The following is a 144179-nucleotide window of genomic DNA, read 5'->3' as shown; positions in this document are numbered from 1 at the left end:
TTACCAAACCTTGTCCAGAAAGTGGGGTGCAAGGTTTTGGGAAGTATTTTGGGGGGAAAGACGTGTCCAAACAGCTCTTCCCCAGTAACCAGTATTTGTTTGGTGGTGGTAGCGGCCAATCCAAGGACAAAGGGTGGAATATTTTGTACCTGGGGGAAGTTTTGACCTAAGCTGGTAAAGATAAGCTTAGGAGGTTTTTCATGCAGGTCCCCACATCTGTACCCTAGAGTTCAGAGTGGGGGAGGAACCTTGACATGTATCTTACATTTATAGCACATGGCTGTAACCCAAGATTCCCCAATATTAGTACAGGGCACATCTATATGCATGCTTATCCATCTCTTGAATACTTTCTTGAATCTCTTTTGTACAGACATGTTTTAAGAATATCAAGAATTCTGTACTTTATTTAAGCCCAAATCTCTGTCAATTTGAGCACAGATGTATCTTCCGTAAATGGTACAATTATGCATAAGTTTCTGGTTACCAAATTCAAACCACCATATGTACATTTAAAGGACAATGTCACCCTACTGAGGTTCATCTCAGCAAAAAGGGCTTGGTGCAATTATCATGGGGTTCCTTCTGAAAAGTTAACAAATAACAGTGTCTTAAGCCCCCACTCAGAAAACCAGGAAAACTAAATACCCTCAGGCAACCTTGATAGGCAAAATTTCCCCACACACATTGAGTCCATTTCTTTATTGTCCATTTATTGAGACAATAAAACTTTAAAAAAATAAATTTGGAAAAGCCAATAATATTCATCAGTATCTGTATATATCTATTAAGACTCTCAGCCCCCAGAGTGTCTTGGCAATAGTCTTGAATTCAATCCTACACTTGCAGTTGTAAGAGTCTACCAAGGTAATGTGTTCCTCCAATAGTCATTTCCCTCCTCCCCTTCCTCTGATACATCCCCACTAGCTATTTGTTGTCAAGGGTTTGCAGAGTCCTGATTCGTCTCCCGCCCCTAAGGAATGCATTCCCACCAAAAGACAGAAATCTCTTTCTGGCTTTGTCTAGGCTCTGCTACCCATCTATATCAAACTGCAAGTTGGTTAGAGTGACCCCTCACCTCAGGCACCTTTGATACAGTTCTCTTGCCCTTTCATTACTTGGCAGGAATAATAATATTTTATTACCCCCAAACTTAAAACTTACCTGAATATTGACCTAAATGCCCCAAACTATAACAGAAATGAAAATGAGGCTTGGCCCATTTCATGGTTTCCCCTTGCTCACCAACAGATGTCAGGAGAGAACTCCCTTCCCTATGGAGTTTATGTCTATCTGGAGTTCACAAGCAGCTCGGAGTCACTCTTCACCTGATTCACCAACAGGTGTCCATAGCAAGCTCCCTAATGTGTAGGCTTCTGGCCACCGGGCTTACAAGGGTCTATCCTGTGCAACACCTTTAAATGATGCCATATATATATTTCCATAGATGCTGCTTCTTTAAAAATCACTGATTGGGTCCTCAAATGTTTGGTTTGCTGGGACTCAAACAATGTTTTTAGATTTAAATTGTTCTTTTAATCTTTATAAATTCATTCAAGAATATTGTTTACTTCCTTTTGGTAAGATAAATATGGAGACTTGGAAGGTTTGACATTTGCACTTTGAGATAGAAAGTACTATTGTATTTTAAATTATATCCTCCAGGGAATACAAATAAGCAATCATAGGATACTTTTGATTCCAGATGTGAACGCTATGTGCTGACACAGGGTGCAGGTGATTAAGAAGTGAAAGTGTTTAGCATCATGTAAGTAACTTGAGATTCACAGTTAACTCTGTCAATAGCAAATGGGCCATAACGTGCACATCCATGTTCTGCCTCTTTCTCCCTCTACTCGTTGAATATCCTTTTTATGAGTCTGGTGGTAATGAAGAGTAGGGAACCTCTGTGCGTTCCTTACAGTGAAAGTAAACCAGAGCTGACCCTGTTTATTTCAGCACTAGTTGCTCTGCGGTTCTTGTCAGAGCTGTTTAGAATTCCTAAAGCTTTTCATTCTTAATTTGGAAACAGCAGGAAAAACACCTTATTTTAATTGTTATGAACAGTTTTCAACAAGATCAACAATGTCAGAAACACTGCAACAGCTCATGTGCTGCTCCCCAGTGGGTTAAGAACCTAATTTTAGTACTACTTAGGTATTTTCAGTACAGGTTCATTCCTTATGAAACTGTGTGATATTTAATAGAAGTTTCTCGTGTTAAATATTCATGAACAGTATAGTGATTCAGTTTGGCTTGGATCCACTCAGTGAAAGACCTTTAAACTTCTTAAGTGGAAGCAAGATCTGAAATATTAAAGTAAAATGTTTATATATACTCACTTTGTATCTATGGATTGCTGATATTAGATAAAAGGCTTCTATTGTTTATTATTTGAACTTTTTTGGCACTAGTATGGAGTGTTTACTGCGGAGTTCAAAGCTACAGCTTGGGCATTTCAAACGACAAAGAAACATTCCAAACTAGCAGCCTCTCTTTGACTTGCCAAAATTTAGTCTATGAGCTGGCATCAGTAGGATTCTCAAGGTAAAAACAAGACCAAATGTAATGAATCACATCTGTCACTCACAGGAGAAGCCGTTACAATTCTCTGTTAAATAATAGCGGTGTGAGTCATATAATGATTTCAAGAGTCCATACCGGAGAGCTCATTGTATTGTATATTGCTTAAAGCTTTGCACCAGGTAAGAAGAACATTTATTCACAACATGTAAGTCCAGTAATATATTCCAAGAAGGCTGAACTTCTCACATTCCTTATTAACAGATGCATTCAATTTGAGGTACAAAACAAGTCATACTGTATAGCAGAATTCTGTTACCTTCCAATAAGGGTATATTTAGAACAAAAATGAATTCATTAGTTTCTCAAGTAGTTTCTTGTTACTCAGTTTTAATGCTTCCTATTATAGACAAATCTTCTTTATGGAACAATAAGGTGACAGGTTGGTTCTGCCATATTATCTGGTATGTAGCAAGTGAGCTTCAAAAAGTTCTAGAGACTATAAATAACGTCGCTGTTCCCCTGGTTATGTCAGTGCATCCTTTCTGACATTATCTTCCTTCCCTTTCTTTTTGAAGTCCTGGAAAGTAGGATTTGAACATATCCATCAGATTGAAATTTATCTACATTGGATATCTTTTACTATTTATTTTGATTAATATATGATTTAAAGTGGAAACTCTTTCCACTTCCCAAACCTGATTGTCATCTGAACTCTTTCACTGCAAACACAGTGTCCAGTGTATCTCATCATTAACTTTCTTTTCATCTTTTTACAGTATATCTTATTTTTTCTAAAGTCTTTGGGGGGTTTGTTTTTCTAGATTACCTCAACCATTTTTTACTCTTGATATTTTCCCTTACAGCTAATCAAGATGGGCCAGCCCTTTGTTCTCTGAGGCTATTTACTTCATGCATGTTGCCCTATTTTGTTTTTTACCTATAAACATGGCATTCCATTCCTTACCAAAAGTAATCTCATGAGTTCTCCACTTGCCATAGTGATTTACACACCTAAGATTAGTAGACTCAGATCACAGCAAGTCAATTCTAGAAAATAAGTCACCAAGCATAGGAGGGAAAAAGTTATGCTGTTCCATTTTTAATGACTTGTTAAATTGTTTAAATGTATGCTTCAATAGACAATATATGCAATTTGGACAAATTAATGTTATGGGAGTCTTAATGTAAACATTTCCTGACACTTACATTTAAATATATAACCTTAGTATTGCATTGATGTTATTTTATTAATTCATTATAGTTCTTTAATGTTAAGATGAGGTTGCACAAGACATAATTCATGCTGCAGAAACTGACCCCTCCCTATTTTACCATCCTGCTAACCAATAGATTTTTCTAGTGTTCTTCAAGTTTTTTCACCTGTACTGCATCCCAGATTTGTCCCAAAGCAGGTTGAGAGGAAATATGTTAGTGTCACACACAGTGTGACCACCTATCCTTCGTTCGGTGCCCAATGTTCCACTTTACACATCAAATTGATAAATATTGTCTTGTATACACCAATAATCATGCAAAGGATTGTACACTGTAATACAATGTGTTATTTGTATTTGAGTGTGTGTCTCAAATAAAACATTGGAGAGGTGCCCTTAAAAATAAACTTTGTCCTATAATTCCAAGTTGTCCTTCTTTTGAAACATAAAGAGTCTTTCTAAGGGCGTGAGGGAGATTACCGTAGCCAGGGACTAGCTCTTCTGTTTCAGGAACATCAGTCCTAGTGAAGCAATGCATTCCCTGTTGCCAGACTCCTTTTGTGATGCCCATGGTGTTGGCACCATCAGACCATATGACCCACTTTTTGCAGACTGTAGTGGGCACCCACCAGTGCGAAGTGCCAGGCTTTGCACACAGCAATGTCTGGCTGCTAGCATGGCTCTTGATGTGCCCCGCTGACTGGGTGGGTTGCAATGGCCATCCCAGTGGTGAAGGCCAAACCAGCCCCAGTGCACTGCCCCTGGATGCACTGACAGAGACGCCCAAAACCACATTAACCTACATGCACCTCCTGCGGGTAGGACTGGCCTGCACAGTCACCTAAGCTAGCAGCTGCTGTGTCCCACTTGCTGGGAGGGAGTATGGGTGGGTGTGTCTACATAGCAATTAAAGCTGGCTGTCCTGTGTCTACTGACTTTGGCTCGCTGTGGGGCTGTGTTTAGGCTAGTTGAACCCCAAGCTCTGAGACCTCTGAGGGGGGAGGGACTCAGAGCTCAAATATCTACACAATAATGTTACAGCCCAGTCCGCTGAGCCAGGCCAGCAAGGCATTTAATTGAACTGTAGACATACCCCAGAGAGCTCAGAGGAGCTGAAGTGGAGGCTTCTGCGTAGGGACTACTGTGGAAGGGAGCCGCAAATTTGGAGCATCTCCACCTGACCCCTCCTTCTCAAGCAGCCACCGGCCACTTCCGGGGAGCAGGGCCACCTAGCTGGGGCAGCTGCTAGGAAGAGCAGGAGGGTGCTTGGGGTTGGGGGTACCGGAGGGGGTTAAGGGTGCAGGAGGGTATACAGGTTCTGGGCTGGGGGTGCAGGCTCTGGGGTGGGGCCAGAAATCAGGGGTTCAGGGTACAGGAGGGGACTCTGGGCTTGGCAGGGGGTTGGGTGTGGGAGGAGGTGAGGACTCTGGGGCAGGGCTGGGGATGAGTGGTTTGGGGTGCAGGAGTGGGCTCCGGGCTGGGGGGGGGGTAGGGCTGTGGAGTTTGGAGTTTGAGAGGGGGCTCTGGGCTGGGGTGCAGGCTATGGATGGAGTTTGGGTGCGGGAGGGGGTTCTGAGCTGTGGCAGGGGGTTGGGGCCCAGGAGGAGGTTCGGGCTGTGGGCTCTAGGCGGCTCTGGCTGGTGAGGTTCGCAGGGGCTCTGGAAGGCGCTGCCCCCAGGTGGCCCTTAAATAGCAGCTGCACCAGTGCTGCCCCAGCATTTCCCAGGGACGGAGGAAGCTGGCTACGGCCACGGCGTCTCTGATTCGTGCCCGCCATGGATTCTCAACCTATGGGAGCTGTGAAGCAGTGCCTGTGGGCGGGGGGCATGGGTGGAGCCCCCCAGCCACTCCTCCGCCTAGAAGCTGAACATGCCACCGCTTCCCGGGAGCCGCGTGGAGCCGGCCATGGAGCCTACCTTAGCCCCATTGCCGTCCCCACCCTCACGCACAGCCTGGCCCCAGCCTAATGCGGTCAAACAGACCTTTAATGGCTCAGTCAGCTGCCAGGTTCCCTTTTCCACCAGACATTCCGGTCAAAAACCGGACACCTGGCAACCCTACTTCTCAGATTACAATTAAGTCAGTATAATATTAATTTCTATCCAGTATCAAAGTCCTTGAAGTACTGAAGTACATTCTGGTAACAAATATGGGAGAGAAAGTGGGATGGATTCTGCTCTCAGTTACACTGTAGATCTGGAGTACATGTGTTGAAGTTCATCAGGTTTCAGGTGCAAGATCATTGCTCTTTAATTTTGCGTAATGGATCTGTGATGGAGTTTTATAATTAATGAACAGTTTTGTTTTTTCCCCTTGGCAAAAATCAGAGGGTCTATTAATTAGATGTTTTTCTCAGCATGCTTATGAAAGGTACCTGACTGACAGCAGCCAAGGCTGACATCTTCTCCTTTCCCACTCAGCATATAAAGCATAAGCAACTGGTATGCAGACTTTCCCATGATAGCTTTTCTAGGTATGTCAACCACCTTAGCTTGTGTGGCCTATAAAAGTGATGTTTGTTTATGTTAAATAGAAATGTCATAAAATGTGAGTCGAGAACAGGTTTGGGGGCCTAAATTTAGGCTTGCCAGTAATGAGGCCTGGTAAATTATTGGGACTGTGAAATAAGACAAGTCAGAGGCAAGTTAGAGATAAATTAGTATATAACCCCAGGTCATGTTGTAAACGTGTTTTAACAAGAGTTTTAGACAAAATGTGAATGTTCTGGAAGAATGCCATCTACGCTGATAGTTATTGAAAGGATATTTATGTAGAGGTTAATTAAGACAATGTTCAATATTACATAGCCAATGATGGAATAGAAGGTATTTTAATTATGGTAGAAGACTATCCATATGGTAAAAGGCAAGCTTAATGCTAATTAATTAAGGATTGTTATTGTAAATGATTACAAAAAGAGTTGCATGCTAATTTTAGAATAGCATGCTCATCTACCATCAAGGTACCATTAGGAGAAAGGATTATATACCCATTCTTTTCTTTCAGGGACTGATCATCCCTGGATGCACCATTTCTTCATGGAATGGGAGTATAAAATGCAGTGTATGGTTAGTCTGTAATTCCTGTTTGCCTTAACTATTATAAATATTTTATTTTAAATAAAGTCTTTAATTCTATCACTCATGTCATTCACAATCCTCCACTAAATTAAATTCATCTTTAGGCATAAACCTAAAGAATTTAATTTGGTCATTGGTATTATTATTTACATTTAAAATAGTAATTGTAAATATTTAAATCAAAGGTTACACTTGGAAGGACTAATATAAGAAACATAGGTTGGTCTCCTTCCTGAGATTGTCAAGGACTGTGTCAATGAGGATGTTTTGTTGTTTTTTAATGCATATACCTGTGAACTAGGAACAATACTGAGATACGTTCATTTTAAATAGGCCACTGAACAGCTATCTGCTCATAATAACCTTCAATCATTATAATCCTACCTAGATGCAGACCAATGACCTTGAGGTGAAAGGCTCCATAATGCACTGCCAATTACCTGAGCTATGAAGTTCAAGTTTTAACAACTTGATAAGACAGTTATGAGTGGGAAAACATTCCAGACACCTGCAGGACTCCAAATTGCTGACTGAGAAGTAACTAAAGTTTTTCCAGCCAGCCTGGGCACTCTCTAATGAACAGAGGTTAACTTTGCTCCATTTCTATTCTTTTTTCATTTAAAATTCATAATCAGCCAGTTTGCTAAAGAATGCAGTAGCATAAATTACATTCAAAACATATCAGTTGAAATGGAAAAGAGTGAAGTGCTATTACAGTGGTAAATGGCTATTTCTTCTGTGCCCTTCTACCTGGACTAGATAGAGAAACATGAGCCTTAATTAAATTAAAAAATACTGAAGACGTCAAAACAGCACAGCACAATTCAAACTCTAATTCAAAGAATACAGGAAGCAATGAAATTCTGATTTCTCATTCTTTGACGCAGATTGTAACAATATAGTCAGGAGTCTTACAGGAACACGCGCTTCTTTACAGTCTCTCTCTCTGGGTCACTGCACTGTGATCTATTTTTATACATGACAAAAAAAGTTGCCATTGTTAAAACAAGTTTGATGTTCTCCTATCTCGCATTCGGAAAGAAAGCATTCCAGAAAGCCTGCAGTTTCCTTCTTTCAACCTGCTTTGAAGCATTTCTATTGTTTTTACTCATCATTTATCCACAATATCATAAACTTCCTTTTTAAAAAAAGGAGCTGATAATACAATCAGTTAAAATGCATTATGAATATATATATTGTGTGTATATATATATATATATATATATATATATATATTTTTTTTTAAAAAAAACTGTTTTCCCCCTCAAAGGCAAGGACAAAAAGAAACAAGCAGGCTTAAACAATATAAAACAAAATTTAACCATCTACCACCACAGACACAGGGGTACAAATGTCCAGAACATTAACTACTCTCTGTCCATTACTCCAGACTCTACCATAAGTGTTGCTATTGCTTGAGGAACTCGTTTGCAAAGATAACTGTCTGAATGTGAATGATGCCATGCCATCGCCCTGAGTCTGTAGACAGCCTGGAAAAATAATTCTGAGTTGTCATCTCCCCCAGGAATCTCACTTGGAGCATTAACTCTAAAACCTAATGATGACACTTTTGTCAGTATTAGCTGTTTAACTGCTGACAATTTTAGAAGAGAGAACGGGGAAGAACCTTGCAAGGAATTTGTTGTTGCTGAGGGAAAGAAATTCAGAGGGAAAGAGGGATGCGAGAGAGAAAGACAGGGAATAGGGACAGGAATGAAAAAAGGAGGATGAGGATGAAAGAGAAACAAAGGGTGGAAATAGCAAGGGTCCTAACGTTGAGCATACTTCACACTGGCTGATGCAGTGTGCAACTGTTGGGTATTGAAAAAATAACTAAAAGTTCAGTTATTACATAAAGACCTTATTTTACCCGTGGTTTTGTGCAAACCTCACACTGGCATCCCTGGGTATTCTATGACAGTGGACTGAGAATGCTGTGAAGTGCTAAGTTTACACACAGTCCAAGTTTGTGTTAATTTTGATGGAATACATGGGTCCAGAGAGTCAAAAGTGTTAATATTACCCTGTCACTGTGCAACATTGAACAGTTAAGCAAGTCTTGGGGTTTTGAGTACAGAGACCTTGGCCTGCTTAGTCCCATGGCAACAACTACCATTAAAAATCTTTAGGGCCTTTTAATAAAAGATACAAAAAAAAAAGAAACAGTTAAAGCATTTGAAATATAAAATATTAAGTAAGACTTTTATTTTAACACTATCCTTTATTTGCTTGCCCTTTATCTGCAGAGAGTTTTTTAATAGGGAAACACACACACACACGCACACACGGATTGGTAGTCTTTTAGATGGTATTAAAGATGGAAATCGCCCTTTTTGGGGGGAAAAGATATGAAGTTAGTTGAGATGGCTTGAGCTGCTGTTGTTGCTCTTGTTGTTAAAGTCTGATTCTGCTTTTTTAAAGACAAAACAAGATAAATGCACACAAAAGGGGAGAGTAAAGAAGAGCAAATACAGAAAATTCAGCTCACATGCAGCCTAACTGCTGGAGAAACTTGAGCACAGCACATGGTTTTGTCAGCTACTCTGAGACTTGGCCAACTTGTAACAGTGTTGGGTTGTTTAAAGCATTGCTTTTAGCTGCCTCACTGGTCACAGGCTTCCAGCAGCATTGCAAAAGAGAGAGTCTTGGCCAGGTCAGCCTGATTCTTATTAAACAGAAGGCCAGGGTGAAAGTAAAATACAGCTCTTACCTGTACGGGGCCCACTCTGCCCTCCCCCGGAAGGGGCGGGGTCTCAGGTGGAAGGGGCGGGGCCAGGGGTGAAAGTAAGTTGCATTTCTTACCGATGCAGTCCAAATGCAAGCAACCCACCTCTCCTACATACTTCATGGATCCCTCCCACTGCATGACTTAGATATAAAAAATAAAGCTACTACTACGACTTCCAGTGCTGTCTGTAATAAAACTTTAATATTGGAATGAGCCTGAAAAAGTGAAAACTCACTGTCACATTTTTCTCCTTGTCCTCCCTCATCCTCCAGCCAGGCTGCCAAGGCGAGGCTAGGCTCTGTGCTTCCCCTCCCCCTAACCTGGCACTCAGCAGGGGCTGCAGCGGCTTCCCTCTAGCTTGCAGCAGGGAGCAGGGGGACTGGCTGAGGGAGAAGCCTCCCAAGGACGCCTGCTGCCTGCATAAGAATAGTTTAAACTTAGCTGTTCACTCTGCGGTTCAGCCTGTGGGTTAAGGGGCCATTTCCGACATCCTTGTTAATTTCACTCACAGTTGTTGGGGTGTTAAATTTGAACTTGGAAATGGTTCCTGTATTTTTTGTGTATTATACTATTGGAGATCGCCTCATCCAAGGGGCAAAAAAGAACTGCTCCTGCCTTGGTCTCACACACACACACACCCCCCTTTGAGGGCTATTTCTGGGGGACCCTAAAGGGGAAAATGAGGCAGACACACTGGTTGTGCCACAGTTTGATGCTGACAAGTGTCTAAGGGGAGGCTGCCCTATCCTTCCCACATATTGGACAATAATGTAATCACATCACTCATGTTATACAGCTCTACATTCATATCAGGATTAAGTTAAAATAGTCCGTTTCCAAAATTCTCTTTGGGCTTATGCCAGCCTTCCTCATAGACCTGGTCTCCCTTTACTATGTCTACTCCTTCTATTCATCTTGCAACAGGCCCCACTCTAATCCCTGTCACAATTTCGCTACTCTGAGTCTGACAGATTTCTCTTCAGCTCCTGGTATCTGAAACAGAACTCCACTGTCTCTCCACCTCACTTAAATTCTCATCTTAAAATGAATCTTTCCTCAGGACACTTAATTTCTCTCTCTCTCACTGCTATTGGCCTTATGACAGAACAGTTTTAATTTATACATTACAGCTTTCTGTAAGTGATGCTGTGCACTGCCTAGCTTGTACGATATTATTTAATTCCATAAAACTCTTGGTCAAGTTTTCAAAAATAGATTCCTAAATTAGACTCCTAAATCTGTATTGATTGATTGAAATCCATGGATGTGTCCAGGCCCTCAGACCTCTGTAAAACAGGCCTCTTATTTAGATGCATAAATCTCAATTTAGGAAAATAACTTAGGCACTGTCAAGGTTCCTCCCCCACTCTGAACTCTAGGGTACAGATGTGGGGACCTGCATGAAAAACCTCCTAAGCTTATCTTTACCAGCTTAGGTCAAAACTTCCCCAAGGTACAAAATATTCCATCCTTTTGTCCTTGGATTGGCCGCTACCACCACCAAACAAATACTGGTTACTGGGGAAGAGCTGTTTGGACACGTCTTTCCCCCCAAAATACTTCCTAAAACCTTGCACCCCACTTCCTGGACAAGGTTTGGTAAAAAGCCTCACCAATTTGCCTAGGTGACTACAGACCCAGACCCTTGGATCTTAAGAGCAATGAACAATCCTCCCAACACTTGCACCCCCCGCTTTCCAGGGAAATGTTGGATAAAAAGCCTCACCAATTTGCATAGGTGACCACAGACCCAAACCCTTGGATCTGAGAACAATGAAAAAGCATTCAGTTTTCTTACAAGAAGACTTTTAATAGAAATAGAAGTAAATAGAAATAAAAAAAAATCCCCCCTGTAAAGTCAGGATGGTAGATACCTTACAGGGTAATTAGATTCAAAACATAGAGAACCCCTCTAGGCAAAAACCTTAAGTTACAAAAAAGATACACAGACAGAAATAGTTATTCTATTCAGCACAATTCTTTTCTCAGCCATTTAAAGAAATCATAATCTAACACGTACCTAGGTAGATTTCTTACTAAAAGTTCTAAGGCTTCATTCCTGATCTATCCCCGGCAAAGACAAAATATAGACAGACACACATACCCTTTGTTTCTCTCCCTCCTCCCAGCTTTTGAAAGTATCTTGTCTCCTCATTGGTCATTTTGGTCAGGTGCCAGCGAGGTTACCTTTAGCTTCTTAACCCTTTACAGGTGAGAGGAGATTTCCTCTGGCCAGGAGGGATTTTAAAGGGGTTTACCCTTCCCTTTCTATTTATGACACGCCCCCCAAATCTCAGCTAGGGTGAAACACTGGCTGGGATTTCTTCCTGGAGCTCTAGGAAAAACAGAGTTAATAAGACACATGCATCTCTAAATATACTACCAAGTACATAAAGACTAACAATATTTTCCACATCTCAAGGACGATTTTAACCAGTTGATTCTGGGAAACTTTCACGTGAGAGTGCATCAGCCACTTTGTTAGAAGCTCCTGAGATGTGTTGGATGTCGAAATCAAAATCTTGGAGAGCTAAACTCCACCGAAGAAGTTTTTTGTTAGTTTCCTTGACAGTGTGAAGCCACGTCAGTGCAGCATGGTCGGTTTGCAGGTGGAAACGCCGTCCCCAAACATATGGGCGTAGCTTTTCCAGAGCGTAGACAATGGCGTAACATTCTTTTTCAGTGATTAACCAGTTGCTTTCCCTCTCAGACAGTTTTTTGCTGAGGAACACTACAGGGTGGAATTCTTGATCAGGTCCTTTCTGCATTAAAACTGCTCCCACACCACGCTCGGACGCATCTGTGGTTACTAGGAATGGTTTGTCAAAGTCTGGGGACCTTAGCACAGGGTCAGACATGAGTGTCGCTTTAAGCTTGTTAAAGGCCTTCTGACACTTTTCGGTCCACTGCACAGCATTTGGCTTTTTCTTTTTGGTTAGGTCTATCAGTGGGGCGGCGATTTGGCTGTAGTGCGGTACAAATCGTCTGTAATAACCGGCCAAGCCTAAGAAGGATTGAACCTGTTTCTTTGACTTTGGGACAGGCCACTTTTGGATAGCATCCACTTTGGCCTGTAGGGGGCTGATAGTTCCTTGACCCACCTGGTGTCCAAGGTAAGTCACTCTGTTTAGGCCTATTTGACACTTCTTAGCCTTAACAGTTAGTCCTGCCTCCCTTATGCGCTCAAGGACTTTTTGTAGATGTTCCAGGTGGTCTGCCCAGGAATCCGAAAATATGGCCACATCGTCAAGGTAGGCGACTGCATATTCTCCTAATCCCGCTAGGAGACCATCTACAAGTCTTTGGAAGGTGGCGGGTGCATTTCGCAGCCCGAAAGGGAGTACATTAAATTCATACAGCCCGAGATGTGTGGTGAAGGCTGACCTTTCCTTGGCAGACTCATCTAGCGGTACCTGCCAGTACCCCTTGGTTAAGTCCAAGGTAGAGATGAACTGGGCCCGTCCCAGTTTCTCTAATAGTTCATCTGTGCGTGGCATTGGATAGTTGTCTGGGCGAGTTACAGCATTTAGCTTACGGTAGTCCACGCAAAAACGTATTTCCCCATCAGGTTTGGGAACTAGAACCACTGGAGATGCCCATGCACTTTCAGAGGGGCGGATTACCCCCATCTGTAACATATCCTGGATCTCCCGTTCTATAGCAGTTTTAGCTTGAGGAGACACTCGGTAAGGTTGGACTCTAATTGGGCGAGCATTACCTGTGTCAATGGAGTGGTATGCCCGTTCAGTCAGTCCTGGGGTGGCTGAGAACGTTGGCGCGTAGCTAGTGCACAGCTCCTGGATCTGCTGTCGCTGCATATGCCCAAGGGTCATGGAGAGGTTCACCTCTTCCACACCACCAGCACATTTCCCTTCGTAGTAGACACCTTCAGGCCACTCAGCGTCGTCTCCTCCCTGGGCTGTAAACTGACAAACCTTTAATTCTCTGGAATAAAAGGGCTTTAGAGAATTAATATGGTACACCTTAGGCTTTCGGTTGGAGGTGGGGAATGTTATGAGATAATTAACAGCTCCCAGGCGCTCCTGGACTGTGAATGGCCCTTCCCACGATGCTTCCATTATGGGCCTGGAGCGCCTTTAAGACCATGACCTGGTCCCCTACTTTGAAGGAACGCTCTCTGGCATGTTTATCATACCAGGCTTTTTGCTCTTTTTGAGCATCCTGTAAGTTTTCTTTAGCAAGGGCTAAAGAGGTTCGGAGGGTGTTTTGTAGGTTGGTTACAAAGTCCAGAATGTTAGTTCCTGGAGAAGGTGTAAATCCCTCCCATTGCTGCTTCACCAACTGCAATGGCCCCTCAACCTCACGGCCATATACAAGTTCAAATGGGGAAAACCCTAAACTGGGGTGTGGTACGGCTCTGTAGGCAAAGAGCAACTGCTGCAACACTAGGTCCCAATCATTGGAGTGCTCATTTACGAATTTACGTATCATGGCCCACAAGGTTCCATTAAACTTCTCCACCATGCCATTTGTTTGATGGTGGTAAGGAGTGGCAACCAAGTGATTTACCCCATGAGCTTCCCAAAGGTTTTTCATAGTTCTTGCCAGGAAATTAGTCCCTGCATCTGTGAGGATGTCGGAGGGCCAACCTACCCTGGCAAAAATGTCTGCTAGTGCCTGGCACACACTTTTAGCCCTGGTGTTGCTTAGAGCTACTGCTTCCGGCCATCGGGTGGCAAAATCCATGAAAGTCAGTATGTACTGCTTTCCTCTGGGTGTCTTTTTCGGAAAAGGACCCAGAATATCCACAGCTACTCGCTGAAATGGAACTTCAATGATGGAGAGGGGCTTTGACCTGGTCTTGGGGCTTTCCCACTCTTTGGCACACCTCACAAGACTGGACATAGGTAGAAACATCCTTGCCCATTCCCTCCCAGTGGAATGACCCCCCCAAACGGTCTTTGGTCCTGTTCACCCCAGCATGGCCACTAGGGTGATCATGGGCTAAGCTCAAGAGCTTGGCCCGGTATTTAGTTGGAACTACCAACTGTCTCTGAGGATGCCAGTCTTCCTGGTGTCCACCAGAAAGAGTTTCCTTGTATAAAAGTCCTCTTTCTACAACAAACCTGGATCGATTAGAAGAGCTGAGAGGCGGTGGGTTGCTCCGTGCCGCCGTCCAAGCTCTCTGGAGGCTTTCATCTGCTTCCTGTTCGGTCTGGAACTGTTCCCTTGATGCTGGAGACATCAGTTCCTCATTGGATTGTGGACCTAGGCTTGGTCCCTCTGGAAGCGATATAGGGGATGGAGCTGTTTCTGTTGACTGTGAACCGCTCTCCGCTGGTGCACTATGTTGGGATTCAGGCTCCGGCTGAGCCTCTTGTGTCGGGTTATCGGCTGCTGCCAGTTCAGGGTCGGTGGGGCCCTCTGGTGTTGAGGTTGCAAGTACTGGATTCAGTGCTGGCAATGGATCTGGTGTTGGTTGTTCGGCTGGTTCCAGTTCTGGGACTGGTTCCGTCTGGATCTCTGGGACTGGATCCACTACGGCTGTTGCAGACATTGGTCTGGGGTCCGGGTCCATCACCTCTGACCAGGTCCTGATAGAAGTTTCCGGAACAGAGCTAGGCCTCACGGCTTGTTTAGCCTGGCTGCGGGTGACCGTTCCCACCCTCTTGGCCTGCTTCACATGATTGGCCAAGTCTTCCCCCAACAGCATGGGGATGGGATAATCATCATAGACTGCAAAAGTCCACATTCCTGACCAGCCCTTGTACTGGACAGGCAACTTGGCTGTAGGCAAATCGAAAGAGTTGGACTTGAAGGGTTGAATCGTCACTTGGATCTCTGGGTTGATTAAATTGGGGTCCACTAAGGAAGCATGGATAGCTGACACTTGTGCTCCGGTGTCCCTCCACGCGATGACCTTCTTCCCGCCCACACTCACAGTTTCCCTCCGCTCCAAGGGTATCTGGGAGGTATCTGGGCCTGCAGACCTCTGGTGTGATTCCGGTGCAATGAACTGTAATCTGTTGGGGTTCTTGGGGCAGTTGGCCTTTACATGCCCCAGCTCGTTACATTTAAAACATCGTCCAGCTGACGGGTCACTGGGGCGAGGAGGGTTGCTGGAGAACGGGGTGGTGGGACGATAAGGGGTCTGGAGGGTTCTTTGGGAGGTAGGTGGGGCTTTGGGCGGCCCCCGGTAATAGGGTGGGGTCTGGGGTTGTCCCTTCTGGTCTCCGCTCCAATGGCGACCAGTTTTCTTCTTCTCTGCCACCTCCACCCATCTGGCTCCAATCTCTCCTGCCTCGATTACAGTTTTGGGCTTCCCATCTAGGATGTATCTTTCTATTTCTTCAGGAACACCCTCTAAGAATTGTTCCATTTGCATTAGGAAGGGCACATCTACTGGAGAGTCAACACTTGCTCCTGATATCCAGGCATCCCAATGTTTCACAATGTGGTAGGCATGTCGGGTAAATGACACGTCTGGTTTCCACCTTAGGGCTCTGAACCTCCGACGAGAATGCTCGGGTGTTATCCCCATTCTGACTCTTGCCTTGGATTTAAACAGTTCATACTCGTTCATGTGTTCTCTAGGCATTTCAGCCGCCACCTCAGCTAAGGGTCCACTGAGCTGTGGCCTCAGCTCTACCATGTATTGGTCGGTAGAGATGCTGTACCCAAGGCAGGCCCTTTCGAAGTTTTCTAAGAAGGCCTCAGTATCATCACCTGCCTTGTAGGTGGGGAACTTTCTGGGATGGGAAGTGGTAGCTGGAGAAGGATTGCTAGGGTTTGTTGGTATATTCTGCTGAGCCTTTATCCTCTCCACATGCTTCCTCTCTTTTTCCTTCTCCTCCTCCACATGCTTCCTTGCCTCCATTTCCCTCTTGTGGGCAGCCTCCTGTACCTCCTTCTCCAGCCGCATGAGTTCTATCTGTCTTTCATGTTCCCTTTGTTTTTCCTCAGCCTGAAATTTGGCTAACTCCAGCTGTAGTCGAGCCGCGGATTTTGTCATTCTAACCTCTCTGTTTTTAACTAACTTTACACCCGAGGTTTAGAAATAAACAAACAAAACTTGGATGTAAAATTTTGCTGTGCTGGAATAGAATACCTATTCTCTGATAGTGATTGTCAGCCTACAGAAAAAGACAATTCCCTTGTCTCTGCTCTGGGCCCAAATCAAAGCAAAAAACCTCCAACTACGTGGAAACCTGCTTACCCAGCCCAAAGAAAAAGCAAATGGGTAGAACACACCCCCCCTATTTACTTTTAGGAAAAAAAAAACCTCTGGGTTGGAAGACTGTGAATTTCCCTGCAGGAGTTAAGTACCCTGCCTCCAGGCAAAGAAAACCTGCAATTCACAAAGATAATCCCCTTTTGTCTCTGCTTAGCAACAAAGCAGAGAAAAACAAGCTGCTTTCAGTTCCAGCTGCTTTTTGGACTTCCTTTCCAAAGGAAAAAAAAATTTCCTTTTTAAAATCTGTATTTCCAGTTCAAAAAATCTCAACTGGATCTCAAAATGATTTCAGGTTAATCCCACCACTATGCCACCATGTCAAGGTTCCTCCCCCACTCTGAACTCTAGGGTACAGATGTGGGGACCTGCATGAAAAACCTCCTAAGCTTATCTTTACCAGCTTAGGTCAAAACTTCCCCAAGGTACAAAATATTCCACCCTTTTGTCCTTGGATTGGCCGCTACCACCACCAAACAAATACTGGTTACTGGGGAAGAGCTGTTTGGACACGTCTTTCCCCCCAAAATACTTCCCAAAACCTTACACCCCACTTCCTGGACAAGGTTTGGTAAAAAGCCTCACCAATTTGCCTAGGTGACTACAGACCCAGACCCTTGGATCTTAAGAGCAATGAACAATCCTCCCAACAATTGCACCCCCCCCCCCCTTTCCAGGGAAATGTTGGATAAAAAGCCTCACCAATTTGCATAGGTGACCACAGACCCAAACCCTTGGATCTGAGAACAATGAAAAAGCATTCAGTTTTCTTACAAAAAGACTTTTAATAGAAATAGAAGTAAATAGAAATAAAAAAAAATCTCCCCTGTAAAGTCAGGATGGTAGATACCTTACAGGGTAATTAGATTCAAAACATAGAGAACCCCTCTAGGCAAAAACCTTAAGTTACAAAAAAGATACACAGACAGAAACAGTTATTCTATTCAGCACAATTCTTTTCTCAGCCATTTAAAGAAATCATAATCTAACACGTACCTAGGTAGATTACTTACTAAAAGTTCTAAGGCTTCATTCCTGGTCTATCCCCGGCAAAGACAGAAAATAGACAGACCCACATACACTTTGTTTCTCTCCCTCCTCCCAGCTTTTGAAAGTATCTTGTCTCCTCATTGGTCATTTTGGTCAGGTGCCAGCGAGGTTACCTTTAGCTTCTTAACCCTTTACAGGTGAGAGGAGATTTCCTCTGGCCAGGAGGGATTTTAAAGGGGTTTACCCTTCCCTTTATATTTATGACAGGCACCCACTTTTTAGAAATCTTGGACTTTTATTTTTGTTTTACTACCATCTGGTTATCTGCCCTGTATCGTTATTTTGCATACCAGATTAAGCAATGGCCTATCATTACTACGTCATTCTTAGTTAAATCTCATGAAGATTTACTTGGGTTTTTTTTAAGATTCTTTCTTTAAATTACAAGGTCACTAGAGGGTAAAACACAGCAACGTTGCCTTCTGATTTCAAATCTTGAGATGAACTCTTAGATCCAGTTCAGGAGCTCCAGGGTTCTCTCTTTTGCCACTTTACTTTGTAGCTTTGACGAGCCTTAAAGTCACTCAAGAGTGATCACTTTGTTAACTCCATGACAATGTCCTTTGATTCACAGCTACATTTTGTTCTATAAAGTGTCATGACACACAGCATATATCTGCCATATTACTGCCCCTTCATATTGTGTCCTGTGATGCACGCCTTTAGGGCCATATGGAATCTGTATATTTGTGGAGGGAAAAGTAATGAAGAGAGAAACCCTCTTTAGTGAATTTTCTTCATTTGACTTTTTAGTCTTTTTTTTTTCCTTCCTCCTCATTCTGGGAGACAGGAAAAACTTGCCTGAATCATTATTAACTTTGAGAAACTGTGAAGTCTTTTCTCCTTCTGGAGTCCTATTCAGTGACAGGTCTCCAACCTTTGGAGTTGAGCCTGAAACCCTCACTTCTATAAATTGTTTGTATGCAGTTCCATTGTCTTCAATGAGATTACATGCAGGAGAAAGAACATCATGATTTGGCCCCTTGTAATGCCAAGGGATTTTATATGTGACTTAGTAACTCCTGAGATATTCAGAAGTTGTAGATCCTGTGTCTGAGGTGCTGTTTAGAGTAGAATTTAAAATTGTGTTATAAGCATGTGTTCACTAACGTGTTCGAACTAGGGCTGGCCAAAAAACAAGAACTTAGTTTGACCAAAACTTCTGAAGTTTTGATATTTGTTTTTGTTCCACACTGAAACTTTAAAAAAAAGACACCCACCCCAGACTAGCCCAGAGGTCAGTAGTTCTGCAAAAAGTTTTGGTTTCAACAAATTGGCACTTTGACCGCCCCACCCCCCTAAAGGGTGGGGGTGGGTGGGATTCCTGACCAGCTCTAGTTTTAGGTAACATTTTAAAAGTCTTGTGTAAAGGCACTCTGCCTATCACATGAGCTAAGCTGGTTGAGTTACAGCCTGGGAGGAGAGAGCCCAACTGCTTTAACTCCACAGTTAAGCAAGTTAGCTTTGTTGCTTCTGCAGCTGTTGATGACATCATAACACCTGAAGAATTAAGAAAACTGCATCTACCCTAATGTCCCCAATATTTATAGTGGAAACACAATTGTGGAAAGCAAGTAAAAGGAAGAACTATGTTCCAGTTACTTAATTTTTAATGTGTGTAATTGTTGAGAGTCCTGGGCAGTCTAGGAGCCTGTTTCCTTCTAAAGAGAAATAAGGGAACAGATAAAAGGATTAAAGTGTCCTAGGTATTAATATTGGACCCCATCACTATAGCATCTGAGCAGCAGTCCCACCGCACTTGGAGATTAGCCTCAGAGCAGATCTGTGAGGTAAGGGAGTATTACTAACCTCATTTCACAGGGGTTGCCAGGTTTACGGTTTTCAACTGGAACACCCGGTTGAAAAGGGACCCTCTCCAGCCTGGTGAAAAAGAGCGAGCGAGTGAATGAGGGTGGGGGAGAGCGAGCAATGGAGGGAGAGGGGATGGAGTGAGTGGGACGGGGCCTCGGAGAAGGGGAGGGGCAAGGGTATTCAGTTGTCTACGATTAGAAAGTTGGCAACCTGACGAAGGGAACTAAAGCATAAAGGCTATGTCTTCACTAGAATACAAGATTTATTAATTCAAGATAGCAACTTTAGTTCACTAGGACTGTATCTTGAGCTAGTTAGGATAAGGCAGGTTGTAAACTGAGGTAAACCCTCAGCTTGTTCATAGTCTGTAACTTGACCTGTTAATGTATGAAAGTTATAAACTACCTTGTCTTCACTGGGATGTTACCTTGTCTTCGTGACCATGTTAGCTAACTTATGTTAAACACATGCCCTTTTTTTTTCTCCTCTAGTGAAGATGCAGACACAAAGCATTTTTCATGTTTGTGGAGGAACTGAGACAGTTCCCGGTCTGCGCTAGAACACTTATGACAGAATAGCAGTGTCAGTAAGGGAGTTTTGGCTTTTTTTTTTTCTTTTTTAGATTAGAATCTGAAGTTCACCAAACCACTATGAACTGGCCAGAATAGTATCAGGAGGTAGCTGTGTTAGACTGTATCCACAAAAACAACAAGGAGTCCGGTGGCACCTTAAAGACTAACAGATTTATTTAAGCATAAGCTTATACTCAAATAAATCTGTTAGTCTTTAAGGTGCCACCAAACTCCTTGTTGGCCCAGAATAGCCACTGGCTGCTCTTTCCAGTTCTGAATGGGCTGCCTCCCTTCAGCCCATAGGCTTAGTAGTTCCCAATTCAGGTTAGGATCTGAACTCCGATTTCCCATATGGCAATGTTTCCCCAACAGAATGGCTCATAATTTTTAAATTGAAAAAATAAAAAGGTACTTTTAATCCTCACCTAGTGTAACTGAAGTTCTTAAAGTATGCGTTTCAAAATGAACCCTTACTAGCACTAATCCAGAAATCAAATCAAAATTTGGACAAAATGTGGCAATTTCATATTTGTATTTGTGAAATAAAAATAAAACGTGCCTGCTTAGTTGTGTAACTTGACATGCAATCAGTTATTTTTGAAATTTGAGTACGTGAAACTGATTAAAACACATACACACAAATCCCTAACAAAGTAGCATGTTTTGAAAATTTCAAATTTTAATAATGCTGCCTTACTCATATCTAATCATTACTGAGTATTCAGATTACCAGCAGTTTAAGACCTTTGCTAGCTGTCAATTGATTCTTTCATAATGTCCTTTTAAAAGAAAAAACCTTGCTCTATCATTTGTTTATGATCATTTCTGCTGTCACTGGAAAGCAGTGGGTTTTTTTTTATTGTAGCATGTATAATTAGATTTGTGTGTGTGTTTCTCATGTGTAATAAAAATTGACAAGATTGGAATGACAGTAGTTACTTACAACAATGAATGATAAGCCTAGAATGAAGACTGTTTTAGTGTTAGTAAGGGATAACTGCAAATGACTTATGGAAGAAGAAAGACTTAGTATTATCCAGGTCGGAGTTGAAGTACTTTGAGGAAGGAGCAAGCTGCAGTTTCGCAAGAATGGGTGGGAGTCCAAAAAGCACAAGTGATTAGGAACATAAGTCTCATTCACAGTACAGTTGTATTATGCAACCTAATGAGGAGGGCTTTATACTAGATTAAAAGGGGGAATATAACAAAAGCTCAGAGGAAGGTATAAAAAGTAACTTTGACAGAGGCTTGGATGTTAGCGGGATATGAAATTACAACGGGGAGTCATAGGAGCAACAGTGGGGGAATGCGCTCAACATCTTAAATGTGTACACACAAGTGCAAGGAACACTGGGAATAAAGAAGAAGAACCAGAAATCTTAACTCAGCTTGTGTATGACTTAATTGGCCTCAGACTCTATGGGATAATGTTACGAGTAGCATATTGGTATTGAGGGCTATAGCTTATTAAGGAAGAAAAACAGAGGGAAAAAAGGAGGAGGTGTTGCACTGTACATCAAGAACCTTCTGAGGTCGAAAAGGAGGTGAGAGGCAGACCAGCTGAAAGTCTCTGGATGAAAATAAAAGGGGAAAGAAAAGGGGCAACATCATGGTTGGAGTCTATTATAGAACACCAAAATCAGGAAAAGGAGGCAGATGAGGCTTTTCTAGAACAAATTACAAAAATATCCAACATACAAGACCTAATAGTAATGGAGGACTTTTAACTACCCAAGTATCTGTTTGAAAAGTAATGTGGCACAACATAAACATTTCCAGTAAGTTCTTGAAATATGTTGGAGACAACTTCCTGTTTCAGAGGGCTGAGGAAGTAAACCAGGGAGACTGCCATTTTATATTTCCTTCTGATTATCAGAGAGGAATTGGTAGCCAGTCTAAAAATGGAAGGCAATTTAGATGAAAGTGATCATGAAATGATAGGCTTCATGATTCTAGGGAAAGGAAGGAATGTGAGCCGCAGAATAAGGACAATGGACTCCAAAAAAGCAGACTTTAACAAACTCAGAACTGGTAGGTAAGGTCCCATGGGAAGAAAATATAAGGTAAAGGGGAGTTCAGGAGAAGTGCCAGTTTCTCAGAGACAGTATTTTAAGGTGTCACCATGCCTCAGTGGGTCACAGCTGAGAATGCCAGATTCAGGACAAAATGCTGACAAATAGAGCAGACTCACTCCACGGGCTGGCTATTGTATCATTATATTATACCAAGCCAGTAACAAAAGTAAACTACTGTCTCACCACACTGACTAAAAAGAAGTAAAAAATGCAGTCTTGTTAGGCATTCCAGCCCTTGTCGCACCACCCAGACACTAGACTTTATGATGAGTGGTTATTGAAAACGAATTTCATCAAACAAAGAGTTCTTCTTATCTCAAGAGATCAGCCACATAGCCAGGTCAATATATAACTCAGATCTTACTCAGTAATCATGCTGTTTCCAATCCTTTAGTAACTAAAATCTGAAGGTTTATTCATAAAGAAAAGAAGAGAGCTAAAAATTGTTAATAACTCATATACACACAATAATGGCAATCTTCTTATATCAGGTTTGTAGCAATGATATTATAGACTGCTGGCTTGTAAAGTCTCCGGTAACTTCCAAAAGATTGGAAGTTCCTCAGTCCATAGTTCAGTTGTAAATCCAAAGTCCAGAGAATCAGAACAGGAAAGAGGCAACATGGAGATGTTTCAATGTTCTTTTATATCCTCCACCATGTGCTTGGAATTTTACTGCCCCAAACAGAGCTCATAGCCCCTGTCTGTGGAAGTTATGGCACAAAATGGAGTCCAGGGTCACATGAGCATATCACATGTCCTTACATGGCTTGCGTACAGGGGCAGCCATTGGCCATATCTAAGCTAAGGCATCCACAGGAAAACTTACTGGGCAGAATGAGCTTCTTCTAAGCCCCATTGCGAGAGTTAAATGTCTTTAATGGGCCATTAACACACAGCAGTCTGGCTTCAATGTAGATTTTACCTCGTGGGTATTACCCCAGGAACAAACACATATGAGATACAGCTATATGGCCAATATCCATAACTTCAGATACAGTGATGATACATAGATTTAAACGGGATAATCTTATTTATCAAATCATAACTTTTCCATTGACATATTACATGATATGCTTTGTACAAGATTTGTTTTAATTGTCTAACAATGGCAATATTAATGATATACATGGTCATATTTCAATCATACAGTGCATCAGGAGCACTATGATGACCTGAAAAATGAAAAAAGATCCCTACAAAGAAGTGGAACAGACAAATTGCTAAGGATGAGTATAGAAGTATAGTGCAAGCACATAGGGACAAAATCAGTCTAAGGTACAAAATGAGTTAGTTACACCTAGCAAGGGATACTTAAAGTAATAAGAAGATGTTCTATAACTACATTAGGAGGAAGAGAAAGACAAAGGAAGTATAGGTCCACTACTTAGAGGGGAAGGAGACCTAATAATGGATTAAAGTAGATTTAAAGCCTATTTTACTTCAGTCTTCACTGAAAAGGTTAATTTTGATCAGATGTTTAACATAATTAATATTAACAACAAGGGGGAAAGAACACAAGCCAGAATAGCAAAAGAACAGGTTACAGAATATTTCAAGAAGTTAGATGTATTCCAGTCAGCAGGGCCTGACAAAATTCATCCTAGCATACTGAAATCATCTTGGAAGCATTAGCCATTATCCCCTGAGAACTCATGGAGAACAGGTAAGGTTGCAAGAAGACAGGAGAAGGGTGACTATTGTACCTGTTTTTAAAAAAGGGAACAAATAGCACCCAGGGGATTATAGACCAGTCAGCCTAACTTCGATATCTGGAAAGATACCAGAACAAATTAATAATCAAATTGCTTCCTGAGGAAAGGACCAACCCAGAACTTCTGTGGAAACTGCTAACTGGCAGAGCCCCTCCAGGAAGAAGGTAGGCACAGCACAGTACTATTGATTTTGTCTTTTTCACAGGACTCTTTCTTATAAAGATACCATTGGGTGGTCTGTGCTGGCTGTGAGAGGCCTAACAAGACAGTTGCAGGGGACCCCAGCCCAGGGTGGGTGGGTGTGAACTGCCTCAAAGTCTGTGTACTTTTGCATCCTACTCAGATCTACCCTGTAGTTTACGTTGGACCCTCAAGAGCACAATCACACAGTCCTTAACATATTTTAAGATGTATCAGGTCCACCTTTGGTCATTTTTTCTCAAGACTAAACATGCCCAGTTTTATTTAAACCTTTCCTCGTGGATCAGGCTTTCTAAACCTTTTATCATTTTTGTTGCTCTCCTCGGGACTTTCTCCAATATCTTCACATCTTTCTTAAAGCGTGGCACCCAAAACTACACACAGTTGTCCTACTCTAGGCAGCTCTAGTGAGGCCTCAACTGGAGTACTAACTCCTGTGTTTTACATATGACACTCCTGTTAATACATCCCAGAATTATATTTTTTTCTTCTTTTTTTTTTATAACTGCATTACATTGTTGACTCATTCAGTTTGTGATACATTACAACCCCCTGTTTGGCATTACTACTGACTAGCCAGTTATTCCCATTTTGTAGTCATGCATTTGGGTTTTTTTCCTTCCCAAGTGAAGCCCTTTGCACTAGTCTCTACTGAATTTCATCTTGGTGATTTCAGTCCAATTTTTCAAGCTCCTCTTGAATTCTAACCCTGTCTTCAAAAGTGCTAGCAAACACTGCCAGCTTGGTGTCATCCACAAGTCTTATAAGCGTACTCTCCTCTCCTTATCCAAGTCATCTAACAATAGATGGATAGTATCTGAGTCAATGCAGACCCCTGAGGGACCCCACTAGATATAATCTCCCAGTTTGACAGCCAACCATTAATAACTACTTTTTGAGTACGGTCTCTCAATCAGCTGTGCACCACCTTACAGTAATTTCATCTAGACCACATTTCTGTAGTTTTGCTTATGAGACTGTCGTGGGACTATCAGAAGCTTTACTAAAAACAAGATATTATCGTGTCAGCTGCTTCTCTCCTATCCAATAGGCCAGTTACCCTGTCAAAAAAGAAAATTAAGTTACTTTGGTATGACTTATTCTTGACAAATCCATGCTGACTCTTCCTTACAACCCTATCATCCCCTAGTGCTTACAAATTGATTGTTTAATAATTTGTTGCAGGCATCAAAGTTAGGCTGATAAGTCTATAATTTCCTGGGTCCTCTTTGTTCCCCTTTTTAAAGATAAGTAGTAAGCCCTTCTTCACTCTTTCTGCATGTCTGTATGATGCCTATACCACAGGTACTCAGGTCCTGACTGACTCTGGGTAGTGCCATATAAATAATGGAGAAAACTGCTATATCTTCTATCTGCTTGCAGTGTTGTTGTAGCCATGTTGGTCCCAGCATACAAGAGAGACAAGGTAGGTGAGATGGTATCTTGTATTAGACCAACTTCTGTTTATGGAAGGAAAAGCTTTTGAGCTTCACCGAGTTGTTCTGTAGGTCTGGGGAACGTCATGCTGGTTTCCCTCCCCAGCCCTGCAGAAGACCTCTGTGAAGATCAAAAGGTGGTACTTTCCATAAACAGAACTTGGTCTAATAGAAGATACCATCTCACCTACCTTGTCTCTCTCAGATCTTCTAGATGACTCTGATCAAGATTTTTTCATACAGATTCTAGAACAAAGACAAGTTCATTTACAAGCTATTACTCAATGCGGGGGGGGGGGGGGGGGGGAAGAAACACTGCATGCTGTGTAAGAGCTTGTAAAGGTGTGAGCCATCCCTGAGTGCTCTCCTCTCCCCCAACTTTGCAGCCCAGTGTGCCCTACCTTGATTTCCTTCAATGGCCAGGGGCAAAGAGAAGACAACATACACTAAGCAGATGCCGTATCCCTTTTAATAAGGCTTCAGCCCAGGAAACATTACACCAAACAGTTATTCAAGACTCGCAAACTTATAGCCCACAGCCAAGTCCCTGAAACAGGTTAGGCTTGGCTTCAGGTGCCTCAGGGAACAACTCCCACCCCCTGCAGTTTGCCTGGATTCTCTATTCTTCCTGTTCATATTTCTCAGCCCCTAGGCCCCGGCTGAGCCTTGTTGATTATCCCCATGCTGCCGGCTGCTGCCTGTCTGTGGTGGAATTCTAAAACTGTGTTATACTCAGCCATTAAGAGACATTGTGTGAAACACACTCTTACCTGAGCTGGTAACAGCCATTTCTAGCAGTGCATTGAAGTGTCTTAAACAGAACATCTGTTTTCTCTCTCTCCCTGATGGAAGCTCTATGACCCAGTCCAAATCTCTAGAGAAGCCTGATCTGCCAGTAGCAGCCCTGCAACCCACCGTTTACAAGGAGTATATGACACTGTCCCTTAAAGGGATAGTGCTTCCCCCCCCCTCCTTGAACTTCTTCACTGAGCTATTTTAAAAATAATTTTAGGAAAACAAATGAAATAAACACATGTTCTTGAGGACTAATTTCTCTGGGAGCAGTTTTGGCAGGAAAATAAAAGGCATAATTTCTGTGATATTCTAGTCATCCAAGATGCAGAGTACATGCTACTCTATTTAGCAGTTTTCACACAATCATACTCTAGTCACATGTGATGAAATCACTCAACATCATCCTGGCCCTTACTCAGCTACCATAACAGTGTTCCCACTTCTTTCATACATTTTACATTCAGTCCAACATGTAAGAAAACTGGTCTTTGCAAAGCTGCACCATTCAATAAAACACATTTATACTGTAAACTTTTTGAAAGCTTTTTCCGTGGTAATTATAACGTACAACCTCTTTCCTTTTGGAAATTAACAGGGATGAAGTAAATAGGATTCTACAGAAGTTTCTCTAAATATCTACAGTAATAATAATTTAAATGAGGATTTAAAAATAAATCTCTAATATGTTATTAAGTGGCTTGTTTGCCTTCCTCTCCAGCATGGGGCATGGTTTACTGTTGAGATCATCTAGGTATATCTCACATAGTCAATTTCCTGCCGTTACAGTGGCATTGAGCATTGGTACACAGTTTAATCTCCTGAAGACTTGATGGGGACACTGGGGCATGGCCACGAGGTAACTCGAGGGGATGGAAGACCACGAGTGTCGATGAAGCCCCCTCGCACTAGGCCCAAGTGTCCTTGGCCCCCCCCTCCCGCCTGGAGGCACTCGCAGCAGCTCTGCGTACTAGACCCAAGTGTCCTTGGCCCCCCTGCCTGGAGGCACTCACAGCAGTTATGCTGAGGATCTGCAACAATATGTTGCAGAGTCAGACTGCCTGAAACTAAACAAGGCCAAACAGGGCAGATATGGAAGAAAAATGCTGAATAAAGCAGCTTTATGTATAGTTTAACAAATGATACAAAAAACAAGGGAACTAGCTGGTAACTGGATTGGCTGGCTATATGGATACTTAGGGCAGCTTGCTATTGGATAAGTGTGCTGGGAAAAAGGATGTATAAAAGCCTGTGTAACTTCCTGCTCTGTGTACAGGATTTGAGATTCTATTCTCCCTGTACCTTTTTGAAGCTTCAAATAAACTTTTCTGTTTCTCCACCCTGTTGTGATTATTGAGTGAAGCATACCGGGTAGCGAACCAACCCCTGCTGTTGTTTTGCCTCTCGGCACTGGGTGCCGGCAACAGACTGAAATACTTTGGTCTAACTAAAGTCTCTGGCTTTAATAAACCTACAGAAAAAATAAGATTCTTCACTAAATTCTATAGGTTTTTATAGTAATGTCTACAAAATCCTATTGGATTGATTTCCATCTAGTTCTATAGAACTTTTCTGTAAGTGTTTTTGATTTCTATGCCTTGACTCAACTCTTCTGTATGCAACAGTTTTCCATTGTAAAAAGAATGACAAAGATATGAAAGGAATGTTAATTAGATATTTTTTGAGATACACCATCTGTACACAAACTGTTAAAAGGCACTGTTGGACTCCCAAAGAACTAGTAGGATGGGTTCATAGTTTAGTGCTGAGACACATAAGTGATGAATTCTTGGACAGCTGCTACTATTTTATAGGGTACCTATTACACCCTTTGTCTCAAAGGTAGAAATCCTAAGTGGCTCCCTTCTGACAAACCTAGAAACCTCAGATGGATTGGTGCTGGTTTGGAGGTGTTCTGGATGTTAGTAGCAAATTAATTTGGAATACTTCTGCATAAAATACACCTAGTGTGTTTGAGAGGAGCTAAGACAGAGCCTTAAAGTGAGCTGAAAGCAGCATCTGGGGCTAAGCCGTTGTCTGGCTACAAATCTGCACACAGCTGTTCTGCAGAAGTTCTGAAAGTAGCGCTGCATATTAATGCAATAAACTTCAATTTGCTTTGCATCAACATATCTGTTTGAGAGTATGCACACTCATAATAAATTATACTAAGTAGGTGACAACCTGAATTTGTGTCCATTTGTTTCTATCCCAGCAAGGAAATAGCCTACCTCAGGAGTTCAGATTCTTGATTCCACAGGCATTGTCTGCATGTGAAAATTGTATCAATTTTATTAGGTATTTACAAACTGACTTAGGTTTTTTCTATACACAGAAGTTGTGTTAATATGATTTATATTGGTTTAGTCAAATTGACACACCTATTCTTGTTTAAAGTGGTGTATCCTCCTTGTGTAGACACTCTGATTTCAATTTGAGTGCCTTATGTCAGTTTAAGCTTAAATTATACACACAAGTCTGCATTGATTTAACTAAATCAGTTTCTAAACCAATTTAATCAGTAAAATTATCTTATGTAGACAACCAGGAGAGTCCTTAACTAAAAAAAAAAATGGTGGCTAGTGCACTTACATAATTTGTATATAAAATTTAAATCCCTGTCACTTTCTTAATCCTATCAGTGACAATGGAAAACCAACCAATGTAGTTTCTCTTTCAATTTAACTAAATTTTAAATCATTTTAAACTATTTTTACATTGAGGATTAAAACATTCCTAACCCAAGCAATTGCATATTGCTGTAAATCCTTGTCTGTCTGCTCCCCGTTTGTCATGCCCATTTTGTGCCCAGAAGCAGATGGACTCCTCAAATAAAAGAGGGAGGAAGCGGCAGCTCAGGGTCTGGTAAGCCAAACAGCTATGATGAAGGAAGAAGGTTGCTTGTTGGCCACAATGGCAAATTTGAGACTTTGGGTACATCTACACTGCACACGTGCCTAGCATAGGTATAAATAGCAGTGCAGATGGTGAGGCACTGCTTAGGTAAGTAAAGACACAGCTGAACCCTTAGGGTATGTACCCTACATGGCTCTTTACATACCCACGTGGTACCTTCCCCATCTACACTGCTATTTTTATAACTGTAGCATCGTGCAGCCTCCCCACTGCTAGAGCCTTTCTCCCTGCCAGAATCTTTCACAGACGTATGTAGTTACACAACACACCGTGAACACAGATTGCATTCCACTGGGGCATGTAGCTACACATACCCTACCTTCCTCCACCAGTAGTGTGCAATGTAGACCTATCCATTGTTTGCCTTGTCCCTGAAGAGAGGGAACTCTGGGACTGGATTTAGAATAAAAACTAAAGAGAATGTTTTTGTTTTATATTCCTTCTTGGTTTGCCAGAGTTCCTTTCAGTGAAGAAGCACTCACTTGCAGACCATTAATAAAAACTGATTGTGTTGTATTGAACTCTGTGTTTAAAATGATAAACTATCACTTTAAATTCCCCAGGGGCTTCCTGGTCCTGTTAGTGGGCTCCATAGGAAAAAGTATGATCTGGGTCTTTGAGCTTTCAGTCTGCAAAGAACCAGCCTAGAGCAAGGTGGGGCAAGTTGTTCCTTTCTGATTTAGAGAGCTGCCTGCTTCCTCTTGGTTTTTGGTTCTTGTGTATTAAGGTGCTGGGTTTTAAGAAATAAAGTAGTGTTACATTGCAACCTTCCAGATAGATAAAACATAACATACTCTAACTTCTCTGTTTATATGCTGTGAACATATTATTGATAAACACCTACTCCTTGCCTTTGTAATCAATATAGGATTTGAATTGATCCAGGCTACTTAACTGTCTTCTGAGCTGCTTCAACCTGGAGCTAAGGCTCAATTTCTTATAAGTCTCTCTACAAGTCACAATCATATCTGCCCTTGAATCAAGCTTAAATTTAAACTACAGTATTACACATATTGAAAATGAACAGTCGAAGATTGCTCATGAATGCTGACAAACTTGCTCGCCCCTCAAATGAGGCCTGTGGCACAGAGAAGGAAAAGAATGCCTGATTCAAATAATTGTTTATTCTGAACTTTTGTTTTCTCAGGAAGGGGTGAAGTTTTCTGAATGTAGCGAGAGGGATAAATCAAATTATGTAGTGAGTGACAAGGACACTGAGGCAGTGGCACACCTGATAGTTAAAATTGAGTAAATCACTTGTAGCACAGAAAGAAAAGGAGTACTTGTGGCACCTTAGAGACTAACAAATTTATCTGAGCGTAAGCTTTCGTGAGCTACAGCTCACTTCATCTGATGCATGCAGTGGAAAATACGTTATTATGCAAGACACTGAATTTAGCTGTATGGAGTGGAAATCCATCAACTTAATGAAAGCACTGTATTTTCCACTGCATGCATCCGATGAAGTTAGCTGTAGCTCACGAAAGCTTATGCTCAAATAAATTTTAAGGTGCCACAAGTACTCCTTTTTTTTTGTGGATACAGACTAACACGGCTGCTACTCTGAAACCTGTCATTGTAGTACAGAGTTAACTAAAGTAGAGGTCCCATCATGGGACAAAGTAGGAATTCTGTGACACCATCATACCTGTAGAAATCCTCATTTCCTCAAAATAATTTTATTTCTTTTAAAAAATGTGAATAACTCACCACATGCTCACATCTAGGGTGGGCATCTGCGTTGAATTTTGCAGAACAGTCCATAAATTCATGAGACTTTCTGACCTTTCTCTGCACTGGGATAGGCATAATCCTGATAACATACCAGTTGATTCTGATTTTCCCAAACTGCATTCTCTTATGCAAAATAATTGATAGAAAATTCCTGACCAACTCTAGTTCTCAATGAATAGGACCCCCATGCCATTAACCAAGTAAGGGAGTGGTTCACACAGGTGGCTTTGCCTAGCATTGGCTCACTGAATAGGTGTATGTCCTTGTCCACAGTGCTCCTGAGGCTACAGCATTGCATAATATTGCCTGCAGTCTAGGCTGCTGCTGTGGTGAAACAGGAACATTTATAAGCATGAACGAAAGGTTTGGTTTGGGGTGTTTACCTACAATGATCTTTGCTGGGCAGAGTTGCTTGTAAACATGTGCATTTGCAATAATGAAATCACTTCCAATGTCCATCTGGGGACACAGGAATGCCCATGGGCTTTGGCCCAGACCCTTGAAGATACTGTATCTAAATACCTTTGAGGATGTGGGCTCTTGTGCCTAACTGGCCAGCAGCACAGAAGGGGGGCAGCACATGGGCTGAAAAGCCTGAATGCTGTATCATTGCCAGAGGGGCCATGTTCTTGGAGAGACTCTTATAGATGGCACAACCCTGGTGAGGGGAACATAGGGAGTTAGGCAGGAAGCAACTCAGCCTGGTGGATAGCAGTCCACCGGGTTTAATAAAGTTTCACTTGTTCAATTTCACCTGCATTCAGCTTCACTAATTTAGACTCATGAGATTAAAAACACCACACTGGATTAGGTTTCTGTGTGCTTTATGCTGCTGATCTTTAGTTAGAAGCCTCTCCACAAATGTGTGTGTGCATTTTCCATTGCAAATCTAAGCTGCCACTCACACAGCAGAAGGCTGCCAGGCGGGGGATTCGGCAGTCCCACTCCAGCGGAAAGAAGGGGGCAGCTGTCCGTTTTCCTTTTCTAGCCTGCACCTCCCTTCAGCTTCCTGAGCCCTTTTCCGTCCCCACCTCAGGGAGAACAAAAGACAGGAAAAAAAAAACACTGCTAGAGGATAAGCGGGGTAGAAACCCTAACAGACGGCACCTTAGCTTTGAACCTCTTGACAGTAATGGATGGCAGCCTTTACTCGTCTCGCTTCTGAGAGGACCTAGGTAGCCATTTTAATTAAGGGAAACTTCTTCCTTCAAATCCATTCAAACACAGGAAGACAGCAGCTCTTTTTACTAAGGGCAAACTGCCTGATAATTGCTGCTCATGTGATCACCAGCCTTTTACACCAGAGCCATCTCATGCGGAAGCAAGACTGAGCATTTGCAGACCCTTGGCTCCTGTTCTGTGTCCCTCCCTTAAGATTTCCTACTCATCAGCGAAGTCTGCAAGAGCAACCACCTGTGAGTAACTCTACCCTGTAACAAAACAGCCTGCAGCGGCGTGAATGAATGAATGCATTTCTCCTCCTCCTCGCTTTTTCTGCTAGTCCTCTGCTGCTTGCTCTGGTTTGGGACACATGTCGATTCTCAGGAATTTCTGGGAACTGTCGCTTGTCTGCAGGTGCTGGGGGGGAATTGTGAATGAGGGAGACATTTAAGCGCTCGTTATTGAAAATCGTGTAGCAAAATCCTTTGTCCCCAGAAGGAGTGGGTGTGAAGGCTGAGTTCTAAAATCCATCCCCCCTCCCAAAGAGCAGGTCTGCATTTCTAAGCTGTATCATTTTATGCTAAAAGAGGTGTATTTCCCCCCTTTATTTAATGTCGGTAGTGGTCAGTACCACAAATGTAATCTATTGAGAGGATTCATGATTATGGGGTATAAAGGTTTGATCTGCAAGAGTTGGGGATGGGTAAACTCTTTACCAGTTGCAAAGTTATGAATGAGTTATGCAGACGGCCATACAACTGTGCCAATTAAAAGTATGTCACATGACACCATCTGTATTTTTATATATCTATATATCTCTCTCTCTATATATGTATATAATGTCACACAGTTAACAGAAACTGGTTTTAGAGCATTTTTTTTAAAACCCATACTATTTTTCATCCCTCCTCTAGTAAAGCCAGATTCCCTTCGAACTACGGGGACTCTCCCTGACAAAGAGGAATGTATTGTTTGTTTGAACTATCTAAATACTACGCTACATAAACACCTCTGCTTTAAAGTCCAATACCTTAGTACCTTTCGGAGCTATAATCAAGTAACCGTGTGCCCCATTTTTAGACTGTAACCCCTTTGCAGTAGGGACTGTGCCTTCCTATGTGCTTGTACAACGTCTGGCACATTTAGTGTGCTATTATAAATAACACTGGTAATATGGTATAAAGCTCCTTTCCAAAACCCTGTGGCTTATAAGAGATTGGGCCTCTAAACCAGTCAACCAGGACTAAAGAATGCCAATCAGATACGTCAGAGTAAACATTTGGGAAGGTAAAGAATAAAATGGGGTTGGTTGGTTTGTTTGTTTGTTTTTTTTGGCATCAGGCTTTTTTTTTTTTTAAATGGTAACCATTCAGAGGCTTGTAATGTTAGAAGTAGTTCCAGGAGAAGATGGAGGCAGAATCCAGACTATAATCATTGCATGATAAATGTAATTTACCGTATCACATGGCTCACAGTTTACCACCTATCTGTGAAAAGATGTATTATATCCAAGTCCATTCCTCCCATTGGCATATGTCATCTTCTTAATAATAATAGTGTGTCCTGATATACTAATTTCATGTGGTGAAATGCCTCATGGGTCCTAGAAGTAAGATGGAAATGGAGGAAAAGCAAAGGAGAAATGACCATAAAGACAAATTTCAGAGTAGCAGCCATGTTAGTCTGTATTCGCAAAAAGAAAAGGAGTACTTGTGGCACCTTAGAGACTAACAAATTTATTTGAGCATAAGCTTTCGTGAGCTACAGCTCACTTCATCGGATGCATTCAGTAGAAAATACAGTGGGGAGATTTACCTTTGTTCTCGACAGAGGTGTGTGTGTAAATTTTTTAATGTAATACATTTAGGTGAGTGCAGACTGTACTTGTTTGGAAGCTGTCCTCTCAAGATGCCTTATTTCTTATTCTTTACAGAGAGGCAAAGCAATTAATGTTCCTTTCTATACAGTGAAAAATAAAAATTAAACTGTTCACTACCAGCTTGTAACATCTTGTGTTTCCCAGAGTACAAAGTTTGTGCTTACCTTGCAAGTGGTCAAAGGTTTGAAATCCAGGCGAAAGCATCAGTTAAGTTTTAAACTAAGGCCAGATCTTGCTTAACACTTCCTTCATGTCAGGTGAGTAGCTTTAACTGCACTATGCAAACAGGTTGATTAAAGTAGAAGATACAGATTATTCACCTGACATGAAAGAAGGGTTAGCAGGAACAAGCCTCAAGTTTTAATTTCCTTATTATTTGTTATAGAAGAATTATTTCTCCACATGTAAGAATTATTTCTTTCACTATGTAAGTGAAACGTCTTAAAACAGGTTGAGGGAGACAAGTGCAATATCTTGAAATGTGTAGATGTAGATATATAGTGTGCAAACTTATTTTTAAAAGCTTGTCAAAATTAGGATTCACCAAAAAAATTGTAACCCCCACTGAAGTGAATGAAGGTTGCCTGCGTATATCTTAAGACCAAATTCTGCCATCAATGTATAAAAAGAACAACTCGAAACCAAAACCATTTCAGGTGCAGAATTGTCATGACCTCATTTTTTTCCTTTTTCTTTTTCACCTAACCATATGATTCAATCAGTTTGTAGCTGCTGTTTCTGGGCTCTATTTACTTACTATATATACAGTTATAATGCAGAAAGAGAATTTACAGACAAAAGTGTTTAAGTATGATACTGTTTCTCCTGAGAGGTGTTTTTCTCTTTTGCCTTTCTTCAGTATAATTCTACTTCTCATTTGTTGAGCTCTTATTTATTTCCTCAGAATATAAAATCTGTGCCTATCACAATATCTCAAGCCGTATGAATAATATAATTGAAAAAACACATGAAATAATTATTCAAACCAAATTCTCTTTCCCCATGAGATATGAAGGGTCGGTCCTGCATCTACTAAAGTCACATGCAAAACTTCCATTGACTATAGTGGCAGTAAGAGTGGACCTTTTAAAACCCTCCATCCTCAACCCATCCTTCAGGAAAAGGCTAAGTAAATAGATGGTCTTTGCAACATGCCGTGAAAGTCAACATACTTATGCCTCAGCACTTGAGGTGAATTACAGAATCAGGAAGCCTGTATTGAGAATGTTCAGTCTCCTGAAAAATAAGCCTAGTGAGTATCACACCGAGCACCGCAGTGGATTTCATCTGTGGGGCTGGAACATGAAGAAGGGAGCATTCACTAAAGCTTCTTGCTTTGCATGTGTTTTAGGAAAATTAGTTCTGAATAACATGTTTCTACATCTGTAATTGGCAAGGATTTGGCAGTATGAAGCCTGTTATTGTGGTTCATGGTGGAGCTGGCCGCATCTTTAAAGATCGGGAAGAAGGAGCTCGTTCAGGTGTTACCACAGCAGCACTGAAAGGTTACAGTATCCTTAAACAAGGAGGCAGTGCACTAGATGCAGTTGAAGAAGCAGTGACCTCAATGGAAGATGATCCACATTTTAATGCAGGTAATTTTTCAAGCATATAACTACACAATGAAATCTCTCTATGTAGACCACATTATTATCCTTGTGTATTTTGCTCTGTTGGTTGTGCGGGGGAGGGGTGGATTTTTCAATGTGATGCATTTAGTTGAGCACAGACTGCACTTGTTTGGATGCTGGCCTCTCAAAATGCCTTACTTCTCATTGTAAGTGTTTCTCATTCCCACAGTATTCTTGCCAGCAAGTTAAAGAAGTATGGGCTGGATGAATGCACTATAAGGTGGGTAGAAAGTTGGCTAGATTGTCGGGCTCAACGGGTAGTAATCAATGGCTCCATGTCTAGTTGGCAGCCGGTATCAAGTGGAGTGCCCCAAGGGTCGGTCCTCGGGCCAGTTTTGTTCAATATCTTCACAAATGATCTGGAGGATGGTGTGGATTGCACCCTCAGCAAGTTTGTAGATGACACTAAACTGGGAGGAGAGGTAGATAACGCTGGAGGGTAGGGATAGGATACAGAGGGCCCTAGACAAATTAGAGGATTGGGCCAAAAGAAATCTGATGAGGTTCAACAAGGACAAGTGCAGAGTCCTGCACTTAGGACGGAAGAATCCCATGCACCGCTACAGACTAGGGACCGAATGGCTCAGCAGCAGTTCTGCAGAAAAGGACCTAGGGGTTACAGTGGACGAGAAGCTGGATATGAGTCAACAGTGTGTCCTTGTTGCCAAGAAGGCCAATGGCATTTTGGGATGTATATGTAGGGGCATTGCCAGCAGATCGAGGGATGTGATCGTTCCCCTCTATTCGACATTGGTGAGGCCTCATCTGGAGTAGTGTGTCCAGTTTTGGGCCCCACACTACAAGAAGGATGTGGAAAAATTAGAAAGAGTCCAGCGGAGGGCAACAAAAATGATTAGGGGACTGGAACACGTGACTTATGAGGAGAGGCTGAGGGAACTGGGATTGTTTAGTCTGCGGAAGAGAAGAATGAGGGAGGATTTGATAGCTGCTTTCAACTACCTGAAAGGGGGTTCCAAAGACGATGGCTCTAGACTGTTCTCAGTGGTAGCTGATGACAGAACAAGGAGTAATGGTCTCAAGTTGCAGTGGGGGAGGTTTAGGTTGGATATTAGGAAAAACTTTTTCACTGGGAGGGTGGTGAAACACTGGAATGCGTTACCTAGGGAGGTGGTGGAATCTCCTTCCTTAGATATTTCTAAGGTCAGGCTTGACAAAGCCCTGGCTGGGATGATTTAGTTGGGGATTGGTCCTGCTTTGAGCAGGGGGTTGGACTAGATGACCTCCTGAGGTCCTTTCCAACCCTGATATTCTATGATTCTAAGTAAAGAGCATGAAGATTGACAAAAGGAGAAGAGTTTCTCTTTTTGGTCTCAGGTTTTTTTTAAAATACCTGCAGCTTTGTTCTTGTTCTGCAGTGTTGTTTTCCTGCAGAAGTTCCTTCATTTTTGTACTATGAGTTTATTAAGAGACCCAGACCCTAAGGAGTGAATTATACCTTCATTATAACCCTGGCATTTCCATTTAAATTACCTGAATGCAACTATGGGCAAAACTTAGACCTCGATCTTTTTGTCAGTGCTTGGCCTAAATCTACTGCCCGAGTGGGATTGTTCTCTTCAGAATACCAGTGCTGTTAAGACAGTAGATAATCTGTGAATTCTTACGAGTATGCTCATTGCTAAGTATACCAGTTATGAGGCCGATCTTCAATGATGCTGTCTAATATTTTCCCCTTCCCACCAACCCCATTTTATCATCTTGCTTAAAGTGAGTGGAAAATAGTGCTTCTTTTTCTCCTTTAGTGCTCCCACTCAATATGTCAGGAATGGAGCTGAAGAAAAAGGCCCGCATTTGTTCAGTGCTTTACGTAGAAGCGATTGTTTTCAGCATGGCCACCTACTTCAGAGAGCATCATATGTCCTTCCCCACCCTGTAACTGAAAAGCCATTTCACTTTGTGTTAGAAATATATTGTTCTCTGACTGACTTGGGTAGAAAACACTGCTGGTGACAAGCCTTTCTGAATTAGCAAAATGGAAACAGAAACATGGGGCAAACATGGTACGAAAGGTGCGATTGTTATATAACCAACCCTAGATTTGTTCTCTACTTGAGCTTGCACTTTTCTTTGCCTGTCCATGAAAGAAGTCTTTATTCCCCCCACCTTCGGAGATTTGTTTTGCTTATGTTAATGGATCAGTATCTGAACTTTGTTTTCAGCATTTTATTTATTTGAATGCTTCAGTACTCTATAGCTTTACCTTGTATGTGTCGGACAAGCGCTCCTCTGGCCAGACATTGCCTTTTTGCATATAAGACATCAGCTAGGTCTGCACAGGCAAATCCCTGATCCCCTGAGGAGTCCTGCCAACTTTATTGCATCTCCACTTGGTCTTAGGTCTTCATCTGCCTGCATGGAGCCAGTCATAGGGTCTGGGCCTACGTTTAAATGTAATACTATGTGTGATGATGAAAAACAGAGAAGGGGGGAAAGGGAAGAATTACAACCAAAAGATCATGTGGTCTTTTGGTTTGTTATGCACAAGTATAGATGGTTCTACAAAAACACATGTGAACATGTATTTTTAATCTTTATTCAGACAGAGCATCTATTTGAAGCCAATGGAGCTTCTTGGTTGAGTAAGGTTTACTTGTGTGTGCTGTTTTGCGCAGTATATCTGGGTGAGAATTTTTTTTTATATGTAAAAGGCTGAAAACCTGGCTGGCTACACTGGCCACTGAAATAATATAATTTGTAATACCCATAAGCTGACCAAAGGCTCTCCATATCCCTTTATACAGTATCCTGTCACTCCTGAGATTACTACTTTTGAGTCCTATTGGGACGGAGGGGGAGGGAGCAGAAAAAATAAGTTGGCTAGGGAAAGGTAGGTGGCATTATTTTGCCACCACCACATATGTACCTAGCTTTTCCATCTGGGGATATTTTCATTCCCCTTCACTTTATCGTTATTCCTTGTCCAAGTTGTCTATCTCGTAGACATCAAGCTCAGACACATAGTAACCAATATTTTAAAGTTATGTATTTCTGTCTAGGGCAAGAAAAGTGATTGTCTGCAAAACACTGCCCTCAAGAGGAAGCCTTGCCCTGTTTTCTAGAATGCAAGCCTTGAGGTTCTTAGTCATGTCCTTTCTGACAGAGCACTGTAAGAATTTACTACCCCAATGTCAACCAACTAATCCATTAAAATGGAGGGGCTGTACTACATGACAAAGAATCTGTTGGTGAAATTTTCCTTCTGTTTCACTGGTGTTACTTCATTAGCTTCGCTACATTGAACCCTTTGGCTTCAGTGGACCGTTGTAACTGAGAGGGGAATTTAGCCCCATGTGTCTAAACTGTTATTTCTGCTGATTTAATGACTGTGAGCAGCTGCTCTGAATTTATCAAACTATTGCAAATGGCTGATAAAACTTCAGATTATCCTCTACCAAAAAGATTATCAGTCAACAATTTTAACATTTAACTAGCATATAAATCAAAGTACATGTATATGGCTTCCCTTTTCCTGAACTGAGTCTTGTGGCCACCTTTGGTATAAATGAGCAAATCAGTATATTTTAAGCCTGAAATAGATTGTTTTGCTTAATAATGTTTACTCAAATTTACTCTTTGCTCAGATAACTGTATTCCGTGCTCTGTTTATAATGTACTTCACACATTAAATGACAACTGACTTTTAACAAAAAATTGCTAAGGTTGTGGGCCTGAGCTTTCAGCTGAAACAGTTTTGCAGCCCACTTGTTAAAGTTTGGCTTCACTAATGCACATGGTAAGTAGTTGTAATCACTTACATATACAGCTACATGTGTTAAAGCTCATTGAGAACAGCTGTATTTAATGAGCAGGAGAAAATGAGCTGAAAGCTATGTGAAGAGAGGCCTGATTGGAGTGGCTGTTTAAAATCCACCATGTGGTGTTTATCTCCATAAAGGAGAAAGCGGTTTTATTGTGTAATGTTTGCTGGAAAACACCAGCATTTCTAAGAGACAAGGAGTGGGGTGGGGAGGAAATAGGGGTAAGGATGAAGTGACAGAGGTCTCTTCTCAGGTAACAGGGTTCAGTTGGGCCATGTGTTGTGAATGATGTGTCTCCCAGCCCTTGCAGGCGTTCAAGAGGCACATCTTCCAGATTTAACTGCATGCACAGAGCATGCAGCATATACTCCCTTTAGAAGCTGGTTAGCTCCACTGGCTGAGGTGAGAAGGGGCCATGGTCACACCTCCTTGCCACTCCCTCTATGGGGGCTAACGGTGCTAGTTTACACTCCGTATGGAATGGAATTCTAAAATGTGTTATACTGTTCAGCCACGAGGTGGTGCTCTGTGTAACATAACGAGTTCACACCAGCTATTCCTGGCATTAAAGTGTCTTACATCTCTGGTATACAGTATCTCTCTGGAATAGCTCTGCAGCTAGTCCATATCTGATACAGAAACCTGACCTGCTAGTACCAACGCCGAACCTATGATGTACAAGGACTACAGCTCCGATGTCAGGAGTATAACGCTCTTTATACTCTCTTCTCCCTTGCAGGCCCAGCCACGCTGTGGTCCATAGATAGCAGGGAGTGTGGAGAAATAGGCTCCAGTGAGAGCAGACAAAGGCACACACAGACTCCCTCTCATCTGCTAGATAAGTGCTCTGCCCCTACAAACCCTACTACAATTTGGAAGAGGTCAGACCCACTCCTTGCTGGCCCTTGGGTTTTCCTTGGCTCTTGCTTCCTGCCCTTGATTCAAAGCTGGGCCAAATGACCCATGTTTTTGTGAAGTGCTGCTGCAAATGTAGTGGCTTATGATTAGTTATGCCCATCTCAGTGCACAGCAGCTGTCATGTTTGAATGCCCCGGGTTTGAAACACCTGCATGAACTTGTCTTCCTGGACATGTGAGGTAGGAAAAGATATGTGACCAGCTGGGAGATGGCAGCCAGTGGTAGTCACAGACTGCTAACTTACTGATCTGAATAGTGCAGGAGCAGCTGTAGGGTTGCCAACTCTGACTGAAGCTGTTCCAGGAGATATTTTTTCCCCAGCATGACGTAATGTCATTTTCTTAAAATATCCTATTAAAATCTCCCAGATTGCTTTCAATAGTCACCGGGAGATCGATGCTGATTCCGGGAGACTCCAGGCCAATCTGGAGGGTTGGCAACCCGAAGTTTTAGAGGAATCCAAACTATGGGGGAAAGGAGAGCTCTGTGCTTTTAGCAGAAAGTGGGGAGTTGAGCTCACCGATACCTCATCCCCCATACATCAGCACATATATAATTTTACTCAGGTGAATAATCTCACAGACGTCAGTGGCACCAGGGTCTGTAATATTTTGGCTTAAGAGTCTAATGTCAGAGATTGTTAAACCAATATTAAAGAAGGATGGAAACTGGTGTTTACTAACAGGAAAATACCTTTTCACAGTTTAAGCACAGCTAAAGCACCAGTCCTGATAACAACATACTGAAGGTGTTTCTACCAGAAGCTTGATTTCAAATGGAGTTGTACTTTTCTCCCCACTGTTTGCAAGATTTATACATTTATGCTGATTTCAGTGATGATCGATTACTAACCAGCACTCATGATAAAATATTCCAGTTACTAAAGAGCTTTTTACAGTACCACCCTGCATATCACACAGTATAGCTCATTGTTGAAGGAAGGTTTCGCTACGGAATTGACATAAATAGTTAATAAAAGCTATTCCAATAACTGCTCAGATTTTCACAAAATTTTATTATTTGTCTTAGTGTTTTTCTTAACTCCTTCATTTATTTTTGCTAACCATAAATATTTCACAATATTTCAGACTTTTGGTGAATGGAAAATACATTTTTCCACTCTTGCTAGAATTTTGCATTTGTGCCATTGCACCAAATCAAACAGTGGTTGAAATCTTGTTGTTTGGCCTGGGAAGATACCGTCTGCCTTCATCTCCGATTTCAGCACCTCAAAGGATTAGACCCTAAGGTATACTGATAGGTTGTACTGCATCTATTGTTGGAGGAATGTGGAGGTAAAATAGTTTTATATGTGTAAAAAGAGATATTGCGGTAGAAACAGTCTCATTTATAGTTGTTTATAACTCTGCCCTTCACTCCTAATGTGACTTAGGTACCATTAAAAATTCAATTATATTAAGTTCCATATACTATCCTATTAATTATTTCTGTTTGAACAGGAATGTTTCTCTTTTCAAAACCTGTTTGGCATTTAGGAGGCTTAAAACAAGCCAATACACAAACTGGAAAAAAGGTTTGCCTAATAAAAGCTAATAAAACTGAATCACCCCATGTTTAGCTCTTAATGTCTTTTTTCTTTCCCCCGCCCCCCTTTTGGTCTTTAGGCTGTGGATCTGTTTTAAATGAGAAGGGTGAAGTAGAAATGGATGCCATTATCATGGATGGAAAAAATCTAGCCTCAGGAGCAGTATCTGCAGTTAAATGTATAGCTAACCCAATAAAGCTTGCTCATCTTGTCATGGAAAAGGTATGCTGAATGTGCACTTGAATAAGAAACATTTTTTCCTTTAGGATTTCATTGCATGTATTGATACACCTCACTGACTATGCTGTTTATGTAGTATTTTAAATCAGGGTAGGAGGAAGAAATCAGTGGTACTGGGAGGGACCATGGGTGTGAATATAAAGAGGCAAGATTATTTTTATTTTAAGATTTTTAAATTAGTTGAAGTGCTAATTTTATTCAACACTTAAAACGGTGTTGCATACACTTGCAAACTTGAGGAGAAATTGATGTACATAATTTACTTTGCCAGTTGTTTTCACCTTTCTCTGAGCTAATACTGTAGATATTTGTTTTAATAAGAGCAGTGTCTCTCAGAGCCCTCCTGCTTGCTCCTGCAGGGAAAAGACAGGACAATGTACTGAAGATTGCCTGTAGGGGACAATCATGCAATGTCAGGCGATAGAAGTAAATGACACAATAGTAAGTCTATTAGATGGTTTAATAGATTACACTAGATGACCTTTCCACTTCTACTTTAAGATTTTGTGAAATAATCAGATGATTAATCTGGAAAGACTAGTCATGTCACAGACTAGCACTGCAACTTTGCACTACGAGCAGATAACAGTAAAAGATGCAACTTGTGGTAACTGAACTTGTTTGAACACAATTTATCATCAGTATATGTGGCAAATGAAATCATGAGCATCTGGATTTGACTACATGTTAACTGTTACATTTCATTTTTCTCCAGTAACAAGTGCTTCTTAATGGGTATCTACATGAGGGAATTACTTGCCTGTTTTTCAGCAATGGTGTAGCCACAGTGCTGCAACCAATGGGGAAGCTCTAAGGTAGACTGGGTGTCACTATTTTTTACCACAGTTAGGATTATATGGCATGGTGATTAAGAGCTTGCAACCCTGTCTAAACTAGAATTTACACTATTGATAGTACCAGTGCAGCTCCACGATAGCTGAACAAGGGTAAGGAATATTTTCATGTAGACAAGGCCTAAGTGGGTTTATTTTTCATGCTTCTTTTACCTCAGTCTCCTGGCTATTTTAAAGGTGACTTACAAAGGAGGAGTACAAACATTTTCTCCCCTTTCATGATCTATAAAAGCCTGAATGTGGGATTGTAAAGGTATTTGTTGCTCTTCTTGTAACCTAGTATGATCAAGAATATTAAGACTTGTCCTGAAAGGCTTCTTGAAGGACTAGAGAACTGGAGTGGGAGTTATCTTATCCCTTAATAGAAGAATAGGGAGTTTGAATCTCTAACAAAGAGAGCTTTCCACCAAAATGTTTGTCATCAAAACACTGGGTTAAACAAATGTGTAAAAATTTTAATTAATTAATTATTTTAAAAAATCTTGATTGGTTTTCTTTAAGGATTCTGACAAAAATCCCTTTTTCACTCAGTTACTAAGGTTTCATTCACCTGTCATTAATTCTGCAGGTGTTCATAGAGTCATCCAGGCAAAACCAGGGTAGACAAGGCCTAACATTCCTAATGTAAAAATAAGCCTGAGAGGAATATTTCCAGGTCTTTCTCAACATTCTAAAAGACACAGGTTGTATTTTTTTTTTTAAACAGGTCACCTTTAATAACCTTTGGCTATTCATGTTTCAAAGGATAAAAGTTCTGATTTGTCTATTCTCTTTGAATAGTAAAACCACCTTTTGACTTTGAGTGGGAGCAGAGTTAGGCTAACAGTAAGCACTCTTGAAAAAGCCATCTCAGGTCACAGAACTAGAACTCTGGAGACCTAGGTTCTGGTTCCAGCTCTGCCACTGACCTGCTGGGTGACCTTGGACAAATCTCTTCCCTACTCCGTGCCTCAGTTTCCCCATCTGTAAAATGGGGATAATGGTACTGACCCCCCCTTTGTAAAGTGTTTTGTGAGCTACTGATGAAAAGTGCTTTTCAAGAGCTGTATGGTATTATTATTTACTTGTCTCTCTCTCTCTCCCTACAATCATGGTGAAGTCTTTGTACAATGGCAGTTAAATTTTTTTGGTAGTGTCAAAAATATTGAGGCTAGATTTTTAAGTCAAGTAATAGAGTGCTACTATACAGGAACAGATTGTTTTGTTTTATCAGAATAATACAAGCAATGAGATTTTATTTTCTGGTAAAATTTACTCTTTTCCTCAAAGCTCTAGTAACCAGGCTTCACATGGAGAAGTCCAAGTGGGTGGTGGGGATGTAATTTATATATCCTTAGCTAGCAGGGGAATTCACCTTTTCCCTTCCACCGGCTAGAATTCTAGTCTATTAGCTGGAACACCAGCTGTTGCCCTTCTGCTTGCTGTAGACAGAAATTTTGGGCCAGCAGCATATGTGCAGACCTCATCTCTGCAGTGCACAGAAGGTGTAGAGGCCTCCAGCTTGGCTGCTCCAACCGCAGTTCCCCTCCTGCACAACCTTACAAAATGGCTGAGCTAGGCCTTGTAGCAGTCCTCTGCACCCAAGTGTGACTTTGACTTTGTACAGCCCTAACTACTCTTAACATCATGCACATTATTTTAAGGGATACCCTATTTATGGAAGGTAAGAAAAAAAATTAGTTGCTAATAAATTGAATGGAGGTCTAATATTTGTATATTGCAAAGATTTTTGTATGATCTAGAAACACTTTGAACTCCATAACACATGGAAGATGACGGCTGGGATTTTTAAAGGATCCTAAGAGTATTAGGTGCCCAGATCCCCTTGGATTTCAATGGAAATCAGGTGCCTAACTCTCTTAGATTCCTTTGAAAAACAGCCATAATAATAAATAATAATAATAATAAAAGCTGTTTTGTAATTGTTTCAGTTCTGCCTGTGAAACAATATGGGCTCCATCTAGTGGCCAAAACAATTCCTTTAAATCCTGCAGCATCCATTGGTATCCTAGCTTTCTGTAACTCAGGCTCTCAGGCCAAATTTAGCCAAATGACATAGTGGTGTTGTGATGTGGATGAAAATGAGAGTACCAGACTAACTTTAACTGATGATTTACCATAAGACAGAATTGAGAAGTATCTAGAGGTGAAAGGGTTAGTAGGTTAATGTACTGAGTCAACAAATCCCTTTGTAGGCAGTTCCTGTTAAATTATTATTTGCAATGAACAGAAATAGAAAACTGATGTACAGGGTATATGTGTGTGAAAATAGCCATCCAAAAATGAAAGAATTATTAGGCATTCTCAGGAGAAAAGAACTCAAATAGGTAAAGATTGTATGATGATTGGAACACTGGTTTACTTGGTTTTCCATGTAATGAATGAGTTGTGTGAATAAATTTAAACTACAGTACAACCCACCTCCCTAAATTAGACCCCAAAGATTCTAATATGGAATATAAGCTCCTTAATGCAGGAGGTAGTATCTTTGCTCTGTTCTGTATTGTGCCAGGGTTTTGAATAAACAAATGGCAATCTTAGTCTGAATTCAAGGCTGGCTGCCAAAGTCTTTTAAACTGGCACCCACGACCATTTGTTGTTGGTCACCCTAACCCTGAGACCTTTCTTATTCATTTTGGAAATTCTTGTTTGTCTATATATTATTTATATTCCACTAATTGCCAACATTTGCAATATTGTTAATTTAACAAACCTATTAAAGAGGCCACGGAAAAAACAGGTGGTGGGAGGAAGTGAGCATCGTATCTACCTCTCTAGAGGGAGGGGAAGTCCATTTTTCAATATTCCAGCTGTTTTTTCTGCTGTAGGCTATGCGATAAGATTGGTAAATAAACAAACCTTTTAGAAAAGTGCTATAGAAGAAGCACTGAAGACCCATCCTATATTCCTTCCTAGTAAGAGCTAGCTTAACGGAATGACTCTCCCTTCTGTTGGCAAAGATTCCCTGTTCAGAAACTATTCTAAGCTGTGAAGGCATCACCAGAGCAGTGCACGCTGGGAACACCTGAGAGCTGCTTTGCTAAACAACCTTTTAAAAATTAAATAACTTAATAGGGCATATAAGATGAAAAGTTGTTTGTTTAGACATTTAATGGCTTTGAGTGATTTTTAAAAGAGAATTTATGTTCACTTTTTAAATAAATACAATGAAGAGGTTTCCATTGCCCATCTGCCTTTGTTGTGGGGAGGCAGAAGAGAGCAGGTATTGCAGGTAGACTTCTTAAAATTTTCTTTGAAATGTATGTATTTAAGTGTCTCTCTTCCCACTCTAATTCTTGGAGGTTTTGGATCACAGGTTGCTAGTGGGTTAGTTACAAAGGCATAGGGGAGCAGTGTTGCACAAAGGAAGTTTTGTTCAGCAAAGTACAAGATCATTTCGAGCTTTGTCTGAATACACTGTCTTTATTCTTCTCCCTGACAAATGTTAATAGGCTCGCAGGACAGGTATGTCTTCTCTTGTTTGGTAACATCACTCAGTATATAAGACTGTGTTGTCCATTGTTACGAAGACACAGAGGAAGACTCCTGTCTCATGCCTCCACTTCTAAAGTGAAAATTGTTCCATGTCTGTGTTCTCATGAATAAGGACTTAGTCTGACAATAAAAAAAATGTAAAAAGAGTTTTACAGTGAGGGTGTGCTTACCTGACAATGAAACACCTGTGGCTGGCCTCAGTCAACTGACTCAGGCTTGCGAGGTTCAGTCTGTGGGGCTTCAAACTTACTCTGTAGACGTTCAGGCTGGGGCTGGAGCCTGGGCTCTATAACTCTCCCTTCTCACGGAGTCCCAGCACCTGAGCTCCAGCCCGAGTGTGAATGTCTACACAGCAATTTTACTGCCCTGAGTCCTGTGAGCCTGAGTCAGCTGACACGGGCCAATGGCAGTCATGCAGTCACTCTTTTATTCCAGTGCAGATGTACCTTAAGGTCATGATCTTGCAAATGCCTATGCACACAATGAGTGCATTCAGTGGGGCTAATCATGGGAGTAAAGGTACTCACATATGTAAATGTTTACAACATTTAACACTAAGATTGTAACACACCCTGTGATAGACCCCAGGCAATTTAAAGTCAGGTTGCCTGTGTGTTCTTAGGTCTCCAGTTTGCTGCTTAGGGTATGTCTACACTACGAAATTAGGTTGAATTTATAGAAATTTTTTTTTATAAATCAATTTTATACAGTCGATTGTGTGTGTCCCCACTTAAGACCATTAAGTGGGCGGAATGCGTCCACAGTACCGAGGCTAACGTTGACTTTTGGAGCGTTGCACTGTGGGTAGCTATCCCACAGTTCCCACAGTCTCCGCCGCCCATTGGAATTCTGGGTTGAGATCCCAATGCCTCATGGGGCAAAAACATTGTCGTGGGTGGTTCTGGGTACATGTCATCAGGCCCCCCCCCTTCATGAAAGCAACAGCAGACAAGCGTTTCGCGCCTTTTTCCTGGGTTACCCGTGCAGACGCCATACCATGGCAAACATGGAACCCGCTCAGCTCACCGTCCCCGTACGTGTCCTGGGTGCTGGCAGATGCAGTACTTCATTGCTACACAGCAGCAGCTCATTGCCTTGTGGCAGCAGACGGTGCAGTACAACAGGTAGCCGTCGTCGTCTTGTGAGTGCTCTTTGGCCGATCTCGGTGAGGTCTGTCAGGGCGCCTGGACATAAATGGGAGTGACTCTAGGTCATTCTCTTCTTAAGTTTCGTCTCATGGAGATTGTCTGCACCATCTGCTGGCGAGCACCCAGGAGACGACGACGGCTAGAAGTCGTACTGCACCGTCTGCTGCCAGCCTACCCCTTGCTCCCCCCTCCCTCCCTCCGTGAAAGCAACATCCAGCAATAGTTTCGCGCCTTTTTCCGTGCAGACACGATATTGCTGTTAGCATCATCATCCACCCGCCGCTTCCACTGCCACTCTGCTCTCCTGCAGACGCCATACTACAGCAAGCATGGAGCCCGCTCACATCACTGTGGCAGTTATGAGTGTTGTAAACACCATGCGTGTTATCCAGCAGTATATGCAGAACCAGAACCTGCAAAAGCAGAGGAGGAGGCGACGGCAGTGTGGTGACGAGAGTGATGAGGACATGGACACAGACTTCTCTTAAAGTACGGGCCCCAGCAATGTGGACATCATGGTGGCAATGGGGCAGGTTCATGCTGTGGAACGCCGATTCTGGGCCCGGGAAACAAGCACAGACTGGTGGGACCACATAGTGTTGCAGGTCTGGGACGATTCCCAGTGGCTGCGAAACTTTCGCGTGCGTAAGGGCACTTTCATGGACCTTTGTGACTTGCTTTCCCCTGACCTGAAGCGCAAGAATACCAAGATGAGAGCAGCCCTCATGGTTCACAAGCGAGTGGCAATAGCCCTGTGGAAGCTTGCAATGCCAGACAGCTACCGGTTAGTCGGGAATCAGTTTGGAGTGGGCAAATCTACTGTGGGGGCTGCAGTGATCCAAGTAGCCAACGCCATCACTGAGGTGCTGCTATCAAGGATAGTGACTCTGGGAAATGTGCAGGTCATAGTGGATGGCTTTGCTGCAATGGGATTCCTTAACTGTGGTGGGGCGATAGACGGAACCCATATCCCTATCTTGGCACCGGACCACCAAGGCAGCGAGTACAGAAACCGAAAAGGGTACTTTTCAGTGGTGCTGCAAGCACTGGTGGATCACAAGGGATGTTTCACCAACATCAACATGGGATGGCTGGGAAAGGTACATGATGCTCGCATCTTCAGGAACTCTGGTCTGTTTTGCAACAGCTGCAGGAAGGAACTTTCTTCCCAGACCAAAAAATAACCGTTGGGGATGTTGAAATGCCTATAGTTATCCTTGGAGACCCAGCCTACCCCTTGCTCCCATGGCTCATGAAGCCGTACACAGGCAGCCTGGATAGTAGTCAGGAGCTGCTTAACTATAGGCTGAGCAAGTGCAGAATGGTGGTAGAATGTGCATTTGGACGTTTAAAAGCACACTGGCGCAGTTTACTGACTCACTTAGATGTCAGCGAAAACAATATTCCCATTGTTATTACTGCTTGCTGTGCGCTCCACAATATCTGAGAGATTTCAGAGTAACAGCTGTGTCTACACTAGGAGTTGAGGTCGAATTTAGCGGTGTTAGATCAATTTAACCCTGCACCAGTCCACACGACAAAGCCCTTTTTTTCAACTTAAAGGGTTCTTAAAATTGATTTCCTTACTCCACCCCCAACAAGGGGATTAGCGCTGAAATCGGCCTTGCCGGGTCGAATTTGGGGTACTGTGGACGCAATTAGACAGTATTGGCCTCCGGGAGCTATCCCAGAGTGCTCCATTGTGACCGCTCTGGACAGCACTCAACTCAGATGCACTGGCCAGGTAGACAGGAAAAGGCCTGCGAACTTTTGAATTTCAATTTCCTGTTTGGCCAGCGTGGCAAGCTGCAGGAGACCATGCAGAGCTCATCAGCAGAGGTGACCCTGATGGTATCCCAGAATCGCCAAAGAGCTCCAGCATGGACCGAACGGGAAGTACGGGATCTGATCGCTGTGTGGGGAGAGGAATCCGTGCTATCAGAACTCCGTTCCAGTTTTTGAAATGCCAAAACATTTGTCAAAATCTCCCAGGGCGTGAAGGACAGAGGCCATAACAGGGACCCGAAGCAGTGCCGCGTGAAACTTAAGGAGCTGAGGCAAGCCTACCAGAAAACCAGAGAGGCAAACGGCCTCTCCGGGTCAGAGCCCCAAACATGCCACTTCTATGATGAGCTGCATGCCATTTTAGGGGGTTCAGCCACCACTACCCCAGCCGTGTTGTTTGACTCCTTCAATGGAGATGGAGGCAACACGGAAGCAGGTTTTGGGGAAGAGGAAGATAGCTCACAGCAAGCAAGTGGAGAAACCGGTTTTTCCGACAGCCAGGAACAGTTTCTCGCTCTGGACCTGGAGCCAGTACCCCCCGAACCCACCCAAGGCTGCCTCCCAGACCCCCCAGGCAGAGAAGGGACCTCTGGTGAGTGTACCTTTTAAAATAGTATACATGGTTTAATAGCAAGCATGTTTAAAGATTAATCTGCTCACCATAAGATGGTACAATAGGACTGCCTGCAGGACTAAAGAGAATGACCTGGTCGAGTCACTCCTAATTTAGTCCCTGCGCCCATGTCTGCCCAGGCGCTCCTGACCGACCTTACTGAGGCGGCCAGGAGCACCTTGGACATGATGAGGATGGTGTTCAGGCCTATTGCACCGTCTGCTGCCACAAGGCAATGGGTTGCTGCTGCTGTGTAGCAATGCAGTACCGCGTCTGCCAGCACTCAGGAGACATATGGTGACAGTGAGCTGAGCGGGCTCCATGCTTGCCGTGGTATGGCGTCTGCACAGATAACTCAGGAAAAAAGGTGCGAAACGATTGTCTGCCGTTGCTTTCACAGAGGGAGGAAGGAGGGAGGGAGGGCCTGATGACATGTACCCAGAACCAACCGCGACAATGTTTTTTGCCCCATCAGGCATTGGGTTCTCAACTCAGAATTCCAATGGGCAGTGGAGACTGCAGGAACTGTGGGATAGTTACCCGCAGTGCGACGCTCTGTCAACGCTAGCCTCGGTACTGTGGAAGCACTCCGCCGAGTTAATGCACTTAGAGCATTTTGTGTGGGGGGACACACAATCAACTATATAAAAACGATTTCTAAAAAACCGTCTTCTATAAATTCGACCTAATTTCGTAGTGTTGACATACCCTCAGTGAGCTGACCATACCAATCATATAGATAAGCAAAATACCAATGATTGATTGGAAGAGATTGCAAAACCAGTTTTATAAAGGATTACAATAGCAGTATCCTATCTAATTTCAGAAAAAAATTGATATGAGTGAATTGTAATTTTCTCATCTAATGAGTATTGAATATTTGAAGGCAATTATATTCTGTCAATGCTAATTATTTTTTGGGGGGGGGTTGGATTATTGAATCCAAAATCCTCCTGTTCCATCAAAAAGTCACATAGGAATCCAAATATACTCCTACTTAAGTCAATGGGAGCAGGATTGGAGCCACAATTGTGCCTTTTATTAGTTTTATTGGTTTCCAAGAAGTTAAAACAAAAAAAATTCTTTAAATACATTTTTAAAAACAATGAAGTGTTTATATAAGACTGTACAGATCAGTACTGAACACCAATTAGTGTCAAGAGTTTCTTTTCTTTCCCTATCAGACAGAGCACATGTTGCTGACTGACCATGGGGCAAAGCTTTTTGCCAAGGCCATGGGTGTTCCTGAGATTCCAGGGGAGAAACTTATAACGGAAAGATCCAGGGAGAGATGGAGCAAGAACCTTGAGCCAGATTCTAACCCTCAGGAGTTTAAAAAGTAGGTACTGCACAAAAAATGTTACACTCTAATGCCTCTCATACACTCAGTTTGTGGTGTCAGTAAATGCTTTCCTTAACTAGTAACCATGCAGACTCGCTATGGGATCTGAAAGTAGTTCCTTGGGCTTAGTTCTGCCCTGACATATACATGTGCTTCCACGTGGTTTTCAAATTATGCCCTCCATGATATGTGGGCAACCTTCAGTAGGCTTGCTCAAGTGTAATTGAAGAAATTTTGGGAAACAATCCCGTTGATGCTGAAGAAGGAAGAGAATTCAGCTCATGCTCACTTAGCAGTATGGGCCCTCCACCATTGGCAGGTGGCAAAAAAATATTTCAACTGAAGTTAGCAGATAGTCCTGAATAAAAACACTGAGCAGATCTGGTGAGCAAGGAAGTGCTATCTCTATAGAGTCACTCTCCAAAGGAGAGCTGCGGTTTAAATGAGGCACTGTCTCCACTGCTAAACCAACAGCTAGACCCTGGCAGAACATACATATCTATCCATAAGTCTGCATAACCAGCATAGACTGGGATTTGTTTTAAACTGGATCAAACCATTAATTTCTCATCTACCAAATTTTGGCTCATAGCTCCCCTCTTCAGGGGTTGGCAGTGGTACTTGGTCACTGAGAAAACAAGCAGACCGGAAAATGTGGTGGTTAAAAATGCACTGCTAAAATAACCTAAAAACCAAGTTCTGGATGGGATGAAGGAGAAAAACAAAGCCATTAGCAGAGAGAAAGGGTAGGAGACAGCAGCAGAATGAAGGACATTTGAAAGAAAGAAACTTTTTGTAATAAAATAGGGGGTGGGGGAAAAAACAGTAGGGAGAATAACCAACTATCAAAATGACTGACCTTTTCAGTGGGGAGTGGGGTTTAATAATAAAAAACTGTTTGAGTTTCAATCTTGTGACAGTGGAAGGGGGCAAAAACTCTTTAATAGAAAGACCATATATTATGTATTGTTACTTAGCTATTTTATTAAGTAGTACAGTAGTATGACACAAAGTACATCTCACAGGTCAGCCAACCTCTTGCTGTGGACAAGGTGAGGATATATTCTTAACGAATTACAACCATGCAACAGCTTGGACTTTCAGCTACTAGTTAAGGGGTAACAGACCACGAATCCTAGTGAGGCTTCCACCTGGTGATCTTCTAAATCAAAAGACCTCTCAACCATTCTTGTAGCTGTTTTACTCACTTCGCACTGACTCAGACTTCAGAGTGGTGTAGGTGGTCACTATGTATGCTGGTTGTGTTGCTTTAGGTCTCGGGGGTTGTGCTGGGAGATGCGTTGATTTGTGGGGTGGCAAGTGAGGGGTGTGCACTGCACTAAGGGATTGTGTGTGTATTTGGGATTATGTGTGCTGGTTGTGTTGGGTGGGTGGTTTGGAAGGACTCTGCCAGCTGGGCCAAGTAATCTGCCATCTGTGCCATCTCCCTCATACAACCAATGCAACTGTTATATGTAAATTAGCTCTAGAGTAAGGGTGGATGAATGGTTGTTACCTGCAATATCACAGTGGTCTAGGACTCTTGGCATGGCATAGATACATGTCTTACTGTAGCCTGTACACCATATGGCTAAAGGGCTGAGATCATACAAACAGGATGGTAACAGACTTCAAAACTCAACGATGATTCAACATGGTGATATTCTAAATAAAGAGTTCTCAGCCCTGCTTGTAGCTGTTTCTATCACTTCACACTAACTCAGACATTTTAGGCTTTAGAGCAGTGGTGAGCAACCTGCGACCCATGGGCTGCACACAGCCCGTCAGGGTAATCTGCTGGCGGGCCGTGAGGCAGTTTGTTTACGTTGACCGTCCACAGGCATGGCTGCCCGCAGCTCCCAGTGGCTGTGGTTCGCCATTTCCAGCCAATGGGAGCTGCGGGAAGCGACGCATGCTGGTCAGTCTCAGGCGGGGGAGGGATGCAGAGCATTTTTAGGACCACTGCTATTTCTTACATTCAAAATGATAAATCATCACTAGGCTTTAGAGCTCTCATCCAATTGGAACAGTGGAGGCAGTTCCCACTTCTGAGTTTCTGTTTCCGGCTAATTCAGAGCTTCAGTAGGTCCCATCTGAAAAATTATCTTCACAGGAGGGCTAGGAATTTTTTTTATTCTTTCCAGAGGAAAGCTTTCATACCGTATCATATAAATTTATCATGGGGAAATCAAATAAATAGAGCAAACAGGCCAAGGGTTTGACATCTGTGCTATCAATTCTAAGGTTGATACTATGTCAGAATTGTAACATATTGCTTGTTATCTGAAATGGATAGTGGTTTTTCATAATGAAACTCCCTACATTAAAAAAACAAACAAACAATTATACGAAAATTAAGTGATTCTGACATGAGGCTAGATTAAAGTTAATGACATTCATTGTAGACTTCTGTTGTAATCTCACATTTGTAAAAGCTACCTGCAGAATGGACACAACATGCTTTAGCAAGTATTCTTAACCCTGCCTAATTCTGTGAAATACTATTCTTGGCAGAGACCCTGGAACAGTTGGTGCTGTTGCTATAGACAATGAAGGAAACGTAGCTTGTGCAACATCCACTGGGGGACTCAGTAATAAACTGGTTGGCCGAGTCGGTGATTCAGCATGTATAGGTACGGGTAAATGAAATCAGTTAACACTCACATTTTCGATGATTGAAATGAATCTTTGACACTAGCTGATCTAGAATTGAGGCTTAAATTTAAACATACTAAAAAGAGTCAGTTTATCCTTTCAACGACTGCTCCTTCCACACAGCCAGAAGGCTGCAGGTGGGGGTAGATGTTTTGTATTTACTGTCCAGCTTTCTGGTAGGTCTGAACAAACAGAAATAGGAGACACTCCCCCTTTTTCTGGAAACAGTATGGTCTGGGGTTTCCCTATCGTGTCCCTTCCCTTTATACTGTGATACTCTTATGCAAAAACCAAGAACTCTTCTGCTATATTCCCTTGCAACACAGACAAAATTGCAACCTGTTCCCCTCTAAGGCTCTATTAGTTGCTCAGATGGTATTTAATCCAGATGTCTCCCAAAGAAAAGGGTCAAAACTAATGTGAAAAATTAACCGAATGCACCAGATTCTTCTCCCATTTATACCATTGTTTATCAGGTGGAAGTCCAGTTGCAGTCATTGGAGTTTCATTAGAGCAATGAGAATTTGACTAGAAGTCTCTAACATGACTGGCAACTTAGTCACTCTTATTTAAAGCTTTGACTCTCTCTGTAAGTTCCTGTTCATAAAGAGCTATGGAAAGCATGGTGGTGGGAAGCAGAATAGAATGTTATAAGAGTTGTCTAATCCGTAGATAAAGAGTCTCTTTATCTTTCTCCAGTGAGTTCCTCGAATGGGACAGGCTTGTATTTGGTGATTGCTTCATAGGTCTTCCATGGAACCGGAAACTGGAAAAGCAATATTTTTAGAAAAACATGTTCCAAACTTGAACAGCACTCCTGCTGGCAGCAGCTGATTAGTAGACTCAGAGCTACCATTGCCTTACATCCAGAATTGCTGAGCTTGCAGGCAATTATGGTGCCCACTGACTATTTTCAGCATGGTTTGCAACTTGAGCATACATTGAACCAGCATGGTCCTCTGCTCACCCTAAATTGCCCTTTCCTTAACCTTTGTCTCATCCAAATTGTAGCAGCATGGCAAGAGCAGTGCCTCCTTGTGCACCATTCAGACATGTTGATGCATGTAGGCAGCTGTAGGTCTTCTGGGGTTTGGGGGTGAGGGGCAGGAAAGGAGGCTGTCTACCTCTGACCTACCAGCTAGTTGTACCTTCAATCTTATCCTCTTCTGGGGTGGGTGGAGGGGCTCAGCCGCAAAAAGTTCCGAAACAAAAAGCAAACCCAACTCAATCATTGGCTGTCCCCTGTCTTCCCTTCGGGCACCCCAGTCCTTCCCTTTGGGCTTGTCTCTCACAGTCTCTTACTCGGTCCTGGGATCTAACTGCTCCTCCCAGTGGCTGCTCCAGCTAGCAGGCCCATCCTTCCTTCTGTAACTTTGCAAGCAGAGCTCCCTTCAGGCAGAGAACTGTCCTTCTTTCTGACTGGCCATTCAATTGAGCCAGGCTCTCCTATTGTTCCCCCTCCAGGCTTGGTATTGGCTACAGTTATAGCAAAAAGAAAAGGAGTACTTGTGGCACCTTAGAGACTAACAAATTTATTTGAGCATAAGCTTTCGTGAGCTACAGCTCACTTCATCGGATGCAGTCAGTGGAAAATACAGTGGGGAGATTTATATACATAGAGAACATGAAACAATGGGTGTTACTGTACACACTGTAACCAAAGTGATCACTTAAGATGAGCTATTACCAGCAGGAGAGCGGGGTGGGGGGGGGACCTTTTGTAGTGATGATCAAGGTGGGCCATTTCCAGCAGTTGACAAGAACAACTGAGGAACAATGTGGGGTGGGGAGGGAGGATAAACATGGGGAAATAGTTTTACTTTGTGTAAGGACCCATCCACTCCCAGTCTCTATTCAAGCCTAAGTTAATTGTATCCAGTTTGCAAATTAATTCCAATTCAGCAGTCTCTCGTTGGAGTCTGTTTTTGAAGTTTTTTTGTTGAGTATTGCCACTTTTAGGTCTGTAATCGAGTGACCAGAGAGATTGAAGTGTTCTCCAACTGGTTTTTGAAGCATTCTTACAACTACAATACCCACCTGCTGAAGTGAAGAAACAGATTGACAGAGCCAGAAGAGTACCCAGAAGTCAACTACTACAGGACAGGCCCAACAAAGAAAATAACAGAACGCCACTAGCCATCACCTTCAGACCCAAACTAAAACCTCTACAACCTATCCTGAAGGACGACCCATCACTCTCACAGATCTTGGGAGACAGGCCAGTCCTTGCTTACAGACAGCCCCCCAGCCTGAAACAAATACTCACCAGCAACCACAAACCACACAACAGAACCACTAACCCAGGAACCTATTCTTGCAACAAAGCCCGTTGCCAACTGTGTCCACATATCTATTCAGGGGACACCATCATAGGGCCTAATCACATCAGCCACACTATCAGAGGCTCGTTCACCTCCACATCTACCATGTGATATATGCTATCATGTGCCAGCAGTGCCCCTCTGCCATGTACATTGGTCAAACTGGACAGTCTCTACGTAAAAGAATAAATGGACACAAATCAGACGTCAAGAATTATAACATTCAAAAACCAGTTGGAGAACACTTCAATCTCTCTGGTCACTCGATTACAGACCTAAAAGTGGCAGTACTTCAACAAAAAACCTTCAAAAACAGACTCCAACGAGAGACTGCTGAAGTGGAATTAATTTGCAAACTGGATACAATTAACTTAGGCTTGAATAAAGGCTGGGAGTGGATGGGTCCTTACACAAAGTAAAACTATTTCCCCATGTTTATCCCCCTCTCCCCACCCCCCACTGTTCCTCAGATGTTCTTGTCAACTGCTGGAAATGGCCCACCTTGATTATCACTGCAAAAGGTTTCCCGCACACCCCACTCTCCTGCTGGTAATAGCTCACCTTAAGTGATCACTCTGGTTACAGTGTGTTTGGTAACACCCATTGTTTCATGTTCTCTATGTATATAAGTCTCCCCACTGTATTTTCCACTGACTGCATCCGATGAAGTGAGCTGTAGCTCACGAAAGCTTATGCTCAAATAAATTTGTTAGTCTCTAAGGTGCCACAAGTACTCCTTTTCTTTTTGTGAATACAGACTAACACGGCTGCTACTCTCAAACCTGTCAGTTATAGCAAAGTGGCTCTCCTTAACCATGCTGGTGTAGGTCTTCTCTGCCCCGTCACACAGATCGTCAGGGCCCCTGCATTTTGGAGCTAGTGTTAGAAGAAAAAAAATGAAGCCAAGCACCATTCGGTGCAATACTAACTAGCTTGTTTCTTCCTAGTACTCGACAAGATAGTCACTTCTCAGATACCCCAAGGAACAAAACTCTTGTAACTATCCACACTCCTATTACGCATGCAGGGTTCTTGGGGGGTTGCAGAATAGAACATGGCGACATTTTCAATGCATAGGGAGGGAAGTTGTGTCCCTTTTTGGGTGGGAAGGAGGAAAACCTTTCACTTTCTGCTGCTCCCCATCCTAAACTCCATGCTAACTGTAGTAATCCTATCCTATGCACCTTCAAAGGCCCATGGCAAATAACGACCTTAGCAGATACAGTGGAGATGACCAGCATAGCGAAGGGGAAGGGAGAGAATGGTAGGGAAGGGAGCCAGTGGATAAAGGGGCATGGAATGAAGTAGTGGTGATGATGGGAAGGGGGGTCAGCAGCATGAGAGCATTCTGCTTCTCCTGAGGACCTCAGGTTCATCACTCTATGCTGTGTAGGAGGTGCATCAGGGCCCATCCCCCCACAAGTCTTTGGACGCTAGCTGGAGATTGATCTGCCTTAATTGTCTCAATGGGATTCCTCAAAACACACCTGCACTCACAAAGAGCCTTATTAAGCTTGGCAGATGTTAAAGCCTAAATAGGATTGCAGGAGGGGGAGAGATTTTGGTTGACCCCTGAACATCTTATGGCCTCTAACCAGTCTCCTGATGCTTGGCAAGGGTGATGTACTTACCCACATGAAGTCATTCTCCTATCTCTCCCCTGTGGTCTGCAGGAATAAGGCACCAAATGTGTGGCCCTCAAAGGGCCTGCAGGAGTTTCCTGTTCAAAAATATTGTCGTCTAGAACTTTTTTCTCTCCAAGAGCATCATCGGTGTGTGGCCTTTTTAAGGTTCATTGTTCAGGGGGAGGCACAACATTAATAAGAAGGAGCATGCTTGAAACCATGTCTCTTCTGAATGCAAGATTTTTCTCCTGGTTTGTTTTTTGTTTTTTTTTAATTCAAAGAATTTTAAAAGTATAAGCAACTGATAATTTGACTTGGTTTTCCATGGCTCCTGACATTGTAACTATTAATTGCACCATTCATGAGCCCTAGATTGACTTTAAAAAGAACAGTACAGTGAGTGGTTGTTGTAGGTGAGAGTTGGGATATCAGGTGGCTGTAGGACCTTAACTTTGGTGCTGGTTCTAGTGACCCACAGAGAGGCACAAACATCTGTTGCTTAAACGATGGCACCTGCAGGATCCTCTGACATCAGCAGGTTTGTTGCACTCCTGAGTCAGTGCAGCCTTTTGACTTGGAAACGTCTCTCCTGTTTGAGCTTTTCTCCCATGATCTGTCACAGTGGAATCTTAGTGCTGCTACCTGGCTGGCTCTTACTACCTTTCTGCTGCCCATTGGTCAGCACATTCCTGCAGTGCACCTCCCTAGCCAGTCAGTCATCAGTGCAAGTCCAGCTGCCTCACATCTTCCACTTCTGGCTTCCTATTTTCCCACCATCACCCTGCCTGCCTTTCCACCTTGTCTTCCCTGCATGCCTCTCCTCCATCTACCTGTTACTGATCTGGCTACTATTAATGCTCACTCCTTCTTATTCCAACATCAGACTCCCCACTATTCCTCCTTCCCCATTATGCCATTATCTTTCCAACCCTATAACTCGGCAACCAACCTCTTCCAACTGTGACTGACTTCTCACACTGTTGTTGAAACTTTGAGGAAGAAATCAGAGACAAAGATCTCAAATATGAACTTTCAGTTTTTTGTCCCTAGAAGCAAACAGGACCTCCAGAACTTTAGAAATTGGCCTGTGATTTGAAATCATGCATTGCTTGTAAATCTCTTTTGCTCTAAAGCTTTAGTGTCATACTTTTTCTTTGAGCAGGAAGTGGAGGCTATGCTGATAACCATGTTGGTGCCACCTCTACCACAGGACATGGAGAAAGCATGATGAAAGTGGTCCTAGCCCGACTTATTCTCTATCATATGGAACAAGGTACAATCTAAACTTTCCAGTAAGATGAAGGAAAGTAAGACTGGAACTAACTGGTTTATGTAAATTTATACTCTTAGCAATTCAGTTGCTACCCTCCCCCCCCCCCCCCCCCAAAAAAAAAAAAGTTTCCTGGCCATTTATGGTTGGATTATCTCAAAACACACACAAAACAGCAGGACTAAAAGTGCAAACCAAATACGTTCCAACTGTATTCTTTGAATATCAAGTAGTGTGGATATTTTTGTTCCATCATGTTTTAGATACAGCATCGTAAAATATCATTATTCATATACATTATTTTATGTTTAACTGAAGCTTTCTTTACAATTTTAAGTAATTTCATTAGCAGAGAATTGGAAAAATGCAAATGTAAGCAAGTATTAGTTTAAAAAAAAAAAAGTACAAAAAAAGGAAAGTGCAAAGCTTCCATAACACAAGAAGCTTAGAGACTCCAGCGGCTATAACAATTCATAGGATTGAATTGCTTGTAGCAACAGAAATGTTACAACCTTTTTCTCTCTGTTCAAAAAGGAATTAATATGACTGCATTTTAGTTTTGTTTTGGAAAGTGTATTAAACTGTATGTTAAGTAGACTAGGTGCATATGTGGTAAACAGCTGGCATGGAGTGTCTCATCTGACTGTAACACAATCTAACTGTGGATGACTCTTTAAGCTTTACCTTCATCAGTTCGGATGTCATCCAAACCCTTGATTATATTACAGCCTGTAAACAGTCAGACAACATACTTGTACTGCATGCAGTTACAGAACCATTAATGTAGACATCACCACTATTTTTAGAAAGATACGGTTTGCAAGTATTAAAGAGCAATAACTTTTGAGACTCTTACCGGAATCTGAACTACAGTAAACCATTTTTCATTTACATTCCTATTCATAAGAGAAATGCGAAACAAGAAGGCAAGTAGCAGCTGAGAAGATTTCTGTAACTGCTACATGTTTTGTGGTCCCAACATATGCTATTCATGGTTCATTCTTAGTAGAGCCAAGAGAAATTATCAGTGTAAAATATAATACTCCGTGCAGATTATTCCTCAAAGCCCTAACATGCCACAGCCCCACCTCACTGTCCTGTTTCACTGGAGTTCATTCCTTTCATAAATGGCCTTCCAATCTTAAATTTACCATAAAGAATTGAGCCAGGTTCTTTTCTCACATACCCTGGTTTACATTGGAGTAACTCCATTGTTTTCAATGGAGTTACACCTGATTTACACCAGCCTGAGAGGAGAATCTCACGAAAACCCTTTTTAAACATTTCTAAATTTTAGTGTGTAGGATAAAACCATTGTTAGTTTGCCGCTACTCAGCCTTCCTGAAATGTTGAGGAGCAACCCATCTTTCAGGCAAAGACCCCAGCAAATGAGCAATTCCTCAGCATTTCAAGAGAGGGCCAAAACTCAGTCCTATAGTTATTGCTACTTTGAGCCCTTGAGCTGCCAACAGAAGCAGAATATTTAAGAACTGTAAAATAAGCCTGCGCGCACATTTAGGGAAAAATTTTCAAAAGCGCCTAAGTGACTTAAGAGCCTAAATGTCATTGAAAGTCACAGTGTGATATAGGCTCCTAAATGCTTAATTTATTTTTGAAAATAGGATTTAGACTCCTAAAAATAGGAAACAAGTGATTTAGAATACCAGTGTTGCATATAATGCATCCATGAAGTGTTAAGAATGGCTGGCCTCTTCCTTAACATCTTTCATTTGGGGAGAGTCTTATTTCTGTTTCCTTGATATTTGAAGGAATGTTTGGAGCAGTGTGTTTAATTAGTTTCCTCCATTTTGCTAGGTGCCAAGTATTGCAGGTTCACGTAAATTCTTCTTGTCATGTATAATCTGTGACTTGTTTGGAAAAAATCTTTTAACAGCTATTGGAATTTCTGCCTTATGGTGGCAGCTGTTGCCTTGGTGAAAAGTCACAGGGTGAAATCCTGATCCTGTTGAAGATAGTGGCAAAACTCCCATTGACTTAGTAGTCAGGATTTTACCACAGTAAATGGATTCCTATCTTGCAGTGGCAAAGATTGTGAATAGTTTCTATTCTGTTTTTTTCACAGAAAATTTGAAGGAGGGCTAATGCATATAGTCAGTAGGCACACACACCACGGACACAAAAAATGTAACACCACAGCTGCTTTAGTTCACAGTATTAAGACCAGCACTACGGCATTTCTGGAGACAAATGAAAGGTTACAGCTTGTGAACAACTATTAACAGACTTCTGCATAGGACAAAATGTTCTTTGGTTTTTTTATAAAGTGCTCCAATTAATAGGGATTGAGTGTGGTAAAGGATCTTGGCTGTTGGTGTCATTAGTGCATAGTCCGGTAACAATATGAAGGCTGACAAGCAGATCCTGCCCGACAGTGGCTGCACCCACAGTAGCATCAGCGTCCACATTACCAAAATTAATCACAAACAGAATTCACGCACTGAGCTCCTCAGGGTTCACAGGTCTGACTTTGTAGGGGTTCCCACAGTGCATTCTCTCTTAGGGACTCTTGGCTGGCTGGTTCTTGCTCACATGCTCAGGGTCTAACTGATCGCCATATATGGGGTGGGAAGGAATTTTCACCCAAGTCAGATAGGCAGTAACCTGGGGTGGGGGTTTGGGTTGCCTTCCTCTGCAGCCTGGGGGTGTAGGTCACTTGCCAGGATTATCTGGGTATATCTCAATCATTTCTCTGCCATTGTGAGGGGCCTCAGGCATGGTGCACTTCAGTCCCTCCTATTCTCTGCCTGTGGCTCGTAATGGTCTAATCTCCTGAGGGCTGTGATACTTTCGTCTACTTGTGGTTGTTGGGTTTTGTGTGGGTGCTGGGGAGGTTGGTGGCCTGTCATATACAGGAGGTCAGACTAGATGATCTAATGGTCCATCCTGACCTTAAACTCTCACTCTGTGAATTATTGTGTGTGTTCAAGTCCTATTAGAAAGAAATTCCCTGGCAGACCACTGCTAGTGGCACGTTTGCCAACAGTGACCACCACCACCCTTCAAAAAAGTCCCATTATGTGTCACTGAACTACAAAGTTCACCAGCTACACTAAGTCAAAAAGACTAAAACCTCAGAATAATGGGAAGCTACATAAACCCTGTCTCTGCAGTTATTACAGCAGAGAAGCTATTTGCAGTTGTTCACTTTCCTCCCATAAATGAAGCTTTTTCTAGCCATTGCACTTGTAACTTCTTGGGCATTCAGTAAAGGAAAGAAATACCAGAGGGCCTGGTTCTGCACAAAGTGAAGTCTGAAGAGAATTTTGTCATTGACTTAAATAGGACCAGAAGCAGATACTACATGATCATCACTCTTCTGTGTTCTTGTTTTCAGGAATGTCACCGGCGGAGGCTGCTGACACTGCATTGAATTATATGAAAACCAGGGTGGGTGGATTAGGAGGTGTCATAGTTGTCAGCAATTCAGGGGACTGGGCAGCAAGATTCTCCACCAAGCAGATGTCTTGGGCTACAGTGAAGGATGACCAATTGCAGTATGGCATTTACACTGGGGAGATACATACGAGCTCTGTATGCAATTCTGGGGATGAAGAAAAGTGGACAGTACAGCAGGACAAAGATCTCAGTCTTCATGGGGCGCAGTAAAAATTGACGTTATCTTTCTGAAAAGATTTACCCTCTATTAAATGTTCCCAGAATTCACCACATTTTACAAGCAAACTGAAAGAGGTACTAGACTTAAAGATAATGGATGTGGATATGGTGATCATTTTCAATGTCTCTAGAAAGCACCAGGGCTGGTATCCTCTTTTCAAAAACCAGATAGAGTATAGGTGTGTAAAAGGGTGTCCCCTCATGTCTGGGCCTAGCGCAGATGGCTCTTTTCTAGCACCCTCTGCCAACAGTTGCGCCAGCCCTGTAGCGGTCTGCCTCTTCTTGTGACTCAGCCTCTCCAGCCGGGTCCCATCCCTTCTAGGGTAGTGAAGTCCAACAGATAATCTAATGTCCTTATGAAAGGTCTTCAGCCCTGATTCTGGCCCCCTGTGGTCCTTAGAGCTGCTTATCTCAGGGCTGTCAAAAGTCCTTTTCCACTTATATCAGGGGCTTCATGCCACCTTCCCTGATGGCCAGCAGGGGAACCCAGGTCCTCCCCCTACACTAGGTTCCAGTCCAAGGACCCTACAACCAGCAGCCAAAGTCTACCATGTCAGACTCCTTACTGCTGCCTCTTTGGACTTCTTCCTACCAAGTCTGTCAGCAGGCCTCTCTCACAACCTCTATAAATTCACCCTCCTTTCAGAACTTCCCCCTGGAATCTGCCAGTAAATCTCATACCAAGTGTACAATTTAACCCTCCTTCACTTTTCATCCCTCCTAAGTTTCCCTTATACAGTCCCTCAGTTAACCACCTGCCAGGGCGCTCTTTCGGGAAGTCCAGATCCTGTCTTTTATCAGAGCTCAGCACATTGAAGCTTGTTTGGTCCTAGTGGCTGCACTGTCTCTCACCTGGCCTCTTGCTAGACTTCTCTACCCATAAGAGGGTCCCAGGGCCAATCTTCTTCCTAGACTTCCTCCTCAACCCTCAGGGTCTTGCTACTCTCTTGTACCTGAGCAGTGAATGCAGAATTCTTCTCTCTCCCTGAAGGTCCCTTCTTTCTTTTTCTTTCTGCTTCCTTTTTTATGGTGCAGCAGCCTCCACCTATGAGGCTATGACTGCCACCTACAGCAGTTTTTGTATAAGCACAATCTATATCCTCTCACCCAGTGCTGTATCCTTAAAAATCAAAGAAATTCTTTTTTAATACTACCCCATTTTCCAATCCTTTCAGACTATATTCTTTCATTATAGATTTTTTCTTTCTGTGTAACTGCCCTTGCTTAACTGTTTCTTGGACTATAGGTGTCCATAACCCATTTTGTGCTTGTTTAGTAAATATAAATTACCATTCAGGTCAGAGTGACCTGTTAGCCCTCTAAATGTATAGCTACTTCACTTCTTCTATCATAGCTATTAAGTATACCATTATCATCAAGTTTAGGACATATGTGATAGGACCCTTGTCCTTTTTTTCTCTTTGGTCCATAGTTCTTGACATTCCTTCTTAAGTTCTCTTTTAACCAAACTTTTGAAGTCCTGTACACTCAGAGGGCTCTTTATGTCAATCTCATTTTAAGGCATTTTTCACTGCTTTATCTGCCATTTTGGTGCCCAATATCCCAGCAAGCACCAGAATCCACACTATTATGATAGATATACCCAATTGTACTCTCTTTAGTTAAGAATAATTGATTGAACCAGTGCTGCTTTCCGAGGCTTCCTTTCTAATCACCATTATACTTGATATACCTGTCATAATGGCCACAAAATTGCATAGTCTCATAGGTCTCTTAATTCCAGATTCAGAGATACAAAAGTCCCTTCCAAAGCTGTGTTCTCATCTCTAGAGCAGTCAGTATAGATTTGGCAATGCTGACCCCATTTTCCATGTATAAACTCATTAATTATAGCCGTTGTATTTGATAGTCCTGCTCTTACCTTTGTTGTATCATATAATTTCAAATCCACACCTGGAGAGACAACCATCCAGCTATAGGTTGATTTCCCATGACTAAGATTTTAATTTCTTCCAGACCTTCCTTTTAACCCACCTTTTGACCCTGTTTTCAGGTGGGAGTTTGTGCCTACTTAATTCCCAGCTGTCTCTTATATTTGTTTAGTACTCTTATCTTTGCTAGTTCCATTAACCTTCGCTGAAAAGGTTAAATCTAACAATTTCTACCTAAATTTATAGGCATTTCTCGGGTTGCTACCTGCTGCACACACGAGAGATTCCAGAGTTGTAACACTTGCACAACATGTGATTCCCAGAGCTTCACTTGGATCTTGGGCTCTGACTTAAAAAAAAAAAAATTTTTTAAGTGTTGATTTAGAAGTTGATTTAAAGTCTTGGTATCCATAATCTGTAAATGGTCTTATTAATGCCCTTTACAGCATCAACAGTTTGTTCTTATCTGCACCCCGAGTTGTTCCCAGCAATACTTTTAAGCAGATTCATCCTATCTTTACAGTTAATTCTGATATTCTGATATCACCATTATACTTGATATACCGTATATCTGTAACCCTTCCAAGTTAGTTTATTGAACATAACTCCTAAGAATGTAACATTTTGAACTACCTGATTTTTTCTGTATAGAGAGATAGGTTCCATTCTTCCCCAGTCTTCCTTTTTGGTGAAGATCATTCCCTTTGTTTGGGCAAGTGAGAACCTAAATCCCCAAGTATCTCCCCATTCTGAAATTCCCAAGTGCCTCATTGGTTTTCTCCACAGCTATCTTAAGTCTTCTATATTTGGCCCATATATCACAGTCATCCCCAAATAGACTAATACCTATTCCTGCCTGTATACTCCCCGGGAGAGCATTAATAATAATATTAAACACGGTTGGGCTGATAACACTCCCCTGTAAAATGCCATTAGTAAATTTATAAATATTTGACAAACTTGCCCCCCCCCCCCCCCGACTTGCATGGTTCTACCACTTAAGCAATCTCTTATCCACCAAAACGTTGTTCCTCTTACTTCAACTGCGGCTAGTTTATACATCAAGCTTCCCTCCATAGCATGTCATACGTTTTTCGGTGTTCAAAAAGACAGCTATCAAAATCTGGTTTGTATTTGTTTCTAATCTTACAATATGATCAATTATGCATCTTCCTTTCCAGAAACCACTTTGTACACGGTTTATAATTTCATTTTTTCCAAGTACGCTACTAATCTCTCATTTATCAGTCTTTTCATAATGTTGCCCACACAGGATGTCAGGGCAATAGATCTATATGCATGAGGTCTTTGCATAATTTGCCAGGTTTTCCTATTAATATAACCACCGCTTAATTCCATTCTGCTGCCAATATTCCTTTTCCCCATATTCTATAATTCAGTAAAACAAGTGCTCTTCCAGTAGGTGCTTAAGCATTGCCTTACATATGCTATCCTTACTTGGGATACTGCATTTTTACTTTTGCCTGTAGCTTTTTTGAGTTCCTGTATGCTGAAATTTTCATTCAGTACATCATCTTTGTATTCTACCCTGTCATGTAAGAGCTCACAATTTTCTTCAGCAAACATTTTTTGTTCACCAAACTCCTTTCTTTGATTTTTATCACTACTAACTTTTTGGAACTCTTTTTTGCTAAAATATTCATTTTTCCTAAGTTAGAAATGTCAACTTTATCATTTACTATAAGACCATGTATAAATTTTTGTTTTTACTCCATATCCCATTCATTCGTTTAACTTGTTTATTTCTCTCTGAAACCTTGGAATCGTTGTTCATTTTCCCACAATACTTTCTCCAGCTCTCTTGCATTTGTAATAATTCTTTGCACCACTGCTTTACATCTTTTATAGTTCATTAAGTCCTTGCTATTCATTGTACTTTTTGCTTGTTTGTATATATTTCTTTAATTGCTGCTTGACAACCTTCGTTCCACTAGGGAACTGGATATCTGAGTTTCTGGCAGTTTGGTGTCTTACATATAGCTAGGTTGGCTGCTGTTACAACTCCCTTTATTGTATTATCATGAAATTCCTCTAGATTATCACTTATACAATTGGATATTAGATATTCAGCACATTTACTGTTTAGAGTCCCCAGTTTGCCTTTCTAAGGCTCTAGGTAGGAATTTCTTCAGTGTTTTCAACATTACCTTGGCCTCTTTATAGATTTCCCAGCTGCATTTACATTCTATATTGCTTGTTGCAATTCTCAGATCTAAACATACAAAGGGTCTATCCACAGAATTAAACCTACTAGGTGCTCCAGTATCGAGCAATACCAGGCTGTGCAGTTCAATGAATTGTTCCAGGCATTTGTCATTATAATCAGTTTTCCTGCTTCCTCATAATTCATTATGGCTATTAAAATCTCCACAAATAATATCTAGGCCTTTGACACCCTTAACTAACTCTTCCAATTCTAGATTGTCTAGGTTTTTTTTAGATGGGTTGTGAATCTTAGTGGTTTGTATAAAGTCAGTGCTATTCTGCAGAGGAATCTCAACAGCATTGTACTCAAAACTTACGTTCTGTACATCTGTGTCCATGTAACTAAGACCTTCCTTTAGAACAGGAAGCGTCTTTATAGTTGTAGTTATTTCTCTGTCATGTCAGATTATATCATATCCTGGAAGTCTAAACATAAGTTCTCACTAACCATGTTTCTTGTACATGTATCACATCAAGGATTTTTTTTTCATTTAAAGTTTCCTTTAATACCTGACCATGTGTTATTAAACTACATACCAGCAAAAAAAAAATAAAATAAAAAAATTAGAAACACATTGCTTAAACTGCATTACTGTACCTTCATTTAAAATTGCATCAGTGTGCTCTATTGAGAGATGGCCTATATGTAAATACTGTTTTGCTACTTTTGGTATTCTTTCAGTCTTCTTTCCTGTCTGTAAAGTGCAATTATTCACTTCTGTCATAAATGCTATAAATTTCTCATTGTACTACTTGTAGGCATCTTCATCTGTCCCTCCCCCCCCCCTTATATTATCCTTCTGCCCTGGTGTTACGTGGTATTGTACTAATAGCACTCTTCCCTCAGTGGCATTTTCCCCCTTCTCCACATTCCACGCTGAATGTGTTTTAGAACTTCCACACAGAATATTTTATTTTTCTACTCCAGACTTCCTGCATTTATAATCACCACTCAGTTCCTTCCCCAGCTGGGCTTCATCTTTAATTAAGCCTAACCTACCCTCCTGGTGCAACCAGGTAGGTTGAAAGAAAAAGAGGACTTGCGGCACCTTAGAGACAAACAAATTTATCTGCGCATAAGCTTTCGTGAGCTACAGCTCACTTTCAGAGACAGGATGGGGTATATACTTCATTGCAGGGCAGTAGCCACGTGTAAGTTTCTGCAGACTCCCAGTTAACATGCCTCAATGCTGTGCTAAAAAAGAAGCCATGGGTCACGACAAGAGAGTAGTTCATCTCCATCCCCAGTCTCGCAGACTGCCAGTACCATTGATGATGAAGTGAACACCTAACCACTAAAAACTGAGTTTTGACCACCTTTGAACACCCATCATATGGGTAACAACTGTTGGTTACTGCCAACTAAGTTTCTAAATACAATGGAAGCGTAAAAGACTACCTCATTAGGCACCAGTTCCCAGACACTTTGTGGGAGGGGGAAAGAGAGAGAATGATGCAAAGGAACTGTAGTTCCCTGGTTTGGGGAAAAGCTAACAATAAGGAACTTTAATTTACTTAATTCACACATGGTAAACCTGGAATTTAAAAAAAAAAGAATCCACATTCTAAAACATTATACTTGTAGTTTGAACTGGGGGAATAACATTTTTGCAGTACTATGATAAAGATAAAAGAAAAGGAGGACTTGTGGCACCGTAGAGACTAACCAATTTATTTGAGCATGAGCTTTCGTGAGCTACAGCTCACTTCATCGGATGCATACTGTGGAAATGTGAGCTGTAGCTCTCGAAAGCTCATGCTCAAATAAATTGGTTAGTCTCTAAGGTGCCACAAGTCCTCCTTTTCTTTTTGCGAATACAGACTAACACGGCTGTTACTCTGAAACCTATGATAAAGATGAAAACCAAGTCTCATTAATAGTAAACATAACAGCATGCAATCTTCACCGCCTAGATAAGAAGTTGATAGGTACCCTTATCAATACATAGATGAGAAATTCATGATGATTAGCAGAAAAGTAGTTCTCTGAAGCAGTGAATTCATAAAAGCAGATTGTGCCACCACAAATGCAATTGTTTCTGTTAACAAACCTCCCTGATACAATGCTCATGCTTATTTGTACTGTGTCTAAAGCACTTGGTAAAGTTGGAAGGGCTTTAGACCACAGCGTTATCTTTACCTTGTTCCTACATAATTTTACCATCTTAATCTGTTTGACAGTGTATTTGTGAAGGAAAATAATCTTTTAGCAAGATTCTTTCATAACAAACCTTTATGCGATAAATTTTTCTATTAGCCACACCTATTGTGTATTATTACTGTGTAATTTAATAACCAGTACATTTTTAGCCACTGCTATGACCTGTACTTTTTGTGAAATTAGATCAACTAATAGTATGGTAGCAAACTACATGTTCCCTTATAAAATAACCACAATAAAAATAACACATCCTATGCTTTTTTTAAATTCTCTATGTCCATATCCTATCTACAGTAAGCAAGCCATGATGCTGAAGTGGCTTATACAGAATGGTAGGGTTGCCAATAGTATTTAGTATCCTTGGCACTTTAACCCCCATCTCAATAGGAGTTACAGATGAGTGGGGTCTAGTGGCATGTGGACAATTATGGGCCAAGAGTATATATTCTTATGTACAAAATGTAATCTTGGAGCACTGATATACTTATTTGCTTGCGGGAGAGCATGGAATATCCCTGGGCATTATCAGCTGCTTGTGCAATTACAAAGGAGTTTAAGATAAGTCTGTTACAAGTCTAACCCTGTAGAAGCCCTTCTGTGGAAGCTCTATGGAGCTCTGCAGATTTAGGAGGAGCTCTGCTAGACTCAGCAACACTCCACCATCACCTTGACTGTACTTCTTCATTTTCAGATTTTTAATTAAGAAGAAACAATTTTGTGGAGCAGTATAGGGCTAGATTGTGACTTGGGCAACATGCCTATGCATGGGAGTAGAGAGGAATAACAACTCAGCCCTACATTACATGCCAAGGTTACATTTTGATCAGAGCTGCCATCCTAGAGAGTCTTTCCCAACTTTCCAGCCCATAGCCTTGGGGTGGAGAACACCAGAGATCTCCAGAGAACACAGGTCATTTAAAGTGCTGCAATGTGATGAACATCTGTCATGTGTAATTCATTCTCCCTCATTCCTCTTCCAGTGGAGGAAGTGTATGTGCAGTGAAGTGTTTTGATAGGGTTTTTAAAATATGCTGTGTGCTTAGATTACAGAAGGAAAGGTTGAAGAAGTGTAGCTTGCATTTGGAATGGAAGGGGGTGAGGTTTGGGATGGTCCTTAGACTGAGGAACAAACTCCACACTATTCAAGGTTGACCCTGGAGAAAGCTCTCTCTCCTGCACAGACAAGGTTCACACTTGTGGTAGGAAGCTCTATTGTGCCTGATGAGTACAGTTTATTTGAGCATGAGCTTTCGTGAGCTACAGCTCACTTCATCGGATGCATACTGTGGAAATTGCAGAAGACATTATATACACAGACACCATGAAACAATACCTCTTCCCACCCCACTCTCCTGCTGGTAATAGCTTATCTAAAGTGATCATCAAGTTGGGCCACTTCCAGCATAAATCCAAGTTTAACCAGAATGTCGGGGGGGTGGGGGAGGAAAAAACAAGGGGAAATAGGCTACCTTGCATAGGATTTATGCTGGAAGTGGCCCACCTTGATTGTCATGCACATTGTGGGGAGAGTGGTCAGTTTGGATGAGCTATTGCCATCAGGAGAGTGAGTCTGTGTGGGGGGGGGGGTGAGAAAACCTGGATTTGTGCTGGAAATGGCCCACCTTGATTATCATGCACATTGTAGGGAGAGTGGTCACTTTGGATGAGCTATTACCAGCAGGAGAGTGAGTTTGTGTGTGTATGGGGGTGGGGGAGTGAGAAAACCTGTATTTGTGCTGGAAATGGCCCACCTTGATTTTCATGCAGGTTGTAAGGAGAGTGGTCACTTTGGATAGGCTATTACCAGCAGGAGAGTGAGTTTGTGTGTGTGGTTTTTGGAGGGGGGTGAGGGGGTGAGAGAACCTGGATTTCTGCAGGAAATGGCCCACCTTGATTATCATACACATTGTGAAGAGAGTGGTCACTTTGGATGGGCTATTACCAGCAAGAGAGTGAGCTTGTCTGTGGGGGGGCGGAGGGTGAGAAAACCTGGATTTTTGCTGGAAATGGCCCAACTTGATGATCACTTTAGATAAGCTATTACCAGCAGGAGAGTGGGGTGGGAGGAGGTATTGTTTCATGGTGTCTGTGTATATAATGTCTTCTGCAATTTCCACAGTATGCATCCGATGAAGTGAGCTGTAGCTCACGAAAGCTCATGCTCAAATAAATTGGTTAGTCTCTAAGGTGCCACAAGTCCTCCTTTTCTTTTTGCGAATACAGACTAACACGGCTGTTACTCTGAAACCTGAAATGAGTACAGTTGTTGACCACAGTCCTTATTCTGGAGCTTCAGGCAATTAGGCTCAATTTAGGCAATTTTTAGTAGCCAAGCATTTCCAGTTTCCCTTCCTCACAGTCTCTTCTGCATCTCCTAGCATCCATCCTTGTGGCCAGTGTGCTGATCCAGGCTTTCTCCATTGGAGCTGGATTGCGCCATCAAGCTGGTTGTAACTGGGCAGCCAGACTGCTTCCTGGGCTGATCTCCCAGCTTTCATGTCACTCTAGTGTGGGAATGTTGACACTGCGCACTAAGCCTAGCCTCTGGCTCTGGTTTGAGCCCACGTACAAATTTGTGTGACTTGGGGCAGCAAGCACTCAGGACCCGGGTCCTGGGACCCTGCTGGGGACGGGCGTGGTTCTGTGTCCAAGTCTCATTGTGACTCAGGTCAAAGCCCTGTCATTTTGCAGTGCAAATGCAGCCCAAACCACAGAGCTCAGTCAGAAGGTCTGTCTAATGCAGTATGGACACGTAAGAAGGCTGTGAGACCCGGGTCCAGCAATGGTAAGCCCAAGTTTACGATGCACTATGGACACTCAAGCCTGGGCTTGGAAACACTGAGTCCACAAGCCGGGGTCCCACAGATCTGGGTTTACAATGCAGTGTAGACCTACCCTATGTGGCCTCTTGAACCACCAGCAGCACTAGCACATGGACCTGGGGCTTTCTTCAAGCCAACCAATTGGTCTGGATCTGACCAGGTGTCCCATAACTAATCACCTATCTGTAAGGGGACTGTTGCCCCCTTACTAACATTCAGTGGGGGAGTTTTAGTTGCTAGCTCCCAGTACTAAAAGGGGGACGGGTCAATGTGGAATCAAAACCCTGAGACTTACAGACCCTAGGAACAATGGGGAGAGGCCAATGCTCCTGAATGACAGGGCAGGCTGGCTAATCAGGGAGTCAGGAGGCCAGGGAGGTCCCGTCCTCTGTATGAGCTGGAATTGCCTGGGTCAGACAGAGTGGGGCTGAGCTAAGGAGAAAGCAGGGGCGCAAGCTGAGCTGGGGAGCAGAGCTGTGCCAGATCCAGAGGGACCAGAAAAGCAGCCCAGAGAGAGCAGACCCTGTCCTGGGAGCAGAGCTGCAGCCCCAAAGCCAGAGGCACAGGCCAGAGAGAGCAGACTTGCCCTGGGAGCAGAGCTGCAGCAACCAGAGCCAGAGGGGCCAGAAAAGCAGCCCAGGAAGCAGGTCAGTGCTGGGAGCAGAGTCACAGAAATAGCCTGCAGAGCAGACTTGTCCTGGGAGCAGAGCTGTAGCAACCAGAGCCAGAGGGGCCAGAGAAGCAGCCAAGGGAACTGGAGGCAGAACAGCAGCCATGCTGAGGCAGAGTGGAGCTAAGACAGAGCGGGGCTGGAGCAGTCTGGAGCCGGATGTCATGAGCAGCTGAGAAGAGCGAGGGGGGACGCTGGGCAGTGGGCCCAGCACAGGGAGACGCCTCAGCCAGGAGGCTCTGCAGGCCAGACTCGGAGGGTGATTGGTAACCCCGACAGGGCGGGGGCAACGCTGGGAAGAAGGGCCCTGCCACCTAGAGCCTGAGAGCGTGTGGCCACCACCAGAGCGAGTGTCCAACCCACAGCATCCCTGCAGCTCAGCCAGAGCCTGAGAAGGAGACCTGGGACTTACAAGGGACAGACTGTGAACTGCCCGGACATTCCAGAGACACTGTTTGTGATGTTCCCTGCCATAGAGCGGGGTGATGTGTTTCCTTTAACCGTTCCCATTTTTCCTTATTCTTTTTAAAATTAATTGTTGATTAAATAACTTGCATTTGCTTTAACTTGTATGTAATGGTCAGTGGGTCAGAGAAGTGCCCAGTGCAGAGAGAGTACCCCGGAGTGGGGACACCCTAGCCCCTATCCTAGGAGACCACAGCAGGGTTGTGGGTTGAGCTCCCCAGGAATCCTGGGCCCAGCCTTCTTGGGGTTACGAGGACTCTGCTAGACAGGAGAGTGGAAGGGGAGTCCTCAAGGGCAGGGAGGCCACTGGGTAAAGGAAGTGGGAGCGAGGACTCAGATCCTTTCGCTAGCCCACTTCACCGGGCAGAAGCCAGGAAAGTTCCCCACAACAGCAGGACAATTCCCCCGCTTACATATCTCCACTAGAACAGAGCTACACTCCTCTCTGAAGCAACATTCCCCTCTTCTAATGGGAAGGGGGCTGGCAGCAGGAAGTCAGGAGTAGGGCTTCCTGTTAGCTCTCTAGCAAATCAGGGCTCTGGGGATGGAGAGGCCAATGCCTCCTCTCTTCCCACCCCCTAATCATCGAGCATTTGTGGGGATGCAGGCCTAGTCATCTGACAGCAGTGCTGCTGGCAATGTGGAGCGTGGGTTCAGCAGTGGGCTGCCTGCTTCTTGAGTCTGGACACACAACTGCATTGCCTGCTCAAATCTCCCCCCTAGCTTCCAGACGTACACAATCCTTTGTTCAGGGCTGTACCTGTAGACACTATCTGGTCTTTGATGATTAAGAGTCTTCATAGTCACAGGTTTCCTGCCCCAAAGAGGTTCCATTCTGAAAAAACAATGTAGAAATAAAAGATCATAGGAGGTAACAAAAAAGCAGCGCAAGAAACCAGTGAGATTGAGTGTGTTTTGTTATGTCCATCAGTAATTTTTCCAATTTGTTGAGTTTAGGGTTCGATTTTTTTAGTTACTCATAAGTTAATTCTTCTTTGGAGGGGAAGTAAAAGAGATCCTGAGTGTGAATTTCAGTCTCCCAGATGTGATTTCCAAATGACATTGAAACAGATCTTGGCACAATCTCAATGGCACTGCCTATTTTGTTTGCTTCTCCCCGATATTCTTCTATAATAAAAACTTGCTGTCGGTGAAATTTCAAATCTTGGTTACACCAGAATAAATCAACAGTACTACCACTGAAGTCTAATAATCATGCCAATGGAAGTGAAATCAGACTTGGGCCCGCATGCTCAAGGTCAGGCTCTTCAGAAGAATTGGTCTACCCCATATTGCTGTGAGATATAAGATAGGTAGGTGGGAAAGTATGCTGTAAAAAAAGAGTGCTAAATTAAGCCCGCTCTACCCACAGATGTGTGGAAAACAGCAAACTGTGTAATCACAGGCATTGTCACAGAGACCCAGAAGAGTAGTTAATGCACTAGGAAATAAGTAAATCCATAAAAGGGAAGGGAAATAAATGGCAGTGGACCTCACAAAAAAAGCAGGATCAAGGATATGTGGATGAGCAAAGAGGCAGGCTACATCAGCCTGGCACCAAGATTGCAAATATATTAGGGGCTTGCTCAGGGTATGTCTACCTTGCCAGTGAAGGTGTGACTACAGCTCAGATAGGCCTACTGTGCAAACTTTAATTTAGATAGCCTCCATAACAATAGTATTGTAGTTGTGGTGACACAGGCTAGCAAACTGAGTATGTTCCCGGGCTCCCTTGTGGACTTGTACCTGGGAGCTTCGCTTGTGCTAAAGCCCAGCCTGCCATGTCTAGGCTACTTTTGTTACCTGTGCTAGCTAAACTAAAGCTAGTGTTTGTACGTCCACCTCATCTTCACCTGTAATACAGACATACCCTCACAGCAGGCAGAGTCCTGCCCCTCACAGTGTGCGTAACAATGTAGACATACAAAGTAAGGGGGAGGAGAATCTCATTTTCCCTCCCACTGCAGTCAGTAGTCTCATCCACCAGCACACCGGGGACATGCAAACACCCAGCACTTATGTAAATTAGCTTACTAGAGCTAGTGCTGGCCTTGAGTTATTTTTCACCAGTTTCACAGGGTAGCATTCCTGCCCTTTGTCAATCAAAATTCTCCATTTTCAGGGCTTCTGGGTTTCTTACAGTCCCTGAGTAGCTACTTTTCTGCTGAGAACATTATAATGGTCTAATGTATCAGGCTGCATGCTAGCTTGTGAGCGCTATACTTTTGACCTTTTTTTGCTAGTGCTTTACTACAACTTAAACCATGTAATGCATGGTAGCATGTAGCTCATTAAAAACATATCTGCTGCCAAACATAATGGCCATGTTCTGTTATGTCTTCTTAGCAACATAACAGCCTGTCTGCTTCTCAGCACAGATCACCATGAACACATCTCCCCCATGCACGTCTCTAGACCGGCTCCTCATTGAACACAGAGATCAATTAAAGGTCTCTGTCCTGATGTTCAAAGCCCCAGCTACCTAATCCTCCAACTACCTACTACAACCACTATATTACACGGGAACCATTACATTGTTGACAAGAGACCCTGCTGGGTGCAGGAGAAAGGGCTTTCACAGGCACTGAACCCAGATTATGGAACTCATTCCTGAAGTGATCAGAATGTCTGAAGAATATGCACATGTGCACACACCAAGAGTTTTGGAATAATTACAATAAAATCCGCATAAACCAAGCTATTTTTGCTACAAATTGGGAAGGAAGAGAGTGTGCAACCCCCTGATCCATGCATAGAGGGTTCTCCACATGGAAAAGAGGATTTGAGCAGGGGGTTGGACTGGATGACCTCCTGAGGTCCCTTCCAACCCTGATATTCTATGATTCTATGATTAGGTGTCATCCATAGTGTGACCCAAGGACCCCTTGAGGCCAACTGGCAGAGGGTACGTGGGGTGCACAGGGTTTTACAGGGATCCCCTGGCATAGATATCTGCATAACAGTTCATAGAAGGGTGGCATATGGGTGTCTACTGATAGACAGTAGCCCATTGGTTGTCGTAATTGAAAAATGTACGTACAGATAATATTTAAAGAGTTATACCTCTATACTAAAATTTATGTTCTTAAGGTCTTGGATTTAAGGCAGATCACCAGGAAGTGACATACCTCAGAAATGTTCCTTTCCAGCAGAAGGTAACAGACCCCTATCTCCCTCTCTAGTCATTGTGCATTATATGCCTCCCAGTGTATGCCTGCTTGCATACTGAGCCACAGGCAAATAAGAAATCTCCAAGATGAAACAAACAGCTCGGAGGGGGTATTCCTGTTTATGAATCAAGACAAAGGATTGTTCTGGTATATCTTGGGGGTGCAAGAAAACACAAGGGAGGCAAGAGGACAGTGTGTCTGTCTCATGAAAGGAGGGTCACAGCCAAATCTGACTGTAAAGCACTGCAAGGTTTTTGGGTGAGCAATACTTCGTTAGACATGTGTGTTAAGCAGATCGGTGATCTGAGGTGGAATTGATAATCTGGGTGTACAGTTGCTTTGGAAACAATGAATCTGTGAATACTGCAAGTGTCCACTGGACATAGGGCTGGACACTCCAGGGAGACACTTGAAGGGCTCAAGGCTGCCAATTGCTAACCTATAGAGAGACAGGAGGGCCTGCGAGGCCTAGCGGACAGTGTCTGATTTGCCTCAGGCTGGTGGAATTGGGGAGTTGACCACCCACACCCCAGCAGGCACAGACAAGACTTCCTCCTTCTAAGGGCAGATGGTTGAAAGGTGCCTCAGAACCCTAGGTACCGCCAGGAAGCATTGAATATATGGATGGAGGAGGTGGGATTGGATGGATGGGAGAAAACTAGCAATACACTGTTTCCTTCCTTCCTGATGTCCTGCCTTGTAGAAGATGTTAATAACCACAGCCTTACTGTTCCAAAAAGGCTGTGCAAGTCGTGTCCAGTACTAAACAAATCTGAAACCTCAAGTCCAAGTGCACAAGATGATCTACATTAACTAATCTTTACAACTCCTCCGTGAGGTAGCTCAATTTTATCATCACTATTCTACAGATGGGGAAACAGATGCAGGGAGATTAAATAATTTGCCAGAGACCCCACAGGACATGAGCAGCAGATTCAGAATTAGAATTCTGAGTTCCTGGCTTCCATAGTCCTAAATTTCAGTTCACTAGATTACATGGCTTCTATTGAAAATGCTCAGACAAGTAGCTCTTGATGCATCAAAGGAAACAGTAACACGTAAATTATCAACGAGTAGCACAGTGGTTTAGTTGCACAATTTCCATTATTTGTGTGTGCCTCATACTTTTGGTAATTACTGTATATTTATAATAAAACCCAATTATAGCCTGAGGCATATTACAGGCTTTTTTTTTAATTTAATTAGAAATAAAGAAGCTTAGTTATGATACAGGCTCTTGTCAGTTTGAGAGCAGCAAACATATTTCTTCAAAGCAACTTTTTCTACAGTTGGGTTACAAAGACTACATTTAGTCCTAAACCACAGTAACTCTCACCTCTTTCTATTTTTTTGTTCAAATTAGAAGTTGGAGAAAGGGACAGTTCCTGTGGATCCAATTTTCAAATGTAAATGCCTTAACGAGGTCACTGAATTCCACATTTGGCTACTCAGATTGGCTCACCTGGAATAGGCAGTTACGCATTCAAATGCTGAATTGAGTAAGTACAAGGAGGAAGATTTGAATGCATCCATATTTGAAAATGAGGCTCCCAGTATCCAAGATTACACAGAGTCATTGCCAATGATTAGTGACAGATTATCATCATTTTTGTGCATTCTAGATATCCAGTTGAGGCTAAAGAAGGCCAGTCATTCCTACTTAAATGGAGTATGTAAAACATGTCAGGCGAAACCTGGGAAGACTGTATTTTTGTTTTTAAAATAGGCTGGGTTTTTTTTTAAACAATATTCCCCCCACCCTTGTTTGTTACTTGATGCAGTAGCACAATGTAATTTGTCCGAGAGCCAAAACTGGAGACATGCTGAATATGTGAATACTAAGGAAGTGGTTTCCTTAGCAATAACAGGCTTGTGAAAGTCAAAACTTCCTTTCCTCCTCATGTGACCTTTTTCAAAGCAATTCAGATAAGGTACAATAGAATTGAATTCCAAGCACCCACAGCATAAATTGCTAAACAATGATTCTCCAAGTAGCCAAATTACTTCAGCTTTTTCTTAAGGGGAACTTGCTTTTTATTTACAGATTTCCAGTTACTTTTAATTTTCTTCTGAAATCAAAATAGCCAAAGCATACAAATAAATGTGCAAGAAGCTACCAAATACCAGCTCTTGCTGCTAAGCACCAAATACAAAACTTTTGTTAAACACAAAATTCTAAATCTTTCCTGTTGAGAAGCAAGGATCATATAGAACCTCTACCAACCAGTATTAGTGGCTGAACCTCCATGAGTTTAATTTCTATTATCAATAGCATTTTATTCAGAAGTAAATAAGCTTTGTGCAGGGACCTAAGTGGGAGATGGACTACACCTCACCCCACCACCAGGCTGCAGCTGCTGTTCCAACCTGGAATACTTGTTACAGACCATTGCATCACTAAACAAAGAGAGAGAGGATCTCAGCCCAGGAAATGCTAATTATAGCTACAAGCATTTATATAGTGCCTCCTATCCAAGGATCCCAAGACACGAATAATGGATTAAGCCTGAACTCCCTGTTGAGGTAGGGAAGTATTATTATCCTCATCTCACAGAAAGAGAAACAAAGTTGTTACTTGTCCAAAGGTCATAAAGGAAGTCCTGTTAGAGCATGTCCTGACTGTAGCAAAACTCATGAAAGAGAGAGATGCTTGGCTATCACAAATATAAAGCGTTTTTTTTAATTTGGCTGTTAGATGGAGAATGTAGTTCTCCCTGGCTCTCTAGTTCGCAAGCTAATTAACGACAGCCTATCCCGCCTAAGATCTCCCTATGAAATGGCCTGCAATTTACAGTCATGGAGGGGATTGCTGAATACACTGAAATGACCTCCATCTTGCTTTTTTGCCAGAGGGCTTTCCCTCCCCTTCCATGCTTTAGAAACCCTGCCAAATGGGGGTGGAGTTTCTCAGGGACAAGCCTATAAAAGGTGGGTCAGCAGAGGTAAATGTTTGAGTTTGAAGCCAGTCCCATTGTATAAGATGGAAGAGTGAGCAGGGGACAATCCATCTGAAGATTTCTGTATGGAATTGTGGGGAGGAGGAGACAGAGATCCATGCTTTAGCCACACAATGCCCAGCTCAAGCATGGATGATGGGGAAGTAGGCAAGCCCTCTGCTCCATAAGGATTTGATTCATAGTTGCATGGTGGTGTCTTTGTACCAGTTACACCAGCACAGAGAAGCCATAGGGGGGATATAAGGCTCTCCTGGTGAGTACTACTGCACAGGGGACCTTTCCACCAAGCACATAATCTGGTGGTCCAAGCCTGCCACATGAGCACTCAATGCAGAGGGCTTTCTGGGGTAGGCAAAGAGCATGAGGAGGAAGCACATACTTACTAAACAAATATAGATATTATACTATTGAGCTGGTTGCAGGGCCAGTCAGAGGGGGGGCCATTTGGCCTGGGCCTCAAGCTCAAAGGGGGCCTCAGATTTAGACACTGGTTAATTTTTTGGCATTTGATGAGTTTCACAACTTATTTTTACGCTCATCCCTATCGGACCAAAATGTGACACACACTCTCAGCTTAGAGCTGCAAATTTAATCAAATAAGAGATGTGATTTGGTAAAAGACATCTTTTTTTTTGTTAACTGATATAGATTTTGTCATATTAAAGAGTTTAAAATGTTCATAAATATTAATAAAAATATATCGGTTCTGATAACACAAGATTAGACCATGATGAACGTGTCCTCTCAGATCAGCTGATTATTTAAACAAACCACTACTAGTGGCTGGTGCTGGATCAAGTACATGTTGAAAGGTAGAGAATTGTTACTTTTTAGTGTCTTTATAGTTTTATGTCTAGTTGACTAAGGAATTATTTATGTGTGAGAATTCCTCATTATTATCTTCATATGGTAGCTAAAAGAGGTGACTGGTTGTTGAGCCTTAGCTTGGTAGCTTGGCCATCATCATAGGCTTTCATAGTCTATAGGCCCAGATGCAAGGTGAAAATTTGTGAGGACAATCTTGTACAGTGAGTTTCGTGAGGACACGTTTGAAATTTTTGGACATTATCCCTCCGTCTGTATCAGTGTCTGTGTTTACTATATATGTGTCATCCCTTTGTTTTCAGCTCAGCCTGTTATATTATACCTTGTGTGCTTGAGTTTTGATTCAGTGTTAAGGATAATAACCGTCTGACTGTTTCCTTTTGTGTTCTTAATTAGTATTCCTTCGTTTTAAGTCTTTTCAGCATTTGTGTACATGTTTACAGTAGACTATTTCAAGTGTATATAAGCTACTTATTTACAGCAGAATATTTCAAGTGCGGATAGACTACATTATTGACCAGATAGATCACTATGAAGAGGAGATCTGAAAGTGGTGCAAGCAAGAGACGTGAAAACAACTGAAAAAACAGCTAAGAACTCAAAGCCAATAACTTCATTTCTCAAACCACTGGAAAACACACCTTACGCAACAAACAATGCTACAGATAATGAAAACTCCGCAACTGCAACAGGTGATATTTCAATGCCAATATCTGAACATGAGGACAATAGTCAAGAATGAGATGTGCCAACAGTAACAGATGCAGCAGAAGAGCCTGTGTATGATCAAGAAACTCAACAGCAACAGGAAGATGTAGATCTTACGCAGCAAGAGCAATTCATGAGTACTACAGGTTCGAATGTGACTGACATTGGAATTATTGACAAGAGCAATGCTGCCCAAATGCAATCTTTTCTTCAAATTAGTTGTTTTGAAATTCCAAGTAACATTCCACGAGATGCTGATAATCATACTTTCCCTACTCATCTGCTGACAAAAACTCTTCCAAATGGTGAGACCTGCACAAGAGACTGGTTATGCTGGAGTATGGAAAAACAATCTCTGTACCGTGCGCCCTGCTTCATTTTGAACAAAAGTGCTGCAAATGCATCAGTTCTCTCTAATCAATCAGGATGGAGCATCAACAGAGGTTGGAGGAAGTTAAAAGACCAAATACCATCACATGAGAGTTCAATGTCACATAAAAAAAACTGTTGCATGGAAATCAGCCAGTAGGGCAGCATCAGCGGAAAGTTCAGTTGAGAATTTACTCTTGACTGAACTCTCTACAGAAACTAATAACTGGAAAAAACTTCTTGAGTGCATCCTGAATGTCATCTTTTTTCTTTCTGAGTGGGGATTGGCTTTCTTTGGTTCCAGTCAACGTGTTGGTGATCGTGCAAATGGAAACTTTCTAGGCATAGTTGAGCTCCTCAGCAAATATGACCCACTTTTATCAGGGCATGTTAAACATGTTCGAGAATCACAAGAGAGTCAAAAGTGCATGCAAGTCCATTATCTCTCCACACAAATAGAACAAAACGAATTTATTGAGCTATGTGGGTCAGTCGTACAAACAACAATTCTTGATGAGATTCAAAATGCCAAATATTTTTCAATCATTGGTGATGCCACTCCAGATTGTTCTCACAAGGAACAGACTACTATGGTTATTTGATATGTTAAGATTGTAGACAGCTCAAAATTTTCAATTGAAGAAAGGTTTATTTTGTTTGATAATTTCAAGAGAAAAACTGGAAAAGAAATTGCTGCTAAGGTACTAGCAATTCTAGAAGGTTTCAAGTTAGATTTTCAAGTCTGCATTGGTCAAGCCTCTGACAATGGATCTAATATGGCTGGAAAGTACAAAGGTTTACAAGCAGTTCTGCTCAAGCATAATTCAAACTGTATTTTCTCCAGCTGTGGAAACCACACACTAAACCTTGTAGGTGTTGATGTTAGAGGCTTATTCCTTCACCCGCTTACTTCCCTGGTCCTTCTCGCATGAACAGAGAGCAACAATACCCAAAGTCCAAAGGTGCAAACAATTCAATGTTTATTGGGGTGAACTTCCAGGAAGCATGATTCCAGTTTCCTTCCTTAGCGTCCCCCTTCCCAGCTCTGACACCACAGAGCCTTACCTGTGTCCCTGTTCCCATTCTCCCCCTTAGCAAAACATGATTCCAATTTCCCCATCCCCATTCCCTGTTCCCATTTCCCTCCTTAGCAAAACATGATTCCAGTTTCCCCACCACCATTCCCTGTTCCCAGTCCCCCGCTTACTTTCTGATTGACTGCAGACTATATAGTAAAACTTGAGTTCTGCTTAGCTATACCTTAACCAATCATTTTACTGAAATTTAACTAACCAGTCCTAACATATTGTAACATGATTATTTAACCAATTATATCCCACAATCTTAATTAGTTTACACCCAGCAAAATTAATTATACAGCAGACAGAAACAACCACAGAACCAGACAGAGATTATACAGACAAACAATAGGAAATGGGGACTACAATGATAGAACAAACACAGAAATGAGGATTTCACATCCCAGCTATTGATAGGTGAGTTCTTGCCAGGCAGGATGCTATCAAACTAAGTTTCCTTTTACATTTTCTAGGCACTTCCTTTTCTCTGGAGGTGATAGGCACTATCCGGACAGGATTGTATTCCTAACCGCCCAATAGCACCTTATTTCAATGTGACTAGTTTGGAATGTAAAGATGTGACCATTCGCTTCCCAGCTTATGGCTGCCTCTGCTGCTTAGCCAGAGGCCTAAACCTAAGAACAGGGCCTCAGACTGTCACAGTGAGAAAAGGCCTTATACAGTCAGACAGTGATTTTGATTCTCTCTTTTATACCTCTATAACTAGCTAAGTGATAAGAATACACCTAAATTCTTAGAGTTTAGGCCTTTACAGACAGGCCTGAATATCTATATCCTAACACTGCGCTGAATCATGCAAGGAGTCAATTACTTACTTTGGAACTGTTCAGCAAATGTACAATCTCTTCAGTAGCAGTCCACAAAGGTGGGAAATTCTGAAGGAATATCTTCCTGTTTCACTGCCTGGGATGTTCAAAACTAGATGGTCTGCACGGAGTAATGGTGTTCAACTAGTTGCGCAGCATTTGAATTCAGTGAGAAAGGCTTTAAATGAGCTTGTATCTCAATCTCACTGCACAGGCTCAAACTGAACTTCAAATTTGGACATGTGCTTCTGAATAGACTGAATGCATTCTGATGTCATCTTTGTGGATGAAGCTACATACAATGATCCACCGAACTAATCTGGTAATTGAAGCAGGCAATGCTACACTTGATGTTGAGAGGGATAACATTGAAAGTCTTATCAATGACATTCAACAGATTTGTGAACAATGGGATGCGATCCTGAGTCCAAATTAGTAGCACAGAATACTGGCATTTCATCTCAGTTCTCCACCAATTGCAACTTATCTACTGAATCCGATGCCGAGCAGCATTATAGGGTTAATGTCTTCCTTGTCATCATTGACTCTATTCAATCAGGGCTTACATGTCGATTTGAGTCACTGCGACTAATTTGTACCCTTTTGGGGTTTCTTTGGCAGTTCAACAGATTGTGTAATGAAGATCTACTTTCTGCAGCTGAACAATTTCAGCAACAGTACAACAAAGAAATCTCAAAAGATCTCAGTGATGAGATCATCTTCCTTAAACGAATATATTCCACAAACTTTAAATTGGATTGCAACCCAAAGGAATTGCTTCAAGAAACACTCGAGCTTGGACTCTCTGGGGTGTTTACTAATATCACAATTGCATTGTGTATTTCTGTCAGTTTGCCTGCATCAGCGGCTTTAGGTGAATGCACCTTCAATGTGTTGAAGCAGGTAAAGAACTATCACCGTTCAACTATGGGACAAGAGCATTTGAATGGGCTCGCCATGCTTAATATCAACTGAGACATTCCACAAAAGCTAGATTTTTTTCCTCAATAATTAGTGCATTGGCACAGAAAAAGGCTAGAAAAGCATTTGTTAAAAAAATATTCAAATTATGTCTCTCTTTTTTTGGTGCCTTATTTTGTTTTCATGTCATTTTTTATTTTTATTATGGCTAGGGGCCTCAAAAGCTGGAAGTGACCTTGGCGTCTCTGGACCTCTGAGAGGGTCTGACTGGTTGAAGAACCTTCGTTTTCATTCAGGTCTGTCCCTGAAGCGGTGTTTCTAGGCTTACCTTCAAGAGTTCTTGATGGCATCTTCCAACTGCCTCACTACCCCACACCTTAAAACAAGTTATCCTCAGTGTATCACTCTTCCTGGCCCTAAACTGCATTCCCTCAGGTCTTTGTTCAGCTGTCTGGGTCCCTGCACGCTGGGTCCCAGTATCCTTAATAGTCCTGACCTCCCCAGTTATCTCAGTGCCCTCAGTCCATGCACCTGAGTGGCAGGAACTCATGTGTTCTTCCCTTTTGGTGTTTGTGATGGTCTGGCCTGTCCATGCGCTGCTGGGTGCCCTCCAAACCTGGGACCAGAACATTGGGGTAGTCGCTGTTGCTCTATCCACCAGTCTGGGAGTTCAGACATCTCACATCCAAGGATAGTGTAGGCACCTATCTGTATTCTCATCTCTCCTTAATGGGAGGGGGTTCATAAGTCCCTATTCAGGCACCACATGTAAAAGCATTCACAGTCCCTGTGTGTGTGCCCCATCTTAATTTCACCCAATTGGGGCAACAATGAGTTCATTTCAACAGCCTGGGGGCTGGGGAAAGGAGAAGTCAACATTCGCTAACAAATGGGACATCCCCTTTTAATACAGTTTAAGGACAGGAGAAACACAATACACAGTTCATAAAGTCCTCACATTAGGGCCCTAGTTCAACTCCCAAACTTAATGTTCACAAACAAGGTTTCTAGTTAGACTAGTCTAGAGCCTGACAGGAAACAACCCATGTATTCTGCACAGCTTCCATTCCCTTCTCCCTTGGTCAGTTTCCTCTTCCTGTTTATAGAGCCCAGCCCTAAGGCAGGGCATGGCAGGACCTCCTTGATTACATCCCAGGCTTTCGGCTCCAGTCTGTCCCTTAAATGGATAGTACACTCCTTCACACTCCCACATAGCAACTATTATGTAGGGTAGCTCTTATTTCCCAAAAGTCTTGTTTAAACTCCTTCTTCCCTTTGGTTCTGATGTCTTTTACAACACAGTAAGCCCAAGCTTGGCAGCATGAGTTTTATCCACCAATCTGTGAGCACAGGTTAGATCTACTACCTTGTTTGGATTTTTGATGACCTCTGTGGAGAATGTATTATCACTTTCATCTTACAAGAAAAGTAAGTAAAAACAGTTGTTGTGTCTTTGGGCTATGGATTTGATGATAAAGTTATTTTGTTAATTAATAAACCCCCAAAGACTTTGAATGACTTCCCTGTGTGGCTCACCATACGGATATTGTTGATTTCACTCATGACATATATACCCATAATATAGATAAATCCCTGTCTTCTAACACAAAGGCAGTTCAGTCGACTGATTCTGCGAGTTCTCTGCTTCTGCTAACTATGCCGACATGTACTACCATAAGAGACAGCAATTACAAACTTTAGTAAATATAACCTTATACCTTTTAAATTTATATACATATAAAGTTGGCCCTTTTTTAAAACCAAAAGCATTTCATATAGATATATTTATTTTAAAAACAAATATATTCCACTGTTAAACACATTGGTTGTTCCTTCATTGGGTTCTGGTGACACACTGAAGCAGCTGGCTTAATCTCACCAAGATATAAAGGAGGTGAGAGTGGCTGACTAGAGAGAGGCTCTCGAGTATGGTGTGAGCAATACTGATGCAGGAACTCTAGAAGCAACCAAGCCTTGGGAGACAGTTTTTGAGCTGAACTTTCAGCTCAAGCCCAAGGCCTGGCTGCTTCTAGAGTTCCTTCATCACTACTCAATGTCTGATAATTTGCTTTCTTTACTGTTCCCTCATGCTTCCTCCTCCACGTTGCCTCCCCACATCAACCTATTGTATCTATATCTAATTTAGACTGTGACTTTTCGGGTGGGGCTGGAGGGAGACTATCTTTTGAGGGGTGTCTGCAAACCAACTGGGACACTGGGGCTCTGCTGACAGATTGGTGCAGTAGGCATGGCTGCAATACCAATAATAAATAAAATAATAATGTTTGTTATCGTTAAACTGTACTAATAAACCAAACCACAGAAAGATGGTGAATTTGGAGTCTACATAAGAGGCCAGAGATGTTCAGACAGAAGTACACTTAAGTCCACGTACAAGCTGAGGTTCTGGCCCAGCATGAGGCCTGTTTTAGAGCTGGTTGGGAATGACATTTACTCACATAATTCTATATCAATTTGTTTATGGAAAAACATGTTAATGTAAGCCTCAGAACTAGAAGGCTTACAGGGATGGGAAAACTCAGCTCTGGCCAGTGCCATTTACATAAATTATATTGTTGGTTGCCTACAGTTCCACATACCGTGTTTTGTTGCTTTAGTTGGAATTAATCTTTGTTCTGATTGTATAAATGATAACATATTGTTACTGTACATATTGTTACTGTTACTCATAAAAGGGCATAGGTATTGTGTAAGACATGCTTGGAGTATGTGGGTCACCATGACCGTACAGGTCATGGACTCCAGTTTGGGAACAGGATTCAAGCTCACAATATTGACAACATTAAAGGTTAATAAATCATGAATCAGACCCTCAAAAATCATGAGATTAAAAAAAATTGTATGGTTTTTGGGCCAAAGATTATATTGTGTTTTGGGGTCTGACTTTTGAATTCCCTGTGTCCATCCCCTGTGAGCGTGAGAGTGTGCCCACTCTCCCAAACATATTAGGTAGGATGATTTTGGCCCTTGTTGCAGGAGTTCTCACTCCCATATCTTCCTGCCTAGCAATTAATTCTGCCCCCAACCTCCAAATCAATCCTGCCGCCCATCAGTTCTGCCTGCCTAGCCCTGCATCAGTTCTATCTGCCCCCCCCCCATCCCTTTCAGGCTGGGGAAACACTTCCAGGAGCTCTTCAACCCCCTCTGCCCCTTCTCAGGGGGGATGTTGCAGCAAGGGAGGGTGCAGAAAGAGGAGCTGTCCTGTTGTTCACAAGAGGGCTGAGGGAGGAGGGAGTGGAGCCGCCCTTAGCTTGCCGAGGTCTTTCTGCTCCCTCCTTCCCTCTCTCCTTGCTGAGGGAAGCGGGAGAGAGAGCACTGCAGTAGCCCTGATTGGCTACTCTTCCTCAGGAGGTGCCCAAAGGCGGAAAGCAGCCAATCAGGCAGGGTTTCTCTCAGGCCAGGCTGAAATTTGCTAGAGAGTTGGAGCTTCTCCTGTCATCAGCAGATGGGCTCCAGCCCATCCAAAATCCCATTACTCACCAAAAAAAAAATAGTAAGCTGGCAAGGCTGAGCTCAGCAAGAAGAGGGTTCTGTTCCAGGAACCAAGCACTCTCTCCAAAGGCCCTGTTTTGCTATAGTCTCCCAGCTAGAGATTGATTCAGAAGGACTGGACTGGACTGGCAGGAGGAGTGGTTCAGAGCTGACTTCACAGTAACAACAGGGCTAGACCAGTGCTGGCAGTGCAGAGCTGACTTCACAGCAGGGCTTGACTGGACTGGAAGCAGCACAGAGCTGGTTTCACATTGAGGGCAGACCAACAGCAGCAGAGCCAATGTCTGGAACTCAACCAGATAGCTGCAAATCAGAACAGACTATGCTGGGGTGGACTTTACTGAACTGGAGTAGAGAGACAGAAAAGAGCCAATCCTGATGCCCCTGACTACCACTGAATCTAACTAGAACTGTGAGTGAGATTTTTGGATAATAAGTAAGGCTACAATTTAGTCACGGAGGTTGCTGGAAGTCATGGATTCCGTGACTTCCAGTGACCTCTGTGACTTCAGTGGTGGGGAGCTGCAGGGTCCCCCACCGCCCACAGGGGCTAGGAGCTGTGGGGTACCCCACCACCTCTGGCTGCCCCTGGAGCTCCCCTGCCACTTGTGGCAGGGTTCCCTGCAGCTCCCAGGCGCTGCAAGGGGTAGCGGGGGGACCCCCAAGCTTCACAGCGGCAGGGGAACTCCCGAGCTCCCAGCTGCCACGGGTCCCCGAGCTGAGGGTGGTGTGGTACCCCACAGCTCCCGGTTGATATGGGAGCCAGGGACACCCAATGGCTCCCTGCCCCCCTGGGCAGTGGGGGACCTTTGGAGCTGCAGGGGCACCCCGCAGTCCCCAGCTGCTGCAGGTGGCTCCTAGCCCCTGTGCAGCTGCCCTGCTTCAGGCAGTGTGGGGATCCGCAGATCCCCATTTTGACCCAGATATTTTTAGTAGAAGTCAGGGACAGGTCATGGCTTCCATGAATTTTTCTGTTTTTGCCCGTGACCTGTCCCTGACTTCTACTAAAAATATCTGGGACAAAATCTTAGCCTTAACCATGAGGTCTAACTGGACTCACAAGGTGGGTAGAGATTGTTTTGTGACTGGACCTCAGAAATTAATGTTTAGTTTCCCTGGCCTAGAAGGATTACAACTCAGGGTAAGGGTGGTTCAAGACATCATTTGATTTACTTTAGAAAAGGACCCTGAGACAGTCTGAACCCAGCCCTCGTTGCTGCTTTTGGCATCTGGCAAAAGGGGTACATCAGGGATTCTCAAACTGGGGGTCATGACCCCTCAGGAGGTCACAAGGTTATTACATGGGGGTTCACGAGCTGTCAGCCTCTACCCCAAACACCTCTTCACCTCCAGCATTTATAATAGTGTTAAATATATAAAAAAAGTGTTTTTAATTTATAAGGGGGGTGGGTCAAACTCAGAGGCTTGCTGTATGAAAGGGGTCACCAGTACAAAAGTTTGAGAACCACTGGGTTATATTAAGTTACTAGTGACTTTAAATTAAGCACACAAATAAGTTCAGAGCTGGTTAACGCATAGAGCAGTAGAAATGAGAAGTGCAAAAGCTGGCATAACTGCTGGGGAGGTGTTCAATATGGTGAAAGCAAACTTAGCAGGATGCTGGCAGAAAGGCTGAAGGGGCATGTCTTCAATGCAGGGAGTGCAGGAAATGTGGCCAGCTAGGATGCATTTGATGATGGTATGAGAACATAAGAATACAGGAACTGACATACTGGATCAGATCCAAGATTGGGGCAAAGGAATCATTTAGCTTCTCAGAAATGTTATCTTCCTTAATTGCTCCTTTTAAATTCTATGGTGATCCACCGACTCTTCTGCAGACTTCTGTTTCTAATATACTTAAGAATTTCATGCTGTCTTCCTATACCTTTAGCTATTTGCTCTTTGAAATTCATCTTAGCCCTCCTTATTTCTCTCTTACATGTTGCCTGTTTATTACCCCTGTTTCTTGACCTCACCAGGGTTAGATTTCTAAACTGAAGGAGCTCTCTTTGGCTTACGTAACCTTTCAACCCCTGCCATTTAGCCATACTGATTTACTTATTGCCTTCCTGGTTCCCTTCTTCTTGTGAGGTATACGTGCCTTTTGAGACTCTATCATTGTTGGCTTAAGTAGTATCCCTGCTATGCTTTCCTTTACTTTTGAATTTAGGACTATTTTGACTAATCTCTTCATTTTATTGAACTCTCCCTTTCTAAAGTTCTGTGTCACTTTTTGTAACTCACCACCATATGAACATACTTATAGTCCTATTGGCTACTCTCCCAGTGATTATGTTGAAGTCTGGGATAACTCATAGGAAATAGTAATACAAACCCCAAAAGTAACAAATTATAGGTTTAACAAGCTCACTGACCACACACACATGCACAAACACATACTGTTTAATTGTTTGTGTTAAGTTTCAGAATCAATGCTTTGCCAGCTTGGTTTTAAAACAGCATATTTTCTGTTTTGATTTATACTGAAATAGTTAATTTAAATTTGTATTTTCATCTAACAAGTCTTCAGTAATTACCATATTTTCCATTATTTATAAGTAAGTCTTTATGTGGAAGCTAGTAGCTGAAAGCCTGTGCAACAGGCAGTTGGGTCACGAAATCCATTTGTGCAGTCTTCCTCATACAACCAATTAAGTTGTTGCCTGTAAATTACCTGTAGAGTAAGGATGGTGATTGGTTGAGTTACTGCTGAAAGATATCACAATAGTCTAGGACTCTCGGCATGCCTTACTGTAGTTGTACACCACCCAGGTGTAAGTTGTAAAGTCAAACTGATTGAAAGCTTAAAAATTGAGAATTTAAAAAATGATTAAACCTGGTGATATTCTGAACAAAGAGACCTCTCACCCATGTTTGTAGCTTCTTCTATCACTTCACAGTGACTCAACAGACATTTTGGGCTTCAGCATAATATACAGAGTGACGTTCCAGGAATATTATATAGATTTTCATGCAGTCCAATCAATGACTTCCATAGGACTGCTCACAACATGTAAATCTCTGCAGGCTTGGGACCAAGGTTTATTATCAGGTTGATCCAAAACCATTTGTGTCACAAAACCATAATTACCAAGTAGATATAAAGTAAATTTAATGTATTTTCTAAGAAATATAAAAACTATAAAGTAGAATGAAAAGCATGTAATGAATCTGCTGGCTTGTTACTAGGTACCTCTGGCTGACCTGGAGGGGAAAGCTCTAGTCAGTGGAGGCTACTGTTACCTGTTCAACATCCAGCTAGCACAGACAGAAATGTACAATTTGTAGAGTACCAAAAAAGGAAGTAACATCCTGAGACCAGTGGGGACCTGATTCAGGAAAGAGCCAGAGGCTGAGTGGAAACAGGAGCACCAGGTCAGAGGTAGCAGCCTGAGAACTGGCTATGGGGGAAGGCAAGGCAGCAAGGAGCTTAAGAGCTTGGTCTGAAAAGCTAAAAGTCCGGCAAAAACCCATGGTGTTAGCCCAGTAGTGGCCATAGCAGGAAGATACAAGACAGTGGCCAGAAGGCAGGAAAATGGTGTAGAGGAATCCCAGTAATATTCTTATGTCTTTGTACTCCTGTACCATGCTGCGCTTAGTGGATAAAGTTAGGAACTTAGTTTGATCTTTACTGTAATATTTGGAGTTATACCGTGGCTACTTGCATTTTCTGTTTTTGCCAATCCTACAGTTTTTTGGTTTGTTTTTTTAGTGTTACTTATTTGAAACATGAGTATTTTATGGGAACCCTCGCCAACAGCTACAGCTTATACAATACAGTGCATGGTGGACTCACAGAGCTAGTCTCTAAACTTATGGTACAATGAGCATTTGGAAGGGACTCCCATCACAGCATATCCTGCAATAAGGTTGTCAATTGTCTTCTGCAAGTTGGCTGTATAATTTTCTTTGTGAAAGCTTAATCACAGTTTCCATTATCAGTAGCTTCTGCAAATTTGTTAGATGAAAATAAAAATTTGAGATGAACCATTTCAAAAAACAAAAATAGTAGATTTTTTTACACAGAATTAGAAAACTTGATTTTGAATTTTAACAAAACACAATGCTAAAGATGTCAGGGCTTTTTAATTGTTTCTTCATTTTCTGCAAAGTTCTGTTACTTGTTTTTGTGAGTTAACACCATATAAATCAAATCAGAATCTCTTAATAAAGAATTTATACATAATGCATTTTTAGTACAACTCCTTACCGAAGTGGCTATTACATTTCGGGAAAGTTGCTTTACAACCCCACCACCACCACCACCACCACCACCACTGTCCCTCTATGCAGAAAGGTTTGCAAACCGACAGCTTACTGCGAATGCCTTGGTCTACTTCCTCCCAGCTGTTCTGGGCATCTGGCCACAGCTGGTTTATTTCAGAATGGAGCTGTGTGGGGGCGGATCTGCAGCCTCCTCTCTCCCTTCTATTGGCTCATCCTAATAGGACTCTCCGGGCTTGCTGGCATTTCATTGGCCTGGCTTGCCCCCTTCCCCTTGAGCTAATTGGAGGAGTCAGGATGGAGGGGACGGAATCCCCTTTGGTTTACTGGGAGGGGGGGAGCGGAGTCATGCCCAGTCACCTGCAGCTCAGGCAGCTGTTATGTCTCCGGCGGCTCATCCCCGCTTCTCGCTGCTGCTGGGGGCTCCGCTGAGGGGAGCTGGAGCTGCCAGGCCCGCCGCTGTCGGGGGAAATGGCCAAAGCGACACACACAAAGAACATGGCGAGGGAAGGAGGAGTCTGAGCTGCGCTCGCCCGCCCGAAGGACGCTCCGGGGAGGGAGGACAATGCCCAGCCCCCTCTGGCCCAGCTGCCGCCCGGCTCCCGAGGGAGGGGGCTGTTTTCCCAGGGCTGGGCGCCTCCTCCCCACCCCTGGTCTGGGTAAGTGGCTCCCGCTCCTGTCCCCTCTCCTTCCCGAGGGGGTGGGGGTGAGCCGCAGTGCGCCCCACAGCCGAGCAGCCCCCCTGCCTGCGGGAACTTTGCTGGAGCCGGGAACTTTGCTGGGAGCTCGGGCTGCAGCCCGTCGGGAGCTGGCCCAGGTAGGGAGAGGGGGCGCTGCTAGCTCCTCTGGACCAGCCCCGGGCGTGCCGCTGCTCTGGGCGGCGGGGGAGGGCGGGCAGGCGCGCCCCGGACCTGCCCTGGCCGGGAGCAGGCACCAGTCCCGCCAGCCCGCGCTGGGACTCGCCCTGAGAGGCGTTTCCCGGGGGCGGCGGCCGCGTTTCCCGGGGGCGGCGGCCTCGTCCCCCGCCCGGCCGCCCTTGGCCGGTGCTCTCCCACCTGAGGCGGGCGCGGGCGGCTCTGGCCGTCTGAGCTCCGCTTGGGTGAGCGGCTTCCCTCGGGGAGGGGGCAGCGGAGCCGCCGCTCGCGCCGCTGCAGCCGGAGAAGCAGCCGCGGCGCCTGGGAACTTTTCTACAGGGTGTTCGCAACTTGTCTGAAATGCGGCTGGGGCGAGTGGGCGCCTCTGATCCTCCTCTCCGGTCTGGACTGCCGGTGGCCCGGGCTGCTTCCCTGCCTGCCCCTTCTCTGCAGCCCCGCCGGGCAGAGCAGCGGGGGCGAACTCCAGAGGTGACCCCAGAGGTAGGAGCAACCTGTCTGCTGGGTCTCATCTGTTGTGGTTTGGTTCCAGCCTGCCCCGCGCTGTAACACTACTCGCAAGTGCTGCTGAACAGGACGCCGCTGGAGTGAGATCTGCAGGTGCAGCGACTGGTACTTCAACCCACCCTCGCCTGCTTTTTGCCCCCAGCTCTGGTTTACTCTGCACTGCATACAGGAGTTTTCTGTTTTCTGGCAGGAACAAAAACGGGAGCAGGTAGAAAGAAATTACGTGTAGCAACTATATTTTGAACTCAATGTCCTTTGATGCCTGACCCATAGACATTACTATATCGTTATACTTAGCTGAAAGTGTCTGAGTTTAAGGAAGGCTTGAAAACAATTTGAAGAGCTGCTTAAAATGATTGCGTAATTTCAGTCTTAAGGATATCTGACATCTGCATACTTGTGTTTTGTAACTTTAATTATGTCTAGTATTTATCTGCGTTAAACATAGCTTTACTAAAATATGACCAAACTTAAAATCATCTGTGGCTTTGATCCTCTGAGTACCATAGTAACATATTCTTAACAGATGTTAGTTTGTGTAGATAACCATTCAGAGGAAAAATAATCTAGCCATGCCTCATTTAAAACAATTAAAAATTAAATTATTTTTTAAAAAATAATTTATGGGAGTGGGCATGCACAGGCAACATCAGTGTGCAAAAAAACCCTCAAGATAAACTATATCAGATCTACAAAAAGAAAAGGAGGACTTGTGGCACCTTAGAGACTAACGAATTTATTTGAGCATAAGCTTTCCTGAGCTACAGCTCACTTCATCTAATGCATGTAGTCAGATGAAGTGAACTGGAGCTCAGGAAAGCTTATGCTCAAATAAATTCGTTAGTCTCTAAGGTGCCACAAGTCCTCCTTTTCTTTTTGCGGACACAGACTAACACAGCTGCTACTCTGAATACATCAGATCTCTAACTCTGGAAAGTATTTTCTTACGTTTTCAAAGTAATTCTACTTGTATACATTTACTTCAAAGTTTAATACTGCTGTCATGTGATTGTTGACCATGTAAACTAATCTTGACTGTTCTCAAGCCCTCTGGAGTGTTTTCTTTTTTTGTCAGATTAGTATGTGCAGCAACATCCTTTCTTCAAATCCATTATTTATATTAGGAATTAAAATGTGCCTGTGGAGGAATGTATAATGCATCATTATGTAGTTCTATCAAGTGCCGTTACAGAAAACTGTATCCCTTTTTAATTACAGAAAAAGTGACTCTGCACTGTCTCCCTCTGTCGTCCCCTCATTCACCCACAAAAATCTTTTATTTTATATATTTTATCTTATATTTTATTATCTTTTATTTTAACTTTATTTTGAAGGTCTTGCTGATGAAAACTGGTATTGATATGATTGTTTTTGCAACAGTAGTTTCCTGAGACTAATCAGGGTTTGTCCCCCATTGTGCTAGGCCTTGTACGAATAGATAAAGGCCTACAATTTAAAAAACGACCCGTGATTTTGGGTATCCAATTTGAGATGCCAGTAGGTGCCTGATTTTCAGAAAGTGTTGAACACCGATCCACTGAAAATCCAGCTTTAAGATGTTCCCAGAATCTCTAGCCACTAAAAAACTTACCTATGAAGATAAGTGACAGTGAAGAGGCAAAATAAAATACGTATGTGATCTTTTAAAATCATTATTTATTATTGTGGTCACAGTCTCTTTTGCCAAACTTGTGACAGAGTTATGTTCTTCAAAAGTTACAGCCACCTAACATACTAGTTGTGTTCTCAGAAGGCCTCTTCGTTCTAATGTTGTAATTTACTAGGCTTTCATCCTGTGAAACAAACTGTTTTTTCCCCTTGAGGATTAGAATGAAATGAAGAAAGGGTGTCTCAGTGTACTTGATTAAACTAATAAAAGACAACTAAAAAAAGACAGCTTAGTCGTATTAAAGCCAACAACATAACTTATTTTCTATAGATTAATTAGTATTTATCTATCCTATACGTACATACATAAATTTAGGTTGTGTAGAATTTAAATGTAAAGATGACATTACTGATTTAGAGGGTGCCATTACACATTGACCAAATTTAAGAAGAATCTCTCTCTAAAATTTGTTGACATTTAATTGACCTTTTAAAGTTCATTCTGTTAATCATACTCAAAGCGCTGAAGCTATGGTTGACTGCTCTCGTGTTCTTACATTCAGTCGTGCTCAGCATATAAATTCTACAGCATAATTGCTACTTATTGAGTAAGAGTTTCTTTTCTTCTCTGAAAATGAAAAAGTGTTACTTTGCCTCAGGCTGGATACTTGTTGTAGAGTTTTGAATCAAAATTCTTTCATGTCATTAATTGTTGTGTAGGGTGTGGCCTCTAGTTAGAGAGTAATGGAAATTCTTGTCTCCTTAAACTGCATTTTTTCTCTTTCCTGAAGCATTTTCAAATAGGGAAAGGTAACCTTGAAAGGTTTGAAGGTTATATTTGTCTAGCGCAAATTTAAATGCAGGGTTTCAATATTTGCTGTATAAACCTTCATATTAGCATCTTTTTAAAGTAAAATCTAATTGTCTTAATAATAAAATTCTGAATATAAAAGGTTGGTTTTGAAAAAACTTAGATCTAAATGCTAATAGTTGTATATGTGAGATAAAACTCTTACTACTGCATTATGGCTCTTAGTCACAGGACTGTTTTTAACCAAAAATTGTACAGATACTCAAAATAGCAATATTACTGAGAGGCTGCTAGTAAGGGATCTAATTGAGGATTAATTTCTGTTTATATCTGTGTTCTAAAGGCCAGATTTGTAACCGAGGTAATATCTCCTGCTGTATATCTTAGCATTTCTGGGATTTTTGTGTAGTTTGTAGATTAGAGCTAAATTTTCTTTTCTTGTGTTCTTGCATATCCAGTTTTACAAGTAATCTTTCTTTATGGTAAGAAAAGCATTAACCATTTAAATGCAGACAGTGAAATCTAATACCTGTCGTTCCTAATATCAATAGCCCTTCATCTCTGGGACACTACCATTGAAAATTAATTGATTAATTCAATGTAAGACTGTACTTAAAAAGATTGGGCTCCAAAAGAGAGTGGTGGTTGTATGGATTTCTAAACTATTTTCTTGACGCTGAAAAAAGGAAAACCTAGAACACTCGATCCTGAATAGGCTGTGTACATTGCAAAATCAGAAATTGGTTTTTCAGGCTCGTTCTTAAGTTTCGATCTTGCTACTGCATGGGTGCAGGCAGACCCCTGCATACTTCACTCTGTGCGGGGACTCTCGGTGGGAAAGAGGATCAACACACACACAAGATTTATTTAAAAAAAAACCTTACAGATCAGAAAGTTCTGAGAGGTAATTAATTTACCACATCACTAGTGATCTAGGTGAAACACTAAAATAAAGCTATAGTGTGTCTGTATTTTGGTGAAATTGATGAAATAAATTGACGACAACCCCAAGTAACTGAGTTTAATCATGTTGGTGTCTATGGAAGGATGAGCTAAAATTCTCTGTACTCCATAGCTGATATACTTTCGTTTTGTAGTACTCCTGGATTATACAAATGCAGCTAAGGAGGATGATCCTACAGTCCTCACTGTGAGGCTGATGTGAGCTTTGCCAGAATAAGGACTGTAGTATCAGGCCAAAACTAATATAAATTTCACTGAAGTATGTAAGGTTGTATAATTGGAGTAAAGTCCTATTTCTCAGGAGGGCCTCCTGTTGAATGAATGGTTTAAAAATAATTCCTAACACTTCATGCTCTGCCTGAGTTAAAAAGTTTCTAGTACAAGATGGAAAATGGCAAAATGTACCACATTTTCCTGTGCCTGAGGATAGTATTCTTTCCATGCAAGCAGCAGGAGACTTGCCAGATACGCAAGTGATAAAATCATGACTGACTGACAGGTATTTCCTCCAAATAGAAGTGAATATATCTTAGTGTCCTGTTCTGTTTTTTTTAACCAAAACACCAGTCAGACCTATGTTGATTGTGTGTCTAACACAAATCTTTTAAAATCATTTGCTATCAAAGCCTCTGACTGCTATTGTTGGGAGATAATATTGTGGGGTGATTTTGTGAGCTACCTTTTGGGAATTAGGTGAAACTAACAAACTCCTCTTTCTAGAATTCACACCCCAGTAATCCTGACTGCAGGGCTGTGCAGACAAGCCCTTAATGAAGAAAACCCTCTATAAATTACTTACCAGTATATATTAACTAACAGTTACATTAGAAACAGGTTTCATTGTCTTTTTAAATGGTACTAATTTTTTGCATTTAGAACGCCCTTTCAACCAAGGATCTGGAAGCACTCTTACCAAGTAAGCATTATTGATTTGGACTCGGGAAACTTGGGTTCAATTCTTGATTCAGCCATAGATTTCTTCTGTAACCTAGGGGAAGTCTCACTTAATCCAGTGGCTCTCAACCTTTCCAGACTACTGTACCCCTTTCACAAGTCTGATTTGTCTTGTGTACCCCAAGTTTCACCTCACTTAAAAACTACTTGCTAACAAAATCAGATCTAAAACTATAAAAGTGTCACAGCACACTACTACTGAAAAATTACTTTCTCATTTTGTCTGTATGAAATTTTTAAGTTGATGTACATCATGGAAGACCTTTGTATACCGCTGGTGGAGAACCACTGACTTAACCTACCCTGTATCTCAGTTTCATGTATGTAAAATGGAGATGATACTTCACTACCACCACTGCAGTGTTTCGAGGACAAATCCATTAATAACATCAGGTACTCAGATACTACTGTAATGAGGGCCATATATAAATTGTAAGCACTTTGGGGAAGGGAACAGGGTCAAGGTTTTCAAAGCCAACTAGTACACTCCACCACACAACACACAATTTCAAAGTGAGGACAAATCCCTTAGTTAGCTTTGGAAATCTCCACATTTCTTATGCATTTGTACAGCATTTAGAGCTCAAAGGGCCCCTTTTGTATTGTTATATTAATTCACTGGCAAAGTCAGGAAAAGAACATGAGTCTGTTGACCCTGCCTTTCCCAGCTCTAATCATTGAGCCATTGTTCTGCCATTCAACAACAACACAGTTCTTATGTCATCCTTCATAATTCTTTATCACGTTACTACAATAGATCTAAAATGTATAGTAGTTGTTCTTTAGAGTTTACACTGGGCTTTCAGAGAGTAGGAAGAAAATATCTGAAATATTAAGAGGATACTTTAAGTGCTGTGTCTGCAAGTTATAACTAGTGGGGGAAGGGCTGGAGTAAAAAGAGAGGAAATAAACCAGATAATTCTGACCTCCAGTGACTGGATAAGAACATGACATTTAAAAAAATGAAGGCTCACTTGACCTTTTTAGTCACCCCTTCCTGGTTTAAAATTCCAATGTGTCGGTACTGGGGGAAATGTGAGAATTGCATACTAACTAGTGCACAGAGGGCAAGTTAGCCCTAACTATGTCTTATTTAAGTGGCCTATTTAAATAGCTAAACCCCTTTTCCTAAGATAGTTGGTCTAGTAGGGATCTTTTAACTGGTGCTTTTTTTTTTTAAACATATAACTTTTTGACTCAGTTACATTTTCCTCTACTTCTAGAAAAGCTGTAAGAAGTAACTCTTTAATCAGTAATTGCACTGGAGGTAATAGGAACTTTAAAGATATAACATTAACAGGATTTCAGGTCCATGACCCAGGCAATAAATGTCAACACTTTGTCCCCTGGGTCACGGTATTTAATTACCAACCACAGGAACATACAGGCGTTAACTGGCTTATAGGTGTTCTTCTCTTCACCCTGCTCGCGTCAATGCAATATTGATACCCAGGAACAGGGAATCCTTCATAAAGCAACTGAGAGCTAGAATTCAAGCAGGTTTGGCTTGCAGTGAATACCCCACTCTATATTTGATGACAATTAGAGTTCATTTACTATGACTTGTGCTTCTTTAAGAACAAGAATGTTCCCATATTTTAGCTATGCACTTCCCTATAAACAAGCTTCTTATAAAACCACTTTATTATGTGGTGTTAGTGATTATAGTTTATGCAGAACACCCAGAAAATAGTTGAATTGCTTTGTCAGTGCAGTGCCCAAGATTTCCTGTTGTGTGGCACAAACTGGTACATAAATACGATGGGTGTGAAGTTAGCAACCAGCTAATACATTGCACTACTTTTTAGTGAGAAAACTTGGACTAAAAGCATTAGTTCAAAATCTTGCTCTTACAAAAATGCTATGGGATCTGTGAAATTCCCACAGATCTCTGCTTGTTAAGATCTTGACTAAAAAGATCTCTGTACAGTAATAGAGTGGAAGTCAGCTTATCAATATCTAATCATTTGAGACTAACTAGACCCTGCTGTGATTTGAGCTAATTGTTCCTAGGTGTCTAGGCATTCCTGCTCTCTGTTTCTGCACAGGAAGAGTGGCAATGGAGAGGCAAAGGTGCTTTACACCACTTTGTGTTCTCTCTCTTCATGGGGAAGCCAGGGGCCTGCCTGATGCAAATTTAGAGCTGTCTCCAGGCAGTGGGAAACCAAAACTAATTAAAGCACGGGGCACTCTGCAGTTGCCCACTCCCTGCCCTGGAATGCTACTGTGTGGGGGCTGACATCATTGTGGCAGCTTTATGCCATCTAGGGAGCCTATCCTTCATTGAGTACACCTAGAGGCTACCTTTTGCCTCATTAAAGGCTCTTATCTTATGTACTCATATGGCCCCCATTACTGGAGTATCTGAGCACTTCACAATCTTTAATATATTTATCCTCCCAACAATCCTGTGAGGTAGGGATGTACTATCCCTAGTTTGAAGATAGGCTTCTGTGCTTCGCTTATTTCCCCAAGTGACTTGCCCGCGGTCACACGGAAAGTCTAGTAGAGCAATGACTTGCACGAGCATCTCCCCAACCATAAATTAGCGCTCTAGCCCACTAGATCTTTTTCTCTGGTAAAGTGGTGTAAAGGAGACTTAGGCCTCAGTTTTCTTCTTTAGTATGTCAATATTTAACCATACCTAGGGCTTGAAATAGTCACCTAACACATACCTGCCAGAGTGAAAACTATCTGTGCCCAATCCTTGAAATTTAAAAGAATAAAACAATTTTGTACTGTTCATGTGTTCTGTAGTGAACTGTAGACATTGTAAATCAAATTTACTATTTAATGTTAACTTACTCATAGGACTGATCAAATAGCAGAAAAAAATTTATTGAATATATTCAGTGAATTCCATCTATATTCATCTAATGTATTTTCTGTATAGCATTTGCTCACCTGGAGCTGGCTGTGTTTTACAAAAAGTGTTTGTTGTTGTTCACTGAATACTGGTGAAATTTGTAAAATATATTTGAGTGTTATTTAACAGGTCATATTTGCTACATTTCTCTTGCTTTTGTTTTATGTTCACAGTGGATATTTTTCTGTTCTAACTTATCCCATCAGTTCTTCCCTCATATGTTTATCCAGGCACCTGCAGGACCTGGACATGCTTACCTGACCCTAATAACCAGAGAAAAAATTTACTGGCCAGAAATGGCAATGAAAGAGCAGGTGTTCCACTCCCTATGGACAAATACCTATATAGGAGGGAGTTGGGATTCTTCTGACTACAGATCTTGAACTCCCCTTGGGTGGCTTCATCTTTTGTATGAAACTCTTGCTAGTAGGTGTCTGTAACTCAGTGTAGCTCTCTCCGCCTCTTCTCTGGCTTTCAGAAGAAATAAGCAATATTCCAGCTGACCCCAGCCCCAGTTTCCCTGCTCCCTTCTCGGTGGTTTCAACAGTTGTTGGGGCTTCTCTGTTACTTTCCCCCTTCCCCAGGTTCCTGGTTAGAGCTGGTCAGGAATTTTTGGATGAAACTTTTTACTGTAGAAAAATGCCAGTTCATTGAAGCAAAACCTTTTCATGGGAAGATTAAGGTTTTTTTGGTCAAAGCCAAATTTTTTTGATACTTGAAATGTAAACTTTTTTTTGGTTAGGAATGACTTCATTTTTTTATGTTTTTACACTGTTGTGTAACTTAAATTTTGAAACTAAAAAGTTTAAAATCAAAACATGTTTTGAAATTCACAATGTTTCATTTGACCTGATCCAGTTTTTTTTTTTTTAATTGGCTTTTCAGTGTGTGAAAATTTGAAATTTCAGCCCTTCATCTGATAGGGGATGGTAAAACTTTTTGAAATTGTGCAAACTGTTTCCTGCCCAGCTGTACTCGTAGTTGCTGCAATAGAGGCATGTATCTTTGCCACTCTTACCTTCCTCAAGTGTCAGTTTTTTGGATCTGCCTCCTCTTGTGGCTGCTCCAGGCTGTCTCAGACAGCAGTAGAATGAAATTGATTTGATTCTTGTCACTTTAAATGCTGCTTACAGGAATCTGGAAAAACAACTCTGAAAATATAGTGGTTGGTTGGTTTTCACTCACTTCAGCCAGGGACAGCTCTGAGCAGTGGGAGAAGCCCTGGAACTACCTGTCTGCAAGCTTAGTAATAAAGAATTTCATTAATTTATCCCAGGTTTGCATTTAGAAGGCTTTATTCTCGATCTTAAGGACTAGAAACTTAATTTTTCAAAAATCAAAGTTTAGTTTCTGCAGAAAATCACATTGGGGAAAGCTGTCTATTTGCTGTGGGCCAGTGGGGTTTTTTTCAGCCCTGACTGTGCTTCTCAACTGTCTGAAGCCCAAATGTGGGATGCTGTGGGCTGAAGACACAAAAGGAGGGATGTAAGAAAAGTAGAAAGGAAAGCTTAAAATGAAATGAGCTCAATTCTCAAAGATATTTTCCATAATTTCAGTATCATGGTTAGTGCTTCTGGTGTAAATAATTTACATTAATGAAATTAGGTTAATGTGGAAAAAGAAATAAACTTAATCTAGTGTATATACTCGTTCATAAGCCGAATATTTTAGGTAAAAAGGTGATGCATCAAAGAGCGGGGGTTGGCTTATAAACAGGTCTACACCAAAATTTGATGACTTTTTTGAACTCTGTGAAATCATTGAATTGAATATCTAATACATTGTAATTTTGTTTACCTGGAGCGTCTACAAGCATGGAGCCCCTCCACTCCCTGTGGCTGTGGTTTGCCGTTCCCAGGCAATGGGAGCTGCAGGAAGTGGCACTGTTGGCTGGGAATGGCGAACTGTGGCCACAGGGAGCTGAGGGCTCCATGCCTCAGACGCTCCAGGTAAACAAAACATCCCGACCTGGCTTACCCTGACAGGCTGGGAGCCAAAGTTTGCCGACCCATTTATTGGTGTCAATACTGCAGCCTTTTAAAGTTGCAAAAGCTTTGTTTAGTGGACTAGATCGCCTTGAAAGGAATACCAAAAGAGCAGTGCTGCAGATCTGCATGACATTTGACCCATACATTTCACAAAATATAACGTGCAGAAAATATGTTTACTTGGAGCATCTGCAGTGGCTGGGAATGGCAAACCGCGGCCACTGGGAGCTGAGGGGCTCTGTGCCTGCGAATGCTCCAGGTAAACAAAACATCCTGACCCGCCAGTGGCTTACCCTGATGGGCCGGGAGCCAAAGTTTGCCAACCCCTGAAATATAGGGTCAGCTTATGAAAAGGTCATACAGTTTTTACTATTTTTACCTATCTATCTTGGTGGAGTCGGCTTAAAAACGAATGGGCTAATGAACGAGTATATACAGTATATAATCCTGCTGTGCCTGTACTTTTTTCCTCACTGTTTCTCTGTTCAGTTTTAGGCAAGCAAGGGGTGTGTGATTTTCCTGCTTGTGTACGCATATTCACAGTAGCGCTCATCAAGCTAATGCAAGTATAAATAGCAATATAGCTGCTGTACTCTGTTGGCAGCAGTCGAGTTACTAAAACTGGTAGGTATGTACTTGGCACAGCTCTGCCACCACTGCTGCCAACAGTGCTACCACAGCTACACTGCTGTTTATACTCACACTGGCTTGATGAGAGCTACTGAGAGTATGGTTACACGGACAGGGGACACCTCTCGCTTACAGTGTAGACCGATTTCAAAGCCAAAGACTACAATTTACTGGGGCAGATAGCAAACCTGGGAAACCTGTATCTACCTTTAGTCGATTTACAGAAAAAAGTTTGCAAGGCACTCAATAGTGGCATTTCAGTAATTGTGTTTCTTCTCTTTGTAACAGTTCCACCAGAAGTACTGAAGATAGGAACCAGCTGCTGAGTGTGCAACTTCAGGAATAACCATTTCCCTACTCCAAACTAACAGCCACAGCAACTTGCTATTTCACATTACCACATGAAAATTGCATCCACTTCATTGTGGATACTTCTGTCACAGATCATAGATGCAGAGTGAGTTTACCTGGAAACCTCTTGAGTGGCTAGGAAAACTTTATATATAAACTTTCTAAAAATATTTTAAGAATTGATAGGTTTTCTTAGCAGGTATTGGCACTAGATCTGTGTGGTATTATCACTTACTTTAGTCTTGTGCCCAATTGGATCTTGTAAGCTTTCTGAAATGGTCCTAAAACTGTTTCTACACCAGCAGTTAAATCTTTTTCAACACCTGCTGAAGGAGGCCAGGGGAGTCAGTTTCGGACAACCATTATCAGCCAATAAGTCAATTTCCTAATGTAGTTTTCTAAAACATAGAACAGTAAAGTGACGCTTGCTCTCCAATCCAACTATTTGACTTCAAACTTGTTTTAATTCACTTCTAGAAAACAATTTTAATGATGGGAGCCAGATGATATGAAATCCTAACTGAGCTTCTGTAATTACAATAATCCATTCAACTAATTTTTGTAAATGTATAATACAGTTCATGTCTTGAATTTCCAGGAATCTTCTCTTAATGGCCATGCAGTGTGGTGTTCCCTGATTGAGTGTGCAGCTTAAATAAATTATAATGGAAGTTGAAATGGGAAGAATTGGACCCAACAAGTAAGTTCCTGGGTTCCCCCCCCCTCCCCCAAATATTTCCACATGGAGATTATTGTTTTAAGACTTTGTATATAACTCAGTATATTATTCACCCTCCTAAATAAACCACCTTAAAAAGTGAAACTTACATCAGACAATATGGGGAGGCATCTGACATAAAGCACTAAGTGTTGTTCAAGTTGTATTTTGGGAAACAGATAAATCTTTCCTATTAAGATGTCTGAACTGTCACTTTACCAAAGTGAGATGGAAAATACTGTGCTGAATTTCACCTGACTGCAACTGCACTCATGTTTGCTCAATGCATTGGAATCTGCATATCAACCCACAGCTCTAAAATACTGAGTGAAAGGCATTTCAGAACAGGCACAAAGATCTCAGAGTTGGGAATAAAAGCTACCAACAAATAGTGCACTGTCTCACAGAAAAAGTGAATACCAAATTAAGTTGTAATTTCTCACTTATCCCTGCCTATACTCTATGTGATAGAAATGGAAGGATGAAGAACTTTGGATTAATGTTAAATATGAGAACAAAGTCTCTGTCCACATAAGTTGTAATAAGTAGACAACATACTGTTGGGGAATGGGTTGCAACATGCGAAGGAGTGACTTTTTTTATCATGGGTCTTGTAAATTCTCCATGTTTTGGTTTGTATTATTTATTTTGTTAGCATTTTGACATTAGATTAATTTAACTGAATGACTATAATTTACCTTTATGCATTTGCCTGTGTCATTCTATCCATGTTTCAGCTGGTAGAAAAGTGAAGCCATTTTAGTTGCCCAGCTAACTTTCAGTTGTATCATGAGTTTAATTTGAGTGACAGTTTTGTGTTGCCTTTTTTTAATAACAATTCTCTCTTGCCCTTCTATACCTCCTTCACCAGATAATTCATATTTTTATTTGTTGTTCTGTGAAAAACTCAATGGGCTTATGACCAAAACTTCCTTAGTTGTACTACCACTGATAACATGGAAAGTTATCATGCTAAGATGTGAACATAAAGGCACAAGTTTATGAAGACCATCCCAAAAGTGTATTAGCCTGTTGGAACACTCTTTAATTTCTCAGTCATGGCCATTCAGAATCTCTGCATCTACACCACTAATACATAAAAAGCTTTAATTACCTGATATTTCTGTCTTTTAACACATTTTATTTAATGCTGTAAATGTTACATTATCCTGCTAAATGAATTACTTTACAGTATACAAATTGTGCACAATATAAATTGGAAAATCATCATATAGTGGAAACACCTAATCTTAAATTGTCTTGCATAAATGGGCATTACCTTACTGGTAAAACTGGCTCACATTTTAGATGTGACCTTGCTTTGACTTTTTAATATAGATCTAATCTGTTTGTCTTGCAATAGTTGAAAGGGAACTATACATGAGGAAAATGATACAGTGTATTGTTGTGACACAGTGTCCTTCATCTAATGAATTCAAACAACTAAGATCTTGTTAGTCTTTCTCTTCCCACCCCTCCACCCCCACATTTTTTCTATTAATGAATTGTAGATATTAGATTAGCCTTCCATCTGTAAATTTATTAATCTTCAGTTTGTGACAAGGTATAATTAAACTGAAATCTTTGCCCTCTGCTATCACTGAATTATATCTAGTTCTGCACTCAGTGTGCATTGTGTTGTATGGTGTGTGTTCACTCGTTTTCTGCTTGGATTACATTTTACAAGAGTTTTTAAGAGTCCATAATCAAGGAAATATTTTCTTAACCTTTGTTTTGCTCTATAGACTCTACAAAGGGATTTATTAAGTAATTCTATATGTAACTCGCTGAAGTGAGCATCTTAGTGAGAATTTCACAAAGTTAGTCTTGGTCATTCTGCTATGTAGAGGGAGGATCAATCTCTCTGGTCTGGAGTGTACGGCTGCCAAGTGCTAAGAATTCCTGGAATGTAGAATTGCCACAGCGTTAATAAAGTTTGCTTTGTTCCCTTAGTGACTTGACCCATTGAGAAAATGTGGTTCCTTAGCAAGTTTTAATAGCTCAAAGTTGGTAGTGAATAAAGAGAGAGACCTCAACATAATTATGCTTGTTTTCACCTGCTGCCTGGAAGATTAACTTTCTTAACCTTAGTATAGAAAATATAACCCCTGTGTTTTGAAATAGTGATTTATGAGGATTCTTCACATTTTGTTTTTTTTAAATACCACAGATTTTTGCATTCCAAGCAGCTATATTCTTCCCATAAACTAGTTAGTTTGCTATATAACTTCATTTTAAGGCAAGTTCCAAGGAAAATAACTTCCTACTTATGCCACTTTAATCACGTAACTGATTCTCTATGGTTTTGAATTAATTTGGAAAAATAGTTGAGTTCTTAATCTTCTGTTTCCCCCTTCATTATCTGCATAAGAAAACAGGAGTTAGGATGAAGAAACCAACTGCAAAACTGCACCACTGAGACTTGTTATGTCAGATATTGTTGTGTTTTTTGTTCTGTGGTAAATACTGTAATTCTGATAACTCTGTGATTTAATGGCAACTGGTTATCCAAAACAGTAAATTAGTAAAGTTTTATTACCCATTTAAACTTTACATAAGTTTTCACAGAGCATGCTAACTCCCTCCCCCACGCCCAGTTATCTTCTGCAGTCATTCTGGAGCAAAGGTTGGATAAGTTAATTTTAAGATCACATAGCTTCCTCCATTCCTCTTTGCAGAAAGGAAGAAAGCCAATCCCATCATTATATTAAAACAGTCTTAAAATTAGATCTTCTGTTTCAGTGGCTAATAAAAGATCTGTCACTATATTTACTGTAAAGTTTTATGTTACTGATAAGTGAACTTAGTGGATTGCATAGTAATGCAATAATAAACACCACCATGACTGTTCTGTTAGTATCTTGGACTCACAATAAGTTGCAACAGAGCATGCAAGTCACTTCTTCCATAAATCTTTACTGTAATTCTATACCATATGTAAAACAGACATATTTAAATTATATAACATTTGAGTATTAAATATACCTATGTTTCAAACTATTCCACTAGAAGTCATAAGTTATCTTATTAATAAAAACGTGTGAAAACAGGCTATTTTGTACATTTACATGTAGCAATATGGCAACATGGAGAGAGGTTGTACCAGTTTTCTTAAGCAACTTGCTTGGATCCTCCTGTTGGTTAATAATGTGAAGTAAACAGCTAAGGAGTGTGTATTGCTGTTGACAGTGAGCGACTGTAAACATCCTCGACTGGAAGCTGTGAAGCAGCAGATGGGGCTTTCAGTCGGATGTTTGCAGCTGCCAGCTGTCACAGACGTCAAGAAATGTTTGACACCTAAGCATAGCAGTCTTTTAAAACCTTTAGTGTGCTAGGTTTCTGTCTGTTTCAGAGACACGGAATTAAAACAGTAAGAGTGAAAATGTCTGACTTTTAATGTATCTTGAAATGTCTCTCTAAAATATCTAGTAATAGTTCATAGTTGTTTTTTTAAAGGAATGATGTGAAATGTAAACCAGTAAAATCTTAGATGAAATAGGAATTCCTGGAACACTGAACTATTATAGTGAAGGTGAGAACTTTGACTTAGAAAAATGCTTGCTCAACTTTAAGTGTTAAGCTAAAAGTAGGTTTCATACAGCTAAGTGTTTATACTGTATGGCTCGTATATCAGGTCTTTATAAGAGGAGTCTGTGTATTTAGCTTATCTTTGATAGTTCATATAGAATTTCAAATGAAGCCTTTTAGGAAACTAAGTGAAGCTTGCAAGATTTTGAAAGGGAGAAATATACTGGCTGTAACAGTAAAGTAAGAATTCAAAACTCTGCATTCTTGGAGAACAACAACATTTTTAACAAAATACGGGGGAAATGGTAGCATTTCATTGGACTGTTTTTTGTGGCTCATGTACCATGTTGCGTCTCGTATAAATATTTTTTAAAAATAAAATCTAATGATATTTCTTCCCCTTCCCCCAAAACAAACAAAAAGTCAACATTAAATGGACTCTAAAACAAACTGGCTTTAAGACAATTACAGGCCCTGTGCTTGTGGATCCCTATGTTTGCATAAAGCTCCAGGGGTTCAGCTGCACAAAACAGTTCACAGAATTGGGGTTATAGTTAGCAAAGTCATAACTTCATCATAGGCAAGAAAGGAAAAATAAAACTGGGTCAGAAGCTCATTCTCAATTGAAATTGCTAGGAAAAGCACTTATATTTTGAATATCTCATCTTAAATTTTAACATTTATCTGTGTATTAAATTTGTTTAGATAACCCTTGTTCTGTTTTAACGCATCTTCCTTTTGTCAGTTTCCTTTCTCAGAAGAAAATATGTATGTTTTTAGTATATTTCCCTATATATTTTTATAAAAATAAATGACCAAGAAGACATTTGACCCTTACTGTAGTTCTGTGTTATAAAGGAGTTAATATTCCTGGACACGATACTTATATTGACATACTTATTCAAACTAGTTTGGGGGCCCTAAGCAGGAATACACACAACACACATTAAAAAAGTAAATAGGGGGCCCTACACAATTGCTTTGTCTACTTATGCCTAGCACCAGCACTGGTTCAAAGCCATATCTCTGAGGTCAAGGAAGTGGGATCCATATTGGACATGACATCACTAATCCATGCTTTAGCACACAGCTTTAATGTAGATTTGCAGGCTTGCTGTTCATTTAGTTTGTTTTATTTATATTTCAGTAGTGCTTGGAGGCTCCAGTCAGGATCAGTGCTGTACAGTGTACTAGGAGCTGTACAACACACTGTAAGAGACAAGCTCTTCAGGACACAGATTCCAATCTAACTTTAAGACAAACTACACCAAAGATAATTGGAGGAAGAGAGGGAGAGAGAAAGAGGTTAACCATAAGAACACATTGCATAAATTAGCTGTCTGCATTACATTAGATGGCTTTGAGTTGTCCGTCTTTTCATTCTTATTAATTATAAACAAAATAGGATGAATAATCGCTGCTAGCCTTCTACTTAGCCATTGAGTTAAGTTTCCCATTAAGTATTATGATAGAAGTAGGCCTTGAGGATAGAGTTTAGTTCCGTGGATATGGGATGGCATGTAAGCATATGCTTGTGAAAGCTAGGTGATTTCTGGCTGACTTCATTAGTAGAGTAGAGGAGACAGGTCGCAATGTGTGTGGATAAGCAGAGAGAGGCACTGTTGTAAAGGGCCTTAAATGTGAGTATAAGAACCTTGAAATTTTTGTAGTGGGTTCAAAGGGGTAGGTGGGGCCACAAGAACAGAGCAATCAACCAAGGAGATAATCTTAACAGCACAACTTTGAATAAATTGAAGGGGGCAAGGTGGATGTCAGAAATGGCAGAGAGGAGGAAATTGTGGGAGTCAAGAGGGAAAACAAGGGCCTGGATTACAGTAAGCGATATGTCCAGATAAAGGGCTAGATCTTGAATATGTTAGGGAGGAAGAAGCAGCAAGACTTGGTTGCAGCCTTGATGCCCAGGGAAAAGGCAGAGTTAAAGATAACTGATATGTTATGATTCTCAGTGACTTGGAGGATGATGGTATTGTCAATAGAATTGGTGAGTGGGGAGACTTGTAGAGGAATGATGAGTTTAGTTTTAGTTAATTTAACTGTTGAATTGACAATGAGCCACATCAGAGATCCAAACTGTGATTCAGGATTGGATGTAGGAGATTCTCCAGAAGTGGAGGGAGAGATCTGTGAGTAAGCCATGTGGACAGTTAAGATCTTCTGAAGTGGGAGGTGGGGAGGCGAGAGAAAGTGGGCCCAAAGGACTAAGCCCCGAGAGACTCCACAGATAGTGGAAGTTGTGGGAGTAGGGGAAGGAGAGTCCATTGAAAGAAATGCTGAGGAAATAACCAGAGACATAGGAGAACCAGATGTAGATGGTCACAGAAGTTGGAAGTACGGTGTGGAAGAGGGGTACAACAGGATTTCAAGAAGTCTCTGCTCAGTGGTATTTAAAGCAGCCAAGAGATTAAGGACGATGACAATAGAGTAGAAGCCTTGAGACCTACAAGAAGAGGTTGTTAGAGACCGTGGTGGGAGCCGTGTTAAGTGGAGAAGTGAGAATCTGGGTTGGAGAGAATTCAGGAGCGAGTTAGAGGAGAGAAATTCAGTTCAATGGTTGTAGACTTTTCAGTGATCTGAAAATCAAGAAGGAATCCTACAAAAAGTGGAAACATGTACACATTGCTAAGGATGAGTACAAAAGAACAGTGCAAGCGTGTAGGGATAATAAAATCAGAAAGGCTAGGGCACGAAATGAGTTGCACCTAACAAGGGACATAAAAGGCAATAAGAAAAGTCTCTATAAATACATTAGGAGCAAGAGAAAAATGAAGGAAAGTGTAGGCCCTCTACTTAGTGGGGAAGGAGAGCTAATTATGGACGACACCAAGAAGGCTGAGGTGTTTAATGCCTATTTTGCTTCAGTCCTCATTCAAAGATTAACTGTGACCAGATGCTTTACACAGTTAATATTAAAAATAATGGGAAAGGAACACAAGCCAAAACAGGGAAAGAACAGGTTAGGCAGTAATATTGCTGACAAGCATCTGGGGATAATAGTGGATCACAAATTGAATATGAGCCAACATGATGCAGTTGGGACATAATATTCTGGGATGTATTAACAGGGGTGTCGTATATAAGACACAAGAGGTAATTGTCCCAGTCTGCTTTGTGCTGGTAAGACCTCGGCTTGAGTTCTGTGTCCAGTTTTGGGCGCAGCACTTTAGGAAAGATGTGGACTAATCGGAGAGTCCAGAGGAGAGAAAAAAATGAGGAAAGGTTTAGAAAACTTGACCTATGAGGAAAGGTTTTTAAAAGCGGGGGGGGGGGGAGAGAGCATGTTTAGTCTTGGGCGGGGGGAGACTGAAGGGGAACCAGATAAGTCTTCAAATATGTTAAGAGATATTATAAAGAAGACTGTGATCAATTGTTCTCCCTGTCCACCGAAGGTAGGACAAGAAGTAATGGGCTTAATCTGTAGCAGGGGACACTTAGGTTAGATACTAGGAAAAACTTTCTAAACATCAGGATAGTTAAGAGCTGGAACTGGTTTCCAAGGCAGGTTGTAGAATCCTCATCATTGGAGGTTTTTAAGAAGAGGTTAGACAAACACCTGTCAGAGATGGTCTAGGTTAGAATCATAGAATAACAGAGTTGGACGGGACCTCTGGAGGCCATCTAGTCCAACCCCCTGCCCAGAGCAGGACCAATCCCAACTAAATCATCCCAGCCAGGGCTTTGTCAAGCCTGACCTTAAAAACTTCTAAGGAAGGGGATTCCACCACCTCCCTAGGTAATGCATTCCAGTGTTTCACAACCCTTTTAGTGAAAAAGTTTTTCCTAATATCCAACCTAAACCTTCCCCACTGCAACTTGAGACCATTACTCCTTGTCCTGTCATCTGCTATCACTGAGAATAGTCTAGATCCATCCTCTTTGGATCCACCTTTCAGGTAGTTAAAAGCAGCTATCAAATCCCCCCTCATTCTTCTCTTCCGTAGACTAAACAATCCCAGTTCCCTCAGCCTCTCCTCATAAGTCATGTGTTCCAGTCCCCTAATCATTTTTGTTGCCCTTCGCTGGACGCTCTCCAATTTATCCACATCCTTCTTGTAGTGTGGGGCCCAAAACTGGACACAGTACTCCAGATAAGGCCTCACCAATGTCGAATAGAAGGGAACGATCACGTCCCTCGATCTGCTGGCAAAGCCCCTACTTATACACCCCAAAATACCATTGGCCTTCTTGGCAACAAGGGCACACTGTTGACTCATATCCAGCTTCTCGTCCACTGTCACCCCTAGGTCCTTCTCTGCAGAACTGCTGCCTAGCCATTCGGTCCCTAGTCTGTAGCGGTGCATTGGATTCTTCCGTCCTAAGTGCAGGACTCTGCACTTGTCCTTGTTGAACCTCATCAGATTTCTTTTGGCCCAATCCTCCAATTTGTCCAGGTCCCTCTGTATCCTATCCCTACCCTCCAGCGTATCTACCACTCCTCCCAGTTTAGTGTCATCCACAAACTTGCTGAAGGTGCAATCCACACCATCCTCCAGATCATTAATGAAGATATTGAACAAAACCGGCCCCAGGACCAACCCTTGGGGCACTCCGCTAGATACCGGCTGCCAACTAGACATGGAGCCATTGATCACTACCCGTTGAGCCCGACAATCTAGCCAACTTTCTACCCACCTTGTAGTGCATCCATCCAGCCCATACTTCTTTAACTTGCTGACAAGAATACTGTGGGAGACCATGTCAAAAGCTTTGCTAAAGTCGAGGAATAACACGTCCACTGCTTTCCCTTCATCCACAGAACCAGTTATCTCATCATAGAAGGCAATTAGATTAGTCAGGCATGACTTTCCCTTGGTGAATCCATGCTGACTGTTCCTGATCACTTTCCTCTCGTCTAAGTGCTTCAGAATTAATTCCTTGAGGACATGCTCCATGATTTTTCCGGGGACTGAGGTGAGGCTGACCGGCCTGTAGTTCCCAGGATCATCCTTCTTCCCTTTTTTAAAGATGAGCACTACATTAGCCTTTTTCCAGTCTTCCGGGAATTCCCCCGATCGCCATGAGTTTTCAAAGATAATGGCCAATGGCTCTGCAATCACATCCGCCAATTCCTTTAGCACTCTCGGATGCAACGCATCCGGCCCCATGGACTTGTGCATGTCCAGTTTTTCTAAATAGTCCCGAACCACTTCTTCCTTCACAGAGGGCTGGCCACCTGCTCCCCATGCTGTGCTGCCCAATGCAGTAATCTGGGAGCTGACCTTGTTCGTGAAGACAGAGGCAAAAAAGCATTGAGTATATTAGCTTTTTCCACATCCTCTGTCACTAGGTTGCCTCCCTCATTTCGTAAGGGGCCCACACTTTCCTTGGCTTTCTTCTTATTGCCAACATACCTGAAGAAACCCTTCTTGTTACTCTTAACATCCCTCGCTAGCTGCAACTCCAGGTGTGATTTAGCCTTCCTGATTCATTCCTACATGCCCGAGCAATATTTAAATACTCATCCCTGGTCATTTGTCCAATCTTCCACTTCTTGTAAGCCTCTTTTTTGTGTTTAAGATCAGCAAGGATTTCACTGTTAAGCCAAGCTGGTCGCCTGCCATATTTACTATTCTTTCTACACAAGGTTTACTTGATGTTGCCTCAGTATGGGGTGTTGGACTATATGACCTCCCAAAGTCCCATCCAGCCCTGCATTTCTATGGGCATTGGTTGAATTTAGAGGTGAAGAAGGGGAAAAGAGAGAGACAGAGAGAGATGGGGTAGTAATTGGAGAGGTAGGTGAGGCCAAGTTGGGATCTTTTTATGGAAGGGGGAGACAAAAGCATGCTTGTACTGGGGAAAGCAGGGGAGGATTGAGGAGAGTAAGGAGTTTAGGAGAAAGGGGAATAAGAGAAGTAGTTATGACCTCTGGCTTTGAGGTAGGGGGAAGTTGGGATTACTGGGATAGATAGGAACTAGAGGAGCAATGTAGACAAAATCAGCATTAGTGACAGCAGATGAGAAAGAAAGGATGATAGGGGAGGCTGTGGGATGTGCTTTCAAGTCTGGCTTTCATCAGTCAGGAAGACCCTATGTGCAGAGTGTGTGTGTGTCTGTTTCTAGGGGAGAGTCAAATGTGGTGAACGGGTAATTGGGATTACAGGCATGGGAGTCGGTCGGAGTAGAGAAGTAGCACTACTTGACCTTGAAGAGAGATGGCAGTATTGAAGGAGGAGAGGACAAACTTGTAGTGGATGAAGTCTGTGTGTCATGCGATTTCCTAAAAAGCCATTTGCCAACGTGGGGCCAGAGGCAGCAGATGTGGGAAGTGAGCCTATGCTGAGGATTAGTGAAGTAGGTAGGATAGTGAAGTAGTAGAAGGTGGAGGGGAGAATGGAATGGGTGTGTCAGTGGATGACAGGGTAAGGGGCCTGAGAGTGGTAGTGAGCTAAAGAATTGTGGAATTAGAGATCCTGGAAGAAGCGCTGGGAGACGGATGTTGGGGAGCGGACACTTGAATGATGCTGAAGGATATGAGGAGACTGGTGGCAGGATTCCAAGGGCAGGGCCAATAAGGGTTATGGCTTGCTTTTCAAACCAATGAGGGAGTACCACCTCTACCTCTGGCCCTAACACCTTAATGAGCTAGAACACTTGCTGTGTTCTGCCCACTGCTGCTCATGGTGAGAGGCTTAAGTTCCGATGCCAAATTAGAGCAGGACAAGGGAGGCTTTTAGCAAAATCACACTATGTTATGTGCCCTTTGACCAGTTGAAAAAAGTGAGACTGAAGATTTCTGCCATCACTCTTATGAGAGAGGGAGGGTTGTCTCTATCTCTGCCATTACTCTTCAGCAAGAAAGCAGCAGTCACTCTTACAGTGACTGTATTCCTGCAGCTGGTCTGAGTGCCATGACCAGCCCAGAGGAGAGGAAATGTGAAAGCAAATTTAACTCAATGTTAATTGAAGCCCACCAGTGTGTTGGCTTGGAGGTAGAGCTCAAAATGCATGGCACTGTCAGATTCTTAGGCAGGTGGTATTGCACTCTTGCTATGTTTCAGGCTGTCCTTACTGACATGTCATAGAATGCATACGTGACTTTACAATTAGGTTATGAAGATTTGACATGCTTAATCAACACTTTTTAATAGGAATGAGCATAACACAATGTGCTTATCTGGAAGCTTTACTATATTTGAAGACTGGGCAACTGGGAAAAAACCTAATAAAGTCAAAGTATTTGATATTATGAGTATTAAGTACTGCCTGTGAAGGTTTACATATTGATAATTCTGGTGCTTTGGCATGAAATTCTTTCAATACTCATTCCATAACTCCTTTTCCGGAATTCCATACTGTCTCAAAATTAAAAGCACCCTTCTTCTGGGAAAATTACATAATATGTGGGGATTGAATTCCTCAGTCTCAAATCTTACTATGTTCATATGTGTGTTTAGGAGAAAATCTTTTTTTAGCTCAATAAAAGCTCCCTCATACCCAACATCCTTTCAGTCTTCTAAAAACCCATTGCTGCATCTACCAGCAGGCAAGTGTTATCAAACTAGACACATAGGCAATGATTTTCAAGGCTGGGTGCCTAAAGTTAGGCTCTGAAAGCATTATTTAGGCACCTGAAGAAATGGCCCGATTTTCAAAAAAGCTGAGTACCCAATAACTCTGACTAAAATTATGGGTATTGTATCTAAGGACTACTGGATTTGATGCAGAGTCTTGCATACTGTTACAAAAATGAACCAGCACCACTTAACCATGGCTATCCTTTGTGGAAATTATTTGTAAAATGATTGGGCAACTGCCAGAAATAGCATTATGTTCCCGCCTACATGTATTCTCTTTGTAGCAAGAACATAGTTGATTATGTGAAAGGCAAACTTTCAGTGCTGAACCTTTTTGTCCTAACTCAAGCCTCGCTAAAACAAAATGGTTAGATATACATTTTAACTTCAAAAGAAAGAAAGACAGCCATGTTATTGTTATGGACAGCTAAACTCCATAATTTTTTAATCTATTAGTTATGTGAAGACTAGATCTTCTAGAACTAAAATATGTACTTTGCATATTAAAACAAAACATACAACATATCCTTCAGAAGTATAACAAAACCCACCAGAAGTATGCTCTATTTAGGAATTGTGCAGTTATGGAAATTTTCACAAGGTATGGCTTTCCCATAAAGATGTGGATGGGAGTAGGGTTTTTTCCCCTCTGTAAACAATATTTAATAGATTAAGATGAGTGAAATCTTAGGGCTTGGGGCCTTCCTTTTACCAGTACATAATATCAAAACTATAGGCACATATTTCTGACTTCCTATTGCTTTAAACAGTTAAATTATTTAAACTGACAAAGGGAACGGGGAGAAAACCATACACCATGCAATTAGTGGCTTTCCCGATGCTGGCTGTAGGCATTTCTTTAGCTTCAGATATTAAAGTAACGTCCTTTAATTGAAAATGTCTCAAATTAAATAGCAAGCATGACTGTCACTCTTGCATAAATTCAGCTTTGTTCCATACCTGCTAATTCCTATTATCCATAGTATATTGCACTGAATCTTGTTTTCTCTTTAAAAAATTAAAAATAATGTGATCCACCTCTTCCTTGCACCTATTTTTGAAAACTTTTGGTAGCATGTTACTAAGCATGCACTTCGATTATATTGCCTGCACAGAAGACACTGACTGAGCAGCCCAGTGCTCACATTTGATAGGGCATGAGTGTGTGGGGTAGGGAAGGAATTTTCAAGGAAACTATTCAATTTCAAGGAGTGGCTCTAAAGAGGAGTTTGTGTGTCTGGGCAGTCTCCTTTATTCTGCTCTCTTGGAGTTTAAATTACAAATGCAAAAGTTACCTTTATTATGTAAAACTCTTAAAGAAAATTACTGTTTTGGGCTATGTCTACACTATGAAATTAGGTCGAATTTATAGAAGTCGGTTTTGTAGAAAGCATTTTTATACAGTCGATTGTGTGTGTCCACACAAATGCTCTAAGTGCATTTAGTCGGCGGAGTGTGTCCACAGTACCGAGGCAACCATAGACTTCCAGAGCATTGCACTGTGGGTAGCTATCCCACAGTTCCCGTAGTCTCCGCCGCCCATTTGAATTCTGGGTAGAAATCCCAGTGCCTGATGGAGCTAAAACATTGTCGTGGGTGGTTCTGGGTACATATCATCAGGCCCCCGTTCCCTCCCTCCTTCCATGAAAGCAAGGGCAGATAATCATTTTGTGCCTTTTTTTCTTGAGTTACCTGTACAGACACCATACCACGGCAAGCATGGAGCCCACTCAGCTAACCGTCACCGTATGTCTCCTGGGTGCTGGCAGACGCGGTATTGCATTGCTATACAGCAGCAGTTTATTGCCGTTTGGCAGCAGACAGTGCAGTATGACTGGTAGCCGTCATCGACGTAGTCCTGGGTGCTCTTTTAACCGACCTCGATGAGGTCAGGGGCACCTGGGCAAACATGGGAGTGACTCAGCCAGGTCATTTCCCTTTTAAGTTTCATCTCCTGGCGATTCAGTACTACCGGCAGTGCACTGTCTTTTAATCAGCAGCCAGCAGAAGATGATGGCCAGCAGTCATACTGCACCATCTTCTGCTGAGCACCCAGGAGATGACGATGGCTAGCGATCGTACTGCACAGTCTGCTGCCAGCAAGATGTATAAAGATAGATGAAGTGGCTCAAAACAACAAATAGACCAGATTTGTTTTGTATTCATTTCCTCCTCCCTCCCTCCGTGAAATCAACAGCCTGCTAAACCCAGTTTTGAGTTCTATCCTTGAGGTTTTGAGTTCTATCCTTGAGGGGGGCCATTCTGTTTCTCGCAAAGCCACCCCCTTTGTTGATTTTTTAATTCCCTGTAAGCCAACCTTGTAAGCCATGTCGTCAGTCACCCCGCCCTCCGTCAGGGCAATGGCAGACAATTGTTCCGCGCCTTTTTTCTGTGCAGACGCCATACCACGGCAAGCATGGAGCCCGCTCAGATCACTTTGGCAATTAGGAGCACATTAAACATCACATGCATTATCCAGCAGTATATGCAGCACCAGAACCTGGCAAAGTGAAACCGGGCGAGTAGGCGACGTCAGCGCGGTGACAAGAGTGATGAGGACGTGGACACAGACTTATCTCAAAGCACGGGCCCTGGCAATGTGGGCATGGTTCTAATGGGGCAGGTTTATGTGGTAGAATGCCAATTCTGGGCCCTGGGAAACAAGCACAGACTGGTGGGACTGCATAGTGTTGCAGGTCAGGGACGATTCCCAGTGGCTGCAAAACTTTCGCATGCGTAAGGGCACTTTCATGGAACTTTGTGACTTGCTTTCCCCTGACCTGAGGCGCAAGAATGCCAAGATGAGAGCAGCCCTCACAGTTGAGAAGCGACTGGCAATAGCCCCGTGGAAGTTTGCAATGCCAGACAGCTACCGGTCAGTCAGGAATCAATTTGGAGTGGGCAAATCTACTGTGGGGGCTGCTGTGATGCAAGTAGCCAATGCAATCAAAGATCTGCTGATATCAAGGGTAGTGACCCTGGGAAATGTGCAGGTCATAGTAGATGGTTTTGCTGCAATGGGATTCCCTAACTGTAGTGGGGCCATAGACGGAACCCATATCCCTATCTTGGCCCCGGAGCACCAAGCCGGTGAGTACATAAACTGCAAGGGGTACTTTTCAATAGTGCTGCAAGCACTGGTGGATCACAAGGGACGTTTCACCAACATCAGCGTGGGATGGCCGGGAAAGGTACATGACACTAGCATCTTCAGGAACTCTGGTCTGTTTCAAAAGCTGCAGGAAGGGACTTTATTCCCAGACCAGAAAATAACTGTTGGGGATGTTGAAATGCCTATAGCTATCCTTGGGGACCCAGCCTACCCCTTAATGCCATGGCTCAAGAAGCCTGGACAGTAGTCAGGAGCTGTTCAGCTACAGGCTGAGGAAGTGCAGAATAGTGGTAGAATGTGCATTTGAACGTTTAAAAGCGCGCTGGCGCAGTTTACTGACTCGGTTAGACCTCAGTGAAACCAATATTCCCACCCTTATTACTGCTTGCTGTACACTCCACAATATCTGTGAGAGTAAGGGGGAGACGTTTATGGCGGGGTGGGAGGTTGAGGCAAATCACCTGGCTTCTGGTTATGCACAGTCAGACACCAGGATGGTTAGAAGAGCACAGGAGGGCACGGTGCACATCAGAGAAGCTTTGAAAACCAATTTCATGACTGGCCAGGCTACGGTGTGACAGTTCTGTTTGTTTCTCCTTGATGAAACCCCCCTGCCCCTTGGTTCACTCTACTTCCCTGTAAGCTAACCACCCTCCCCTCCTCCCTTCGATCACCGCTTTCAGAGGCAATAAAGTCATTGTTGTTTCACATTCATGCATTCTTTATTAATTCATCACACAAATAGGGGGATAACTACCAAGGTAGCCCAGGAGGGGTGGTGGAGGAGAGAAGCACCAGGAGGGGTCGTGGAGGAGGGAAGGACAAGGCCACACAGCACTTTAAAAGTTTTAAAGTTTTAAACTTATTGAATACCAGCTTTCTGTTGCTTGGGCAATCCTTTGGGGTGGAGTGGCTGGGTGGCCAGAGGTCCCCCCACCGCGTTCTTGGGTGTCTGGGTGAGGAGGCTATGGAACTTGGGGAGGAGGGCAGTTGGTTACACAGGGGCTGTAGCAGCGGTCTGTGCTCCTGCTGCCTTTCCTGCAGCTCAGCCATACACTGGAGCATATTAGTTTGATCCTCTATCAGCCTCAGCATTGAATCCTGCCTCCCCTCATCACGCTGCCACCACCTTTCAGCTTCAGCCCTCTCTTCAGCCCGCCACTTACTCTCTTCAGCCCGCCACCTCTCCTCCCAGTCATTTTGTGCTTTCCTGCACTCTGACGTTGTCTGCCTCCATGCATTCGTCTGTGCTCTGTCAATGTGGGAGCTCAGAGAACATTTCATCGCGAGTGTGGTTTTTTTCGCCTTCTAATCTTCGCTAGCTTCTCGGAAGGAGAAGATCCTGTGGTCCTTGAAACACATGCAGCTGGTGGAGGAAAAAGAAGGGACATTTTATAGAACAATGGGTACGCTCTTTCACGGTAAACCTTGCTGTTAACATTACATACATAGCACATGTGCTTTCGTTCCAAGGTCGCATTTTGCCTCCCCCCCAGCACGTGGCTAGCCCCTTACCCCTTCCCCCTGACCGTGGCTAACAGCGGGGAACATTTCTGTTCAGCCACAGGCAAACAGCCCAGCAGGAACAGGCACCTCTGAATGTCCCCCTAAGAAAAGCATCCTATTTCAACTAGGTGACCATGGATGATATCACTCTCCTGAGGATAACACAGAGAGATAAAGAACGGATGTTGTTTGAACGCCAGCAAACATACGCTGCAATGCTTTGTTCTACAATGATTCCTGAGTACGTGCTACTAACCTGGAGTGGTAAAGTGTCCTACCATGGTGGACGGAATAAGGCTGCCCTCCCCAGAAACCTTTTGCAAAGGCTTTGGGATTACATCCAGGAGAGCCACGAATGCCAGAGCAAATTAATCATTAAACATGCTTGCTTTTAAACCATGTATAGTATTTTAAAAGGTACACTCACCAGAGGTCCCTTCTCCGCCTGGCAGGTCCGGGAGGCAGCCTTGGGTAGGTTCGGGGGGTACTGGCTCCAGGTCCAGGGTGAGAAACAGTTCCTGGCTGTCAGGAAAACCGGTTTCTCCACTTGCTTGCTGTGAGCTATCTACAACCTCATCATCATCATCTTCCTCGTCCCCAAAACCTGCTTCCGTGTTGCCTCCAGCTCCATTGAAGGAGTCTAAAATGGCATGCAGCTCATCCTAGAAGCAGCATATTTTGGGTTCTGACCCGGAACGGTCGTTCACTTCTCTGGTTTTCTGGTAGGCTTGCCTCAGCTCCTTAAGTTTCACGCGGCACTGCTTCGGGTCCATGTTATGGCCTCTGTCGTTCATGCCCTGGGAGATTTTGACAAACGTTTTGGCATTTCAAAAATTGGAACGGAGTTCTGATAGCACGGATTCCTCTCCCCATACAGCGATCAGATCCCGTACCGCCCGTTCGGTCCATGCTGGAGCTCTTTTGCGATTCTGGGGCTCCATCAGGGTCACCTCTGCTGATGAGCTCTGCATGATCTCCTGCAGCTTGCCACGCTGACCAAACAGGAAATTGAAATTCAAAAGTTCGCAGGCCTTTTCCTGTCTACCTGGCCAGTGCATCTGAGTTGAGTGCTGTCCAGAGCGGTCACAATGGAGCACTCTGGGATAGCTCCCGGAGGCCAATACTGTCTAATTGTGTCCACAGTACCCCAAATTTGACCCGGCAAGGCCGATTTCAGCACTAATCCCCTTGTCGGGGGTGGAGTAAGGAAATCGATGTTAAGAGCCCTTAAAGTCGAGAAAAGGGCTTCGTCGTGTGGACGGGTGTAGGGTTAAATCGATTTAACGCTGCTAAATTCGACCTCAACTCCTAGTGTAGACCAGGGCTAAGAATTTTGGCTGGCATTTAGAGATTTCTCCCCCTGCCTCCCTTGCATAGCCCACTTAAGAGCCGGGCATACTTGCAGTCTTCTGCTGCCATTGCCCTCCTTATAACATGAGACTGGGATTACTAACTTCTTACCAGAATTTCAATTATACTGTGACATGGTTAGATTTTTCAATGTATGCTGCCATTGTTAGCAAAATTGTCTACCTCTCCTGTTTTACGAGAGGAGATGAAAACACTAATTACAAAAAAATGGCAGCATAGCTATAACAGTATTTTATAAACTGCTAACACAATTCTCTGGTCACTTAATTTTTTTTTTATAATGCTACTCCATTTCATCTCATGTTAAAATTGTTTATTCCAAACTCAGAGTTGTAGAGTTATGAATGAGATATTAATTACAGTAACAAATACAAACTTTCCAAATACACTGAAGTTGTTGTTGTTAGGCATTCATTGGATCATTAACAAGTGACATTTTTTTAATTAACTGGTACATCTAGTTTGGCTACATGAAGAACAGTATAACACTTTCTTTTCCTCTGGAACAAGATAACTTACCAGTGTGCCAACAGCATAATATGCAGGCTGGAGTGTATTACAGATCAAAAATTCTGACATATAAGGGATTTTATAGAATGAGCTATCTTGATTAGTGGATATTATGTAATTGTAAAGCTTCCTTGCATATCTGATGTGATTTAAGATTTATAGGAGTGAATAAGAATACAGAAATGGTAGGTGCTGAACATTAAAATGTAAAATGTGTCAACTTTTTAAAGATTTTCAGATCTTACCATAACCATAATGTAGACTTACAACCATGTCATATAATTCTCATATATAGCCATCAAACATACAAAAGAGAAATTATACTTTGACAAATTTACTGATTTCTTAATTCTCCTTCCTAATTATAGTGAGTTGGGCAGTTAATGCTATAATGTAAGTAGTAGCCCTTAAAAGATTCCCTTGAATGGGTATGGCTCTACAGAATCACAAAGGAAATAGTGGAAGGCGTGTAAGTGATGAACAAATTACTTTACTTTGGAGCTTGACAAATGCATTTACCTTCTCTTTCCTTGACAAGTGGGTGGGCTTGCTCATCAGTTTCTGCACGTTTAACAAACTAACAAACCCCTTCCATTAATGTAAATTAATCCAATACTGTCTGCCGGAATCTGAGAAATACTAGAAATGTGAACTCTCCATTCCTCTCAGTGGAATGTGCATGTGCGCTGTCTCGACCCAGAACACATCTGAGGGGCTTCCACTGTTTTCCTTCCAATAAAACCCAGCATGTATTTAAACACTGGCAGCAAAGAGGATAAAACTTCATGGCCTAGTGGGCCACTTGTCAAGGATTATATAGGTCCCCCTTTTCTAGCAAGAAAATAATGCACAGATTTTTCTAAGATTATTTTCTTCCTAAATTCATTTCCTTCCCCCACTTCCTAATTGTGGCAGGTCAGTTTTCCCCAGTCCTCCACTCTTCTTCAGTGCGATATAAATGGGTTTAAAAATAGTTTGAAGAGGAAGGTGAGATTGAGGGTCCAATTGGGAGGAGAGACGGAACATTTACATGTATAACAAGAATTTCCAGGGTTATAATAAAGGTTTTAGAAGGGATCTAAAACCTCATGCTTCAGGGTTTAAGCGAATCTCTAACCTATATTAGGAATTAGGAGGAAACTCCCACTTCTGCCAACTGTAGCTCTTCTCTTCTCCTCCCCCCCCCCCCCCCCGGTCTTCCTCAAAAACATTTGGTACTGGCTACTGTCATGGACAGGATACAGGACTAGATGGGCCAGAGCTTTGATTCAGTATAGTAACTCCTATGATTAAAGATCAAAGGGGTTGGGGCCGGGGGGGGGGGGGGGGATGATAGGATTGTTGGAAGACCATGGAGATAGAAGAAGTAGGATTGGAGGCAGAAGGACTGACGTATTGCACAACACACGTTGTCCTCTCCACTTATTGCAGTATCAGTAAAGCTCTTTAAACATCTTGACTCTAACCTCCTATTTCTGAGTTGCTCATTAGTTTCATCTATCATGCTGAAAAAATTGTGGTTTGACCTCTGCCTGAAAATGAGGTTTGTTTCTAAAGTTTTTGAGCAAAAGCAGTTTGTTTTTGAGTATGATGGCGCAAATTGAGACTTGAATAGCCTAGGCCTGAAAAACATAGGCCAAGATCTTAAAAAGTAACCAGTGATTTTGGGTGTCCAACTAGAGACATCTTAAAGGCTCCTAATTTTTCAGAGGTTGGATGCTCAATGCTTTCTCAAAATCAGGTCTATTTAAGGTGTCTCCACTTGAGCACCCAAAATCATGTCAGTCTTGAAAATCTTGGCCATATTATGGGGTTTCCAGAAGTCATTCTTGAGGTTGTCTCATGAGCCTATCCTGGGAAAATGAGTCCTTTTAATATGTCATAACTGTTGTCTGCTTCTAACAGTTAGATACTGTTCTGGCCCTTATTTGACTTGAGCTGGGTCGTAATTCTGAAGAAAGATGTATTTATCCATATAAAATCAATATTTTTTTTAAAAATTCTTGTTTAAAGATTATTGAATAGTCAGTCTAGTTTGAACTCTCAAGTTCTGACATAGTTTAACTTATTTGTGTAATCTCCACTGCTTCCAGATATTGGCAATGGAACAGTGAGGTCAGAGTAGGTAGATCAAATTCCTAAATCAATCTGTTTCTGATTCATCTTTGAAGCACAGTTCCAGATCTTCAGTGTAAGCCAAGTTCTCTGCAGCAACAAATGTTTCTACTTCCCTGGGTGTATCGAAAGAGTAGCAGAGGGGTAGCCGTGTTAGTCTGGATCTGTAAAAGCGGCAAAGAGTCCTGTGGCACCTTATAGACTAACAGACGTATTGGAGCAGAAGCTTTTGTGGGTGAATACCACTACATGCATCCGACGAAGTGGGTATTCACCCACGAAAGCTTATGGTAAAGCCACCGACTTTAAGTTGCTGAGCTACATTTGGAGGGAAGTGTTTTTCGTAGATTATAAAGAAAGGAGTGACTGTTCTGATCTAGTCTGACTTCCTGTACAACCAAGGTCATAGGACTTCTCTGAATTAATTCCTGTTGTCTCAGAGTAGGTTTCCTTTCTAGTGGTCTGACTGAATACAGTTCCCTCAGGATGGGTATGGGTACGGGAAACCCAATCTGGATCACTATTCAGTAATAGCAGAAATGGGAGGGGGAAAAGTCAGTACCAAATGACACATACACAGTTTCCAGGACTGCGGGCCGCACATGATTTAGACTAGGAACTCTTCCCCACTGAGTTATATTTGAGTTGTGCAGAGAACTCACTTCTCATGTAACACAAAACTAGAATGTGGTTATGGTTTACACTTAATCTACCTGTTCTAATGGCACTACGTATACATCATGACTAAAGTCATTTCAGTGCCAAATGACATTGTAGCTGTACAATGAACTATCTGAAGAAACTGACAGGAAATATAATTGTATGTAAAAACTAAACAGACAGTGTATGGTAACTGAAGGTCACAACCATGGATATCCTGAACTCCATAGAATCCCTGGATCAAACACTGGTGTCCTCCTTGGAATGATGCTATTGTGTATAGACTTACACAAGGCCCTTCAAAATGTCCTCCTTTTGTTACCCACATACACACTATCCAACTCAACTGTCAAGATTGAAATATCACAGAGAGTGATGGATGAAGGACAGTCGGTATCTAACAAGGACATCGGATTTTTAAACCACACAGACTCTGACAGATGCCAATCTAAGCAGCTGTGGAGAACCTGCAAAAGGGAGATCTGTACAGGGAATCTCTTCAGGAGATGGAAGAAGACAGCATACATTGGCCAGAACTCAGAGGAGTATGAAATGGCCTTGGAGTATAGCTGTTCCCACATTGCATAACAACAGTATCCCAATAATGACGGATGACACATCTACCAGGCTTTAAATCAAAAAAGGCTGGAGGAATCACTTCTTCAACTCTACAGCAAAAAGTAGCTCCGTTGAGAAGACAGTCTCTCATTGCTTCATGTCTTCCACCTAGAAGGGAAGCTCGATGTCAAGACAGTTTGGCTTAAACAGGTGATTGATCAAGCCAAATGGAGTCTCCATCACAAGGTGGTCAGACTTCTAGTCAACTCTTGGCAATGCAACAATTGATTTAGCTGTAATGTTCAGGTTCTTCTCAAAAAGACAAGACCAAAAGAAAATGGTAACAGATGCTGTCTCCCAGAGTTGTCCAAAATCTCTTATAAATATCCATACATTCTGAAGATCGGGAAGGAGAGTGATGTTGATAGCCCCTTGCTGACTTAGGAGATCCTAATTCTGACCTGAAGAAGTTTGCAGCTTGCCTTCCCATGCAGGAATTGTGCTCGCTTGCATTCTATCTCTCCCATAGGGTCTGATCCTGCATCATGGCTGCATGCTGACCCCAGCTGCATGGTATTTGAAAGGAGAACATTCAAATGAGAGAGGACTTAACAAACTCATTATCTAACGAGCATCTGTGAAGAAGCTGTTCCACAGCACATACTGTTAGACGTGACCGATGATCCTGATGTTTGGTAAGGTCCATAATGTAGTCTCAATTAAGTCTGTCAGACATGTCCTGGAATTTCTACAAGACAATCTGACCACAGATATTAAACTTTGGACCTTTAAAGTGAAAGTGGCAGCTTTATCCACCATACTGTTGACAACTGTCAGAAGAGGATGAATCTCACTATACCTAGACATGAAGAAGTTCCTTGGTGGGGTGGGATGCGGGGGAAGTCTCCAATCAATCCTCCTTTGGTGCATACAACACAACCCTGAGGCTTGTCTTCTCCCTTCTCAGGGTGTCTCCTGTGAGTGGCACAAAGTGAAATGAAAATGGATGAAAATAGAAGTGTGGAACACATGCTCCCATTCTAAGTGACATTCAGCCTGGAAGAGCCACCCTTCAAGGGGACTCCTTTCAGGACCAGCGCAGCAAACTCTAGTGCTGGGGGTGGTTCTCAAGATGCTACATTTTAATACTGAGGGGAAATCCGTGGTGAAAGTGGATATCTACTTCCACTTAACTACAAACTTTGAAGCACATGTAATCTTGCTCCAGGAAACGCACTCCACCACCAAAGCACAACTGCTAGTTCTGTGCTATTCTGTCATAGCTCATCACCATCACAAGCGCTTGGGATGGCCTCTTACATTAGAGAAGGGTTGTCCATTGTCACTGAATTGACATCTAGTCATAACATCAATCCTGAGATATCCATCTGGCTACTTTTCCAAGTAACTTTCCTCATAATCATGATTTCAGCCAGAAGGATGTCAGACTCGGGATTCTGTCCATAGATCTATAGTACTGACACTTCACAAAGAGAAAGTAGTGCTCAGAACGAATTTGGCCTTAATGCCCAAGTTGAATATCTTTATACAAGAGTTAATGCTGAATTTATTCTGTGAAACTCTTACATGGCTCAAAAAGTCTCTGCCATATGCTAAATGTCCACAGGGTTCTCAAGATCCATATAGAACACACAAACTTGCTGAAGTGTCCTGTACAATCCAGCCACCAAAAGCAAGAAGCCTCAAGGGTTTTCAGTTTCAAGATGGATCAAATGGAGCACATTGGAAGCCAGTGAAACAAGACATCTGACCCCCCTGCTTCAAAGTCAGAGCCCTGGCAACTATCTGTGTGGAAAAACTTTATGCATTATTTGAGGAAACGTGGAAGGAAGGTGTTTCGTGCTTTGTCCATGCTTTTCATAAAACAAAGATTTGCAACGTAGGGGTGTGTGTGTGTGATGCTGTTTTGGGAAGATGCATGTTACACTCCGTGGGACCTTAGTGATCAGAGAGACCAACTGTAAATAGTAATGCATAATATGTAGGAATTTTTGTCTTATCTAACACTTGGCTATGCACTGGCTATACACTGCTGGCAAAATCCTATCATAAAAGATCTGTGTACCTTCCTGAACAGAAAACATGAAAATGTATCCCTGCTTACCTGCACATTTCCTTTCTTTCTTGTAGGAAGGTTCACAAATCTGCCTAACCTGACATAACTTCTTATAATGTGGGACAATATTAGTAGAATCAGGAGGAAGAGGACATACGCGTTGACAATTTTTTTTATAAAAATAATTTTTAGTATCTCTGATCTCTTCCACACTGCTGCTTATGGAAGTAACTTATTTCATAATGGCTGGGCTGTCAGTAACTGGGTCACTGCTGCTCTGTTGCTGACTAACAGGTCGGGTTTTGCCCCTAAACAGCAAGCAGGTTGAAGACCCAATTTTTTTTTAGCTAATGGTGGAGACAGAAAACTATGGTAAGTGCACAAACATTTTTGTTCTTGTATGGTATTAATTGGGCTCAATTTCTAAAAAGCTACACACACCTTGCAGGTTTCAGAGTGGCAGCCGTGTTAGTCTGTATCAGCAAAAAAAAAATGAGGAGTACTTGTGGCACCTTAGAGACTAACAAATTTATTGCAGCTTTTCAAGCCACTATTTTATGGGGCTCTTGTTCCATTTATCCTGGTTACACTGATTAGAATGTTTTCCACCATAGACTCCTTGTTTAATATTGCAAAAATAGCTAATGCCATAACTTTCAGAAGTGTCTAATCCTTTTGTGTGCCCCACTCCCATCCTCACCCATGGCTTTCAGATGGTACTGAGTGTCTGCAGCTCCCATTGGCTTCAGTGCTAGATGTACTGATTGAATTGAATTAAAATGTACTATTTTTGAAAGGTTCGTGATTGTGGGTATGGTATTTGGTGTTTAAAGTTCTCGTACAGATACTTAGCAAGCAATTTGACATTTAGAACTATTGTAACTACTGTTCTGCACTAAATTTTAAGGGTTTCTTTTACAGAAGAAAACCTTTCTAAACAGATGGCAGACTACACTTGTTAGATGTGTTGAATTACCGGATAAGGTGATTGCACACAGAGATGCTTTCTTTTCCATGAAAGCTGTAAAACAAGCAAGCACTCTAACTGGATCTGTAAATAGATTGTCTACTGTCTGTTTTCATTGGTGAAGTATCTTTGCTTCTAATGTCCTTAATGAGATTCAGCAGCTGCTAATGGGATTATATAGTTTAGCTTCTAATGTGTGAATACAGTGAATATTTCTTTCATTTTAAAAGATGCAAGCGTTTTTGCTTTTTAAACTTATTTTATTAACCACAATTTCTAAATAGCCCCCTTTTTTAATATTTGATATTGCAGTGTATGAGCAGAAATAGTATGTGCTAATGTGATCATGCACCGTATCAGGCTGTGACATCGTATTCTAGAAAACACATTGTGCCAATCTTGAATTGTATTCACTTACTGAAAAGGTTGTCTAAAGATATAAGTCTCATAGCCTTGTATCAGTATAATGTAAATCATCTCTGTGATTAGACTGAAATTTGCATTTTACTAACTCTTATGGAGGAATAACAGGTTCAGAGACAAAAATAGCTGGCCTTATACCCTGATATGTTGCTCTAATTTCTCGTCCTTGCTTTGGTGTGAATAACTTTCCTTTCTTTTTTCTGAGAGGGCAGTTGGCAATCTTTCATGTTTAGGGTTGAGTTGGTATGGGAAGCCTGTTGGAGTGGACAGACTGTCCACAGCAAAGGTAGCCAATGTGTATAGATATAGTTGTTTTGTTTTTGTTGACAGTTGATTGGAGTGCTTGTTGAATATCCTATGGCGAAGTCTTCCAAAAGCCTGGCTTGTGTTTTGTATACTGTTTGACACTTCTTGATCCAGGGGATCATTACTTGAGGTGGTAACAGAGTTGGATCCCTATGTATGTCATGCGAAGGGCAAACTGAAAAAATGTTGGTTGTAAACCTTCTGACATTTGATATCCTAAAATGATAGCTTGTGGGAGATCTTCACTGAACAATGGGGATTATATGGTTGTGTTAGAGAGGTGGTGAATCAAAGAACTTTTGAAAAGTTAGATAACTTTTTGTGTTAAATGCCCCATCAGAGGTCGCTTTGTGGATTATGAACATCTTTCTGAACCTGATTTCATAGTCATTTCAGCCCTGAAGTTTACCTCTAAATGCTATATGAAAACAAATTGCTACTTTTTTGTTTTAAAGCTGTTGTCATGCTTATGAAAGGTCTCACTTCAGCAGCTCTGGAGAACAAAATTCTCTATCTTCAGAATGAGCAGCAGCTGGACAGGATTTTCTGCGTGGTGGAGGGAGAGTATAGGTAAGCTACTGTGCCTCTTGGATTTGAGTCTTGGCCTCTGCTAACAATGGTGCTAATTTTGGTGACTGCTTATTTATTGTATGTCCTCTTATCCTAGTTTCCAGTAATTCCAATGAAGCATGGTGTAGCCCTGTCCTACCAAGAGGCAAAAGTGTCAGTCATGGGAGACTCTAAATATCCATTCCCTACCCTTTATCTTGGGATTATTTTTCTCGCTCATTAAAGCTAGAGAGATGGAGTCCTCAATCTTCTGTTCCAACAAATTGCAGCTTTCTTTTTCCTTTTCTCTCTTATTAGATTCACTAAGAGGAAAAGGAGGATGGGATTGGGAGTGGAGGGGAGAGGGAGGGGGCAGAATAGAAACAAAGATGAGAAGTCTACTGTGGAAACTCCACTTAATCTACAGACTTGCGATTGACACCTTCTGTCAATGCCCCCTTCAATTTGTACGCCAGTATAGTGGCTTTAAATTAATGTATTGTTGACCCTTTGATACAGCCCAGTTCTGGAACTGCAGCACTGATCAAAAAATCATCCATAAAGGAAGTACCTGTCTGCATCCCTACAACCCTTGGCAGGCTTCTTTGCTTGCTCCAGAGGTTAATACAGTGAAGTAGCTGGATAGGCTAGTTGCATCAAGTAATGACTTCTGAATACTAGCTGGATGCTCTCAATTCTAGCCAGGAAGAGCATGAAATGGAGTTGCAGTTAGTTGTTTGATTGTCCTGCAGTGTTTCTGAGATGTTCTGATGTTGTGAAATGGGCCAAACTGAGAGAGGAAGATGTATTATCAGGTCTAAATCCATTGTATGGTATTTGATGTCTTAAAAGGCTGTCTTGGCTGCAGGTTACTTAGCTGAGAAGTAGCTCAGTTAATGGTTTTAGTGGGACATGCCAGATTCTGGAGGTGAATGGAATCATTCCATTTTAACAAGATGACTCATAGTCCAGAATAGTACAGCAAGATGTGATTTAGCAATTAATATGGTGGAGGAGACATGATTTATTTATTTATTTATTTATTTGCCACGGCATTGGCTCACAAAATTCTTTGTGCCAGAGCCTGTCCCTGTCTGCTCTTATCTTCAATAGTTAACACTTTGTTTCTTTCTTTCAGCTTCTTGGGTGAAGCTGGGAATTTATATTGTCCATGACTGATGGTTCTTTCCTGCATGCTGTCTAGATGTCATGCTGGAGAAGATGACAAATAGAATTACAGTGTAACACACACCTGCTAAAAATACTAGACCAACTTATTGTATGCAATCAAAATATGAGTTGATAACTTTCTACCACTAATGAATGTCTTGGATTCAGTTCAGTAGCCACATGATTAAAACAGGACCTAGCTTTAAGAGTTGACCATTGGACTGGCTTTTTCAAAAGTTGCTATTGAAGTAACTTTTGCAGCACTGAAAGAGTTAAATTGAAGTGTCCTATTCTAGGATTATAATTTTATTTATTTATTTATTTGCCTAAGCTTGGGGTACAGCATATACTATCATGATGTGAACTACTGTATTGTTTCATTTCCTTAACATAAATAAACCAATCTTTAGCAGTTCACTAGATGGTGAAGGGTTGATTGCTAATTAAACAAATAGAATTGCCAAAGCATATGTAGGAAGAATTATAACTGACACAGTATTTTATTAAATATTTCAGTTACTCCTGCCTCCCACTGCCAGAACTTTCAATCCATGAAAATATTAAGTGTCCTGGTCTCATTTCAAAAAATTCCCCCTTGTTTTATGTTGCCATCATGTGGGCTTGTTCTTGTGTGTGTGTGTGTGTGTGTGTGTGTTCAAAAGCAGGCAGGAGGAAAAGGGAGGGTGAGGGCAGGGAGGCAGAACTGGAGCCAAATCAGGACTTTTTAAATTTCTCTACTTAAATAAACACTACCAGAATCAAGAAGATATATATTTTATATAGGCTATTTATTTAAGTAACTAAAGTATATACATCTTTGATCTAATGTGTGGTATACTCTTTAGTGGTGACTTTCTTTGCTACAAGTCCCTTGTTATGACGTATCAGTTCTCTGAAACTGTCATATCAGTGATATTGCTGTCTCTGTAAACAGAGTATATATGAGCTGGCTCCATGGCTCTGTTTGTTCAGAGAATTAGTTGGGAGACTCCCTTCCAACAGAGGAAATGAGCTGATGAGTATAAGCTCTTGCTCAAGATTGTTCACATCTACAGAAGCTGTATTCTCTACAGGAGAAAAAAGGACTTGGAATCTTGCCACAATGTGTCTGATGTTAATGAGTGGGAGAAGCCACATGTTCTTTGCCTGCTTCAGCACTAATCTGCTAATTTGGTGAAGGAGTGAGAAAACTAAAAAAAAAATGGAATTTGATTAAATGTAATGTTAAATTAGGTATAATGCTGTTAAAACAGACTGGGTTGTGAAAAGTACTGTCCCTGCATGCATGCCAAAACCAGAACTAGAGTATTCACCTAAACCTTTTACATTGAGAGGGGTCAGATAAAATGGGATAATGGGGATAAGAGTATGTACTGGAGAATTTATTTTTTGAAGATTGTTTACAAATTACTAAGAGTTAAAATGATATATCTGTAAAACTTTCTCGAAATTTCAAGTTTGAAATTTCCAAAAAAGTTCTGTATTTGTTGCTTATTAGATCTTGCTTGTTTGGAAGCCTGAGGTTTTTCAGTAGCAATTTAGAACAGAAACACTTTTGCTTAGCTTATCACTAAAATGAAACTCTTAAAAAGTCCAAAGCAGTGATAAAATAATGTTAAATAATCTTTCCTTCAAAGTGCAGTTTCAAACCTTTTATTAAAGTGACTCTACCAACTTAAAAATTGCTCCTGTTTTAAAATGTTTTACCTATAATTGTTAAACATATGATCTTATAAATGAAATATTAGGTAAATACTTCTGTATTTTTATCGTTTGCTTTGTATCTTTGATAGTACTTTGTTTATAGTCCATTTCACTTTGTCCTATTAGAGTCTTTCAGGAAGCAACTAAGGGACTGGAAACAGGTGTATTTGAATCTACTTGTAACTTTTTTAACAGATGAGATTTCAAGCTGACAGTGTCCCTTTCTTGAGTGCATCTTTATCTAGAAGAACTAGGTCAGTGGGAAAAAGATGCATCCCTGACATCACTCCCCAGCTGTTCCGTCACACAAGTAGTGCAATGTTGAAGTGCAACCACACAACAAGGCTTTATAGGCTGGACTCTGGCAAATGGCATTCATTCAATAGCCTCGCTAGTTTGGTTAGTGGGTGTAGTACCATGTTAGAAGGATCTGAGGGTGGGGGCTAGATGGTAAGGAGAAAGGTGGGAATAACTGGCCTAATCCTTCCAAGAAGGTGAACTTTGATTTAAAGGTAAACTGCTAAAGTTATTTTAAGAAATAAAATTGAGTAGCTATAAACTTGCACATATGACCTGTTATTAAATAGCTAATGCACTTGTTTTGTTTAAATGCTTGAAAAAATCTCGTTTTTTCTTTGCTCACCTGTCAGTTTATTCAGAGTTTTGTCTGCCCTGAAACATTTGATTTACATCACCACAACCTGCCTCAAAACATCTTGGTGCATTCAGGTTTGCAATGCTGTTGTCTGTAGCGTAAGCTTGGAATGCTACTGGTTTTTGCCAATCTTAAAAGAAAAGATGCCATTTTAAATTCTTAGACTAAACAAGTCAGAACTAATTCTGTTATTGATGCAAGGTCTTCAGCAGGTTGTTTTTGTTTTCTTTTTAAATAAGCTTTGCCATTTACATTTTATAGAAGCTAGAATTCCTTTATTACTGTCTAATAAAAGATCTTTGAGCTCAACGATACAGAATAGTCTATACAGCAAAAAAAGTGGACTGCACGTTAACTATTCCATTACTGCCTTTTGATTCACATACTTTAGATACTAGTAATGTTGTTAGTACTTTCTGAAGAGAGGTTTGACAGACTGAAGTTGCATGATGAGCACCTCCGACTCTTTCAGTATGCAGAAGGAATGCTTAAACTTTGAAGAGTTTATTTTTGTTACATATTTTGAATGCATCAAAAGCCATTTCAGATTTTTTAAAAAGGGGTGGGCAGGACCTGTAGTACTAAATGTTCGTAGAGGACATATGGTAGGCACAAGTGTTTGGATATGACAAATTTGAGATCCTCAAAGAAAAGTTAGTTTAGAGAGGGGGGGAAACTTGAGTTTCAAGGGTCCTTGTTCATTTAGGAACAAGACTGAAGAACCAGCAATTCCAGTTTGCAATCTCAAAACACGAGTTAACCTAGGTAAACATGACAAAGATTAACAGTTCTATGGCATAATAAGAAACAGAGATGTGCAAAAGTTTCACAGTTAATCCCCAAACAAGGTGAAAGTCCCTTGTGAACCTTTTACCATCTTTAATAAGCATTCAGTTGCGTTTGTCAATAGAAATTCTGTCTTCCTTCCTAACTTTGTGAGCAAGCACCTTGGAAGGACTCTTTTGAGAACATCTCGTTAGTGCTAGGCATGCTCAGACACTTAATACAAGCATTAGCTTAGTTATTCCCATTCTGTGAACAGGGCACTTAGCCTTGGTTGTGGCAGCATAACAGCCTGCAAATTATCTGAACATCAGTGAACACTTGGAGCTACTGAGTTTCAGTTTGGTGTACATTTGGCCCAGCCTGGCTGGGTTCCTCTCTTTCATCAGGCTCCTGGGGTGCTGTTAGTCCCATCTTCTCCTCTATAGAATGGTACGACAAGGTGAGATTGAACAACCATGGAATCTTCTGGGTGATGGTCATTTGCCCCTTCTTCTAATTTCTCTCCCACTCCTGTTTCTGAAGTAGGAGGATCCACTTTGATCCACCAGTGTTTCTTTTACCTCATTTTAGACGGTAGAGATGCTCCAGACTGAATTCCTCTGTATTTATATGGTTTGGTTTATAGGTTCTATCTATGTTGCCCCCCCAAAAAAAAGTAAGGCAAAACTTAGGAGTCATGAAAATATGCACAATAAATACACCAATGAGGTATATTTGAAACTCCAGTGCACTGAAACTCTTGGCTTTAGCACAGCCCTAAATATGAAACTAAATCATTTGCTCAAAGAGACCTCTTTCCTACTTATACAAAATCTAGCCTTGACATTGATAAGTCATTAATGCTTTTCATTTTCCAAGTCCTTTACCAATACAAATGAATTCTCACAATATCACTACCTTAAGTATTACCTTTTTTACACATGATAAGAGAAGATAAGTGTATAGCCCCGGGGAAGTCAGCAAGTCAGTGTCCGAGCTCTAGCTAATCTAGTTCTTTATATGGCTACTATCACTGTGATATCGGAGCCATGGTTAGAACTCAAAAGTTCATGACGCTCATTCTTGGGTCATTAAATAAACCATATGTTAACATACAGTATTTGCCACTTCGATTGCGTGAATATTGTTTGACATTGTAAATGACACTTTTTATCTGAAATTGATAAACACCTTACATGCGTCTAGGCTTTGCTCTAGTTCAGCTAGAAACCTTTAGCCTGTATTTTTGGGTCACTGACCAGTTCTCTTTATTTGGTGTGTACTGTTCTAGTGTTCTCTTAACTCATACTTTTGCTTTTGAGGATGATTTTCTATTTATAACAAACAAACAAGCCCATACACACAGTGTGAACCACTGAATCTGCAAATTCTTGCCAAAACTGACCAACTAACTATAGATTAAGCATTTTGGTTTTTTAATGTGTACATTAAGGTTCTAGGTAGGCCATATAATCTTTGCAAGTGCCCTGTGAAACAAACTGAGTATAATTATTTTAGGTTGTAAGATAAGAGCCATGAGAAACTACTGAAATTAGACTATATGCAGCAAAATATTTTTCTGCGGTCTGCCTGGCTGAATTGTAATGATAGTTCTATAGAATGGTTGGATGCCCATTTGAGTGAATTAACCAAAGCTAAGCTCTGCTACTAGAACTTTCCAAGTATGCTGATATTATCTTAACCAGAAAGACCTGTCAAGCCATTTCCTGCAACTCTTCTGGAAAACCAGGGGCATGTGGGAAACAGAGCTGCTACAACAGTTAGTATGTGCCCATCTGAATAATGCAATGCTCCTTTCAGAGGGAAGCTATATTTAGTTATCTTTGTAAACACCCGCAGGCAAGTAACAGTATAGTCTGAGGAGCTTCAGGGGGTATTTGTGAAAGAAGAGTTGCTGCAAAAAACATTTGGGGCTTTGGGGGTAGGGGAAGGGGAACGGGATGAAGAGTGTAATAGGTTGTCATAGTGAAGAGATCAATGATAACCAGTGTTGGGGAGAAGAGGATAATTTACCCAGAAGTGAGCCCAAATGCTGATTCGTGATGCCTTCGATAATGGTGGAGGAGGAGGATGGGATGAAACTTGAGACATTTAACTAGCTTTGTTTAAAAAAAAAAATCCCTTCAACATCTAGAAAATGTGCAAATCATTTTCACATGGTATTGAAGTGCAGACCTTGAGGAATCACCTACTCCTCCAAGAGTTTAACTTTCTAATTGATCCTTGACTCCTGACTTGTGCCAAACCTATTATATGACTGCCTGTTTGTGCATGCTAAGAAATAGGTAAAAAGCCTTACTAACCAGTTACAGGGGCGACAAATAGCAATTTTTTAGGTTGTACTGACACCTGGTGGCAGCCAGTTTACTAATCCTTAAAACAGGTTGTTCCACTCAAAGATGGGAAAATAACTTCATACATTTTCAGCTCTTGCTCTGTCCTTCACTGAGCCAAGAAACCGTTTGGCTCTTCTGCTAGCTATCCTTCCCTCCGTCAGACTCCTGCAAAGTTAATTCAGAGTGTTTGTGCAAAACCTAACTATAGCTTTTCCTTTTACACAAGCTTGTAAAACCATCTGCTGAACCTTTGTTTCATAAGTTTGTCTTACGGAGTGGCCCTCGCAGCAGTTAGTATTAAGAGGTGTTTTATGTTTGGAGCCTTTTTTTTTTAAGTGCTGTAAAATCCACAAACTTAGTGAAACTGGCCTGAAAATGAGTATGCCAGTTTAGGGTATGAACTAGTTTGTGCTGCAAATTTAGGATTACTTGGTCAAAGGTTTCCTACAGGCCCAACTCCAAAATGTCCTGTTTTTAAAATGACTGATGCATGCCATTGGCATGCAGTTCTGGGGATTCATGTGTGGAACAGAGAATAACCATGTTGATTTCATGATGGTTACACAGTGTAGTTAAGTCAGTCTGGGTCCATTCTGCAGGTAGACTGTGATACTGGGATGGGCAAGGAGATCTCTGGGGGTAGTTCATACATCTGTATGCCTCCAGAAGGTGGGTGCACAGCTTCCTGGGAGTGCCTCACAGGGCTTTGGAGACCCGTGAGGCATTCTGGAGCTTCCATTTCCCCTTCACCCCCTCCCCACAGAAGTAGAAGAAGCCCTGAGCTCCTTCCCTAATCAGGGAAAGAGATTCTGGCCTTCCTCATAACCAGTTCAGGAGCCAAGGGGTGTGCAGAGCTCCCTGCCCCCCACTAGGTCCTGATATGAAGCAAAAACTCAGCAGCTCTTCACTGATGCTGCCTCCACCTGGCAGATACACTCCTTACTCGGTCAGCTACCAGGTTCACTCCTTAGCTTGATCCTTCCACTCCTGCCCAGAATGTGGAGGGGGCAGGAGCAGGAGCTGGTGGGTGGTGAGATGTGACCAGGAAGCCACATCATGCCCCCAGCCCAGGATGCCTCCTGGTCATACCTTCCTCAGTACTACTACTTTCTCATTATTTAAAAAAAAAAAAAAAAAAGCAGCAGCTCAGTAACAAAAGTCTCTGTTAATGGGGAATTAGGGTTGCTTAGCAATGCCATACACCCTTCCAGAAGCTGGCAGCCAAAAGCAGATGTATCTGAGAATCAAAAAAACCACTCAGCCACACAATAAAGGCATTAGAAGAAAAAGAGGAAATGCAGTTACGGTCGTGCTTCCCACCCAGCCCAAAAGCCTTAAAAGTGCCTCTGAGGGTGTGGTCATATACCACTGGGTGTACACCTCACCCACACCCATCCCTAACAGCACCTGCCATTTTCTCTGTGCCCGTGCACAACTCCAAATCTGCACTCTTATTCATAAGCTCCCTCACCATGCTCCAAGCCACACCATTGATCTAGTGGTTCTAGCAAGGTGTTTGGAAACATCTACCTGGATGTTAGGAGTGTGTCAGGACTAAGGTAATGCCATCTCCCCGAGGGACTCCTTAGAGCAGGGAACAGATTTTAAATACTTCAGGGTTTCCTGAAGCTGCTCTTCGCTCTCCCGGCTGACCTCGAAATGTCTTGGGGAGGGATACAGCACTGAATCTGCCTGATGGAGGTGATCACTTGCCTCTATTCTACTCTACCGTCCATACGCCTATGGCAGAGGTGAGTTTTTTCAGGGTGGGCCTTGAAAGTGGGCAAGCTGTCAACGTCACAGATTTTAATTGGGAGCTTTCCCATTCATAAAATACAGCATGCGGGAGCTTAAAGTCTAACTAGTGCTGCCTCTGCCAGGCTATCCAAATGATTCAGTGCCTGCCCTTTTCATTTGAATGGTGGAGTGCGAAGAAAGCAGAAGTGTCAGTGAGGTACAACAGAGAGTGTAAGGGAGCATGTAAATGAACTGTGATCTCAAATAGTTGTGAGAATGTCGCATGTTTCAGGTGTGTATGTACTTGTGTAATATGCAGTTGTCCCCATGTTTGTAAGCTCAGGCCTAAAGTCCCTCAGATACTTGATTTAAACTCCCACTATCAGGATACAGTTTGGCCCAAAGATTAGGAAAAACTGCTGTGTGCATTAATATACTAAGTGTTGGGTTATTAAAAATACCAACATGCAACAGAATTGTGAAAACATTGTGTAAGTGCGCTCTTAACTTTAGATTTTTGTGATGACTTAAGTTACCTAAAAGAGGAAGAACTAGAGACCAGAATTTCTTTGAAATGCTTCTCTTTAGTGCTTAATGTGGAATAAAAGCTCGTGAAAAGACCACAGTCTCTTTAGATACAGGCTGTCTGTATCTTGCAAATTGGGGTCTGTGCCGGATGGCCATGGTTCACTGCTTTTTTTTTAATTTGGTTTTGCTTTCTGCTTTCTTCAAATCACTCTGTAGTCTTTCTCTTTGATTCAAATCTAGTGACTGATAGTGGGTTGGTGGGGTGAATGGAAGGGTAAACATAATGAGAACAGACAGTTTGGGGCTAACCCAGGCTCAGGCCCACCAGTACTGTGCTACTTTAAGTATTGAGAAACAAGATTTTCTTCCAGCAGCCTACCTTTACCCCCTCCCCTCCCCACTTCCCCAGACCTTAATTTCTTCTTCTAAGCTGTAGTCCTATACAGTTGCTGCCCCACTTTAACCCCAGCAGGTCCAGCTGTGTCAGTGCTAGGAATTCCTACCTACTGTGATTCTGCTGCTCTTTGAGTTCACCATGTTGTCATGCTGGGCATTGAGGCATCCTAGATAACACTGCAGAGGGTATAGTGAAGTAAAACACTGAATTCAAACAACATAAATTGGCTTGGATAGTGACCTTTTTGAAGGTCCTGGACCTCCATTCCACCTTAAGATCTCTGCTCCCTCCCCCATAAAAGCACACAGATACTCTGCCAATCCACAGTTTTAGCATGTGAGGCTCCAAGATGTAGATTAATAAATCTGCCCTTAATCTCCTCCCTCCCCCTGCATTCTATCTGGAAAATACTGTGGATTTTTTGACTCTTCCAGAAGCACATTAGTGTGACTTAAAAATGCATCTTCCTACCTCTAGAAAACTTGTCCATTATTTACATTTTAAAACAAAAGTCTATACCACATTCTGGTGCATTGATATCCAGAATTCCAAGATACTATAAATTCTCCTTTATTTCTCACTTGTACACCAATTGGTGAAAAGCTGAAAGAATAAATGGGCATTTCTGGGAATCTGGATCTTTTTCTGACAGTGGAGGTGGAATTAAGCTCCAGAATAGAGGACTCTCCACTGAAAATGGCCTGCCACCCTTCCTTTCCAGTTAAAATGAGGACTGTTGGTTCAGGTGTCCCAGCTGATTCCAACTTTGTAGTATTTTTGTAAGTTATGAGACAGTCTCTCTACTAGCTGGAGCCATCACCCTTAAGGGCTCTATAGGTCAAAAGCAACACCTTTAAAATCACTCTGAAGCCAAATGAAAGTGTGCGTATCGCAGAGCATGGTAGTATAGTGTGGCACAGCACTTATAAGCAACATCTGCAATCTCTAAAATTTCAGGTAGGGCTTAAAGGTGTGCAGCCCTAGGTAGTATCCACTGCAGTAATCGTACATCGGGGTGAGATTGTTGTGAATAATAGCGATGAACTCTGCATCTAAAAGGAAAGGTTGCAGTATTCTTACCAGACAGATGGGGGAGAAATACCCTTCACTACTGCTGCTACCTGGACATCTAGTAGTTCATGGGGAGCCAACATACACCTCCATTTTGCAAATCTGTCTAACAAATGGTAGTCATGCTACTTCAATTAGGAGGGCTGATATAATCTCTATTATTTCTCCTATTTCCTCCCCCCCCAAGCTCACAAACACTACCTCCATTTTCGTAGGTATTAGATAAAATATCTGATATGCCGGGGTAAACACTGATTATAATAAAACCAAAATTAATGACATATCCTACATGTAGTAATAGGTGCCTTTTCCAATAGGGTACCCATTCCCTTGCCATCCATCTCAATCAACTCCTATGCTAATATAAATAAGAATGAAGGCTGAAGGGAGATGTGGTAAATAGATAGAAAAGTAATAAAAATACAAAATATGTGCTCAGTGCAATCATTTCACTGCTACCCTGTCCTCAACCTGTTGTCTCTTGTCACTTGTGTTGATTGTAAGCTCTTTGAAATGGATTGTCACTCATTATGTGTGTGCAGTTTCATAGTGATCACAACTGGGGCCTCTAAGTGCTACTGTAATATAAATAATAGATTAATAAGTTTCTGATAGGATGCTATAAGGTAGCCAGAATATGCCTAACTTTAGGCACCCAACTTTGAAAACTATTCTCCACATAGAATTCACAATTAGGGCTATCAATTAATGGCAGTTAACTCACGCAATTAACTCAAAAAATTAATGGAGATTAAAAAAAATTAATTGTGATTAATCACACTGTTAAACAATAGAATACTAATTGATGTTTGTTAAATATTTTGGATGTTTTTCTACATTTTCAAATATATTGATTTCAGTTGCAATGCAGAATACAAAGTGTACAGAATTGAATGTCTCCTGCTGTGTGTTTTACCCACATCCTGCCATATATCATGTTATAGCAGTCTCGGATGATGACCCAGCATGTTGTTCGTTTTAAGAACACTTTCACTGCAGATTTGACAACACAAAGAAGGAACCAATGTGAGATTTTTAGAGATAGCTACAGTACTCTATCCAAGATTTAAGAATCTGAAGTGCCTTCCAAAATCTAAGAGGGACAGGGTGTGGAGCATGCTTTCAGAAGTCTTAAAAGAGCAACACTCCCATTCAGAATCTACAGAATCCGAATCATCAAAAGAGAAAATCAACCTTCTGTTGGTGGCATCTGACTCAGATGATGAAAATGAACATGCATTGGTCTGCACTGCTTTGGATAGTTATCGAGCAGAACCCATCATCAGCATGGACGCATGTCCTTTGGAATGGTGGTTCAGGCTGAAGGGACATATGAATCTTTAGCACCTGTTCTCACTTTCAGGTGACATTGTAAACAAGAAGCAGGCAGCATTATCTCTTGCAAATATAAACAAACTTGTTTGAGCGATTGGCTGAACAAGAAGTAGGACTGAGTGGACTCATAGGCTCTAAAGTTTTATGTTTTATTTTTGAATGGAGTTATTTTTTGTACATAATTCTACATTAGTAAGTTCAACTTTCATGATAGAGATTGCGCTACAGTACTTGTATTATGTGAATTGAAAAATGCAGTTTATTTTTTTATAGTGCAAATATTTATAATAAAAATAAATATAAAGTGAGCACAGTACACTTTGTATTCTGTGTTGTAATTGAAATCAATATATTTGAAAATGTGGAAAACATCCAAAAATATTTATATAAATGATATTCTATTATTGTTTAACAGTGCAATTAATCGTGATTAATTTTTTAATCGCTTGACAGCCCTATTCACAATGAATATGTAAAAGTATTCATAACTGAACTGTAAGACTGTACCTATCAAGGTTATGTTATGATACATAATCTGATAACTTTGGGTTTTTTCTTTGTTTGGTCAGAGCCCTTGGAAGAACTAACAATGTTTTCCTCTAAAGTTATAATGAAACCCCATCAGAGGTGTATCGACAAAAGGGTTGTGTTTAAACTACCATGGGAATCTTCAGCTGAATTTCCTGACTTCTTTCTTTCTCCGTTTAATAGAAGTGTGGTTTCTGACAAACATACTGGCAGTTTAATTCAGAGAAAATTCTCCTCTTTTTAACTAGTAATCGATTACACATTTTACTCTTTCTTCTTTCCCTTTTCTGAGCTTATGTCTATTTATTTTCTCATTTAACTTGTATCTGCTCCAGCACTAGACCATTCTGCCTCTTAAAAGGTTGGCTGGCACTCCCAAAAGGTTGGCTTCCCAGATTCTTTTCACCGAGTGTCTCTGACGGGCACCCAACCCCTGACCCTATTAAACAATTAAAATGAAATTTTTAGGCATTGACATATCCTGTGAGTGCAAAATATAAAAGTTGCATTTGTGTCATTAGTTGCTAATTAGAGATGATTTACTCCTCATGGAGAGCTTGAGGTGAGCAGTAAACCTTTTAATTCTTTACGTACCTTCACGTTTGCCAGCTGGCTGCAAGTGTGGCACCTAATCCCATCTAGAGGCAGTTCACCTGGCCCTGTGGCAGGCTGAATGTTGGACGTGAACTAAATGTTCACGTCCCTTTGAACTTTTCAGACTTGCACAATTTTATGACCCTTCTACATATGCCAAAGTATCAGCCACTTTCTCTCTCTCTGGATGATCTAGTCACCTCTATCTTAACTAGGGTCAAGAGTTCTAAAAATGAGTGGAAGAATCAGACTGCTAAATAACTGGCCTGTTTTTTCAAAAGTGATGCAATTGATGATATAGGAGTTATGCATGAATGGTAAACTCTAGTCCAAATAAAACTTAGTTTACGACCTTATGATGATACTTCAGATTTCATCCAATATTCTATGGTACAAGTGAACAGCTTGATTAGAACAGTACCAGAACCAGTCCTGGAGTGAGTTCAAAACTTCTGTTGATTAAGCAGAGTATTGTAAAGCCCTCTCTTGCCTCTTCAGCAACAGGCTAAATTTTCTCTTCTGCGGCTGGGTTAATCTTAATCCATAAAATTCTCCATATTGTGTCTCTTTGGCAGTAGCAGTGTTATGAGTATGAATGAATACTCCTTTATGTTTACATCATCTAGCACACAGTGGGTGCTTCCAGAAATAAAACATTACAAATAATGTAGTATGGCCTGTTCTGCAACTTCATAGGTGTACTACAGGCCTTAAAAGCAAACAACACTTAACGCTATATATTTTTCCCATCCTGCTTCCTGGCAGGTAGATTGAGTACTTAGACTGACTGGGTGGCTATTTCTAGTAGATAAAGTTGTTTTCCACATTCCTCTAACCCATCACTCTAGGTCTTTTTCTTTTTTCTTGTTACTATTAATTAAAAACTTTGAATCTTGTTTGGACAGCATATTGTGTTCTGTATTTTCCTTTTGTTAACATGCTTCTCTGCACTCTAATTAAAATGGTGAAATATCTTCTGTCTGCAGGCACTGCTTCGTCAGAAGTTGAGCTGGCATGAAGTCTTGAAACACAACTGTCAAACTGATGGTGGATATCCTCTGGAGATGCCAAGCTAAATGTTCTTGTGAACTTTCCTCTATTATTCCTCCCCTGTCACGCACCAAGAAAGAAGGACAAATCTTGAATTTTAAAAAAAGTGTAAGAATTTTGTGGTATAAAAATGTACTGGATGTTTTTCCTCCATTGACGATGTCTGTGTATTTCCTGCAGTTTTAGTTATGAAGTCTGTACTTGGCCAGCTGATTTGTGATTCATTCTTGAGAGCTCTGAGTGGCAGGTACTGTAAACATCCTACACTCTCAGCTGTGGAAAGTAAGGAAGCTGGGAGAAGGCTGTTTACTCTCTCTGCCTTGGAAAGCAGCTGGAGGGAAAAGAATGGAGAGTATTGCAAGTTCAAATGTCTCTGCTCTAATCGTATTTACTGTACTTCAGAAAACTTGCATTTTGTATCTTACATTCTGGTGTCAGTATACAAGTAGTGGAATTATGTAGTGATGTGAAATTTTAATGACAAAGGAGGGATGTGTTCTTAATCTGCTTCTGTGGCGTTGCTGGTATGAGAGAGTGCTGAGTGGTAGCAATTAAAACAGTATGGCACTTACAATCTGATGTGGTTTTTTGTTTGTTTCGTTTAAATGGTGGTTGTTTTTTTTAATAGAATGGCTCCAAGACAGTAGTTTATTACTTTTTGCTTATAAGTATAATGAAAATTAAAAGTACTAGTGTAGCCATAACTCTAGTGCAGCGGTTCTCAACCCAAAGTGGGACAATCCTGGGGGCAGCTCCACCCACCCTCTCCTCTCCCCCTGTCCACTTCAGGCCCCGCCCTCTGGCCAGGTCCTAGGTGGGAAACTGGAGCCAGGTAGTGCATGGCAGCTGCTCCTCTGGCTGGGGATGCCATAGAGCAGGCAGCTGTGGCATTTCCCCGTCTGCTGCTGGTGCCCGGGGTTGTGGCTGCTCCTCATTTCCCAGCCCCCTTGCACTGCTCACACAGCTGGTCAGAGCTGCCCGGACAGCTCCAGGCCCAGCAGAGCCCTCGGGGAATAGCCACCGGCACACA

General features: G+C 41.9%; 1 protein-coding gene, 1 long non-coding RNA gene and 1 pseudogene across 6 annotated transcripts; 2 read left to right on the top strand and 1 right to left on the bottom strand.

The window, feature by feature from the left end:
• The first annotated feature begins 31985 nt into the window (after positions 1-31985).
• On the top strand, positions 31986-68712 carry ASRGL1 (asparaginase and isoaspartyl peptidase 1). Of its 2 annotated transcripts, none has more exons than XM_074947934.1 (7): positions 31986-32458; positions 35481-35678; positions 42037-42179; positions 51277-51431; positions 53949-54067; positions 59198-59308; positions 62661-68712. In XM_074947934.1, the coding sequence occupies exons 2-7, from the start codon at positions 35492-35494 to the stop codon at positions 62930-62932; spliced, it is 987 nt and encodes a 328-aa protein (XP_074804035.1). In that variant the 5' UTR covers positions 31986-32458; positions 35481-35491; the 3' UTR covers positions 62933-68712. The 2 variants fall into 2 exon arrangements, with proteins under 2 accessions (XP_074804035.1, XP_074804037.1); XM_074947936.1 differs by having other exon boundaries at positions 35435-35678.
• Positions 68713-92117: 23405 nt separating this feature from the next.
• Positions 92118-143717, top strand: LOC141984686 (uncharacterized). Of its 4 annotated transcripts, none has more exons than XR_012638782.1 (5): positions 92118-92432; positions 93178-93360; positions 103261-103429; positions 103922-104023; positions 143086-143717. It is a non-coding gene; the product is annotated as an uncharacterized LOC141984686 (long non-coding RNA). The 4 variants fall into 4 exon arrangements; XR_012638783.1 differs by lacking the exon at positions 92118-92432 and adding an exon at positions 92499-92590; XR_012638784.1 differs by lacking the exons at positions 92118-92432; positions 93178-93360 and adding an exon at positions 92715-93128.
• LOC141983828 (uncharacterized) lies at positions 110104-120663 on the bottom strand (annotated as a pseudogene).
• Positions 143718-144179: the final 462 nt, after the last annotated feature.

Source organism: Natator depressus, chromosome 3 (assembly GCF_965152275.1).
Source record: "Natator depressus isolate rNatDep1 chromosome 3, rNatDep2.hap1, whole genome shotgun sequence".
In the NCBI taxonomy this organism is placed as follows: Eukaryota; Metazoa; Chordata; order Testudines; family Cheloniidae; genus Natator; species Natator depressus.
Note: the sequence above shows the minus strand (reverse complement) of the source record. Positions and strands in the feature narration are given on the sequence as shown.

Bases quoted from the DNA above. Each gene is read 5' to 3' on its own strand.
- ASRGL1 (XM_074947934.1), top strand. From the start codon at position 35,492: ATGAAGCCTGTTATTGTGGTTCATGGTGGAGCTGGCCGCATCTTTAAA. The intron at 35,679-42,036 runs GTAATTTTTCAA...TTTGGTCTTTAG, and splicing joins TGATCCACATTTTAATGCAG to GCTGTGGATCTGTTTTAAAT. The intron at 51,432-53,948 runs GTAGGTACTGCA...TATTCTTGGCAG, and splicing joins AACCCTCAGGAGTTTAAAAA to AGACCCTGGAACAGTTGGTG.